Source organism: Saccostrea cucullata, unplaced genomic scaffold (genome assembly GCF_032062105.1).
Source record: "Saccostrea cucullata isolate Sc308-1 unplaced genomic scaffold, CSIRO_AGI_Scuc_v1 ctg304, whole genome shotgun sequence".
In the NCBI taxonomy this organism is placed as follows: Eukaryota; Metazoa; Mollusca; class Bivalvia; order Ostreida; family Ostreidae; genus Saccostrea; species Saccostrea cuccullata.
In genome coordinates, this window is record NW_026935438.1 from 481,021 (window position 1) to 605,026 (window position 124,006).

A 124,006-nucleotide genomic window follows, 5' to 3' on the forward strand; every position below is an offset into this window, starting at 1 on the left:
CCTAAATAGTGACGTCATTTTCACATTGTGACGTCACAAACAAGGAGAGAAACTTTATTCAGCATAAGCTATTTATAGACCTTGTGTATGGCTATGTGTGTACCGAATTTCATTCTAATCTGAATTGTGGTTTTGTAGATATAGAGATAGTTTGCGAACTTTTTGATCACCCCTCGTATAAAACATTATATTTGCAGGATTGTTTCAAATTAAATTATTAGATATGGATTGATTTAGTAAATATCTATCTCAAAACTAAGACACAAGCATAGAAATTGAATAGTAATGAATTAAAACAAACGCTCTATTTCTCATGTTTAACACTGATATACACGAGCCAACGACAGAGGTGAATGTATGAGCCGATGGTAGAGAGTGACGGCGGATGTGACCGGTCGGCAGGAGAATCTCATTCCTCCATGGCACCCGATCCCATCTCTGATGTACTGGAGGTCCGTGTTTGCTCCGCTTCTATGTTGTATTATTTAATGGACTTTTGAGCTCGAATACTGTTCGTTATCTCCACATATTTCACAAAAGTGAAATAAAGGCGTGAAGTAGAATTTTTATAAAATATCCAGGAAGTAGTATATATGTATATTAAATGCAGAGTCTCAAAAAGCCATAGAACCCTTATACAATTTTAAATAATTTTTCCCGATATCTATAGCAGTCCTAATTTCCCACACCTTATACAACCATTCCTTATGACAAATAAGGACTAGACGTCTGACATCATGGATAGGTGTTTGTTGCACAGAAAAGTTCACGACTTAGTCTTTTATAAAATTTATCATTCTGGTGTAAACACAAGTGCTAACTCTCTGGTCGACATTGAGAAGATGTCAGAGTTCATCTATGTTGTCATTAGAGGCCAGGGGTCCGTTTTACAAAAGAACTTTCGACTAAGACCAAAAATTTTAGTTGATTGCAAAATTCTACAAACTTATGTATTCTGTTTAAAATTGCTATTGTAAACATAACTTACATTCCTTTCAAGAAGACTAAAAACATTGTCATTATATTGTTAATTAGTAAGTAAAAATCCAAATCCAAATTTGCTTTAAGTCATAAGTTGTTTTGTAAAACAGGCCCCTGATCTTCAAAAAGTCTATTAGAGATTTCCAAGCATGGCCACAATTAGCCGACCTGGTCGTAGCTTTCTATTGGACATATAGCTTTCTATTGGACATATACACATATGTAGGCGACGTTTTATCAAAAACAATATCCATATTTTCATTGATATGTCAACTCCATATATATATACCAGTAACCGACTCCATCTGTCCCCGTAAACTCGAAATAAAAAACAACACAGAGTCTCCAATGTGTGTTTCATATTTGCACGGTTTACTGACTATAGGCTTTAATGACAAATTAAAAACTTGACTATGTGACAAATTGGATGACCTTAAGTCTATCGTCAAATTTCCTATTGTATATAGGCCTACAGTAAAACTCGTTTAGTACGAACACGAATATAGTAAATTCACGTATATTATATATAGCTATAGCGAAGTTTTTCGGGGTCCATGGCAAAATTCTTAACAATTCTCTGTAAAATTTTACGGTTATAACGAACTCTGTAATAGCGAATTTACGGATATAGCGAACTGATTTTGAGTCCCATAGAGATTAAAATAATGTAATTTACATCTTTTATAATGATTTTTCAAATATCTCAAAATTTGATAGCTGCAGAACTGTAGCCCCCCGAAAAAAAATATAGACAGACCGGAGAGCTACAGTGCCACCCATTAAAAAAAACTGTGTATTTATTGCGCACAAAAAGTTGCGCTTTGTTCTGGATTAATTCTATCAAATTCTTATATCAAACGCAAAAAAAGTCAGATGTCAAACAATTCCTTACTCCTTTATCAAAAGCTCTCGTAGTTGACATCTGCACAAAGCGCGTTGGACCGAATTATCGTGCAAACCAAAATGGCAGTATAAATAGACGAAATTTTCGATGATCTTAATTTCAGGGTCAGAAGGCCTATTGACAACAGTTATAAGAAATGTTTTGGTGTGGAAACAGTGAAAAAATATGTTGGAAACATACCGTTAGTAATATTTTGAGATGGCAGTTTTAAAAACATGGAGAGATAAATCGAGAAACAGCCCACTTTTTAGTGCTCAATAAATATATAGTTTTTTTTAATGCGTGGCACTGTAGCTTTCCGGTCTGTCAATATATTTTTTTCCCGCGGAGCTACAGTTCTGCAGCTAAAAATTTGATATTTTGAACTTCCTTTATTTTCACTAAAGTATTTGTATATAAAATTCAATTCATAATAAAACCTACGTTTTCAAAGTACACTATGTTTTGTAATAATTGCTTCCCTAATATATTCGGTAGACATTCTTGAAGGAAAACATGCATATTGCAAATTCGCTATACATGTACATGTATATAGTTACTGCGGTAAACGAATTCATTATACGGATATACAAATGTAGATTTATTCATTTATATCACCTGTACATGCCTTTCACCTGATTTTGGTAAAAAAGATCCTGTTTTGAGAAGCTGAACGTTCAATTTTTAAACCTTAAGCAGACTACTGAAAAAGAAATTGATAGATAACGGCTTTTGAAATCAAGACTTTGAAGTTAGCATTTCGCAAATTCTATGATAATAATAATGATCTTGTTTTCAATGTCCATTTTTGATGTTTTGATGGCATGTTTCATGCCATTTGTAAGGCTATTGATTTTTTACTACTTCTGACTTTAGGTTAACCAATTTACCTGATAGATACAGAGAACAGAAGCCAGGTCTACAGGGGATGTTTACTTCTCCTGGGCACCTTGTCCCACCTCTGTTGTATCCAGTGATCAGTGTTATTGTCCTATGTATGATTTGTATAGTTTGTTCGAGATTAACCACAGACCGATTAAAAATTTTATTTCTGACAACACACTTTGTATTTATCTCGATAATTTTACAGCGGCAAAATTGATTTTTTTATTTTTTGAAATTGCAAACTTAACCTGCTTTAATAAAAAAAACCTTTCAGGTCATACTTCAGATGAGTATCGATGGAGAAAATTCTCTTCAAAATTTTATATACACATATATTAGAGTAAGTAAAGCGTTGCAGGTTTTTTTTTTTTATTTAAACTGATATATCAAAGTACATGCAAGTAAGAAATTAGGTGTCTTCATAATATTAAATATTCTTTTGATGGCCTTAACTTTGCAATAGACAATGTTACTTATGCAGCAATAAACTTTTATCACCTGTACATTGGGTGTATATTTCACAGTTGATTTGATACGCAAGAACATGCTGTACATTTAAATAAGTTATTGACAAACAATTTGGTGAATCAAGAATATCATCAGTCTCGTTTAAAGTAATCCTTTTGCAAGTTCTATGGTCGGTACAATGACCCTGTTAGCAAATACAATCTATCAATATTTACTCACTGAATTGTCGAAGGATTTTTCCGTTATATCTCGATCATGACAAGGAGCACAAGGCGGGTGTGACCGGTCGGCAGGGAATACTCAGTCCTCCATGGTATCTGATCCCACCTCCGATGATTTAGTGGTCCGTGTTTACACTGATTTGTGTTATTTGAATAGATTTTTGAGCTTGAATACTGTTAGTTATAACATATATGTCATGAAATGAATACAGTCGTTTATTCTCTTTTTTTTTCAATTCTTTATTTTACGTACTCATTACTTTTCGTTCATTTTGTATGTCTTGATTTTTAAAATAATTTGTCAATCACATAAATTTGCACTGGTGTAAAGAGGGTCCTGAAGCAAGAGTAACGTCTTGATTTTGGAGAACATCGGTCAAGGTCACCGAAGCGTTCATCTTCTTTTGTAAGTAAATTATATTGGCATCTGATACACTTTATAAGCTTAGAAAGAGAAAACGATACAGCTGTTCTTTATTGGTATCCACTTCCAACTTCACTGGTCAATATCACTAAAATATAATTGCTTTTTAAATTAAAATTTATTTTTTAATGAAAATGATAGGGAAATCTATTACTACATTCGTGATTACAAAAGTACATGGGATAGAGCTGTTAGCATGCATTTAAAAAGGATCGTGATAACCTTTTTTCCAATTTGTATAATTTGCATAACAGTTGAGAAAAATACTATACAGTAGTCATTGATCATTTCCAAAGCAATTCAGTTACATGTAATCACTGATCATTTGCAAGTACTTTAAGTAATATGTAAATAACAAACAATTCCTGAACTTGTTTATAAGTGTCTAGAAACTTCATTTTTTTCCATTCGATATTATTATATTCAGGTGCTTAATAATTATTTTTGTTAAATTATAAATGTTCAAAGCAACAATTGAAAAAATGGCATAAATTAATCTGCACATTACATGGGCAGATAGAACAGGTTACAAAACTCCGATATTTAAATTAAATTCGGAATTGTACGTTTTACTTTGCTAGAAAATAGCAAGCACGGATTTAGAAGTTATCAAGTATTTACCACAAGTTCAAAAAAGTGTATTGAAATTCAAGCTGTCGGTGTTTTAATTTGCAATTATTTTGATGAAAGATAATTTCGAAATTGGGAACAAGAATATATACGGATAATGCACCGTGATTGACACCTAAAAATGCACACCAATGCATATCCATATAGCAAATCGACGTGCATCATTGCTGCAGGGAGGAAAACCATGGTTACGTAAATCCTTTTCTTGTAAAAGTTTAAATTATCCATTTTGCAGTTTGTTATCTGGTAATGGATACAGCTTTTTATGACGAATAAAATGAGAGAAAGTAAGCAAAAACTAACTGAACAGACTTCTAATTAAGGAAATCCTTATTGAAACACTGTTAATGCTAGATAGTCAACATGAAAAAAAGAACGGATTTATCGTGTGTTTTTAACGGAACGTGTAAACAGCATTGGTTTAGTCTGGTAAGGCAACATGGTAAGGTGCAGTGGCGTATCAAAGACAGCAAATGTAGCCTGCAAAATCAGGGCTCTCGCTATCTTTAGAATTATTTTAATGACTTCCGTAAAGCAATTCTTTTGACGCCCAATGTTCCCGGCTGAGAATCGTCTCCCGATGCTCTGAAATGACACAAAAAGTTCACCTTTGTCGTTTGATGTGGAATGACGGGAAGTCATTTGCATAAATGTCTGAGCGATATGTAATATTGTCGAAGGTGTGCTAGGAATAGATTTCAATTTATTTACATTCGAAAACAATCCTTCATAACAAGTTTTGAATTATGCAGCATGGAATACTTGATTTTGATTGGCTACTCTCTGCCTTTCGATCATTGGTTTAAGCAGATTTCAATTATGATTGGTCAAAGGTAATGCAATAGAACAAACCCACAAACTTGCACTGTGAATTCTGTACTCTCGTATAGATATGTAAAATGTCAAGATGTATTGGTTTAAACTTTCTGATGAACCTTGAATAATTGTACCAAATGATATGTTTCAAGACAGAGGACAATAAATCTTTTAATGTAATAAATAAATATATATGGCACTAAAATAACCCAGAATTAATAGGCGCGTCTGCATACATAATTCTTCTAACCTACAAAGTATTCATGGCTACCTCACTCCGAATTTAGTGTGTCCTCCGGGTACTTGCATTATTTTTAGAATTACAATGTATTTCTATAAGAGTTAAAGATGCAGTGGTTCGCTTATGCCATATGATTTGAAATCGTCGGATCTGTATAACATTATGCAGTAAACTGCAACGGTAGATAGAACTACATTTGTTTTATTGCTACAGTATGCAATGCAAATATTGCGCTGAAAAAAAATCATTGGTCAATCCAGCATCTGAACCTTTGTGAAAAAATGTCTTATGAAATGATCCTTGAGGTAAATGCAATTTGATGGTGTTAAATTTAAGAAAAGTAAAATAATATATATTTTTTCATATACACCCACCTACCCTCACACACACACACACACACACACACACACACAGAGAGAGAGAGAGAGAGAGAGAGAGAGAGAGAGTTTTGTCTATAGATGAAGTTAATTAAACAAATTGTGGTTTAGTTTGGAATATTAATTGCATTTCTTTGTGTATGCCTTCCAGTTTTAATTGATTTATATGCAAAAAGAAAACATGTGGTTTGGGGTAATATCATGTTCCCGTCGCTTTTTCTTGGGAAAATCTTCATTAATAATATTAGCTGCTGATTTTTATTTTTAATAATTGCAGACAGTATATACTAGGTCAAATCAAAATAATGAAGAGCTTTGTATAGTCAAAATTTTATTCAGATAAACTATTTAACATTAAATGCAAATTATACATGCCTCATGAAAGGTTAAAAATTCATCCGAGAATATCAAAGGGCTTGTTGTTATCTGGGAAAAGTGGTTCAAAAAATACCAATACATCAACAAGTGAAAGAAAACAAAATTGATTTATTTTTTTTAGATTAAAGATATAAAATTTTGTCATAAATGAACAACTTACCATTGTTTTGATGCTTATTTTTTAGAAGAATGGAGAATACGATCGGCTTAAATATAGCAACATTAAAATATCTGCATGATATTTCATCCCAGGAAACTGATAAATTATATATTTTTTGTATCATTATACAAATGCACTAAAGATAAATCTGGAAAGGTTAAATCAAAGATTGTAGAGATAATGCAAACTGCAACATTCAAGACAGAAGTGTGAATATTGGTAAAGTTTACTTTAAAGTCTTCGACCAGCAGAACAGATCTTGCACTAATTTCATGTTTTCTTATTTGAAACATTGGTCCCATATCAATTTGATGAAAATTTTTGAATTCGACCATGATGGGTGAGCACCCCTTGCCGACCGGTCACATCCGTGATATGATCGGGAAAAAGAAAAAAAAATCTATCTAGACAATTTAGTGTTTGAATAATGGCCTAACAATAAGGTTGAAAAACTTCAGTCAATATTTGACTTACATGTAATGTTAAATGGTATTTCCCGACAATTTCATTGTGTCGGTCATAGAGCTTGCGAAATGATGACCTCAAACAAAACTTGATATTCTTAATTATTGTTTGTCAATAGTTTGCATATTATTCCTATACGTAAGTATTTTGCAAAAATAGGGATTTTAAAAGATACATGTACTAGTGTCACAGCAATTCTTTCCTTGCTATACTTTTATTTATCGGTGATAAGCACTAATCATTGAATGTTGAATTGCAAGAAGAGTTAAAAGTAATTGTAAATTTATGTTCTTTTTACATTTGTTATGCATTTATTTATCGGTGATAAGCACGAATCATTAAATTGAATGTTGAATTGCAGAGAAAGAGTTATTAAAAGTAATTGTAAATTTATGTTCTTTTAAATTTTATGCTCTTTTTACAACTCTTGTAAATTTTTGTTAATCTGATCTTCTAATTATTTACTTCATAACGCTGTTTGTCATATTTTCCAGTCCCAAGAGTTGGCACCGGGCCAGGAATGTTCACTAATCCAAAGTAAATTGATCATAGAAAAGTGAGACTGAGGTCAAGACTCACTAATCCAAATTCAAAAAAAAAATTGATCATAGAAAAGTCTAGTTACGTGCATACATGGTCCTTCGTGTATAAGATTCTTTCTTGAATTATTATCTAATTAAATTAAATGAACATTTTGTGGCCCAATAAAAATTTCAAAGGAAAAAAAATTAAAATAAATAGATTAAATACTAAGATCAGATCCTCGATCTCCTCCTTTATTTATTTTTTTTATTGTCGCTACACGGGGTGTATATATCCGTTGAGCTGGAAATAAAAGATACAACAGAGTCTGACAAATCTGTTTCATATTTGGATACTTGGGAAAAAACTTTAATGGTAATCTAACCACCAAGCTTTATGATAAACGTGATGACTTTAACTTTGCAATCGTCAATTTTCTTTACTTAAGAAGCAATATACCTTCATCATCTGCATACGAGGTTTATATCTCTCAGTTGATTCCATATATGCTGTACGTATGAACAACTTCTTAAACGAATTAAGTTAAATGATAAAATGCTTTTGCAGATAAAAACGTATTTTTCAGCAACAGCTGCGACATTCATTCCCGCACTAACGACCAAAGAAAGCATTTTATTGTTTATATTTACATTTTTATGAAAAAATAACATTCAGAGTAAACTTAAACACTAGTAAGTTAAATATATTATAGACGTTTATGTCACTGTATGCATAACTGATGGAACAGCCATTGTTCAAGAATTCTCTGCACGTGGCTTGCTTAGTTTTGTTCTTGGACAGACTAACGGCAATGGTCTTCATAAGAAATAAAGGAAGTAAAATTCAATGGAAGTAAATAATTATTAACAAATAAACTGGTGAAACAAGAATTTCAGCAGACTCGTTTAAAGTCATCATTTCGCAAGTTCTATAATCGATACAATGACCTTGTCAGCGAAGATTAGATCATTAAGTCAAATGCTGACTGACGTTTTTCACACTTATTTCTTTTAAAGTCATCATTTCTTAAGTTCTATGGTCAGTACAATCACCTTGTCAGCAAAGGTTAGGTCATTAAGTCAAATTCTTACTGATGTGTTTTAATTTATTCATACTTATTGATAAGTTATTATTTACACACTGAATTGTCTACGGATTTTTCCGTTACTCCGGTATGAATTTCTCAATCATGACAAGGAGTCATGATTCGGCATCACGATCGGCAGGGGATGCTCACTCCTACATGGCACCTTATCCCACATGATATTTTGGAGGTCCTTGATTGCTCTGCTCCTAATTCGTATTATTTAAAGGACTTTCAAGCTTCAATATACTGTTCGCTATCTCCATATATTTCATGTAGAGAATATAGAGGTTTAACATTTATAATTTATGACGCACTATGTAAAAGAGATTAAAATCAAGCTTGCGTCAAGTCGATACTGATCATAGAAGTTTAATTAGTTGTAAAAAAATTTTTTTTTTTTTTTGCTATAATTTATTTTGTAAAATTTTAAATTTAATAAAGAAATATATACTTACCCTGTGGTAAATTTATCCTTATCCCACCACGTAGCTATAGGCTAAATCTTAGTTTAAAATAGTAACGTTCTCTGAAAGAATTGCCGAAACATCTTAGCAATGTATAAATGAAGAATTGAAATCACTTTAGAAATCTTAAAATCATAACTATGCATATAAAAAATAGGGGGGGGGGGGGGGAATAAGAAGTCCTAAGTCAAGAAGAACGACTCATAAGTTTATTGTTATATAATTTAAATAATCTCTAAATGTAATGGAAATATTTTTGGTCAACTTTATTTTATTTTATGCATTTCAATATGATTCAAGGTTCCTTCAAGTCTTAGATACGATCATGCAAAAAATTGACAACTGTACCCAATGAAAGAAAAGTAAATATATTTTTAAAATAAATCAAAATTCTTAAAATCTAGCATTGAATACCGAAGCATGTTGACATGTTATGAAGTAAGAAGTGATATCAAATGTCTAGCAATGATAGCACTAGTTTTCTAAACGTATGTATTATAAAGCAATTGATTTTAATAGAAGAACTAAAATACTGTCCAAGCATAAAAACATTCCAAATTTTCCGAATGTCTAGATACCTTTCTTTTAATTTGTTTATAAATTTTCAGGTTTGATAATTTTCCCTCAGACTATATAATAAAATCATAAACAATAATAATGAACTTTGAAGAAATACCATGGGTAAATTCACGTTACTCTGTGAAATCAGAGACATTTTCAATTATTTTAAGACTGATTTTTAAAATCTGGGATCGGACTACTTAAAGTACACTTCATTTCTAAAATATTAGAATTTCCAGAAAATGCGTGTCCATCTATCGAAGGTTAAATCACAAACAAGAGTTAAATGATAGTTTTTCTTTGTATATTTTATTTCGAAGTGGTCATTCACATTTCAGCTTAATGTTTCTTAACAGGTACTAAAAGTATGAAAGTTAATATTATATAACATACAAAAGGAATGTCATTTGTCAATTGAAGCTTTGTCTTTTCAAAAAAATTAAAATATGGAAATGTAAATTAATCAGAATGAAATTAAAATATTCTGTTTCAGTATACTTATAATCATTGTTCCTTTGAGGGCAACCGCAATGTCAATTGAAGGTTTTTTTCTGTTTTACTACAAATCGTTCACCTTCAATTAAACATTCCCGAGCATCATTGAATCGCCTAATGTCCTCTTCATAAGAAACAGATTCTCTGGGGGTAAACTCAAATGTTAAAGACATTCAATTCAGGCATTCATTTTTGTCCGCGTTGCTTTTCTCCCAATGTGTATTGTTTCTCTGGACTTTTCAGCTTGATTACTATTTCATCTTTACAAGTCACTCTACACTAGCACATTCAAGAGTTGAAATGCAAGTAACCTTTATTAGAATGACAAGTTCTTTATACGTTTAAGTCCCAGAGCGTTGACCAAGAACGGCCAGGCATACAAAGGACCTCCTCGCACAAACACGAAGTTAACCTTTTACTACAAACACTTTGTATCTGATTAAAGAATTCTTAAGACAAATTTATTATAATCCGGAGAAAAAGAAGAATCCCCAATAATGAAATATCTCTTCACTATTAGGTCCTATAGCCTTTTTTGGGCGCGCCATGTTGTAAATCAATTTTGTATTAACTTCCACCTGATGAATTCAAAATTTACATGACAGTATAGTAAAGAAAAGAACATCAACATTTCTGTCCATCTTAATAAATGCAATCCCATTGTACTTTACACGGACAATCTTGTTGAAGATAAAGAAGCAAAATTTATCTTGTGAGGCTTTCCTCTATCTATAATACATATACTGTGCAAAGTAACACTTGCAATTTATCATTCTTTGAATCATAACGTTCAAGAAATTCAGAAAAATGATGAAGCAACATTTAAACAGAAGAAAAAGGTCAGTATGGTAGCATTATGTCCTCAAAATTTATAATATGCACAGAGTTTAATATTCTTATTTTATTTTAGAAATGGAATTACATAATTATGAATCGTTTTACTGATATACCACGGATTAAAACAGAACCAGATTTCTGTTTTGAATATGTGAATATGGCTCCCAAAATTCAAAGGGGAATCTTTTATTAAAAATAGACGTTTTGTACAAGGTGCACATGGGATTTAGCACTGCTTTTACTAATTATTTCTGAAACAGAATAAATTTGAATGATAAACAAAAGATAGCATCCTAAAAAGATCGCATTTGCAAATTAAATGCAGTAAATAATTAAAGTTTAATCAATGGTCATTCTCGTGTCTTGCACGAAAAGTTTTAAACAAGAATAGATATGGGTTACCCCATATCCAAAGATATTCGACTTTTAGATTTAATATGTTTAACAGTGTTTAATGACGTTAATTAAAAGAAAACTGCACTGTCTATAGTTATAGAACATGTGTAAATTTCGTGAGTCCGTAGCATTACGGTCACCCAGTCTCCTAACCATGCTAACAGTACACACACCTATGTCCGCAAGTCCAGTTAGCTTTGGTCTATACACACGTGCGATGGACTTGTCAATCGGACTCCCGCGAACGGAGAAGTTACGATGGCAGACAGAACTTTTTTTCATAATTAGATCACATGAATACAACTTCTGGTTAATAAAAAATTAAACGATTGTCAGTTTAGAAATCCCGGCCAGTTCGGGTTTTGTTACACATTTTACATGCAGGTTCTCCCTATGTGTAGTTTGTCTACACATGTGCAGGAATCTGCTCAGGGATTGAAAATTCCGTCATTCAACACACACGGAATGATTATTTTTTTTTTCTCTAAGAGGAAACTATATATAATTAACATGATTTTACTACAATTGTTGATATAGTATAATCAATTCATCAGTGAAAAAATTATCAACCGAAGAATGACCTAGATATTCTTTGTTATCAAACATGTTTAAAAAAAAAAAAAGCTGAGGAGGGAGCGAGCGTAGGAATATTAACATTTTTTATTCGCATTTAGGGGGGAAAGTGATCTTTGGAGAAAAAATTAACATTAATTTTGGTTTCTTTTATGTATGACATACACAACATTATTCTTATCATGAACAATTATCTTGTATCTACTTATTAATGATGGAACTATTTTCGTCGGAACAATTTGTGTGAGTCGCCGCTGAATACAGTAATATATCTTGCACTAATAGTATGCATTGATCGAATATATTAAAAATGATCAAAGATCAACAGAAGATAATATTCTTTTGTTCAATTATATTAAGAAAAATTAATGATAAAGAACGGTAGTATTCTAACAGGGACCTTGGCAAAATACGACCCTTTGCGGAAGTGTCACGAGAAATTGTGAACAATATACTGGGACGTTTCCTGTAATGAAACAGTTTGTAAACATTGTGTAAAACTGTCACATTCCTTTGTAGCTGGTAATAAAATGGTCGCACGACAGAAACATTGGCCTTTTTCGCCATTAAGTGTAGATAAAATGACCATAGCAACCCACACCCACTCAAAAAAAAACATCACGTCCCGGCCTCGTTCAATGTCAAGATAAACCACAAACACGACAGAGACCGTGTTCCCCACACCGGTACTGGCTCTCTCCTAGGTGACGACCTATTGCACCTAGCGACGCTTCACGTGCCAAAGAGGTACATTCTACAACACAGTCATACTAATATCACTAGAGGTGAAAACATACAGTGGTATTAGAAAGACATGCTTTTATATTGCCTTACCAGCTACAAAATTTTTGTCCATTTTTGAAAGGTCTGGGGTTAGTCCGAAGTTTTGTTTGAAAACAATTTTTATGAATGAAAACATACAGTGGTATTAGAAAGACATGCTTTTATATTGCCTTACTAGTTACAAAATTTTTGTCCATTTTTGAAAGGTCTGGGGTTAGTCCGAAGTTTTGTTTGAAAACTGTTTGTAAATTAACAACTACCTGGACTACAGAAGAACGACTTTGTTTCTGTTGGCTTATGCGCATATATAATGTGTATTTTCTTGTAGCTTGATAATTTCACTCAGACATCTTGCTGCACTTCGTTATAATCTTGTTCCATGCATGATCCTTTGCACTTCGTTATTAGGGACCCCAGTAACGAAGTGCAAGGAATCATGGGACAAGACTATTTCACTCAGCTAAAAAATCACGTACTCCTTTAAATTCGAACATTCGAAACCTCTGACTATATGATGTATACTCCTGTCAAGTGTCAACATTTCTACGAAGTAGCAAAGGATTGCTTTCTTCCACCTTTTAATACTTATTTCTATTTGCTTTGGTTAAAAAAAAAGAACCCAGTGGCATTTTCATTTTCTTTTCTATTCTGCAGAGAACAGTAGGTTTACTTTATGCATAAAATGATCTTGTCCATATAACAATAAACTGGCCAACACCCGATGCCCCATTTAACATCAATATAAAAAATGCAAAATAAAGTTTCCTCTTAAAGTCCAGTCTTTGTTCAATTGCAATTACATGTATCTACAATTTTGCAAAAATGGAGGTATTCGAGTGCCATCAAAAAAGATAAAAAATATAACCAGTTCTTTCATTTGGAAATTGCATAATTTGGATCAGAGGTTGGATTCTTTGCAAAAAAAAATTAATTTGGACCATATTTGTAAACATATCAAGGATTGTAGAGTAATGCCAAATTCAAAAAATCATCAAATGTATAGACAAGCGAGAATTAACGTATGAAGTCATGCACAAGTTCATTAATAAAATTAAAATCTGAACTCACTAAGGGTCACAAAGCATTTTTTAAACTGAGCAGTTTTTGATTTTTCGAAAATCACAGGGCCAAAAAGGCCCAAGGTGAGTCTTGTTCACTAGAACAAGTTAACTCGTCGAAGAATTATTCATGAAAAATAAGTTTAAAAACCTCATTTTTATGCTACCATTCAACTTTATCTTTGATTTTGTAAATATTATAAAAATTAAGAAGCAAAGTTTATTTTCTTTTCTATTTTTTTTTTTTTTTTTACAAATTAAGTGAATGCGATTTTCACTACGAAATGATATTTTTGCTGAAAACTATTTCAGAATAACTTTTTTTTTACATTCTAGACTTAAAATAATAACCGCAAATTTAGATGTCATTTTTCTAATTTGCTTAATTTGTTTAAGATGAAATTGTTTGTTCAATAAATCAGTCAGTTACAATCATTTGTATTTCTTTTTCTTTTGGTAAATCGGTGGTTCCAAGTACAGAGAATTATGAGTACCTGTATACAGTGGCATATAACAATCCATGAGTAATAATATATGTACATGGTGCCTGTTTTGGAGGGTAACAGTTGAAATTGACACCCCTCGGAAAACCATTGTCAACCGACGCGTCAGCGGAGGTTGACAATGGTTTTCCGAGGGGTGTCAATTTCAACTGTTACCTTCCAAAACAGGCACCATTTATTTTATTATACTGAATGTCTTCTTGATATACTATGTCAGCAATACAAATCGTTGATCGCCTTTTCGTTCATGTTTAGAAAGCTTCCAAACTCCCCGCTACTTCGAAAAAGATTTACTGACCTCTTTATTGTTTATTTGATACTCTACGAGTGCTTTATCATCTAAAGGTTCGTTTTTTTTCTCCACTCGCAAGCATGTTTCGTCTGTCGTTTGTTGTTTTCAAGTAAGCTTCATCGGACGCAAGCTTTTATTGACGTCAAGTTTATTCCGGTTCTTTCAAACGCGCAACTGACGTTTTGAGAATTCTACGGTGAACCGTACGCGCATAATTTCCACGCATGTGGCATTACCGTTGTGTTACCCGTTGTCACGTGTGTTGCTAAGGCTGAGGGTAATAGAACAGATTGTTAACTGCGTCTAAACCAATCAGATTTTAGTATTTAACAGGAAAGTATAATAATACAATTTATCTTCTTTTTTTATTTTCAATCTAAACTTAAATATAATACAAAGAAATACTTGTACTTACTATAGTCTAGGGTGCAACTAAACATGAAATATTGAGACAAGGAATATAATTCAACCTCGAAGTCCATTCAAACAAAACAAAAATCAGGAGCAGAGCAAACACGGACCTCTAAAACGTCAGAGGTGGGATCAAGTGCCATGGAGAAGTGAGCATCCCCTTTCGACCATTAACGTCATTTACTTCTAAAACATCGAACCTAATAAGAGAAATGGTGTGTTAGATTCTGTTGAATCTTTTCTTTCAAGCTCACTGGGATTCATCGTCTCGAAATATGAATAAGAACCTATTGTATTCAGCTTGTTATTTCTTTCAATGGTCATTCTAACAGCACTTATTAATACGGGATGTTTAATATTCTTCCATTGAATTTAAATAAAAGCAAAAAGGAGTTTTTATCTTAATTTCAAACAAATACCAGTGATTGCTATTTAGTTGTAAGGGTGTTATTACTTAATTATTTGATCGTCACTGAAAGACAGATATACATGCACATTATATGCGCAAAAGTGCCACCACAGAATAGTACTTTGGTACTCTTGGAAGTTTTACAAATATAAAACAGATTTTCTCAAATTTAGAATTCCAAAATTATACAAAGTTCGTGTATGTATTAGCCTTTTAGGATGCTATAAATCAAATTTGACAAGATTTCCATTGTCAGATCGCTTTAATGGGAGTTCGCATACAGTGCACCAGGTGGCAAGTCATATTTCATTGTATTTATTCGTGCATATATATACTTTAAACCATTCCAAATGGTTATATGTATATTTTTTTTCTAAAAAAAAAAAATAGTTAATTCAAGAGATACATAATTTGTTTTTATTTAGCTGTATGTAAAAATGGCAGCTCAGTACAAAACATGGCAGTTGCACATTCAAACAAATGTGATGATGATTATCAACATCCATATATACATACAAAGAAAAATGGTATCGATTGCATAATGTAGACCGATGCAAAACATCCGGTTTTCCTTCTGGTAACATTCTGCTAAATGATATGAATTAGGATTTTTAATGAAAGTTCATCTCTTTATTTTAACAATATCAAAGAAGCAACATCAGAGCTCTAGCACAGATGGCAATGAAACCGGATCTGATAGAATTAAAATATCCGGGTTACCGACGTTTGCCCCTAGAGTACCGATACATTGTATTTTATAAGCAAAACAGTTGATATAAATAGTAACAGAATTTCCAAATCATTGCTTCTTTGTTGGCTTTAATTAACACGTGAAGCTTGAAAAAGAAAGTCTGTAAAAATGATTATACAACTTATCGAAAAAAAAAAAACGATCAGCGCAAACATTTAGATCGGGAATTCGATTACAAATTAATAACAGATATAATAAAAAAATGTTGCCCCTTTGATCGCTTGTTTAATGTGGCACGTCAGGTAATTTTGATGCTTCACTTTGCCACTGCGAAAAAAATGTTTAAAAAAATAAGTTGGAGTAGCATGTTGAATGTCGTATTTATATGTGATTCTGATGGCATTTTGTCACCTGAAAACCGGAAGTACTGTTTGTCTAAGAGAACAGACGACTAAGACTACGTAGATGTATAGGGATGGGGTGAGGCCAGATGCTGGGCTGTAGTAACTGTCCACTGTCTGACGTATCGGCACCACCACCCCCACACCGTCCAGCTGGTATGGTACCGTAGAGGGAGGAGAGTTGACAGTGGGTTGACTTTTTGCTTTAGATCTTGTTATACATGGTTCTTTTACTGAAATAAGAGAAAGAAATGCTGTGATATATTTATTATACAAACCTATGCATAATTCCTGACCATGCAATTTATCTGAATCTGAAAGAAATAATTTTGTCATAAAATACATTTTTATCATTTTGATTTAAAAAAAAAACTATTTTAAGCTTGGTAAAATCCCTTGAATAAAGATGAATGCTTAAAAATACATGTTTTATTTATATTTTGAATAAATGACCAAGCCTTACCCAAGGGGCAACAACATGAACCCAGATTTCATGAATTTTGATAAAAAACCTGAATTCTCCTTGCAATAATGCAGTTTACCTGCATTATGCCTATCAGTAAAATGTACGAAGATCCTACCCAAATATATAATACATTTCGCAAAAATAAGAAAAGTGAATGGGGCATTAACATAGAACTCTGGAAACACAAGAGGTGGGATTAGTTATCTAGAAGAAGTAAACATCCCTTGTCTTTCAGACACGCCTGAGCTGATTTCTGTATTTATCAGATAGATGGGAGGATGTGTCATGTTGTAAATTTTGAATTTACCGGTTGGCAGTAAATACAAAATTTACAAGATGTCATGTTGTAAATTTTGTATTTACTGCCACCCGGTAAATTCAAAATTTACAACGTGACAGATCCGTAGTGAAAAATTGGCATTGAACTAATGGTTTAACAACTGGGATGAAGTATGGTAGTTAAAACAACTCAAGTCCGAATTTATTTGTAAATTCGGCCATTTAATTTGCAAAATGCTAAATTCAATGCTAAAAGTTTTCAAAATCTTATACGTACAAAGAAAAAACATTTGTTGTGGCTTTCAACTCGACATTTAGATATATCGACGCTGCATATTGTCAATTAACAACAGTTATTTACATTCATATGTCGATTTGATATATCCTGGTTGTTTGAAATAAAAGACACCAAATTAATTTTAAAGAGAGTTAATTCAACAGGGTTAATTTTTTAAAATTAAATTATGTCAAACAATGCACATGTTGGTGTCTGTTTTATACTACTATTTGTGGTATTTTATGGAAAGAGAGAGAGATATACGTTTAATGACACCAAAGAGTCATACACATCTGTTTTATAATTACTATTTGGGTTTTTAAGAAGAGAGAGACGTTAATGCTCATCTAACAATCAAGCTTTATGATAAACGTGATGACTTTAACTTTTCAATTGTCAACTTCTCTTACCTATGCAGCAATACACCTTCATCACTTGCATATAACGTTTATATCTCTCAGTTGATTCGATACGCAAGAGCATGCTCTACGTATGTATAACTTGGGTGAAGTGAGGTAATTATTGAAAAAAAAATTGAAACAAGAATATCAACAGTTTCGTTTAAAGTTATCATTTTGTAAGTTCTATAGTCGATATAACGATTTTGTCAACAAATATGATTCATCATTAAGCCAAATGCTGATTGACGTTTTCCATACTTATTGTTAGTCCATTATTTACACACTGAATTGACGACGGATTTTTCACGTATTTCCCGATCATGACAAGGTGCATACAGTGGGTGTGATCGGTGGGCAGGGGATGCTTACTCATCCATGGCACCTGATCCCATCTATTACGTTTTGGAAGTCCATCTTTGCTCTGCTCCTATTTTGTATTGTGTTATGGACTTTTGACCTTAATTACTGCTCATTATCTCCATATATATCCCTCAATATAATTTTAATTCTTTTTACATATGCAAGTACTGTAAAGTTGAAATTTAAACATAGTTGAAAATGTCTCGTCGAGGATATCTATGTACTTTTTGGAGACCAAGTTTTCTGAAAACCTATTAAATTTCCAAAAGGATCAAATTTTGTCTATTTTATAATGGTTAAGATGATAAAGAACGTTAATCAACTAAAAACAAAGGTAATCAAAGATTACGAAGCTCACCTCGACGAATGTTATCAGTTTTAGTTATGCAAATCTCACATTTCTTTAACAGTTAAAACTAGTATTTATTCTGACAACAATATTCAAGCAAGTTCTGTTCAAATAGGTCTTGGGGAATGACCTGTTCCAAAAACTTTAACCTGGTCACTTGTTTGGAAAATGTAGGTCAGATACAGAAGCAAGATTCGATTGTCCATCCTTAGATGCATCATCCATGCAAGTTTGGTCCGGGTAGGGCTTATAGTTTATTGGGAAAAACCTAGTCGCTAATCTGGGTATGGATGACAGTTACTTGGGAATGGACCTGCTTCAAAAACTTTACCCTGGTTACTCATCTGGAAAATGTAGGTCAGATCCAGCAACCGAAGCAAGTCTGGTAGTATCCATCCCTAGATGCATCATCCATGCAAGTTTGGTCCAGGTTGGGCTGACAGTTACGTGGGAATGGACCTGCTCAAAAAACTTTAACCTGGTCACTCATCTGGAAAATGTAGGTCAGATCCAGCATCCTAAGCAAGTTTGGTAGTGTCCATCCCTAGAAGCATCAACCATGCAGGTTTGGTCCAGGTAAGGCTTATAGTTACTTGGGAACAGACTTGCTCCTAAAACTTAAACTGGGACGTCGACGCTGGGGTTATAGCATAAGCTCATCTCGACTTCGTCGAGGTTAGCTAAAAACGCTGGGGTTATAGCATAAGCTCATCTCGACTTCGTCGAGGTTAGCTAAAAACTGTAATCAAAACAAATATCGGGACACCATAAACTACAGACCTCTGGATATACCAGAGGTGGGATCAGGTGTAAGCACCCCCTGTTGACCAGTCACACTCGCCGTGAGCCTTATGCATTGATCATAAAAACGGAACTTTCCGTAGTCTAAATCATTATGAAAGTCTGGTTATTTTAAGTGCTTATAAAAACTGCTGATTGAAAAAATCCTCCTTTGCCTTTGATTTTGACATATGATAATACTGACGACATTTTATCAACTAACAAACTGTACAAGTTGAAACAAGTCGATTTTGGGAAAACCTTTTAAATTCAAATTTTCCAGAAGTTCCTTGAAATTTTTAAGTATCCACATCTGATTTACACCACTTCTTGAATATATTGTTGCACAGTTCTCTCGAAGTTTCTCCTTCGCTACTGTTAATATCTTAGTGAGGAGTTAAGAAAGAGACTAAGTTGAACATTTTTTTGGAACCCCGCTATGAATCTTTGTAAGGATTCTTATGAAGTTTCGAAATCCAATATAGATGTGGTTATTCAATTTCATTTTGGTTGAATGGGATATCAAAAATATTCAAAACTGACATATGAATTTGAAGAATTTCTTCCTCAGAAAGGTAAATATGAGTATAAGTTGGATTACCACTTGTAGAAATAAACACAAGTTCTTGTAAAATACAATTTATATAATGAACCTTCCATACGAGAACGATATTGTTACCTGCTTGGTCAGCAGGGACCAGTCCGAACTGATCATGTAACTATTCAATTCTTCTTTCACTCCTGGATTATTGAATACAGAAGGATAGATTGTTTTCATATTGCCTCTAATCTTTTAATACGCGATTGTATCATAGATCCGATACATTTAATTCATTCTGACAAAGTGTCAACATCTTCTTTTTCATATCTGGCCCATCGGCTGGTGTAATCTTCTACAGAATCCATAATACCATGTATTTATGAAATTCCGACGCCAGTTGAAGAATCGGAGTTCCCTATATTAAGGAACTTTTAAAAATATTGATATAATGTCCTCATTATTAACTCTATTTACGTCATCTGTAATAACGTGTCCAGCAGGACTGTAGTTATAGGGTGAAAAAAAACATGAACACGATGGAGGATTATGTTTTAGATACTCTATATCCAATCCATGTAAAGTTTTTTTGGTAACTGAAAAGCAAGTTTGGAAACAATAGTCTTTGTAAGAAATACAAGGTGTAGTCTTTAACTTGAAATATGTTGGAATATAAGACGGGACCCTTTTGTGATTAAGAATATCACTTACATTAACCGCGTCAATTCCTTTATCGGCATACTGAAGTTTAAGGAAAAGACGCATTGTTTAAGCTGCATTTTCTTCAGTGGAATGTGGGGGGTTATTTTGCAATATCCAAAATCACATATCCGTGTCTATACTCTAGTTTGGAACAGTATTCAAGCTCATAAGTCCATTAAACAATACAAAATAGGAGCAGAGCAAATATGGACCCCAAAACAAAATAGGTGGGATCAGGTGTCATGGAGAAGTGAGCATCCCCTGCCGACCGGTCACACCCGCAGTGTGTTCCTTGTCATGATAGGGAAATAACAAGAAGATCCTCCGTCATTCAGTGTGTAAATAATGCCCTAACAATTATTATGAAAAACATCTGGCCTAACAATTAGTATGAAAAACGTTAGTCAGCATTTGACTCAATGATAAACTGTATTTGCTGACAAGGTCATTCTATTCCATAGAACTTATGAAATGATGACTTTAAACAAGGCTGCTGATATTCTTGTTTCATCAGCTTATTTGTCAGTGATTTACCTCACTTTAGAAATTGTACATACGTAGAGCCTTCTCTTGCCTATCGAATCAACTGAGATATATAAACTCCGTATGCAGGTAATGAAGGTATATTGCTGCATAAGTAAGGGAAGTTGACTATTGAAACTTAAGGTCATCACGTTTATCATAAAGCATGGTTGTTAGATTATCATAAACGTCAGTAAGTAAAATATCAAATATAAACGGATGTGTCAGACTCTTTGGGTATATTTTATCTCAAGCTCACCGGAATATATCATATCGACATAAGAATGTAAATAACCATTGATATTTCTGTAGATAACCAATTGCATGAAATTTTCCAAATTCTTTTTTATCGCAGAGGTAGCTCTGTAGAAGTCAAAACGCTAGGAACCCCTTTTAGAAAAGAACAGATGTAATTTTGTAAATGACTTTTTCAAATTAATTTCAAAATAATTTCAATTTTTCTTTTTAAAAGAAATTAAAAAAAACATTTTTATGAAGCAATCTATCAAAGAATAATCAATTCTGCAATTGATAAATTTCATTTTTTTTGTCTTTGGCGTAAGTTCTTTTGTGAAATGGATCCCTAATCTTTAATTGATGGTTAGAAATGGTTAGTTTTGAAAAGTTCGCCTTAACGTAATTGATTTAAGAAAAATTATTCTTTATTTTTCATAAAGTTCTTTGGCGATTTTAAGAATTCAAAGATTTACTCGACTACTTCAACATATTATAGCACAAATGCCAACGACTTTTCCAGCCCTTATACATTTTTTTATTGAGTTAAGATACTGCCCTGCCGCCTTATTTACTAGAACCTGCAATTTATCTTTGCCAGAATTTTCAGAATCCAGTATATAGGTATGCTGAATCTGTATTCCATATCTATGTACATCCAAGATGGCAAAACAATCTCAACATTTGCAATTACATAAATTTTAAGAATTAAATGAGTATTAAACCTAAACGAAAAAAAAATGGAACGGCGCAAAATGATAAATTTTTGCACGAAATGAATAAACGAAAAAGCATGAAAAGATTGCCAAAAACGCGCGGAAAATTCATAAACATATAGATCATGTGCCTCTTACTGTTCCTTTTGCGTAAATGAGTCTAATTAATCATTCTCTGTATGGCAATAATATTCTAATTCTACACCGTCGCTTCCGGTTTTGCGGTTCAACATAGATTGCATTTCCATAGAGCAAGGCTAAGTTGTTGTTTACAGCAGAGAGCAACAGGAGGGTTTGTATCATATAATTTATTCTACTCAATAAACCTCTGATTTTAATTGCAATGCAAATGTATAAATTGATAATTCATTCATGTTTTTTGAATGAGTTATGAGACTGGCAATACGTCATCTTTTCTTTTCAACCTTCTATTGAGTAATTCTTAGGTCAAGGACAGAGGAATGCTGAAATTCATAACTTAATTAAGTGAGCAAAGGAATATTAACAGATTTTTAACAGACAGTAAAGCATATATAGTGGAAAGTGGTTTGAAAAGAGCCATAACAAATATTTTTTTGAACATGTTGGGTAAAGTCTCCATTCTTTATTAACGTTTATACAACAGAACCTTTCTAGTTTCATAAATGGAATCTGGACCCTTCTACATGAAAACCCCAACGTTTTACTGAAGAAAAATGCAGCTAAAACAATCCGTCTTTTCCTTAAACTTCAATATGCCACTAAAGGAATTGACACGGTTAATATAAGTAATATTCTTAATCATAAAAGGGTCCAGTCTTATATTCCACCATATTTCAAGTTAAAGACTACACCTTGTATTTCTTACAAATATGCATAGACTATTGCTTCCAAACTTTTCAATTACCAAAAAAAAAAAACATGGCCTGGATATAGAGTATCTGAAACACAAACTCCATCGTGTTCATGTTCTTCACCCTATAACTATAGTCTTGCTGGACACGTTATTACAGGTGATGTAAATATAGTTAATAATGAGGACCTTAGATCACTTATTTTAAAAGGTCCTTAATACTTGAACCCCAATCCTTCAACTGGCGTCGGGATTTCATAAATATTATGGATTCTGTTGGTTGAATATTACGCCAGACGATGGACCAGATATGGAAAAAAAGACGTTGACACTTTGTCAGAATGGATTAAATATATCTGATCCATGTTAAAATCGCGCATTGAAAGATTAAGGGGCAACATGAAAACCATCTATCTTTCTGTATTCAATAATCCAGAAGTGAAAAAAGAATTAGATAGATTACATGATCAGTACATACTGGTCCCTGCTGTCAAAGCAGGTAACATGTCTTCGTTTGTAAGGCTCATTATATGAATTGTATTTTAGAAGAACGTAGATTTAATTCTACAAGTGGTAATCCAACTAAAACTTTTAGTTCCCTTTCTAATATCCCAAGGAACCAAAATGAATTTGAACTACCATATATATATTGGATTCCTAAATTTCATAAGAATCCTTACAAAGATACATAGCGAGCACAAGTAAATGTTCAACCAAGCCTCTTTCTATACTCATATATTATAGATAAACAGGAATGAAGGAGAAACTTCAAGAGTACTGTGCAATATTATAAAGTGGTGTAAATCAGTTGTAGATACTTAAAAATTTCAAGGACCTTTTGGACAATTTGAAATAATAAGATTTTACAAAAATCAACAGCTTAAAAACTGACAAGTTTTCAACTTTATACACAACCATTTCCCACGATAAATCAAAGTCCAGGCTTTTTGATATCATTGACAGCTGCTTTTTCAATAAAATGGAACTCGTAAATTTTCTTATCTTGTCATTGGTCATTTGCAAACTTGGTTTGTTAAAAAACATTCTGATTGTACACACAAGTACTCTGAAGTTGACAACAAAAAGATGCTTGAGTTTCTAATTGACAATATCTATATTGTTTTTGGAGACCAGGTCTTCCAACAATTTATTGGAATTCCAATGGGTACCAATTGCGCCCCCTTATTAGCAGACCTATTTTTGCTTAAGCATTGAATTCATATTTTTGGATGTCGTCGATCCTATAACACACCTGGCCGTGCCGACAAATTGAATACCACGCCTTAAAGCTGAATATTTACATTCAGTGTAATTTTCTTTATGAAATCCATTAGAAATCCAAGGCGTTCAAATCTCTATAACACACACCAAACCTTGTGGTCGCGCTTTCGAATACACAGTAGGAACTATATACATTTTCAATACTCCAGAGCATCAAAATGTACATAGTTTTGACTGAATTTAATTCAGAAACTATAATCTTGTCCTATAACACACCTGGCCGTGCCGACAAATTATCATACCGCGCTAACGCGCGGTATTCAATTTGTCGACACGGCCAGGTGTGTTATAGGACCGACGACATCCAAAAATATGATTTCGATGCTTAAATATTTCACTTGAAAAAGACATTAATGGTAATCTAACATCCAAGCTCTATGATAAACATGATGACTTTAACTTTTCTATCGTCAATTTCCCTTATCTATGCAGCAAACCTTCATCACCTGTATACGGAGATTTTATATCTCAGTTGATTCGATACGCAAGGTCATTCTCAACATATGAATAATATCTAAAACGAGGTAAATTTATGACAAACAAGTTGATGAAACAAGAGTTTTAGCAGTCTCCTTTAAAGTAATGAATTCGTAAATTCTATGGTCGATACATTGAGCTTGTCAGTAAAAACAATCGAAAACCATTGAGTCAAAAGCTGACTGACGTTTTTCATATCTATTATAAGTCCATTATTTATACACTGAATTGACGATGGATTTTTTTCTATTATTTCCCGTTAATGACGGGGAGCGCATGGCGGTTGTGACCGGTCTGCATGGGATGCTCACTCCTCCGTGGCACCTGATCCCACCTTGGATGTTTTAAAGGTCCGTGTGTTTGCTCTGCTCCTATCTTGTATTGCTTTATGGACGTTTGAGCTTGAATACTGTTGTTATCTCCATATGTTTCATGTAATAATTTGATCTTTTAACTAAGTCCGCCAGATTGAAGTTATCAGAAGTTTGATACCCGATGCCTTCCTTTGCAATTCTTTTCTTTGCATTTTTATGAACTAGATCAAATCTTGTAATTAAAAAAATTGAATTACTATGATTGCCTATGAAGCTGAGAGTTAACAGCTTATTGGGATACAAATTAAATCCTGTCCGTTTACATCAATATCTTTACCTTTTAGAAATAATTCTGCATCTGCATGTCTGTCGTGATGTGCAAGGACATTTGTAAACATTCCACACTGAGGGGTGGGCATTTTGTAAATCACTTGCTGAGGAAAATCGTACTTGTATTCAAAAGTACTGTATTTAACCTGGAAAAAAAGTAAAACAAAAGCTAATTATAATTTGTCCAGGTAATTTCAAAACATCTCTGATTATTATTGTGGTCAAGAAAAAATTTGTTAATTAGACACCTACATCTAATATTGATCAGTTATACTACCTGATGTAGTGCACGTACGGAGATACAATTCAAACTGATGTCCTTTCTATAGTACATTTTATTTATTAAACGATTTTTTTATATAAAAGATATATTGTAAAGTATATTTCTGGCAGAAAAAAATATCACATGACTTTTTTCGCTTTGATAGTGTAAACAGACTAATTTCTAGATATCGGTTTAAAAGAATTTCAAAGAAATTCTTAAAACTTAAATATGTGCTAATATATACAGATAATTGCACAATGTATTTTAAAATCTGCAGATCTCGAGGTTTTGTAGCCCTTAACTATAAAAATATTTTTGGTTTCTTTTGAATCTTATTCATTTCTTATTTGAAGCGAACATGATTTATGTGACGGTGTAACGTTGAATTTTGACCCGGGTTGAAAATTGACCCGGGGGTCATTTTTCAACGTTGAAAAGTGAGACCAAATGCGTTGAATTTAGACCCTAGTCCGTTGAAAACTGAGCCGGGTCGTGGAATTTTGATCAAGAAACCGGTTCAAAATTCAACAGCATAAAAACACATATTTATGACTTGGTTTCACAACTCTGATTTAATCCATAGGTGTCGGGAACGGGGTGGGGGTTAAGTCCTATTATTTATACACATAAGAATTGAACAATGTGAAATTTGTTTATTATTTCCACGTTACAGTGTAGTCAAAGAAAGAAGAGTTATGGTGGTAGTGCTTTTAAAAAAAAGTGATCCATTCACCCCCAATAGGATTTTCGGGTTAAGACTACTCGTTTGGACAATGGACAACTTTTCTTTTTCTTGTCAATTCTTTTCAGATTTGATATTTTTTTCAATTAGCCCCCCCCCCCCACTGCTGTACGTTTTAATGCTTATTTAGTTATGCACAACATTAATAACTTAATGTCCAGATTGAAAACCGGATTTTTTCAAAATAAAAGATTTAGTGACCTTGTTCGCATAGTTAATCAAACAGTTCAAAATAAAAGGTTTAGTAATCTTTTTCGCACAGTTAATCAAACAGTTAAAGAACGAACCTCACAATTAATACATATTTATTTTGTTAGTTAGACGATGTAAAAGGGGATGATTTTGGGATTTTTTTATTTGAAGAATTTTTATGTATTTGGGACCGGGCTGTTTTCTTCATTTTGTAGTTTTTTTTAATCAAAAAATGTTTGCCTTAGATACAGAACCCTGACTTTCAGCATTATTTAATTTTTGTAATAAAGTTGCCAAAATATAACATTGAAACGGACCTTCCATCCAATTTGAGAAACATGGTTTGGTTTCAACATTGGCTAGCTTCCCTTTCTACTTTTTGTTTGCTTGTTTGTTTGTTTGTTTCGTTTCTTTATTTTGTTTATGGTTTTTTCTGATTATATTTCAGAGGATTTTGACACATTTGAAAAAACATCCTCTCTCTCTCTCTCTCTCTCTGAAGTGGACTGGCTTTTTAGTTGTTTAGATCAAAAGAAGTCACTGGAAGTTGCAGGGAAAATCGTTTTTTTATTGTTGATATCAAAGATCAAAAGTACTGTATTTAACCATCCCAGAAAGGTTAAAAAGTAAATTTTTACAAAAGTTACAGATAAGTTTGTTACAGGGATTTCACCAACTTTGCATTATACTTACATGTTATGGTCGCTTTTTACAAATATGACCTATTATTGGATTCATTTTGACAGATGTGTTTCATTTTAATTTTTAGGCTTTTAATTTGTTAATTTTTATACTGAATTTGGCTAGATGGGATGTTCTGCCCACCTGATCAATATAATATTATATACTGATGCTCCTTTCTATAGAAACAGATTTCATTTATTATGCCCTATTTTTTTTATATATAGATATATTTAAAGTAAGTCTTGTCAAAAAAAAAAGTCACTTGAAGATAACTTGAAATCGTGTAGTGATTAGAATGTACAATATAACGGGATGATAGGTTTATTTCTAGATATTCGGTTTAAAAGGGAAAAATTGAAATTCGAAATATAAATATAGAGATACTGATATATATAAAAACTTGTTCAAAAAATGTTCAAACTCTGAGGTGGGGTCAATATTCAACAGGGTCTATTTTCAACTTGTTGAGGTCATCATCGAGGATATGAAAAAAAAATATCAAGCTGTTGAAAAAACGGGTATAAAAATATTTTGGTTTCTTTTGAAAAAACATCTTATTCATTTCTTGAAAATTTGAAGCAGGAACATGTTTTATGTGACGGCAAAGAGTTCCTCCGAAAATTTATCATATCCTCCTTAACTCTCCTTACTTATTTGATTTTAAATATTTTTAATTTATTTTAATTACAAATCCAGTATTAAATATAATGTAACAAAAGTTTAATACATGTATTGAAGTCGCGTGCTTCTCCATTTGGATATCTTTTAATAATTAAAATGTTAACATCACAAAAGTTGATTAAACAAGGATTTTCTCCAGATGCATTCAGTTAAGGGGGAGGGGGGTTCAATTTACTGTTTAAAAAATTACTTTGATCTAGAAATAGAAGCAACTATAGCTAAAGTTGAAAATAATTACATAATTTGTCAGCTAATCACTTTCAACTTTAGATTGAATTTGATTAAAGACAATATAAAGCATTCTGGCCGATCCTTGCAGTCATCCGGTCTCGTTAACCTTCAAATACTAATACATGGAATTTTCCAAGAAATCAAATAAAATATAATTCCGTTGTTGTAAATCAAAATTTCATGCAAATTTATAACTAGCTGGATAATAGTAATTTTAAGATTTAAAAAACAAATATGTCATTCTATAAATGAATTAATTTTGAAATAAGTAGATGGCATGCACTTTTCTTCAGCATGGGGTATACAATATTTTACGATTGCAATTAACACTACAAAATCAAATAATTATGAAACACGTCAATACACATCCTTTCAGCTGAAGGGGTACACAAGCATAATTGAATACATGTACAACTGGTCGTCTGCGTGGCATGTCGCGTGGCATAGAAATCCCAGCATCTCGTCGCAGAGTTAGGAGATAAAACTTACGTCGTGGGCTCGAATCCCATTGCGAGACATGCCTGAACACTATAGTCCTTAAACTGTGTAATCCAAGGTGCAGTGTGGCAGTATTTTCTAGTACGAAAAAATACCACTAGCTGCTCACTGGCCCTGAGTCCCAAGTATAGGTCTAAAAATATGCTGCTCTCCATCGGCAAGTGGTAACGTCTCATTATAAGTGAAATATTCTTAAAAGGGACTTTAAACAAACTGAGTTAATAGCCTATTTGTTTTGAGAATTTTAAGTAATTAAAAAGTTTTAATTACTACCTAACGTGCATTCCGTCAGTGAAAAGGACAAAAAAAAAAGTAATATCCCGTCCTTAACAGGTATTTATGTCATTAGAAGAAACACAACTCTAACTTAGTTTGGTGGTTAATCCCTCAACAAAAGCATGTTTTCTCTTAACAAAATACAGAATCCATGTTTTCCTCTTATTTTAGTCAAGACAGGGGGTCTGGCGGCTAAGGTCAGGAGCAAAATCGTGACATGGCCTCAGGAAGCTAAGTTCCCGAAAGCCTCTAGTTCTATATGAAGTGAAAGTCTCCAAATAAATCTCGCATTACAAAAAATGTAAATATAATAGCTTTATTATCTTTTTATACAGCGATATACTTCAATGGAAATTACGACCAAGTCTCAGCTAGGATGGTTGTGCTGTTATTTCTTGTTTGAGACCAAAGTGAATGTATTTTTTCCTTTTTATTCTTACAAAACTAAAGCAGTCGATTTGCAAATAATATCTACCCAACAATTGTATTCCTCCGCTTCGTCTTTTGATTTTGTTATAAGGTACTTTTCAAACAATGAACTTGTGTTGTAAATGTATCGCAAACATTGGTATTCTGCCGAAAGAAAAAAAAGAACATTACACATAAACGATATAAAACAATTCTTTGTACAAAGAACTACTTGCCAGTGCAATATTATTGCTTATATCTACCTATTCCATAGTTTTACTCCCTAAAAACACTTTACTTTAACTGGTCTTAAGATATTTCTGACGTACGAGTACTATGCTAATAATATTAAATAATAAGCATATGATAAATAGTATACCACATACAAATCATATGTCATATTATCCTAGAGGCCTCGTGGAATTTAAAATGCAATATTTCTATAATATATATATTGTGTAAGGTCTAGGAACATTCTTTTTAGAAGTGCATCTGAAATCCCACAATTGTCATCAAGAGAAAAAAAATGGTGAAAGGGTTACGTTGGTCTTTTTCATGCAAATATTCAACTCTATTACAAAGAATAACAATGTTATAAATTTACAATTTAAAGCAAGTTAAAAAGCTCTTAAAGACTTATTGTCTCTCTAGAAATCTGTCCCTTACGTTTAGCCCCAGTGACCCCCTGACAATCTTTGCCGTGGACTGTTAGGGTGGCCACCGTGTTACACGTGTCTGAATCTACATCAGAGATCATCCCTAAACATTGTCGTCCTCCATATGTCCCATTAAACATGAACCGTCCTTCAAACCCACAGTACGAGTCTAACAGTAGGCCATCATCATCTGGAAATCCAAAACATAGTAGAGGTACTGTGAACAATGAGCTCAATAAATGATACCCCTGCCTCCCATTTGATTATAATGACAAAGTCCATGTTTAACTTTGAGAGACTCAAAATACTCAGTAAGTGTCAGATAAAAAAGTAAAATAGGAGGTTCACAATGACATTATGTAATAAAGAATCTGTGAAAGGATCATTATGCAGATAAGAAATGGGTACCCTTCAGTATCATAGAAAGAATGCCGTGTCAATGTTTTCCTATGGGAACCCCTATGTGTCCAATCAAAAATGAAAACAAGAGGTGCACAATGGAACATTGTGATAAACATTACGTGAAAGTTTCATTAAATTTCATTCAGTGGTTTAAGAGAAGTTATGGATAAGAGATGGGTACCCCAAAAGCACAACAGATGGACGGACATCCCAATACCCTCCCACTTTTCAAGCCGGGATTATTATCAGAGATTTTCTACATGTGAATAATGTAGAATGTAAAATGTGATTAGCTATAGATTAGTGAAATTAGATTATTTAAAAGTATAAATTCACGTTGAAATCGTTTTATAATATAATATTTTCGTTCTGTTGACTTGCAGACCTACAGATAAGTGTTTTCCTGGCACTGCTGCGGTAGGTATCCAGAAGGGGGAAGTCGTCATCTCTAAACTGGCAAAGAGACTCATAAGGCTGGTTCTCCCGAACACTAGGACCTAAAACAATAATGTAATTGTTCATCAACTTCTTCATAACGATACAGAAAACTTTACTCTTAACATTTTTTACCATCTATACTTTGGGTTTCAGAGGAAACACATACATGTATCACGAAGATTTAAACACAAATAATATAATTTTGAAGAGAAAAGAATTCCCCACAAAACCTTGTGTATTTTTTCGAAAGACAAAGAGAGTTTATTTTCTTTGATACATTATGTTTACAAAACTCTTACCGATTCTGTATCGAAGAATATTATGGCCGAGTCTTTCTAATTCGATGCATGAGTACCTGCTCGAGCTGTAAGTATAGGACAATCAACCGTTATGTTTGTCCTAAAACCTTTGATATATTTGATGTCCTACATGTCATGAAAATATGATTTATAAAATCAGCAAAATTTAAAAAAAAATTTTTTTTTTAAATAAACATTTTCCAACCACTCATTACCTTGGTCATGATTTAATGACATTGATCAGACGATTGAACAGTAACACAAACAGACTCATATAAGAACACTAGAAACATCTGGGTGCATAGAATGGTATACATTTTTAGGTTTATTTTGGTCGAAAATGATGCATATATAAAATCTCTAAAATATGGTGCAATTTCTTCGGTGTTTAAATTCATTTCATTACATAGGATATTATTGAAAAAAACTTAACGAAAAAGTGAAACAATGAAACAAAACATAATCATTCTCTTATTATGTTGTTAAAGTTGTTAATAATCTTTTTAACTATATCATTATAAAGCACTTTTATATAATTAGAGTACAAACCTAATTACTGAACTTTATATGAATTTTAGAGCATTAAGTCAAATGCTTACTAAAATTGCTTCATACTAATTGTTAGATCATTATTTACACACGAATTACTCTACTTTTTTTCATTTTTCTCCATCATGTCAAGGACCACACGACAGTGTGAGCGCTCGCAGAGGAAGCTCACTCTTTCATGGCACCTGATCCCACCACTGATGTTTAAGAGAGGTCCGTGTACGCTCAGTTCCTGATTTGTATTGTTTGAATGGACGTTAGAGCTTGCAGACTGTTTGTTTCTTCCCCAGATTTAACAGAATACAACATAGATTGTAAAATTTGACCGTAGCTTACATTGTACATTGCGTGTTTACATTGAGTATACACCGATATTGTCAAGGAATAAACGTCTCAAATTGTTTTCAGATGCTGGATTTTAATTACAATTTTGATGATGTAGATCAAACCAAACATCCGAAGCGAGTCAAATACTAGAAGTATGTATCCATAGATGTATTGTATCATTAATGTAAACTTAGCCAAGGTACGCCAAATAATAAAGTTAAGTAATGCAATCATCATTTAGTAGCATAGTTCTCTTTTTACAAAACAAAAATAAAATGAGCTATTCTTCCCAAAATAATAATATATTGGTATATGTCTGAAGTAAAAGGAAATCTGTAGTATGCACAACAACAATCTCTCTCTCATACCATCCGTTATTATAAGCTGTGGTGACTGTGTACTGGTGCTCGTCGGGGGTCCGTTGGTAACACTGGAACGCCCCCATCTCAGAAAAATCGACATGAGAGGAATTTATAACAATTTTCTCCATTCGGTTTCGCTCAATTAGTTTCCATTTTCCAAAAAGTTTGGAACTGAATGAGCATGTCTTCCGTGAAGATGAATTTTCATCTGAAAAGAAAGGATATCACCTTCTGTAATACGAGCTTTACTCAGATAACCAGTTAGTTAATATGAGTTAAAGACATAGAAAATGTAACAAAAATTGAAAACATTTCGTCCAACATTCTATTGTGTAGGCGAAGGAAGTTAACTTATTGTTGAAATTCTTTTAAAAAAGTTAGTTTTCAAAAATCTCTTTATAACGTCACACAAATTTTGCATGAAACGTGGAAAATGTAATGAAAAGACAAAACAAGTGAGGCAAAAATATCTTTCACAATAATACGCTACTAAAAACTTATATAATTAATTTTTAAGATTTTGATGTTGAAAACTAATTTATTTGAATTCAGAGCATTACAAGGCACATCCGGTCAGTCCAGCCTCCTGTGGTGCAGTGTAATTAACATAAATGAGCGAATTAATTATCGCTTTTTGATTGTCATAAAGAAGTAAAAAAAATGTATAAGTTGTATTTACCCAACATCGTGCTACTAAATAAAATAAAATCAGTAAGAAACTAAAATGAAACGAAGTTAAAGAAAATTAAAACGTATAACACAAGTAGAAGAAGATTAAAAAAAAATTAATTTCAATTAATTGGGTAGTAAACACTATGTTGAGAGTATAGTCTTCTTTGTCATCGTGAAACAGGGTGACCTTATTTGAATTTAACTTGGTGGAGTCATTAAGTTTGTTGATACATGTACTTTGCTTTGCTTATGGCCAATAAGACAATAACCACTTTTGCCATGTTCTCTTATTTTTGACTTTCAAGGTCAAAAAGTTCCTCAACTGATTTAAAGACTTTTTTCATCTTAATGGTCGAATGGTGATCATTCATTCTCTTGTGATAATCTGTTTCTCACAAAATACTGTTTGGAGCAAATCTTACAGCTGTTGAGTTCAAAGCAAATTACTGTACTAGTGGACAAATTCCCTAGTATTCTGTCGCTGTAGCCAGTAATAGGCTATTAAAGCTGTCTATGTAAGACATGTACTCACAGAGAAGGCATCTTCTTTCATAGTAGTATTAGCCCCTCTTAGGGAACGGGTTGTCCAATGAAATAAATGGAGATAACAATTAGTATTCAAGTACGAAAATCCTTTGAAAACAATACAAATTTTGGAGCAGGGCAAACATGGATTTCTTAAACATCAGAGGTCGGATAAGATACCATGGAGGACTGAGCATCCCCTGTAGACCTGTCACACCCATTGTGCGCTCCTTGTCATAAACCAAAAAAAAAAATTACGAGAAAAATAGTCGACAATCCAGTGTGTAAGTAATGGTCTAACAATTAGAATGAAAAAATGTAAGCCAACATTTGACTGAATTTGGCTCTTACTGCCATTCCTATCCTTCAAGTTCATCGGGTGCCAATCAGCAGTCACTAGAGGTTCCTGACAGACTTCTGTACTTCTCTTTGGACAAATGTTGGAGAGGCGATTAGCATGTTACTTTTAAGATAACGGCTAAAGTAAGGATGGTACGTAGTTCCCAGAAGGAATCTGCTGTTATTGTCTTCCTCGTCGTAGCGTTATACCCTGTTGCTGTTCTCTCTCTCATGGTAGCATAGATGATTTTGGTCCGCGTCCTGTCATCTCATCAATAGCGGTCTGTAGCCAGTCTTACATAAATGGGACTTCAGAAGACTTCAATGTTCCTGATACAAAGCAGAGATGAACAGATGTGACGAATGATTTCTGGTGGCTAGACCCCCAAAAATACCTTTGAATGCGAGGAGGGAGGCTAGGTGCTAATCGGTGAAGTCGTATGGGGACTGAATTTGATTTTGCCATCAATTAGGGTATATGTAGTATCTAAAATTTATTTTTTTGGATTTTGATACGTTTAAAGTAAATTTGATAGACTGATGCAAGATGTTGTATAATAGAAGAAGTGAAAGCCCATAAGCTTTCGTGGCATTCCATGCACTTCATCTTTTTATCGTGAATGAAACGCTCCAGCTAGGTAGTAAGTGATCTGAGCGGTGCTTGGAGTAATTATCAAGTATGAGCATGAAAACATTTGCATAAGATTGACTTCTTAGTTATAATCTCTCAAATATAAAATAATAACTCTTGAGAATACGTTTACGTAGCATTGCATGGGACTCAGCAGAAAAAGTTTGTGTAGACCTACTGTCCGAAATTTCTCTACACCTTCAATACCGTCACCGTACTAGATGTGATTATACAAAGATGTAACATCCAAAGTCACAACAAGGGTAGTATCTGGAAGACTAATCAAGGATGTCTTGTTAATATTGCCTTTTTTATGTGGAGTGTCCAATAGGGTTTATTTTTCTACAACTTCGCATGCCTCCTTTAAGTTTCAGAAGTGTGCTGAGGGTGTAGCCGCCAGAATTCGTCCCAACTACTAGTATTCATCTTTGCCCTTTGTAAGAAACACAGTTATCTCCTGAAGTCCAAGTTAGATTAGCTACAAACCGCTAATGATGAGATGGCAGGATAAAAGCTAAAAGATTTTAGGCTACAGTGAGAAGGACTCAGCCGACGGGCATAACGCTACAATGAGAAACAACAGGGTTCCTCTGGTAACCACGTACTATACCTTCATTTACGACCCTAACTATATTCCTAAAGAACATGCTCATTTCTCACTTCAATGAAAGACTTAAGGAGGATTCATGAACCTTCATTGGCTGGCTGTAGAAACTTAAAAAGGATGTGATACGAAGAACCGGATTGTATAACCCGTCTTAAGATGGCTGGTAAAAATGCTCTGACAGAAGACGTTTCCTTGTAAAGAAAGATCTGGCACACACAGCTTTAACAGCTCTGTTACAGTGACAGAATACGAGGGAATTTGTCCTGTTGAACACACAATTGCACATTTTTGATCAACAGAAAGGTTTTTTTTCAGACTATCTTGGGAAACAGGAGATCTCTGTTAGAGAAATTATGATCACCGTTTGACTACTTAAACTGAGAAACAAGTGGGAGAATAGTTCAACCTTGAAGGTCCCAAATTGGACGTGTTGGTAGTGGTTATTGACCATGACACAAAATAGATGCTCAGAGAAAAATCATACAAAAATTCTGGATACACAGGCTTAAGTCATTCTGCCTTGATGTCATTTACAAACTAAACTAGAGGGACTATGAGCAATAAGCTCACTATAATGACACTCCCACCTCCCAATGGTTATACTGGAAAAGTCCATGTTCTGCACTGGGAGACCCAAAATAAGTGTCAGATCAAAAAGTAAAATAGGAGGTCACAATGGCACTGTATAACTAGTTTTCAATATCGAAATTTAAAATGTAAAAACTATAAAATTGTAAATAAATTGCGTTTAGTGTTGAAGTTGTAATGCTTTACTTTTTTATTCATGTTTTTTTTTTCATAATGACTTTTCTTTTTCTTTAGAAAGGGACAAGGCTTCCTGAAAATTTACAAATCTTTATAGTTTCAATTTGTGGTCATTTTAGTGCTTGATTTTATGAATACATATGTATATTTGAAATATTTGAATTTTTTTTCATTAAAAATATGCACTTAAACAAATATTTTAAAATCATTTTATAGAAAGAGTTTTACATTTTGTGCCAAGTGGATATTATTGACAGCATTTTTCTTATTGTAATTTCCATACCACATTCTCCACAGGTTTTTAGACAATGTCGATAAAATCCTGTTTTGGGATGGTCACACATTCCAGAATCTTTTAACTTGCTGCATTCTTCTTCGTTGTCATCTTCACATACTGCATTATCTAAATGTTAATTTGTTAATACTTGGTGGTACGTTCCTGTTTAAATCATTTATTGTGAGGTAATCTTCATAAAAATAATTATTCCTGGCAAAACATAGCAAATGAAATTAGCAAAATATTATTATATCTTAGGACAAGTTGAAATAAAATCAAAAGACGATATATACACGTGCATCAAGGAATTAATCTATGTCAACCTGCTTGCAAAGTAGCTTATTATGCTATGCTACCAAGTGGCTTGGTTAAATCGGTATGCATTAAAAATGAGTTACATTATGTCATGCACAAATGACTTTCAATATAAAAGGAATTGAAACACCCTTGTCAACTAAATAAATTGCATGTTGACAGGGATAATGTACACCATGTTGTAACAATTGCATATTATCATTTATGAAGCTAAATTCGATATTATTGTATTTAAATCTCATTTAAGAAAATAAAAAATCAAATGTCTTGACTTACTTATTTTCTTCATTTTAAGCTTAAAATAGTTGATACCAGGCGGTGCCAGCCCGTCCCTGTCTGTTGGACATATAACACTGACATAAACGAAGGCCTCAAAATTCTCAGAAAGTGTATTAGGAAAGCGCTGTAAAGAAGTGAGAGAGAGAAAGAGGTATGAAACATATGGATATAACAAACAGTATTCAATATCAAAAGTCCATAAAACAATACAAAATAGGAGCAGAGAAAACACGGACCTCCAAACCATCAGAGGTGGGATCAGGTATGTGATAAATTAATGTATTGTGAGTCACACACGTTCATAAAGCCATTCTATGAATTGTATAAAATAGAAATTGAAGTAATTTATAAACTTTACATTTTCAGCCAGAAAATACAAACTATGCAAAACTGTGGTTCGTTGTAGTACTCAGATTCTCTCTGAGATGACACGATCATGTAAGTAAAGTTCTCCTGCCTCCAGCCAGCCCAACAATGTAGAGTTGTTACTGAAAACGAATTGATAAACATATTTCTAGATACATGTCATGTATTGTTGAAACTAAAATTTAAAAAAAACTTTGATAAAACGTGTTCTAGTTTCCAATTTATCTTTTTAAAAAGGATTTTTAGAATTTGGGAGCATAATATGCCTATAGCTTTTCTCAATGAATCCTTACATATTTATTGTATTCAAAAATTTATAAAATTTTCAAAGAATCAAGAAGAATTTATCACTTTACAATGGTATTATTTCAGTTAAAATTGACTGTCTTAATTTAGCAGATATGGGCTTCGCTAAGGACAGATGTTACAAATGAAAAATGAATACTTGAATTGAAAAATGTTTTTGGGCTAATTTTGGTAACAAAGGTTGCAAATATTACATGAATTTAATTTCTAATATATAATAACAAAATTGAAAACTTGCTATAATGTTCAAATTCTATCTCTCTGATCACACTTATCAATTACTAAATACAATGTTATATTCCTAGCATGGACAGTGTTGCAAACTGAATTAAAATCAATACGGTTTCACTTTTTTTCTTTTTAATTATATCAACGGGACCTCAATGGTAATTTTCAATGATTTTGAAAAAAAAAAGTATGCTTATTTCAATTCGTCCATTATGTTTTTCTTAGTCTTAAGGTCAAGATCTAGTAAATGAAAGGTGCCTACAGATTTATCAAACTTGAGAAATAAATACCTTTATTGATGCTTTAAAATCAATAACGGTTTCAAGATGAAAAACTGTATTTTAAACTGTCATTTTCAATGAAAAATGAAGAAAAGCAGTCATGAATATGGGAATATCAAAGAAAATGTACATATTGCCTACAGTCTCTCAGAAAACGGTAATTTTCATGGCCTCTTCTTTAAATCAATATCAAATTTAATATAGGTATCCGGTTTACTTTTCATATGAAAATTGAATGACATGAAAATATATCATAATTCTGCTAAAGCCGTAAAGTACGGGAAAAAGAAAGTTGAAATTGATTATGTTTCAAAAAAATGTCTCAAATTAGTCTTGACCTTAAGGGGTAAGAAAATTATGTTAATGATGAAATATTATGAAGATAACGTACAGAATTCAAGCTTAAAAGTCCAATAAACAATACAAAATTGGAGGAGAGCAAACACGGACATCTAAAGCATTAGAGATGGAATCAAGTGCCATGGAGGAGTGAACATTTCGATCGATCACACCCGCCCTGTGCTCTTTGTCATGATTGAGAAATACCGGAAAAATCCATCGAAAATTCAATGTGTAAATAATGACCTTATAGTAAGTATGAAATACGTTAGTCAGCATTTTTACTCAATGATAAATTGTAATTGCTGAGAAGGACATTGTATCGACCATAGAACTTAATAAATGTTCACTTTTATCAGAAAATATATGTGTTTATGTTTTTGTGTAAAAAGATTATATCAAGCATGTAAGAACCCATATATTTATCAGGAACCCATACCAAATTAAGATAAATAATATAATTAAAATCAATCAGATCTTTAAATCATTCATCTCGTTTAAAGTCATCATTTCGTAAGTTTTATGGTCGATATAATGACCTTGTCAGCAAATACAATTTGCCATTGAGTCAAGTGCTGACTGACGTTTTTCATACCAATTGTAAGTCCATTATTTAAACACTGGATTGACGACGGATTTCCCCGTTCTCTCCCAATCATGACAAGGAGTACACGGCGGGTGTGACCGGTCAGCAGGGGATGGTCACTCCTCCATGGCACCTGACCCAACCTCCGATGTTCTGGAGGACTTTTGGTCTTGAATACTGTTCGTTATCTCCGTTTGAAATTGCTGTCATTCTTCGTTCTATTAATTATTTGGATTTTTCATTTTTTTTCTTATATAAACTACTCGTAATTATGTACGTAGACTAAATTTAATAAATAATATTATCAATTATTTTTATGAAATATTGAAAGTTCAAATATGAAATATTGAAAGTTCAAATACTGACAGTTTATTTTGATTTATTACTTATATATACATTTGAGACAGACAATTGAATATTTTCGAATTTAAATTATTGCACTAACCGTCCGTCGTAGATTTTGAAAAATGACGCAAGATGTAAATCGGCTTGCATGGCGGTTACGCTTCAAATTCATTAGGCTAAGGAATCTATTTCGAAGGGAATATTTTGTGAAAGGCTACTTGTGATCAGTAATAGTGAACAGATTGTTGTCTGGGAGTATTTTATTCGTGAAAAATGTTAATCGATGCTGAAAAGACACAAGAAACACGTCCGAAGTTTGATGATAAAAAGTTGGAGGAATTTCGGTCGCTGGAAAGGGATGGATGGATCCGATGGACATGTTGTCCGGGCCAGTTAATTTGCAATTTGATCAAAAACATTCTACGGTTTCAGTAACTAAAATACTTATCGTAAAACACTGATAAACACGGAGACACTGGCGACAGCTTTACATTGAACTACGAAAACGCCGAGGTATTTGGCAGTTGTTCATGGCATGATTGCAAAGATATTTTCCAACAGATTTACACATTTATCGTGAGTAAAATGTAAAGATAAAATAAAAGTTTATCATGAAAATTTAACCAAAGGTCTATCCAAAAAATAAGGATGAACGTTAGAGACTGTGCAGCTGACAAAAGTGAAGAAAAATGTAAACAAACGCTAGGCTCCTAGCTTTCTCTATGTACACAGGTTGAATCGATAGCCCAAAAACTGTATGAAATACTTGTTTACATTTAAAATAAAATAATTATCATTTAACTTGCTTATTTTATTCATTTTTATACATGAAAAGCAAGTAGAGCAGGTCATTTTATAATTATGTACCGGGTAGATATTATTGCGCCGTGTGATTCGGTCATGTATTGACCTTTGACCTCCGACAAACTTCATACAGAATTGAAGATATTTTCTTTCTGTATGTTTATATAGATTAGTGGAGAGATACCACAAATGTATATATTAAATAATATTATCAATTATTTTTATGAAATATTGAAAGTTCAAATATGAAATATTGAAAGTTCAAATACTGACAATTTTGACATCCCTAATTACTTTTGAATACATATATTGAATTAAAATGTCGTCGATATATCTAAATGTTGAATAAAGGTCAAGAAAGTTTTTTTTTTTTTTCTTCTCAAGCAGTTTTTTTTTATATTTAAATTCTTATACATGAAAATACAAAACAAGAATTATGGTGATAACAAACAGTATCCAATCTCAAAATCCATGTAAACAATGCAGATGGGAAGCAGAGAAAACAAACCTCCAAAACATAAGAGGTGTACTCAGGTGTCACGGAGGAGTGAACAACCCAAAACATTTCATTTAATAATGGAGAACAATTTTAAAACAGCTAAGGAATTCCAACAAAATGATGGAAGACCTAATTTTCAAAGACTACAAAGTCATTTTGTAGGAGATACACTATCTTCAATATCAATTCAAAATACCTGTGTGCAACATCAGAATATTACAAAATAATCTTGAAGATTACAAATTACAAGTTATGAAAATTTTAGAATCCCATATTCACTAAAGAATCCCATATTCACCCATATTGACTATAATGTCAAAAACTTCTGTATGGTGTACAAAACAAGTTGTTTAGAAAGCAAATACCAACTGAGTTAACAGGTTATAGGAATACGCACCAGGATTATTCTTTGAAAATGGATTGCATTCACTCTTCAATGGTGAAATAAAGACTATACCACCACCCTTACTACATTCTACTTCAATCGAAGAGTTTCTCCATTCCTTTTCGCATGTATCCTGAATAATTAAAAGTACAATTTCGAATCATGAATAATTAATTTTCGTCACAAGATGTACTTTTAAAGAAAGTATTTTAAGAAAGAGGTGCTGATACAGATGTCATACTATAAACTTGTACTTGGTTAAAATTTATATTACATAATTACTAATGTAATTAACACACCAGAAAATAAACATTAGCCGTGTATAAATGCAATGGTTTATAAATTATCCTTAATAAGACTTGCCTTCATTGTCAGCCCACTTATGACTCTCAATGAAAACCCACCGGATATAGGACAAGTGTATGTCGATGGTTTCCAAGTGGCTACGTGTAAAAAAAAATCTTAGAAAGAACATCATACATAGAGTCCAAAAGGCTTATTTGGTGTCCCCTTTTCATGAAATTATGAAAATGTTTCATTTTGATGAAAATATGAAAAAAAATATCTATAGTATATATTTACTAAATTGATTAAATTTTAACATTAAAAAAATATAGATTTATGGTTTAGTCTCTAAATATAGTTTTATAGTTTAGTCTCTAAATGGTTAATTTTTGTATAGGTGACTGAAATAAGTAGATTTTACTCTCAATTTCCCCAATTTTACACAGATATACGTAGTAAAAACATAAATCACTTATGTCTATGTAAAGTGAAATTTTCTTTATTTTTTCTATTACCGATCCAGGGCCATTCATCATACACCATTTTTTCTTTGTCACACAACCTAGGAACATTTCTCCCATTGATTGGACCTGCAAAAGTAAACAAAGTTACATATTGTTGTTGTCATATAAACCAGAACGATTTCCTGACCGACAAGACCTGTAAAAAAATTTAGGCCAAAAATGCCCCCTTTGAGACTACTGTAGCTAGGTGACGATGGACAGAAAATGGTAAACATTACGAAGACGCCGATCAGATGTCACATCAAGTCACTTATGGCCTTCCGTAGAAACTTTTATTTGTTTAATTATCTCTAAGCTCCTCTGTTTAAGGATTTCCTGATCAATACGTAATTTAATTAAGAAGATTTAACCGCTTTTAGGATGTACAAAAAAGTACAACATTGTGAATTCACTTGAGAATCTTTTTATCATTAAAGAAACTACTAGTTCGTCATGGGTATCGAGGGAATCGTCAAGGCGTAAAAGTAATTGCATGATTGTGGAAATTTCTCAGGATTAAGATTTTTTCAAAATACATGTATGCCATAATATACATATACTGAGGAACAAAGAAAAAGACGAGAACAAATCAGACAACTTTTTTAAAAATTTAATTTAATATCTCTATAATTTTATTATGTTAAGTCATTTACACAATTGGATTTGACCTCAGGCGTTTTGTTCTGAATGTAAAATATTTTGTCATAATAGTTAGGTAAATACGGTAAGTACAGCATTTTAAAAATAAAATGAATCAAAATGAAGTTGCATGTTATCAATAATTTATGCAGTAATGTTTTGCTTCTTTGAGATGTAAAGTAACAAATCTATGTTGTCTGCTCTAGAGTCGCAAAGTAAGGAGTTGATCCTTCGAATCTCACCGAAGGACGTGCGGACTTGATACGACACCAAGGTCCCGTGTCGCTGTAGGAGTTGCTACGAAAAAAATTCCTCACTGCTCAACGTCCGTAAGTGCCGAACAAAGGTAAAAATTTATATAAATTATCAATTACATATCCATGGGTCCTATTCTGGCTGGCTTCGTTCATACCGATTTGTTAGACCTTTGTACTACATTTTACCAGGTAGCCTAACGCTTCGTCTACTTGATCAATACATAGAGCTCATGATGGCTGTGACCGGACAACAGGGGATGCTTACTCCTCCTAGGCACCTGATCCTCGTATTGAACTCCCAGCGTCCCGTGATTATGCCCTTTTTACAGCTTCGTATCGTTTGACATGTTTTTGTGGCTATCCATCACTGCTCGTTATGTTCAACTTTTTTTCATTTTAATGAATGACTAACTACTATAGTAACTAGAGTTCTGGACCCAGCAGAGCCACGGATTATAAATTTCTTATTTAGCATGCAAATTGTATGTTGAAAAGAGTAGCTGACCCTGTAAAAATATATTTAAAAAAAATTATACATACCCAGGGATCATGGCAAGGGTGGAGCTAAATATGTTTACATTGATGATTAAGATATACATAGTATATTTTAATTATTCCTAGACATGCGATTAAGTAACGTCAACTTGAAAGATAATTATGTAGGCATGTTTCTGTTGCATCTCCTTTGAATGATATCGTTTACTGACATTATATCATGTAGTAACCAACATTAAAATTAGATTCCCTTAAAAATTGCTGACTCGTATGTCAACATAATTATTATGCGTGTAAACATACTTGTCTTGCAAGTTGATATAAGTTTACCAAACAATCTTGAATGCAGAATGCCGTAATGTGCCACAATATTTTTATTTATAACATTTGTTTGATAGTGTTGGTTATTATCAATTTTAATATGCATTGATATGTTTTAGTTGCTTTGTCATTTAATTATCACAAACAAATCATTCAAACTCCAACATTGCGTTTTTATCTCTGTCAAACAATACCGCCACTTCAAGTATCCATTCACACAGTTTTAGTGAGCGGTCTGATGCTCAGTCTTACAACACATTAAGTTTTCCTTGAAAGTCAGAGTGAAGAGAACATGATTTTAAAGATTTGACCATCTTAAGCGTTTTACCTTTTCTTTACATTACATGCTTCTAAAAAACAAAGACAACTAGTCATTTTCAGGAAGTTAATAAAATTCAGTTTTAAATGGCCATTAATGCGCAACGCACGACGATGGTTCAAGACCCGAGTTACAGAAAAATGTATCCGATAATTAGATTTTATCCTTTCGACATCGTTTGACACTGTTGCTATTGATCTTTTAATAATAAAAAAAATGATTTAAGCATTTTCCTCTATAAATAAATATAGTTTTATATATGTTAATCTAAAACTGAAAAAGATATTGATATTTTTAAAAAGAGTTTGCTATGTTTCACAATTTTTTCCAGATATTCAGTGTTCTGTGGTATTTTATAGAAATGTATGTAGGGGTGAAAGAGATAAATATATGCATATCATTTTATTGACCAGCATGCTATTTAAAATTAATATAGTTTTTATTTGAGGTAGTCAAAGTTTTACATTGGAATATGTAGGAGATACCTATAAAAATATTCTTCTCAAGAATAGCAAAGCCAGGATCAGTCATATTAATATTGAATCATCGTCAAATAGTGTAGATTGAAATATATACAAGAGGCCCATGGGCCACATCGCTCACCTGAGCACCAAGGGTAGGACTAGTATAAAATGGCTTTTTATTGTAAAGTTTAAATCCAAAAGTAGTCCCATGACCAATCATGGATTTGCTATTTTTTAGAAAATGATTGAGAAGAAGATTTTTAAAGAATTTTCCTATATATTTCTATGTAAAACTTTGGTCGCCCATTTTGGCCCCGCCCTACCCCCGGGGGTCATGATTTGAACAAACTTGAATCTACACTACCTGAACATGCTTCCATATAAATATGATGAATAATGGCTTTGTCATTCTTGAGAAGAAGATTTTTAAAGAATTTTCCTATATATCTCTATGTAAAACCTTGGTCGGCCATTTTGGCCCCGCCCTACCCCCGGGGGTCATGATTTGAACAAACTTGAATCTACACTACCTGAGCATGCTTCCATATAAATATGATGAATTATGGCTTTGTCATTCTTGAGAAGAAGATTTTTAAAGAATTTTCCTATATATTTCTATGTAAAACATTGGTCGGCCATTTTGGCCCCGCCCTACCCCCGGGGTCATGATTTGAACAAACTTGAATCTACACTACCTGAGCATGCTTCCATATAAATATGATGAATTATGGCTTTGTCATTCTTGAGAAGAAGATTTTTAAAGAATTTTCCTATATATTTCTATGTAAAACCTTGGTCGGCCATTTTGGCCCCGCCCTACCCCCGGGGTTCATGATTTGAACAAACTTGATTCTACACTACCTGAGCATGCTTCCATATAAATATGATGAATTATGGCTTTGTCATTCTTGAGAAGAAGATTTTTAAAGAATTTTCCTGTATATTTCTATGTAAAACTTTGGTCGGCTATTTTGGCCCCGCCCTACCCCCGGGGATCATGATTTGAACAAACTTGAATCTACACTACCTGAGCATGCTTCCATATAAATATGATGAATTATGGCTTTGTCATTCTTGAGAAGAAGATTTTTAAAGAATTTTCCTGTATATTTCTATGTAAAACTTTGGTCGGCCATTTTGGCCCGCCCTACCCTCGGGGGTCATGATTTGAACAAACTTGAATCTACACTACCTGAACATGTTTCCATATAAATATGATGAATTATGGCTTTGTCATTCTTGAAAAGAAGATTTTTAAAGAATTTTCCTATATATTTCTATGTAAAACTTTGGTCGGCCATTTTGGCCCCGCCCTACCCCCGGGGGTCATGATTTGAACAAAATTGAATCTACACTACCTGAACATGCTTCCATATAAATATGATGAATAATGGCTTTGTCATTCTTGAGAAGAAGATTTTTAAAGAATTTTCCTATATATTTCTATGTAAAACATTGGTCGGCCATTTTGGCCCCGCCCTACCCCCGGGGGTCATGATTTGAACAAACTTGAATCTACACTACCTGATCATGCTCCCATATAAATATGATGAATTATGGCTTTGTCATTCTTGAGAAGAAGATTTTTAAAGAATTTTGCTATGTATTTCTATGTAAAACTTTGGTCGGCCATTTTGGCCCCACCCTACCCCCGGGGGTCATGATTTGAACAAACTTGAATCTACACTACCTGAGGATGTTTCCCCATAAGTTTCATCTTTCCTGGCACAGTGGTTCTTGAGGAGAAGATTTTTAAAATATACCACTAAATTTTCATTAATTCCCAATTATCTCCCCTTGAATAAGGGCGTGGCCCTTCATTTGAACAAACTTGAATCCCCTTCACCCAAGGATACTTTGTGGCAAGTTTGCTTGAAATTGGCCCAGCGGTTCTTGAGAAGAAGTCGAAAATGTGAAAAGTTTACAGACAGACAGACGGACAGACAGACAGACGGACGCCGGACAAAATGTGATCAGAAAAGCTCACTTGAGCCTTCGGCTCAGGTGAGCTAAAAAAACCATGAATCCTTCCCTGGGTGAAGGCTTAGGCTAAATTAGGGTTCAAAGTTTAACATAGGAATATATATGGGAGAAATGTTCTAAAACATCTTCCCAGGAGCAACACAGCCACGATTAGACGCATATGAAGGTAGTGAAGATTCATAATTGTTCAAATCATGACCCCAGGTAACAGGGTGGAACCACAAAAAAGCAATCAAATTTCATTTAGCAAAACATAGTAAAAAATCTGTAAAAGTCTCAACATATTCATGATTAGCCATATTTATATGGAAACATCCTCGAGCAGAAGAATGAGGTTTGTTCAAATCACGACCCCCCTGAGGTAGGATGAGGCCAAAACAAATTATTCAATTTTTTTATAAAAATATGTGGGGGAAAATCTATTGATGAAGAACAGAAGGGTCATTAGTTACTTATGTGAACGTTGTGGTCCATGCATCTCTTGTTTTTATATACTATTATGGTATAAACTGTTCTTTATCCCCAAATATTTCATCAAAACCTCAAATGTCTCGTTCTTCTCAGTTCTTTCCAGTCAAATGCAAAATATCTGAAAAGATGCTGGAATATTTAACAGGATTTAAAAACTTAAAGCCATAAGAAAAAACAGTAAAATGAAAATTATTATCGTATACAACGCTTATAAATTACACAGAATCAACTAAATAACAAATCATAATTATATGATTATAACAAATTATAGACCTAAATAGTTCTAACGTTTTAGTAAGTAGAATGCACTCTAATGATATTCTTATAGTTCCTAAGATATTTTTAGCAAAACGTGTTTGTGAGAATAATCCCAAAATACATAAACAAGTTAGTTAGATCTCCAGTAAACATGTAGATAAACTAAAAAAGTCTTCCCATACTATATGGATTTCTATACTAATGGTACCAGGGCTTATCTTGGAGACAAGGACTGAACCGAGAAGCTAAATTTGTCTACAGATTTTAATGTTTAGGTAGGGCACAAATATTACTCGCCGACCATGACGAACGAAGAACCAAAAAATGGACAGTTTTATAAAGTAATCGATATCCATATATTTGTTTTAAATGAGTCAAAGAGAACAATCGAGACACAATTTCAGGTTCTTTTCATATTAACGTACATCATGTTCATAGCAAAGTAAGAACAATGACAAAATACATGTACAATATTGATACATGTATATTATGATATTTTCCCGAAGAATTTAAATACGTTCGGCAGCTAAGGAAATGAAATTGCATCTTGTCATGCATCACTTCACTAACACTGAATACAAAATACGCGTACAAAAAAAACGAGTCTGCCGATTTTCAAAATTTTCATCTGGAGATCGGTCTTTTGGATGAAACCGTCTCGTATTGCAGTAGATGCTAATATTATATAGATCCCTGACTTTACAACAACGGTCATAAGTTCTTAGTGCATGTCTAATTTTTCAACTCTGTTGTTGTGCAAAATTATAATCGCTTCTTATTTTCTCACACTATCCAAGTGGGTCATTATTAGACTGATAACTGAAGATGCATCTATGTAAATGAGATTACAATTAATCATTGCTTTGCTGTTCTTGAGAACAAGATTTTCAAAGAGCTGTCCTATACATTCCTATGTAAAACTTTGATTTCTTCTTGTGGCCCCATCCTACTCCCGAAAGACCTAATTTAAACAGACCAGGTCCCAAGAACATAAACTGAGAACAAACTGAAGTCAACATTTTGATTTTGAACAGCTTGTCATTTATATAACATATGTTACCAAAAAAATTGCAGGTTTGTATAACATTCCAATTTAAACATATGGTAAAAAGTTTGTTTTGTTATCAAAATTGTTGGTTTGACCATAACCTGAGAACAGACTAAAGTGTAAACTTCAAGTAATTATAATTTTAAAACAAAACGGAATTTTCTATACGTGTTTGTACTTGAGTTTTAACCTGCAAGTTTTTAAGCATGATTGTTAAATAGAATCTAAGATATTCTATTTTTGTATTCATTAGAAGCAGAATTTTTCAAAAATCCTATACGCGAAAAGAAGAAAACACTCGTTATGGCCTTCAACTCGACATCTAGATATATCGACGACTTATTGTCAATTAACAATGGTTATTTCCATTTCTATGTCGATACGATATATCTGGTGAGCTGGAAATAAAAGATACCACAAAGTCTGACATCTGTTTTATATTTCAATATTTTACTTTAGAAAGAATTGTAAGTTGTAATCTAACAACCAAAATGACAAACGAGATGACTTTAACTTTTTAATCGACAACTTCCCTTACTTATGCAGCAATATACCTTCATCACCTGCAAACGGGGTTTATGTCTCTCAGTTGATTCGACACACAAATGCATGCTCTACGTAAAAGCAATTTTTAAAACGATGTAAGTATATTGACGAACAAGTTGCTGAAACAAGAATATCAGCAGTCTCATTTAGCCAAGTTTCGTAAAATCTATGGTCGATACAATGACCTTGTCAGCAAATACAATTTATCATAAAGTCAGATACAGACTGACTTTTCAAAATAATTGTTAGGCCATTATATGCACACTGAATGGTCGACGGGTTTTTCCGTTATTTCCCGATCATGACAAGGAGCACACGATGCTTTGAAGGTCCGTGTTAGCTCTGCCCCTATTTTGTATTGTGAAATTGACTTGTGAGCTTGAGTACTATTCATTATCCCCATATATTTCATTCATAATAGAAAATTCGACTTATTTTAATTAAGTCCATTCTTATTTTATGATAACGGGCCCATAACCTAACTGAATCTAACTGAGGATTTTATGATAACGGGTCCATAATCTAACTGAATCTAACTGAGGATTTTCTGAATGCTATTCTGAAGGAGGAGATTTTCAATGATATTCCCTTAGGCCTATATGTTTTTAAGTAGAATTGTTAGAAGCTCATCCTAACCTCTGGGGTCATGATATGAACAACTTGAGGATGCTTCCATATTAATTTGATTTTTCATTGTTTTGCTCTTCTTAAGAATAAAATTTTCAAAGATTTTCCTCCTATACATTTCTGTGTGAAATTGATATCACCAATTGTGGCTCTACTCTACCCTACCCCGGGAATCTTGATTTGAACACTTGAATGTATATGTATATGATACCTGAGGATGATTCTTCTATATGATAAATACTAATCATGGCTTTGTGGTTCGTGAGCAGGTTTTTAAGATGTTTTTCTTTATACTAGTATTCCTCTGTAAAATGCTTCTTGTGGCACTACTCTACTCTAATGATTATATGACTTGAAGAAATCTGAATCTACTATTTCTGAATAAGATTCCATATAATCAAGGCCTTGTTGTTCTTGAGATTTTCAAATTATTTCATATATGTCTATGTAAAACTTTTATCGTCCCTTTTGACCCAATCCTATCCCTAGAGGTCATGATTAGAACAAGCTTGAATCTATCCATGTAATAAAGATTTTATATAAGATTCATCTTTTCAACAGAGTGGTTCTTGGAAAGATTTTGAATGATACCATTAATTTTTCTTCTATTTTTAACCATTTCCCATTGAAAACGGACATGTTTCTTTACTTTAAAGCTTGCATTTTCTTCAATGGTTTAGGAAAAGAAAAGGAAATTGTGAAAAGTTTACAACGACGAGCTAAAAAACGGTTCAAATGATATACTTTGAATTTCATAAGTTTCAAATAATTGTTAACTTTAAAAATTATACAAAATGATGCACAGCTTTATCATGAGAAAAGATGAAAATTAACGAACATTTCTAGTACGCTACTTTGAGATTTTCAATAAAAGATACAATGACTCAAAAACGCCTACTCCTCAGTGAGGAAAAGGATATAACACCCCAGACAAAGATACAGCCATCTATAATGTCAAACATCCCCGCAAAACATAAAAGGTATATTACATAAAGACAAAATGAGGAAGTGGTTAACAGTTTTCGTTTCCTTTGTGAGATTAATTCCTTTTAGTAGCAATTATTGTATGTGCACGTGTCAATAATTAATTGATGTTTGTTTTACGTCACCAAGACAAATTCTAATTATGTTCGGTTGCAACCTTTTGCGGGTGGAATGTTGCTAATTGTATTAAAAAACTCGTGGTTATAATGATCTTTTTCGTGGTGGCATCTTTTGAGAAAAAGAACATTATCTTTAAACGGTTTCGACGTCCCATTGTGGATTCGCCCCCGCAACTTTAAAAATGAAACACTCTAACTGTGCGTCCATGGTGCTGGTGGTGAGGTGATCGGAGATAGTTGTCTATTGAACAAGGTTGGCAGGGGATGCTCTCTCCTCTATGGCACCTGATCCCACCTCTGATTTTTTTTTTAGATCTGTGTTTCCTCCACTCCTGTTTTCTATTGTTTTATGGACTTTTGAGCTTGAATACTGTTCTTTATCTCCATATATTTCATGTTAATGCTGGAATAACGACTGTCGAGTTGTTGGGGGGAAATGTATAATCCACATAAGCGTTTTTTACACGGGGTACATGTATATTTCTTTTCTGTGATTATTACAACTGTTAATCAATAGCTGCATTAACCATAAAACTATATTTTTAATATTTATGTCTGTAAAAGAGAATAAAAATACGCAAATTATTGTATTAGTGGTCCAAACATAAGTTTGATTGAAGGGCCTACTTCTTTAAAACTTTCAAATAAATGGCCTGAAAATTATCTTTGACAATGTAGCTATGCCAATAACATAGATCTAGACTTACCCTTCCTTACTGTAACAACGCCATCACTCCGTCGCTGGAATGACATGCAGACATATTTTGTTCTGAAATAAAAATAAGATTTTAGAATATTTCTCCTGTAACAAGAGGCCATATCATGAAAATGAAATCTGGGGTCCTTTGTCTGAACTACTAGGATGATGTTGAATTTTTCTAAGATAATGCAGGCTGGGAAACTTTACCTTCATGGCACCATCTCTGGTGTTTTAGGGTGCCATGTTTGTTCTGCTCGCAATTTGTACTGCTAAATTGACTTTTGAGCTTCATTACTATTCGTTATTACATATTTCGTTCAATATCTTTTCAACAGATAATTACCTGAAATATCTTTGAAAACTACATACAAAAATGAAAATTACTTTATTAACTTATTAAACTCAAAATAAGTCAGTTCATTGAAATGCTCATTATTTCTTACGTTTTGTAAGTCATCATTCACTCACAATTATTGTGCTTTTTTGTAATATGCTGTTTGTATTGTTCATAGTGCATTTTCTGCCATTTAATATCAGATTTATGATAAAGGTATGGGGTTGTTCGTCGGTAATTTTTGGACCCCCTTACCATCGTTAGACATTCGTATCTTTCGTCTACATTATTTGACTCACCGAACTCAATGCATTGATTCTTCAACGGAAAGCATGTACAATAAAGAGAACGTAAACTTTTAAAAATATAGTTATTGTCATACTAGTAAACTACAATGTAACTCAACAAAATTTATGACAAACAGATATTAAAAGTACACGTACATGTACTTAGTTATAAACAATAACTGTTATAAAAGTAGAAAACGTATTTCAGGAGGAGGAGGATTAGGCCCCGTCACAAAGTACAGTCATGTATAATAATATTACAATAATAATATAAATATCATATTCATGATCTATCTTAATATTATTGCATGTACGTATAACCATAAATACGAAGATTATTATATATTATTATATATCATATTTGGAAATTTTACTTGAAAGAGAAATTAATGGTATTCTAACAACCATGCTCTATGATAAAGTGATGACTTTAACTTTTCAATCCTCAACCTCCTTACTTATGAAGCAATAAATCTTTATCGCCTGCATACGGACCGAGTTTATATCTCTCAGTTGATTCGATACGCAAGAGCATGTTCTACGTATGTACACATGGCACGCCAAATTAACATAGTTTCACAGTTGATAAACTAGGTTTATCGACTGTAAACTATAGTTTACAAACCTTGAACTATAGTTAACAATTCGTTAACTATAGTTTTCATCTGTAAAACTACCGGTATATTTAACGGTTGTTAACTATAGTTTACGAATGCTAATCTAAGTTTATCTGTCTGTACTATAATTTACAATCGTGAACTATAGTTAAGAGTTGCTAATCATAGTTTAACAAATCGTGAAACTATATTTATCAGATTGTTAACTATAGTTAAGAGTTGTAAACCATAGTTTACAAATCGTGAAACTGTATTTATCAGATAATCTATGTTTTGCAATCGCAAATGATTGTTTTCAGTGTAAAGTATACTTTACGGTTCTGAAACATAAATTATCGCGTTAACTATGGTTTACAGATGTAAAATAAAGATTTACGTTACATTCCGTAAACTATAGTTTACAACCGATAAACCTAGTTTATTGACTGTGAAACTATGTTTAGCTTATTTTTGTGAATTTGGCGTGCCATATGTACAATTTTCTAAAACGAGGAAAATTATTGACAAACAAGTTGATGAAACTAGAATATCAGCAGTCTCGGTCAAAGTCATCATTTCGTAAGTTCTATGGTCGGTACAATGACCTTGTCAGCAAATACAATTTACCGTTGATTCAAATACTGTATGACGTTTTTCAGACTAATTGTTAGTCCATTAGGCTATTAACAAACTGATATGAAACGTAATTTTGATCATTAAGGACCATTACGGCGGATGTGACGAATTTTTCTGACGTTTTTATTTTCCTATTTTGTATTGTTGAATGGGCTTTTGATCTTGAATACTGTTCGTTATCTCCATATTTTTCTATATATCTTAGAGGCATATCTTTTTTTTATCTGCATAATATTGTTCGACGAAAAATGCCAGTGCTAATTAATGCCCTGTTCACACGGAGAGTTTAATTCGAATTAAACGTAAAGTTACTGCGAATTAGCTTCGCTTAGCGTTCACACGGAGATTTTAATGCGAATTAGTTTAATTCTAATTAGTTTACTGCGCATTAAATTACTTCGCATTAGCTCCGTGTGAACGCTAAGCGAAGCTAATTCGAATTAAATTTTGACGCATGCGTAAGGCCAGAATTAAGTCACAGGACACGTGTTGGTGGTTATATATAGGTATTTGTGCTATATTTGGTTCAAAAGTTGAGGGAAAGTATTTTAATCACTAAAATCAATGAATACATGTAGCCACTACATGAACCTATTTTGTATTGTTGAATGGGCTTTTGATCTTGAATACTGCATTAATTTACTGCGTTATCGTGTCCATATTATATGAACCTTATATACTGTGATATGATGTATCTTTCTTTATGCCCTGTACACACGACGAGTTTAATTCGAAGTAAATTAAATCGAAGTAAACTAATGCGAATCAAACTAATGCGAATTAATGCCCTGTTCACACGGAGAGTTTAATTCGAATTAGACGTAAATTTACTGCGAATTAGCTTCGCTTAGCGTTCACACGGAGAATTTAATGCGAATTAGTTTAATTCGAATTAATTTAATTCGCATTAAGTTACTTCGCATTAGCTCCGTGTGAACGCTAAGCGAAGCTAATTCGAATTAAATTTTGACGCATGCGTAAGGCCAGTGACACGTGTTGGTAGTTATATATAGGTATGCTATATTTGGTTCACAAATTGAGTGAAAGTATGTTAATTTGACTCTAGCCACTACATGAATCTTGCAGATTGATTTACAAATGTATTTTCCCTGACTGTGAAAAAATTTAATATGCATTAGTTTACTTCGCATTAGCTGTCGTGTAAAATACATGTAGATCATTTACTCTCGTGTGAACAGGGCATAAATTGCGTTCACACTACAGCTAATGCGAAGTAAACTAATGCGAATTAAAATTCTACTTCTACGGTCAGGTGTCAGTGAGGCTATTATGACGTTATTTGCAAATCACGTCACCTTACGCAGGAGCAGATGCATTTGACATAATGTTACAGTGTCTGTACACACATTTTAGTGTTTTACACAATTGCTAGTTTTTCCACAAAAATAGCACAAATACTTCATTGTAAAAAAAATCAAAAAACGTAACTGAGCAATATTTTATTTCTACATGATAATATATTTAAAGTAACTGCCATTTATATATATTCTTCTTTGTTTTCCGGATGTCATCTCTGAATAGAGATTGCTGAGTAAAAAAAAATTTGAACAATTTTAGTACATAATAATATATTTAAAGTAACTGCCATTTATTTATCCAATGCCTTCAGACCATTTGACCAGTTTCTGATCTGTGAATGCAAAGGGTTAGCAGGTACGAATACTTGTGTATGTAGTATATATTCTGTGGTAGATAAAGCCCTGCCTGGATTTGTTTAATTGAGTCGGACTCTACTGTCATATTCTGATTTAATTCTTTTATACCCCTGTCAGGATGACTGCAATGAAATTGATTATTTAGCTTCAGTATTTAATTTCCTGTGCTTACAGAATGTGAAAAGGAAGGAGATGGAAGTATCTAATTGCAAAAATATCTTCCCAGTAATTCACAGTAATCAGAGGGTGCTAGCAATTCATTCACTAATTAGAACTTATCGCAGCAACTATAGCTGGGGATTTTGATTGGGTAAATTGTGGACAAAAATCATACTTGAATATTTTTTTTATTAAGAAAATGTTTAAATTGCGTATGATTTCTTTTATGTCCATGACCTCTTTGAATGAAAATATACATTTTAGATATGCAAAATGGTGATTTGTTCTTAACACAAAAAGAGTTATTTAACTTATTTTAAAAACCTCTTTAAAACCAGTGTGTAAAGTTCTTTGGATATAAAAAATGAAGTTTGAAAAAAAAAAATTAAAAAATGCCATGAGAAACTAATGACAGTTTCTTCTTGGTAATTTTACATATACATGCATTTTGTTAATATTAAAGAGGGGAAACTAATTTTTTATGCCCATGAAACATTTCTCTATTGCAAGTTCATTTAAAAATTTCTTATATTCACTAGATATATGTAAATATTTCTATCTGATCATTACTTAAATTCAGTTTTTCTTGCTTTATAATTTTTTTTTCAATTGGGACTTCCAAATTTCCCTAATTTCTCTTTCATATTTCCTTGTTTTTATAGATAAACCAGTATTTTAAAAAGCGTTGCTTTACCCTGTGACGTGCTGTTCCAGGAGTCGGTACGTGTAGAGACCGGTGGCTTTGTCTGCCGAGTCCACGGTAAGACACGTCCGATTGTAGGACAACGTTTTCTCGCCACACCTCTCTGGTGAGGTTATTTTATTGGAGAGCCGCCTGGACTTTGATTCACACGTCCTGTAAAACTCCTGTCGGATCTGCCACATATCGGACCCCGTGACGTAAATTTCACTCAGCTGTTGTATTTGCGGGTTGGTGCTGATTTGGAACCAGTGCGTTTTGGTTTTCCATGGTTTCAAAAGTCCGGTTTCCTTGTCCCTAGCACTTATGAGGAACTTAGGAAACGTACATTCAGACTCACATTCTGAAGGGAAAAAAACATAAAACATCATATAATGATTTATATCAGGACTTTTGAATTTTGGATTTAAAATTTCATCATTTAACATCTATCAAATTCTCTTTAAACTTCTGGAAACAATGACTCAAAATATTTTCAAACTGAATTAATTTTAAAAGCGTCCAGTTTAAATTAATTTATAGTCACTATTTCTAGCCATCTTTTATTCTTTTTCATTATTGCTATTTATATATTTCAATACTTTTAAGTGAACAAAGTGGAAACATTGTCGAAATTGATGAGTATCTAATGGTTGCCAAAAGTTTCACACGTTTGTTAAAGGCACCAGTAGATCCTCAAAGTTTCCACCCACCATTTTTCTAAAATATCGAAATTAACAAACCTTTTACAGTATGTTTGTCAATTAATTACTTTCTTAATGTTTCAGATTGTTTATTTATTACATTTGAACTACCAAACAACTGACTGTAGTAAGATATTAGTAATTCCCTCGACAGCATTAAAGAGTTTTCATTTTATCGGAAAATTTAGACTCAATTATCAATGGTAATTTCTACACGAAATAAAAATGTGAGCTTGAAATAAAAGATATAGAGTGTGACATGTCTTCATTTTTGTTTTTGTTTGTTTGTCTGCTTGTATGTTGTTTAACGTCCCTCTCGATTTTTCACGCATATGAAGACGCCACCAATTGCGGATGGAGAGCTGTCCTACTTAGGACCATTGAGCAGGGAGGGATCTTTTTCATGTCAGCACCTACTGCGACACAGGACCTCGGTTTTTACGGTCTCATTATTTTCCATTCTTTCCCGATCATAATAAGGAGCACAAGGCAGGTGTGACCAGTAGGAAGGGGATGTTTACTCTTCCAAGGCACCTGATCCCACCTCAGATGTTTTAGAGGTCCGCATTTTGCCTGGTTTGTATTGTTTAATGGACTTGTGAGCTCGAATACTGTTCGTCATCTCCAAATATTTCACTCAAGAGCCCTGATGATCAATTTGTGATTTCATGATTTCATGATTTTAAGCTAAGGTAAAGTTTTGTTGGAGTGGTCGCTAGTACTGGAGATTGATAAAAGTCAACAACAAAGGTCATGATTGCAAAATGATCGCGAAAGCCACTGCTACGGGACTGGTATACAACATATTAAGACGGTTTGTTAGTTTTGCCTTATTAAGGCACCCTAGACGCTAATGATCTTAATGATTAACGAATTATGCAAGTCGTGACATCCTATAATTAATTAATAATGTGTTTATGTATATACAACATTGACCTTTTATAATTCAGTAAGAAATAAGCATGATGCAAACAGGGACGGTATGAAACCACGTGGGAACAGTTTCCCCATGATTATATCTAGATCTTGCGTGACCATCTGTCGTTCTTGACCAAGTAACATTCCCGATCGTAAGAAAACAACCGAACAACGTTTGTCTAGTAGGTAATGTGTAATGTGTATTATCATAAGTATCATATATACTGAATAAAGATCATATAACTCAGCTTCAATCCGCTAAATCACGACCGACTGATCCAACATGGCGTCTCTTGGTTATCTATTGACTTAAGAAATTCCAAAGAAAAAATACAGGCTCGTTCGAATTTCATAGAAATGGTCTCACAAGGAAAACTCGATTAAGCTAAATGGCATTCAAGAAATTAGATCTACGACTTTTACAATAGTTGCTTTAATGTGATTGGTCGTGTTCTTCTTGGCGAAAGAACGCCAGTCCATATAATCGAGTTAGAGTCTAACTAACAGTGATTACTCGGGACGGACGGGCGCTAAATGAATGCCCCTCGTAAAGAGCCGGCTTCTGCTTGTCTGACCAAATCAACATCAGGCGTATCACGTTTGTGGAGGGCTAAGTTCCTTCCCGGTAACGACGAATACCACTTCCCTTTGAGGATTCCAGGCTTTGCGCATCAATAATCAAGTCTTTGTCAGAACTATTTTCATGTATCTTTCTTTTATCGTTAGTAATGCAACTAAATGTTAAAAAAATCTGGAGATAACTTTGATTGGTCAACAGTTTCCACCGGAGGAAAAAGGTGGACTTTTCTGTCTTTTAAAATGAGGAGTGTTAAAATTTCTCAAAAGAGAGATAAAAAGCAACATGAGCAAGTTAATTCACGGTATATTGCTCAAAAACATAAATATGTCATTGATTATTAATAAAAGAGTGGATAAACACTAAACGATGTTGTATAAACAGGTTTATTACCCCGTTTCTGATAGAGAGAAGTGTATCATCGCCATACCTTGAAGCAGGAGAAGGAGAACGACACTTAACAATGGTAGACCGACGTCACAAGGCATGGTTCATGTCAAGATTCCGCCTGAAAAGTTAAAGAAAAATACTCACTCTTAGATAACTCTCCCTAGCCCCTCAAGAGGGAATATAAGTGTTTAAAAGAGGATGTTGCAGAAACTCGCGATTATTCCCTATATATCGAGAAGGACATTAATATACCCTCGTTATGTCTAAATATAGATACAACTACGTAGAAGACTATGTTTACGGCGGGTATTTCCTGCTTGATACATCAAAAAATTCGTCATTTTGTACAAAAGAGGTTGGAACAACAAAAAGCACAATGGCTAAAGCAGCATTTTGAAGATATACTGTAGATATCGTGCGAAAATATTTTTCATGAAATAAAACTGCGTCCCAAAATCACACTGTTGGTGCTACATCCAAGACATTTTATTTGTTTGAAATCAAATCTTAACTAAGAGACCAAAATTGCAATAACTACAGCATGTAAAAAAATAAATTATTTAAACAATACAGTAACTTTATTCCAACACAAAACTTAATAAAGCATTAGTTTTAAGTCACAGCATATCAAGGAAAACAATTTAATCCTGCATTTCTAATACATTTTACATGTATATAGATTAGTTATTACTCAATTAACTTCTTGACATTCTCTCCCCCTCAACCCCCCCCCCCCCCTCCCGCCTCTTTCAAAAAATATATAAGTTCATTGCACTACCATTACATATGGAAAAAAATATGCAAAAATGATCCATACCATGATTCGAACCCATTCTCTGGTAAAAGTACTAGTTGGAAACCCACCAGCATATCCACTAGACTATTTCAGACACGATGGTTTTGCAGTGTTACTTAAAGTATACATCTTGCATTTCGTTTGGAGACTAATTTTTATTCAATTTTTGCGTTTTTCAAAAATGTGCCGCTTTGAAACAAAAATCGGAAATGGCAGTTTTGAAGAAAATTCCTGCCTCTTTGTGTATATATCAAAATTATTTTGTTTCAAGGAGGCATTTTTCAGAACAATGGGGATTCCCTACTTAAAAAACGGAAAATCTGATCTATTTTGCCGTAAGACTAATTTTCACATCATTTAATGGCAAACTGGAAGTCAATACACACCTTCCAAATATTGTTTCTCGTTGTGCATTATATATTGTTGATTTTGAAAAAAATTAATATGAGTTTCTGCAACATAAAAATTCTTCTTTAAATCTGCTACACATATAGGGAAAATAACAAAGGAACTGCAACACCCTCTTTATAATTCCAGTTTGTTCTTAATAAATGACCAAAAATGTTACAAACCTATACATGATTTTAATTTTCAACCAAACATCTTGACAATTTCATTTATGATAATTTTTTTTTATTATTATAACTGAATCATCTCCTTTGGCTAAATACTTCAAAGTTAATTTTTCGGACCTAATGGTACTTCATGTAAAGAAAAGAAAGAATTAATTAGTTCTTGAACATTGCAAAATCAAATTATGTCGGACTAAATGGTACTTCGTGTAAAGAAAAGAAAGAATGAATTTATTCTTGATCTTTTTTCATTCGTGACTGTACCTAACCTCTCGGATGTCAGTAAATAAAAGAACTCGTGTAGTGTTGAGTAAAGATTACGTATACAATCAAGCAAAGAAAGTTTTTATAAGGATTTTCGTTAATTGACACCGTAACACGAGGTAACTAAACAGAGACTTGAAGGTGAGCCTCTGCCCTTTTTCCTTGAAGACCTCACCATAGTTATTACATATTTTATCACCAGACTTTGAGTTGGTGAGATTGGATTCCTAAGACATAATTAAACATTAATGAAGGCAACCCGAGGCGTCGGTGTGTCCAGTATTACCTCACGTAAAGGTAAGTAAGCTGGAGGAAAGCATCACTTCTACTGCTGGCTCAAAGCATGCAGCACTTCTACTGCTGGTTCTAAGCATCCAGCACTTCTAATGCTGGCTCAAAGCATGCAGCACTTCTAATGCTGGCTCAAAGCATACAGGACTTCTAATGCTGGCTCAAAGCATACAGGACTTCTAATGCTGGCTCAAAGCATACATCACTTCTAATGCTAGCTCAAAGCATATCTAATGCTGGCTCAAAGCATACATCACTTCTAATGCTGGCTCAAAGCATACATCACTTCTAATGCTGGCTCAAAGCATACATCACTTCTAATGCTGGCTCAAAGCATACATCACTTCTAATGCTCTTTTTTTTGTGCGAAATAAACTCTTTTTTGTGTGATATGTTATAAAATTGTCAGGGTCCCTTTCAACTTTGAAAATAATTAAAATCTTTTTGTGGAATTTCATTTTATTGTGCAGTTTTTGTTTCCGTCGTTTTTTTTTCCTCTTTGAAGATATTGAATTAATAATGGCAGCATTACGGTTGTTTGCAAATTTATACTATCATAACTATCATTTTCAAAGTAATAAACAATACCGATCCAATTAAGTGACTCCGTGTTACTGAATGTGAATTAATTTGTTAAAATTGATTGAAGTTTCAGGTGCAGATTAACGGGTTAGATACGAGATAACATTCTTTGCTGTTCCGGTATAATAAACTATGCCGAGTTTGTATCGTGGACAAATTGTATAAATGTTTGCTATGTCATTTTCGCAATGTCAAAAAAGATGAGCTTTTAATTGACTGATGATTACCCGGTAGACTACAACTGATGTCTTTATTGACAAGCATGGTATTGCATTCTTACTGTATTGGTTTTTCTCTGTATAGAGCGATCCCTTATACAAAAGACTTCATATGTAGGTGTGTTTAAATGGGGTTCATTGTGTATCCTCTCAAATACGATGTCATGAAAAGTTATATTTTTCAAAAAAAATCTGAATCCATGTGTCCATTATGAAATGGTACATGTTCGTGGGGAGTCCCGAGTGTCAGATCCTCTGAATATGAATCGATGTTCGATACATGTCAGTGTAACTGACAGGGAGAGAAATGGCCAGGATTATCAGCGGATAAAAACAGGTGACATGGCGCCAAATGAAAACATTTTTTGTTTCCTCTCTTGTAAATCTGCATCCACCCGGGGTTGTTTGGTACTCAGCCTGAGAAAAAACTCCGACAATTGACTAAATGTTGGCTTCATCTATTATAGATCAACGTTCACATGAAACGGTACTGTTCTTTTAATTTCCAGTCATATTCGTGTTCCTGTACACTGATCAGAGCCTAGCAAGTGAAACATTTATGTGTCTTTGATAGACTTTGGTGAAATAGCACGGGATAGACCAAAGCGAGACCACAGGGGTTTTATGTCATGCGAAAAAGATCACCGAGTCTGATCAATATATCTTAAAAGCTTTAAATTAAATACTTATCATGATTTTATATAATTCACTTATCGCAAAAAAATGTTTTTCGATATCAAAACTCAAGATTTTTATTAAAATTTTTATTGAACAATGCTGAGTTAAAATGATAATAATGTATCACACCAGGATCTATTGTAAATACTTTTCAGTATAAAACTAACAGAATCTTCCAGCTGTTATGTCTTTCTTTCGATTGTATTTGGAGTATTTTGCATACAAAACTCTCTACAGAAGACTTTATTTTCATCCAATTTGGAATTATTTTTGGTGGGCAAAAAATTTAACCACGTTAATTTTTCTCACTTCATTGAGGACATTTCGCTTTTTCTGTATGTTTAAAATACTATACTGTTTCCATAGTATCATAATTCTAAAGGATTCAAGCTTCCCATGCAAGAGAAATATTTCCCTCTTGCTTGATATGAATATTTTTAATGGTGACTTTTAACGAAATTACGATCAAAATTTCTAAGGCCACAATATATTAGGTAAGAAAATTATCAAAAATTTCACATGAAAAAATAATTTTTTTGAATAAAAATTTCCTACCTGCTCGAATTCCTTGAATGCTATGTTTACTTCTCGAAATTTATTTGACATGGTTTTTTCCTTTCATTTTGCAGACTCATTTCTTGTACAATATTTGTAAATTACGATCGACATTCCTTCTATCGTCAAATTTGTTATTGTCATATTTCTTTGAAATTTGTACTATACACACACTGTTGACACAATGGTAACATCCATTTAAATGTGAGGGTTTGGATGGGTTTGTGAAGACACAGTATCGACAATGGCTAAGTCAACAGATCCTAAAGTAATCTATAGGAGAAAAAAGGAGGGGGTTCTTAAACAGCTCGGCAAACACCGACCCCGGGAGGTAAAACGGAAACTACGGACTCCATGCTTTTAACAGGAGTACCAACTTGCACAAATTTTGTATATCCTTGTCAATAATTTCAAAAAGTTTTTGAAATTTAAAACGCTACTTTCGCGTCAGTTTTTAAGGATTGATTATTTACAGAATCAAAGAAATCGTTACAAGAGTGGACAGAAAAAAAGAAAACCACTTACCGATTTTCGGAACTTTTTAGATGCCTAATAAAGACACATTCTTATGTTTGTCAGACGCCTTAGCTGATCCCTGGTGGCCCCTTATCACCACCGAGGTATTCCGAACATACAAGTGGAGCACAACACTCAAAGGGCAATCTGCAAGGGAAGTAATGTTTTAGCTGGAATTGTAAAGTAATTTCTTTCATGAAAATTTGATGAGGTAGGATCTTGGAGCTGACAGGAAATTAGACAGGTTTTTCTTAGATGGCTGTCTGTTAAGACTCCGACACACTGGTTTAAACAAAAATCTGAAGTTAATTGAGAAATGGTATAAATTAAATCACATACTTTTAAAGATGAAAAATCCGTGATTTTTTTTCTACACTGTTTGGCAAGGCATACATAATATTACATCGAAGGAAGGTCAACCAAAAAACGGGTGGGTTTTCAGGAAAAAGGAGAGCCAATCAAAATCGAGGTCCAGAATACGCGTGTTGGTGAGGCCAATTTAATAGTAAATTAAATTTTCTCGTATTGTGAGTCTCACATCACCATCCCAGCCGAGGAGAATTAGCGATGTTTTATGCAAGCGATAGTCGATTTGTTTATAGATCTAATCAATTTTCTCATCGCTTCTCTCATCGGATAGTTTGTCTGCATTAGTTACACATTAGGCAAGAGAACATTGATTTAGTTTGACTAATCGTCAGATAACGGTCATAATGTGCACATTTCGACAATTGTTACAAAATGACTGACATCCGTTCATCTGAGTTAAGCAAAAGAAATCGGAGTAATTGCTACATGTTTGGGCTTTACTGATATGTTTTTGGAGGGTATATTTCTCTGAAAAGAGAAGAGATGGTATCGACTTTTTACGCGGCATCTCTCCGCCGGGGATTCGAGTCTCCGATTTTTTTTTTCATTCGCAGGAAGAAAAAAATCAAAGTAAAAGGTTTAATGACTTTATGTAGGAAAAGAAATACCAGGAGCATTGTAAGGAGGTATAGTGCTCGTCACGATTCTCAGTTTATGTCTTTCAAAACATTTTATTTTCAGTAAATCTTTGATAGTTTAAGCAAAGCACGATATGATTCAGAAAGAGACATTTCATAACTTGTGATGGATTTTTTTTTTTCAACTGTAGCACTTTTTTTAAAAATGAAATGTCTAGAGTATAACGTTTTAACCAAACCTAACACTGAAAAATAACCAATACTTTTGTTTTGTTAGTACCGAGGAAAAAGCAATATACCATTATTCTCAGGAAAATTTAACAAGAAAAGAAGTTAGTAAACGTTACTTGCAAAAGAAAAAAAATCTATGATGAGTCTTTCATCGTGTACCAAAGAATCTAAGACCAAAAATTTCTCAGAAACAAGAAGTTCGTTTGTAAACCTTACATCACTGTCATAACAAGATAAATGGCGTATAAATTACTCTACAACATTAGCTTTTCTCTCCAAAATTGGTTAAAACATATTTTCTGTTACGACTTTTATTTGATCATCATCAATTTTCGGAACGACATAAATAAGTGTTTGTGCAGACCACGAGAGATCCCGAGGAGATAAGAGCCCCAGTATTACACTAGAAATGGCAGCTGTTGCCGTTCGGTGCTCCTCTGTTGTCATGCCTTGTTATGGGTAATTGTATCCAAGATTCTGCATTTCCTTTTCAGGTGTCATCTGATGACCTATATATGGCTTTCTTTTCCATCTCCTGCGCAGTATTCTCGGTTTTTGAAAGCCTTTTTAGAGAAAACATCAAAACAGATAACATTCTGTGGAACTAAATACTGTTTACAAAATAGATTTCGCAAATTAAGTAAGCAGTGTGCATACCGATTTAAAGAATTACGTTTTTCTAACTTGCATGAAAAATAAAATTGTTGAAACATAGAGATTAAAAAAATCATGCTTTTCTATCTTGTATGGAAAATGCAATTTATGAAGCATATAACCAAACTATATCCTTAATTGTAAGAATTTGTCGGATGGTCATCTTTCTTCAGCAGTGTTGAGAGAAACAATTATGTTGAATATACTTATTAATTATATCATCTAGAAGTAAAAATAAAAAGAATATGCGTATTTAAGTAAACATCAATCATTACGATTTCTTGCTTACCCAAATTTTCACAATTTCTGACTTTATTTAACATTTGTGTTTAATTTCACAACAGTTTAAGAAAATGCGTGTTATATACTTGTACGTAAATCATCAAATACAGTGGCGTCTCATTAATCCTGACGCCGCCTTCCTGTCTTCAAAATCGTCCGAATAATGAAATTTATGGAGATAACGAACAATATTCAAGCTCAAAAGTTCATTAAACAATACAAAATACTTGCAAAACAAACATGGACCTCCTAAACATCAGGGGTGGGATCATGTGCCATGGAGGAGTGAGCATCCCCTGTCGACCAGTCACACTTGCCGTGTGCTCCTTGTCATGATCGGAAACTAACGGAGAATCCGTCGTCAATTCAGTATGTAAACAATGGACTAACAATTAGTATGAAAAACGTCAGTCAGCATTTGACACAAAGATAAATTGTATTTGCTGACAAGGTCCTTGTGTTGACCATAGAACTAACGAAATGAAGAGTTTAATGAGACTGCTGATATTCTTGTTTCATCAAATTGTTTGTCAATAATCTACCTTGTTTTAAGAATTGTACATACGTAGAGATAAATAAATTGCAGTGAATCACTTCTTTAAAAAAAAAAAAACTCTCAAAGCACGTACATATTCACCAAGCGGTATCAAATGTAGAGACACAGATTAAAAAAAAACTTGTATAGAATAATCATGATTTATAATATTTTATTTTTATAGCTTTAAAAGAAGTTTATTTATGATAAATATTTACAAAATAATGGGAAAAAATTATAACGTAATATACACGATAGATGACAGTAAGCCCAATTATACATGAATCCACGAGCACAATGAAATCTACAGTCTCTTCAGGGAAGAACAGTCAACTACAGTGAATATTGCCTATGCGTTTCTACAATTTAAAGACATCAAATCAATTTTGACCTGTCCTAAAGCAAAATGTCTTTAAACATAATAGTTTCATCATTTTAAAACAATTTTAGCCATATTCGATACAAACAGCTTGAAACAAGCTCACAAGACAAACGTTTAAAGTTTTCAAAAATTTACTTGTAAATTTCGGCCTTTCTGTCAATAATTCTAAAGATTATCCAACTGTGGCATCCCGAATCTGTATGACATTACGTTATTGACGTCAAGCAACGGGATTAATCAGGTGCAGCACTCTAATTTTTCTTAAAGAGATTTTTTGTTTAAAATCCCAGGTAATTATCTATTTCAAAAATATCTTTATTATCGTGGGACAGACTATATAACAGTGTATCCAATACATTTTCTTATTTTCAAGATATAAAAAGAAAAAGATGTATCATTTACCCCATCTTTGAATAGATATTGAGCTAAAAGCATTAAGAACGACATTTCTTAGACAAAATAGGGAAATCATAAATTAAGCAGCTCATGCTTTGTTACGGCAAAATTTTTCTAAAAGGCTTCTGCATAAATCATTGTTAACAAAATGGCGCTGTAGATTATGGACTTCGACCCCGCCCTCAAAATATTCTAACCAATATAACCTCTATGTAAGACTTGACAAGCACTATATCTGATGAAATATGACTATCAAAAATTGACCGTTATGTGTCCCATGTGTATCTTCTGACAAAACAGTAGAAAGAGTCTGCCATTATTCCGTGATTTGTGGCGGGAAATCCCTCAGAGCCTCGTTTTCAGATTCGAAAGTTTATTATTTTTTCGTTGACTTGGAAACTTGATCGTTGTCTAGCCAACAATTTACATAAACAAAAAGTACACACATTGTCTAAAAATATGTTTCATCGCAAATTGATTACAGCAAGGAAAATTGGTATACTCTCTGTTTATTCTGCTTTCGTTACATGAGATTTATATACATCTCCCTATTGATCTGTGCAGTCTGATTTGATAGAAATCCCTGAATCTTTACAGCATTCATATAAGTTATATCATTAAGGTCTTCCGTCTTCAGCGGAAGACCTTCTAGTGATTCTACTGTTTCTTATTATTATTATTCTTATTTTTTTCCCCAAAATTTTGTGCAGGCGATTTCTCGAAAACTATTCGGTGGTTTTCAATGAAACTTTCAGGTATCATGCGTCATTATATGAACTTTGTTCATCGGAAGGAAAATTTGGAATACTCACCTTCGGTTCCAAGTTATTGACAGTTTTCTGATTTTAAAATGGATTTTTGTCCCCCCTTTTTTACGAAAATGGTCTAAGATATTAACTGGAAACTTGTTAGAGATGATAGATGATGACTTTAAGATATGTGAAATCACCTTTTTGTGTGTCGTCAGTACTTCCGGTCGCTAGCGGAAGCGAATTTAAAAAGTCCGTATTTTCTAACTTTTTTGTTTTTCAGTATTTTTCATTTATTTTTGGAATGTTATTAGAAACCGTTCTTATAATGCTTACTATATAATTTGTTTGAACATTGATAAATTCAAACGCTAGATATAAACATTTGAAAATCTGAAGCGGGTCCAATATGGCGGCTGTCTATGTCAACTCCGGCATTTCGCAATAGGGGTTTTCAGAGGCAGCCGAGCGTTTGCTTGAACGAAAGTAAATAAGGATAAATGAAATGTAAAGGAATACGGGGATTGTCACGAAGTAGTTACGTTGTTATGTGTCAAACTATGTTTAAATCCATGGTCGTCTCAAACGCCTTCTATAATTGCTTTTGGCTGGTTCTCAAAGTAGAAAAAGAAAAGACTAAATGTGCAAATGAAATACATACCTACTATCATTTGTTTTGCGGAAAAACAGATCTTAAATCTTAGTTACAAATAATAGTTTTAAGAAACAATATCGATGTATGTAGTAAGTATTAAACGTATCCTCTGTTTTGCTCATGCACCCTAGAGTCATATTAAACTACATTTGTAATAGGAAAGACAAACATAAGAAAACCATTTTTTTTTTAGAAGAATTGAGTTTATATTAATATTCTTGTGTCAAAGATATGATTTAAGTTATTGAACATAAATGGTATCTGATTCCTTGACCGTCTTAGGGCGACACATGTTTTTCTGCGAAACATTTCAACCTTTTCATGAAAGTTTAACTAATCGGGATAGTTCAGTATTGGGATAAACAGGAAATTTTAAAAAGTAAAAAGTTATTGCAGTTTCACTGATTTAGTGTTACTTATCTATTTACGTCATAGAATTTGTAAATGTGTTAAAAACAATTATTTCTTTACCTTGAAATTTTAGCTATGAGAACGTTCTTTTTTTATTTCCATTGAAGCTCTCACACCTATTTAATGGGACATTCCAAGAAAAGGCACGAAGATTTACTCATGGCGTTTGACGCAAAATTATATATAGTGACCGCCTTTCATTATTCTAAGACAGATGTACTGTTTCAGAAGTATATACAAATAGATTTAGAGATGTGGTCCCAATAGCGTAACAGTAAGAGCTTTGGATTTTCATGCTGGCGACCAGGGTTCAATCCCCTTTGTTTCCATAAAAAGTTTTATCACTTTTCAGCTCGATTTTGCGGGGTTTTTTAGAATCGGACGGAAGACCTCTCGTTGCTCGCAACGAGTTTCTTTTCTAGTTTCATATACTTGTTTTTACTTCTTTTCTATATTTCAAACGCATGGTCTATTAAATTCACTCAAAAGCAGACAAGACCATTTGATCACGACGTAACATTCAATACACAAATACTTTAACAATATACATGTATAATATGAGAACCAAATATTGTACCCCTTTCTTTTTATCGTTATTTTAGTTGTGCACCCAGGGTAAAAATGAGGAGAATAGTAGTTAGAAACAAGAGGCAAGTGGGTCACAACGCTTCAACTGGGTCAAAATGGTCGAAAAATAGATACACTGGCAGAAATCACAAATTTAATCAGCTGCAGATGTTTTGACAATTGCTTGCTTAAAATAAAAATTAACATGTCTAACAAATAAAAGTTTTTATCAAGAGAACAATTAACGACTTCATGCCTACGTTTCAGTTATAAAATGGTTGGGTGACGTGTCTTCCATGAATCACCGAAATCAAGAACTTGTATTGAGGATCAGTGGAAAATTTATATTCAAAGTCTTACATGGTATCAACAAAAATCCGTGAACCTCTTTGAAAAGAGCATGAAACACAACTATGTACAGCTAGTATATAACCACATGTCTCTGACGAGACCGTAACTCTACTGATATATAACCAGGTGTCTCCGACGAGACTGTAACTCTACTGGTATATAGCCAGATATCTCTGACGAGACTGTAACTCTACTGATATATAATCGGATATATCTTACGAGACTGTAACTCTACTGATATATAATCAGATATCTCTGAAGACTGTAACTCTACTGATATATAATCAGATATCTCTGACGAGACTGTAACTCTACTGATATATAACCTGATATCCCTGACGAGACAGTAACTCTACGGGTATATAACCACATGTCTCTGATGAGACTGTAACTCTAATGGTAATAATCGGATGTCTCTGATGAGACTGCTACTTTACTGGTATATAACCAAATACCTCTGATTGTAGATTGTAATCCTACCGGAAAATACCCTATATGTCTATGGCGAGACTGTAAATCTAATGGTATATAACCGGATGACTCTGTTGAGACTGTGACTCTACTGGTATATAACTAGATGGCTCTGCCGATACTGTAACTCTAATGGTATATAACCGGATGTCTCTAACGAGACAGTAACTCTACTGGTATATAACGGATGTCTCTGGCGATACTGTAACTCGACCGGTATATAACGGATGTCTCTGACGAGAATGTAATTCTACTGGTATATAACAGATGTTTCTGGCGAGAACTGTAACTCTGCTGGTATATAACCAAATGTCTCTGGCGAGACAGTAACTCTACTGGTATATAATCATAGGTCTCTGGCGAGACTGTAACTCTACTGGTATATAACGGATGTCTCTGACGAGACTGTAACTCTACTGGTATATAAAGGATGTTTCTGGCGAGACTGTAACTCTACTGGTATATAATCATAGGTCTCTGGCGAGACTGTTACTCTACTGGTATATAACGGATGTTTCTGGCGATACTGTAACTCGACTGGTATATTACGGATGTCTCTGACGAGACTGTAACTCTACTGGTATATAACCGAATGTCTCTGGCGAGACTACCTTTATTGGTATATAACCGGATGTCCCTGGCGAGACTGTAACTCTACTGGTATATAACCATAGCTTAAGGGGAGAGGGGCTTAGTTAGGTAAATGAAATAAACTTTGTTTAAAATTTCAATAAAATTATTTAAGCTACAATTAATTTCACTCTAAATTCGATACGATATATCCCAGTGAGCTTGAAATAAAAGAGATCATATAGTCTAACACATCTGTGTCTTATATTTCAACATTTTAATAGAAAAAGACGTTAATGGTAATCTAACGACCAAACTTTATGATAAGCGTGATGACTTAAACTTTACAATTGTCAACCTCCCCTACTTATGCAGCAATATGCACTTATTACCTGCATACGGGGGTTATATCTCTCAGTTACTAGTAATTTGATACGCATTATCATGTTCTACATATATATATATTTTTTTAAAAAAGAGGTAAGTTATTGACAAACAAGAAGATGAAACATGAATATCTGAAGTCTTGTTTAATCCATCATTTCGTACTGGTTTCAGTATCTGAAGTACACATATTTGTTTAATTATGGTTAGCCTAATTATTGTCATATTTTCGGCCTTATTATTGTCATTATTTTTCCCCATTACAAATTTATAATCAGCTAAAACTTCCATTGTTGCTAACATTCTATTATAGCAGAGTTTACAACTTCCGTTGTAGCATTACACTCATACTAGGGAATTTCTACTACGTGGATCTTCCAGCTCTGTCTTGCTGGTTTAAACAATTTTGTTGTGGCGATGTCTCATACATCGGGAAGATTCTACCATATGGATACTTCAGTTCAGCAAGTTTTCATTCTTCATGGGTGACTGAGCCAGTTTTGTCCAGTATTATGTATTTGAATTGTGTAATATATAAATATGTCTAGTCATCTTATTTGTTGTATGTATTTGCTATAATGTTGTTAGATAAAGAACTCTGAACTATGCATGAGCTGGAATGTTATTAGATAAAGACATTTGAACTACTTCTTTTCTCGTATAAAATATGAATGCAGAATGCAAAAATAGCTCTGCAAATAATAACGGGGTACAATTGGTCCCATGGGAATCCCTACCCAACAAAGATGTTGTCAATTAGAAACGCAAGCCTCTTTTTTACATCAACTGCAGTTGGTTAAGTATCCCATGCTTTTTTTAAATAGAAAAAACAACGTGTAATTTTACATGCTTTTGAGATATGTTTCCCCCAATTTGGCGTCGGAAGACCAATTCATATGGTAAAATTCTGTATGTTTATCTGTCATAAAACTTAATCATTATGTATTTCTTATGGAATTTTCCTAAAAACATACATTATGACTTCCCCCTTGACCTTTATCCTAAAGTTCGACCTTCTTTTCAAAATACTAAATATTGTGTTAGTTTTTTTAATGTATGCATTACTTGTGTCAAGACCTTTCGGACTAAATTATATTTGACCTCATGACCTTGATCTTGAAGATTGATGCAGTATTCAGAAGATTATCTTTGCCATAACTTTTATTGTATCCCGCTTTCGCAAAAGCGAGGGGACATTGAATCGCATTCCTCTGTCAGTCTGTTACAAAAACTCTTAACCTTGGTCACAATTTGTGAATGAAAAGAGATATGGCTTTCATATTTCACATCAACATTTCCTGAAACAAGATCTTAAAGTTTAACATACTTTTTAAAAATACTAGCATAATTAAGAGGGTTGGGTGGTCGTGGACATTTTCAGATTATATTGATCTCCTTTAGAAGAAGAGCTCCATATATAAAGATATACAAAAATTATCAAATTTTAAAACTAAAATATTTCCATTTCTAATTTTTTTCTCTGTGATAACTCTTTGAAAGTTGTCGGAGTTTATTTCTTGATAATTCTGCCGGAATGTAAATTAGGCAGGTCGATAGGTCAGGAGCTAAGGAGGCCTAAAATGCATGCAAATCTCGTGCGCATCTGTCTCTATGTCTGACGCTAAGGAGGCAAAATGTGCATGTAAATCTCGTGCGGCTGCCTAGGTGTTTGACGTCATTGGGCGAGGACTATTGAAATTGGCATGGAAGTCCTCGTGTAAATTAAGTCTACTTTCAAACTTTCAAAGAGTTATCGCAGAGAAAAAAATTAGAAATGGAAATATTAAAGTCTAAATCTACCATTATTTCACAATGAAATGAAAATATATGGAATCACTGTCTAGTTAGGAGAGTATGCCAGGGACATCAACAATAGTGGGAAACATGGGATAATTTTAGTATAACGGGCTTCGCCCGTTATGCAAATTATGCCATGTTTCCCACTATTGTTGATGCCCTGGCATACTCTCCTAACTAGACAGTGATTCCTTAAATGTATGAAATTTTTCTTTGCCAAATGATAATTTACAGCTTAAGATATCATATCTTAAAAATTAAGTAATATCTGATGGTTAATTTATTGACCCCCAGCCTCCTAAATTAGTTTGTTTTCATAAGCATACAGATTTAGGAATTTAGGCAAGGCGAACAGTCTAGCACCTAAATGTCATCAATACAAACTCATGTAAAAACAATAACACAATTATAATTCTTAAATAATGTCTATATAATTATTAAAACAATATGTTTACTATCCTGGGTTTGAACGGTAAGAATTTAATTTCACCATTATCTTTTGTTTTCATAGCTTCATTTTGCTAGACTAGACATTAAAGTGCATTGAACACATATCAAGCACGTGGTAAATTAATAATTACTGCATTTCTTGAGTATTTCATTTACACAATTTTCTGCTAACGTAGGCATATCTAAAGGATTTCATATTTATTATGATCTATTACTTCAGTTGTATATTTCTTGTGACAAGGCCTTTCACTGGCCACGATTAGTTTTGTGTCGTTGACCTTGACCATGGAAATTGACCCAGAAGAGCTTATGCGATAGTAATGTGCCGTCGTCTGTCCGTCTGTCTAGCTGTCTGTCTGTAAACAATTTTTCAAATGCTACTCCTCCAACAGTTTAATGTGGCACGCCAAATTCACAAAAATGAGCTAGACATAGTTTCACGGTCGATAAACTAGGTTTATCAGTTGTAAACTATAGTTTACAGAGTGTAAACTATAGTTTACAACGTTAATCTATAATTTGCATCTGTAAACCATAGTTTACGCGATAATCTATGTTTCAGAACCGTAAACTATACTTAACACTGAAAACAAACATTTGCGATTGCAAAACATAGATTATCTGATAAATACAGTTTCACGATTTGTAAACTATGGTTTACAACTCTTAACTATAGTTAACGATCTGATAAATATAGTTTCACGATTTGTGAAACTATGATTAACAACTCTTAACTATAGTTCACGATTGTAAACAAAATCTATTGTTAACGTTTTATTACAGACAAATAAACTTAGATTAGCATTCGTAAACTATAGTTAACAACCGTTTAGTATAGTTTTACAGATGAAAACTCTAGTTAATGAATTGTTAACTATAGTTCACGGTTTGTAAACTATAGTTTACAGTCGATAAACCTAGTTTATCAATTGTGAAACCATGTTTAGCTCATTTTTGTGAATTTGGCGTGCCATAGTTTTAGTCTGATTTCAAAAGAAATTGGCACACAAGTGCATTACACTATGATGCACGGTTCGGTGTATCGATTTTTAATTTCCATTAACATACTTTCAAAATGCTACTCCTCCTACAGTTTTGATCCGATTTCAGTATAACTTGTCACACAAGTAGACTACACTAAGATACATAATTCTGTGACAGTGTATCGGTTTTTTGATTAACGGTGTAGCGGTGGTTACTTAAAAAAAGAAAATTCTTTGAAATACTTTCAAAATGCTACTCCTCCTACAGTTTTGACCTGATTTCAATATAACTTGGCATACAAGTAGACTACACTAAGATACATGATTCTATATATGGTTTTTGATTTCGATGAACGGTGTTACCATGTTTACTAAAAATAGAAATTTCTGCCATTTACTTTCAAAATGCTAGTCCAGCCTACAGTTCAAGGTTTAAGGAGATTGCAAGGAATGATACATGTAGTTTGTTATGTAATAAAGATCAGATCTGTCATGTCATTTTGTTTAAAAGATTGTTGGGTATAGTTTTACAATTGATTTTCTTTTTGAAATTGTATTTTTATCCTTTCTGCTGTCCATAATCATGGATAAGAATTCAATAACCAGTAAATTTTGAAGTGATATCAGCAGTCTCGTTTAAAGTCATCATTTCGTAAGTTATTTGGTCGATACAATGACCTTGTCAGCAAATAAAATCTATCATTAAGTCAAATGCTTATGGGCATTTTTCATATTAAGTGTAAGGTTATTATTTAAACACTGAATTTTCTGTAACTAGACACCAGGGGATGCTCACTCCTCCATGATACCTGATCCCAATTCTAATGCTTTAGAAGTTCACATTTGCTCTGCTCCTGGTTTGTACTGTTTTAATTGATTTTGAGGTTATCTCAATATTTCATGTATTTTATTATGCTCCAATCCCTGAAATCAAAACAAAACAATAGAAAACTATTTTGAAATAAAAAAATTACTGGTACATGTAGTTGTTATTTCATTTGACTTTTTGTTTTGACTGTATGATGTCAATAAATAAATTGAATTATTTCAATTACAGTAATAATTAGATTAAAAAACCCTAATTTTCTGGGTAATATGATGCAAGTAAAATTTCCGTTAATGCAGATCCTGATAAAATGAAATATGTGGAAATAACAAGCAGTATTTAAGCTCAGAAGTCAATACAAACAAGACAAATTTTGGTGCAGAACAAACACGGACCTTAAAAGATAAGAGGAGGGGTCAGGTGCCATGGAGGAGTGAGCATCCCCTGCCAACTAGTCACATTAGCCATGTTCTCCATGTCATGATCGGGAAATCCATTGATAATTCATTGTGTAAATGATGACTTAACAATATGAAAAACATCAGTCAGCATTTGACGTAATTAATGATAATTTGTTTTTGCTGTACATTTTATTGACCATAGAGCTTACAAAATGATGACTTTAAAGGAGACTGCTGATATTCTTGTTTCATCAGCTTGTCAATAACTTACCTTTTTGAAATTGTTCAGACATAGAGCATGCTCTTACATCGACTCAAATGAGATATATTGTATGCACGTGACAAGGGTATATTGCTGCATAAGGGAAGTTGACAACTGAATAGTTAAAGTCATCATAAAGCTTGGTTGTAAGATTACCATTAACATCTTTTTCTAATAAGATATCCAAATGTGAAACAGATATGTCAGACTCTGTGGTATCTTTTATTTTAAGCTTACTGGGATATATCATATCAACAGAAGCATGGAAATGACCATTGTTATTGACAAAATGGAGTACATTAAGAAGATACCTACATATATAAATGTTATTTTAATATTTTCCAGTCTCTAAATATATATGCTTTAATAAAATGCCCTCACAATTTTTTTTTTGGTAATTTGTTTTATTATTGATATCAATTGCATAATAAGCCAATGTGTACACCAAGAACACTACACACTGATGCACTCATACTTACACCAAGCACTAACAAAGGGTGTGTGTTGTTTTTGTATGTAAAGGAAAAGCCTTCCTCAAAACTCTGATACATTTTAATACACAGGTTCAAGTAAATAAAAAATCTTCATGTCCACTCCACCTAATGCTTTAAATTTTACATACCTTGAGTCCAACATATTACAAATGGTTCAGAGATTTAAAGCTTATTGTCAATCTAGAATTTCAAGGTAATTATTAATTCATGTTTCATTCCAGTTTCTGATTCATACAAAAAATGTTGTGCGTACACTTTTTCAGACAGAGAGATTTTTAAATACACATACACTGTATATCCATTTTCCCCCGATTCCCTTTTAATTCAAAGCTCGTACTTCCCCTACAAGTGTATGTACATTTAAAATATGACCTACCTTTAAAAAAAAATGTTTATTTGGACATTAATATTCTTAAGTCCAAGTACAAATGGAAGAAAAAAAACATTTTCTTTAATTTACTAAAATCATGAATGATAAAATAAGCCTTAAAAAAATTATGGATCAATGATATAATATGATAATGTGTATGTATACATTTATTTACCAACCATAATATTCTTACATCATATATTACAAATTATATATGTATATCTCTGCCAGATGAAATGTACAATTGTGTACAGCACAAGTCAAATTTAAATGCACCATAAATACTGTATTCTTATTTATATACAAGACCAGAGGGAAACAAAGCGTGCTGTGCTGGGGTGACATCATCGTGAATCCAAACTGTGGCATTCTCTCACACACCAGAGCTCCCTCACTGAACACAACAGCATGCCATAGCAGTACCATTAGATTATTTACAATATATGTACCACAACTTATCACAGCTTTGAATGCAATTCTACAGATATCCTTCCAATCTCTCATCAATACATGAATTTACTCTTACACAAAATACAAATCTCAAATGGAAATAATGGAGACATAACATAACGGGTACGGCTAAAACTTGTACATGCATGTACCGGTAATAAATAAGACAGTTTAATTTAGATTGGTTTGATCAAAAAAGAATCTCAACAGTTAAACTGTTTCCTGTTTTTAGAAGGGAATGGACAAAATGTGCTTCTATGTAAAAAGATGAGCCCAAAAGCAGATAAAATGATTAAAATATACACAATTCTATTATATAAATTGCACACACAATTGATTCTCAAAGCGCTGCTCATTTTTACACATAAAAGTACATTGCACAAAAAATAAATGTGTATATGTCTAGATAATCCCCTTCATCCACAGGCAAGAAATTAATTGCTCATTTAGCAAAAATATGATTCAATGTCACAAAATTACAGGTAATCTTACTGTAAATGTCCATAAATTAGTGCAGTCAAAATTTACCACAATCCTCCTCTTAAAATGATAAATGAAATTATAAATTAATGCACAAAAGTCTTATAGATGATTAGTAATGGTTTAAATCATGAATACGCATGTACTTAATTTATGGACATGATGCAATGCTTAGGGCACTAAAAAAGAAGTACATTTACAATATTATCTAAATCTATACAGTTTGAATTAAGGTATAGTGGAATATCATGTAATACGAAAAAAAAAATTGCTACATATAAAATCATTAAAATAAGACTGAAATAGAGTGATTTCAGTCCTCCCTGAACAACACTGACTTAGTAGTAACACAAGATGGAATGAAATAACCTCTGACGTAATCAGTCTCTGCAGTCATAATTCTTTGTCCACACATTCTATAACACAAACTTAGCTGACATCAAACCTTCAGGGGACCCCAAACGGTACAACCAAGTCTTCCTTGTGATGTACCCGCACTTTACCCAGGGCCTGGGACGCTTTCTCTGCTGCCTGTGTTATCTATGAAAGAACAAATTTAATTATCGATTATTGTTATTATTATTAATAATAATCTCTCATGTTTCCATGCACAACTTCATACTAGGTCTCTTTACAACTTTACACTAATTTTATTTACACATAGTAACAGCTTTCTTCAGTTACTGGTCAATCTGTTATTTATGGCTTTTAGCGTATTACTTATTCACCGTGAAGAACATTACAATACGACAATTCATATATTGTTTGGCTTTGTTTACTCTTAAATAAACTTGAATGCATCTCCACAAGTGAATCTCCTGTTATGTGTTTAGAAAATAAAACTAATCTTACCAGTTGAATATCAGCTAATGATACCGGTGCAGAACTAAGTACATTGTGTGGAGCCGTCATGCTGTTAGGTAAAGGAGGCCGACTTGCTCTAATTTTAGAGGAGCCGCCTAAAACCATGTTTACTCTATTGCTGTGAAAAGAATGAACAAAAAATCTAACTAGAAATCATGTTAAATGTCTTTATAGTTCTACTTGGAACTGTTTACAGAACATTTTCAATGTCAAAGAACTGGGATGATCAATATTGCATATAATGGAAAGTAGAATGCCTTGAAAATTGAGTTATTCCCCTTTTCACTCGCCTCCATTAGATGTATTTTTCCTGGAATATTATACTTTGTCAATAAAATTTACAAAAGAGTTAGACAACATTAACTTTTTTGTACTTCAAATAAAATGCATGAAAGAAGCAAGATTAAACTGGTAACATTATTATTGTCAGGTAAAAAGAAGTTGCCTCTTAAGATTAATATAAAATCCATTTATTTTGTCTCTTTAATCTTGGGAATAAAAAAAAAATCAAGAAAATAATGATCTGTGACTGTAAGATTACATGTCATTCTATGAGTAGCTTTGGTTTCATAAAATATCTTCAGCTACGTCCAAATTATATGATTAAGATTCTATACTGAAGATGAAGATTTGTGCTTTAAATAACAAATAAACATAACCCAACAACTTCTTATCAATTATTCTTTTAAACTTTATTTTTTCTAAATATGCTTCTATTTCTGTTGATGATGCAATCTGTGTGTACCTGGTAAGGTCATGTGATGAAAACAATCCCTTCTAACCCAAGGGTTTATGAGGAGAGTAGTGCATCACAGACCCTTGGCTAGCAAAGATGGTATTTTTCTGGGTTTTTTTTGTTCCAACATATATACATGTACTGGTATTATACACACCTGTACTGAAATGCTCTATCATTGTATTCCTGCTGCTCCACAGTATCACCAGGAGAAACATCTATTATTTTCCTGAAGAAAATAAGACAGTAATTCTTCTTTCCATTTTTTTTTTCTTTTGGTATCATATACTCCTTAAGGGGAACAAGTGCACCAAGTTTCATGTGTGTCAACTAAGACATTGAGAAGTTTATAGGACCTTTGACATGTGAACTCATACAGATTAAAGGTTCATCTAAGTACATGTGTACTTCTGCACTAAATTTGATGTATGCCATGCAACTGTTTCTCAAGATATTGAACATTTTTTTCTATATTTAGGATAATTATTCTTGAACTTTGGCCCTCAAAATTATTAGGGGTTATCTTACTCTCAGGGGGTATCAGTGTTCCAAGTATGAAGTCTGTGAAGCAAAGGATTCTTAAGAGATTGAGCACACAAAACATGATTTACCAAAACACCAACAGACATACATGTACCACACACCAACTGATAACAAGTGCAAAGTATAAATATGCCCATTTTTGAAAAGGGGTGGGTTAAAATCCATAAATACATGTATAAATCTTCTAAAACAACTTTTAGGTAGATAGGAATTTCACGACATACTCTAGATGTAAAATAAGAGGGAAAAATTGTTAACGTATTAAGAACCCTCTCTACACTGCACACTAAAGAGTTCTGATTTTATAGTATTTTTCTTCAGTTAGAGAGATCTGCCATTTGATCTTAATTCTAAAAAATATAAATTTACAAAATGTTAAGGCTATAATTCAAATGTTTTTTCCCCACACACATAGATACTTTACCTAACTGTTCTGTGTAATATTTTCTCTAAGGCTGAGGGTTCATCCACTTTCTGGGCATTTCTCTGAGATGGTGTATTATAGCTTTAAAATGGAAAAACAAACAGGATTTAATAATTACTACAATAAACTTACAATCTTTTGCACTCAATAGGACACAAAAAAATTTCAAAATATCTACCAGTAACTTTTTAAAAAAAAATCTGTGAATTCTTTCAAAATGCTTATCCTTTGACAATTTTGGTCTTATTTTAATAAAACTTATCATAAGATTTATATTTCTATTTTTTTGATTTTTTAAAATTCTTAAAACTTTGCCATGGTAAATAGAAAATACTTGTGAAACAGCCTAAAAGTGGAACATACATTTGTGTCTTGCATTGCATTTAGCGTTAACAAGCTACCTCCATGGCTAGATTTTGAGATGTGGAGAACCGACATCATTTTCTCCTACACAAAAACTTACCTTGGTCCTGATTGGCCACCACTGATTGGCTCTGGAAGAAGTCGATCTCTTTCACTTTGTCCACCCTGACATTTTTTAATGAAAGAAAATATTATTATTATAGACATTATTCTAAACCCTACAATTTAGAGTGTGTAAATTTTTTTTTACAAAAGGCGCTTTTAAATAAGAAAATTTGAATTATCAATATAACTGAAATGTGTACTGGGATAATGTTAATTGTTTAATTGTTGTAATTTCATGCGATTTGTGTGTTAATATGTTCACAGTGTTATCAATAAATAAACTGAATTGAATTAGATTGCTATTATCACAGCTTTGGTGGAAATCCCTTTGCATTCTTTAAAATCTATTGTGGCAGTAAAGCACCTGACCGGAGATTCAGAGGGCCCAGGTTTGAATTCTGGTCTGGTCTGCTGCATTTTCTCCTCTCCACTAGATCTATATGGGGCATATTCTAAACTGTCCTAAGACACAGATAGAACTTAAGTTCTTTTATCATAGACCAGTCTTGACTTAAATGATAGTCATGGATTTTTGTTTTCCCTTATAATGCATATATGTTATTTGGGATTGACATTTCAAGTGTTTATGGACACCTAAACAGGTCCAGCACAATCTCTTGATTAAGCTTTATAGCTTGAAATATCTATATAGCTTTATTTAGCTATTCAAAATAGCTTGATAAAGCTATTAAAATATATGCAGTTTTTCATAAAAACGTTTTTTGACAGAAATAAACAAAAAGTCGCAAGTATTTGACTATTCATATATGTACTATACTATGGACTATCAAAAATACAACCTAAATCATAGAAAGTTCTTACATTGCTGCTGTTGAATACTTGAAGCAAAATATGAATTTCCATTGTTTGAATAGCTGTGTGTGCGGTGAGGCGTGGGTAAGTATGATTGCTTCTCATTGTGCTGAACTGTTACTAATCAATTATCCTGTTGGCCATAACTGGCCTCCTTTATAATTTCATTCAAGAAATAACTGTGTAGTCACTCATCAATAGCCCCAAAACTGTTAAAACTTTGAGTACAAAGTCTCTCAAGGAGACGCAATTTGGTGAGTATTTTTTACATGCATTGTATCTATAAGAGAGCAAAGTTTAATATTTCCACTGCACCTAGGTGCGACTTTTTGCACATGTTGAAAAAATAATGCATTTGAGAAAAAAGTCTGAGAAAATAGCTTAATCAAGCTATTCTGAATAGCTTAATAAAGCTATATAGCTAAATCAGGCTATATAGCTTAATCAAGAGATTGTGCTGGACCTGCTAAATTCAAAGTGAGATGCTGCTGAAATGTTTTAATGATCAAAACAGAGACATTTAATTTTAAAAAGATGGCGTTTTGTAACCAGAAAGCACAAATAATTATTTTCAGTGTTTATTTACCGCCCATTGACTTTAAGAATGTCAGTAGTACACATTAGAGACATTTTCAGGATTTTTTTTTCTTCTGCCGCATAGAGAAAATTCGAACTTAACATACCAATACGTAGCTCTCGAGTAGAAGCCTCCGTATTATAACAATTTATGAAAAAGCTCCATTACTTCACAGAAATTTAGTGTGTTTAAATTACCGAATATGAATCATCTCCATCTTTATCGCTGCTGTCGCTGAAACAACAACCCATCGTACACTTAACGACCTTCACCTTGCATCACATGACATTAAAGTTACGCAGTTAAAGGAATATAAAAAAACATTTTAAGAAAAATATAACATTATCTTATCATTTGTTTAGGAATGAAAATAAAATTTCATCCCGGAATATCATTACCAAGTTTCATATATTTAATTCTTATATGTTTCTCAATATTATTAGCTGCGGCATGTAAATATGTCTGCGCCCATGTTGACAAACATGAAATTACTCTGTTCAAACTGTCAAAGGTTTTTGCAGCGATTCAGCGCTAGGCGATTGTCAAGTGGATGTACAAATGACAGTGTTTTAAAGGTCATTATGATACTGCTGCTGATTTCTTAAAGAGATATATTAATTAACTATGTTTTCAGCGTTTTTGTGCATTGTATACAGGTCTAGTACTGTCAGATATCTCAGCAAGTTACATTGAGAATGTAACTACGTGTATAGCACTGACAAGTGACAAGCTTATTTTTTAAAAAGGTAGACGAGCTAGCAGCACTGTATCCATCGTAAAACAAAGAAGTACATAGCTGAACCACTTTTTCAGTGGAATGCACCGTGGTGCAAGCCGGGGGTTTCAGAATGGTGTATCTAAAGTACTGTGGCATTACTCATTAACTGTGCTTTATTACTGTTGTTTTAATTTTGCGATAACAAATAAGAGGTCAGTAGGGAATTAGCAACTTCTTTAAAATAACAAATCCATGGTATGTCATACAGTAATTTGAACCAAAAGCCCTTACAAAATATCACAAAGCTTATTAGCAGTTAGTCCGAAAAATCTGACGTTTTCCTGGCTTTTTCACGATTTTGATATTTTACATGCCAGGAAAACGTCAGAACTGGCACCATTACGAAAACTGGGAATTTCACCGTCTCCACCCGAAGTTGATTTTCTATACTTGGGAACCAAATTAGATGCAGAAATCACAATTTATCAATGGCACAATGCTCCTAGAACTCATCAATATCGATGAAAAGAATTACCACTCCATATTCCGATCCGAAGTTGCAAGATTTTAAAATGCACAAAATGAAAACAAATCTCGACAGTCAGATAAAATGTTTTCATCGGATTATATTATTTCATAAATGAACCATGAGTACTGTTGATGAGTACTAAAGGTATTGTACTATTGATAAAATGCAAATTCAGCATTTAATTCAGTTTGCAAGTATCGAAAATCAACCTGAGAATGCCGCCTCCGGTTGGAGGTGGCGAATTCCCAGTTTTCGTAATGGCGCCGGTTCTGACGTTTTCCTGGCATGTAAAATATCAAAATCGTGAAAAAGCCAGGAAAACATCAGATTTTTCGGACTAATTAGCAGTGAAAATAGTTTCATTTTTGCTAGCACTTTCCGGTGTGAGCAAATATGTGAGCCTTTTAAACAGGAATACTCATGCTTGACATTACAGTAGGATCTTCTGGGAATACTACTGCATAGAAATTGTACTATTTCAATTTTGTTTTATCATCTGAAAGCATAGCTGCAGAATTGTGGCTTTATGGTTTTATATATTAGTCTATGATCATAATGCTACAAATCCTGTAATGCAAAAAAGGTGCATTTTATGGTGCAAGATTTTCTGTGGAAGATTTTCTGTGCACTGTAAGGGAGAATTTCTCAACTTTCCAGCATTGGTCAATCATCTACCTTTCATTCCCTATAATTCTAGACACATAGTTACTTTAACGAAGATGTATATTCAATTACTTCACAACCTTTCTAGTCACTTCTACAGACAGATTTACTGGCTTTTAAAAAATTTTTTGTCAGATGACACAAAATTTAAAACAAGCGAGTTTATCAGTCTTTAGAGAAAATTATAAAGGGTTGGGAGGTGGATAAATTATACAGGTTGAATATAAGATGGGTCTTGAACTAGGTAGTGAAAAGTAGTTGATTGACCAATGCTGGAAAGAGAAGAAATTCACCCCAACAGTGCACAAAATATCTTCTTTTTTCAATTTTGAATGGAAACCATAATTTTTTATTTTTAATAGGGTTGGGTTCGCCATATCAGAAAACAGAAACATGTAACTTTCATTCATGTCAATGAAGGGACACAGTTATCCACAACACAGATTGTTGCAGATCCTAGGTTATGCCCAAGGTACGAGTTTCTTGTTAAAAAAATGAAAATTAAATTATATCTCAGTTAGGTTATTATGATATAATTGGTGAAATATTTACAGTGAATTAACTGCGGGCAGTTGTATAACTGTGACTGGAAAATTTCAAGAAAGTATTACCAAGAAGCAGAATATTGAGTTCCATGCAGAAGATATCAAAGTTCATGGCTTCTGTGAACTACAGGTAATACACAGATTCATCATAAAGTAATGGTAGATGTACATTTCTTCTCTCCTATGATGTACATTTTATAAGCTTATTACCTTATCTTCATTACAGCAAATAAATTACTGGCTATTGTCTTTATACATTGAATACAATATATAACTATGTATAATTCCTTTCCTGTATGATGGATACTTGTATACACATGCACTGGTATATACCTGTGGTGATAAAAGTTAATTTAAGTTCAATAGTTCTCAGTGTTTAAAATGAAATATGTAAATTTTTATGAAATTGACTTTAACATTTTCAGAAATATCCTTTTCACTCGAGAACGATTCACTCTAATGATTACACAAGACAATACCCTCACCTGCGACCGAAAACAAGTCTGTTCTCCTCCGTAATGAGGATCAGAAACACCGTTACAATGGCTGTACACAGGTACTTCCAGGTACGTCCACTTGTTTTGTCATGATTTTACCTGGCTACAAGAAACTGTGATTTAAAGTACAACACATTTAATACAAATGTTATTCAGTATAGTTGCAAAGTAAAGTTGTAAACAGTTGTTAACGTAAGTATAAATATAAAAAAATATTATTTTTTTAGGAGAATGGATACATATTTATTCACACACCTATTTTATCATCAAATGACTGTGAAGGTGCAGGACAACTTTTCACTGTTCAGGTAAATCTATATGCATTTACTGCCTTATTATTTTTGTACTTTTGTAATGTGCATGTGTTCATTGTTATGTATGATTTTCTCAGACTTAATTGTACATAGAATGTTTTTATCAACAATTATGAAAATTGATATAAAACTTGCAGATTTCAGACAAACAAACTGAGAGCAATGAAAAGAAAACTGTCCAAGAGTTCTTCAACAGTCAGGCATTCCTAACTGTGTCAGGACAGCTCCACCTGGAGGCCATGGCAAGGTATTAACTCTTCAGCATTACATAACTGAGCTGCTTCTCTTAATCATTGACCAGTACATTTATAATCAAATGTGTCATGCTTGTGTTAAGTATCATATTGAGGTATGTGACCCCTGATACAATGGTATGTATTTGTTTTTATGTGATGTCAATTATATTTTCTGCATTTAAAGTAAGAAAACTTTTGAATTAATAGTCAAAGTTTTAAGGTCAAAATATTATTATTAACTATTAAAATAGTTTGGGACAATTAGGTTTTTTGTAAGTTTTGTTGCTGAGCCCTATACGGAGATGTAATATCGTTTCCTGTAATTTGAATGACAGTGGGATCAGTAAAGTATACACGTTTAGCCCCGCCTTCCGAGCAGAGAGAAGTGCCACATCTAACCATCTGGCAGAGTTCTACATGATTGAAGCGGAACTCTCCTTTACTGATTGCTTAGAAGATATCATGCAGGTACATTGTATTTGCAAAGTCATTAATTGAATCATTCAAGCTACAGATGCTTCAGATCAATCCTATGTATAAAATTTTTGAGAGATGGATAATTTTCTTAGTGAGTAATTTTTCTTCTCATACAATTATGCCTTAGGTCATAATTTTTGTTTCCATGTTTTAAACTGGACTAAGAATACTTTTATTTGTTTGTATTAATTTATGGAAATTCCTAGGTATATATAATTTTGACTTCAAATTTCTTATTTTTGTGCCAGAAAGCTTTTCTCAACTGGAATGTTTTTATTCTTTGATATTGGTTTATTTTAAATCATTATAAACAGTGAGTCATTACCTGCACAAAAAAACTGAAGAAATCATAATTGTCAGTGTAGAAAACATCTGTTCTTAAAAGACTTCTCATTTATTCTATTGCCATGATTTTTGACATATGATGTCTAAAGATAGTATATTTACTTCATATAAGTATGGCCTGTACCATTGATTTTGGAAGTCAAATTTTTGGCTTCTTTTGCATAACATTTATTTGGACTGGAACTTTATATTTTAATGTACAGGTAGATTTACCATGATATCACCACAGGAAAATATGTTTTGTTCCATTTTGATCTGAAATTATCCTTGACCTTTGAATTAATTGAGCGGTGAGAAGGAATTGCTGTTAACTGGGCTTGGGAGGGATGGGTACCTTAACTACTGGGGTACACATAATGTTTATTGTGTATTAGTTTCGGCCATTGTAGCTGGTAGAGTACCTGGCAAGGCGTCCTGGGTTTGATTCCCAGTCCAACCATACATTTTCTCCTTACCTATTACTTAATTTGTGCTTTTGTCCACCCCTGGTGAAAGTCCTTCCAGAGACAAATAAGAACTTTGGTTGTGTCTTCAAAGGGAAAGACCAGTTAAGGAGGGAGGAATGTATTGGACCGTGGATATTGGCCTCAGTGGAGTGACTTACCAGTGATGTCAGGGTCACTGGTTCAATTCCCAGGTCCAGCCATACATTTTCACTTCTCTTGTTACAGTAACAAGCTTGATCTTAAAAATACTTCTTACTGATTCAGCTGATGGAAGGTCTTATAAAGTTCATCACTAAAGAAACCTTAAATACTTCTTCAAAGGATATTGAATTTGTCCACGAGAGGAACTCTGTATCAGAGGATCGCATTGTAAGTATTTACAACTATTAATGTATTACTAGTAGTTTGTCAAAAATTCGTTATAAGTCAACCATATACATGATGGAGTGTAAAGAGAGAAACTTTGTGTATAGGTTCACATGGCTTGTATTTATAGCCTAAAGACTGACATTTTAATGATTGTTTATAGAAAGCCATTGAAGCAATGACAGAGAAAGATTTTATTAGGTAGGTATTTATACTTCGAGGTACATACATGTATTATTATTTTTTCAATATTATCTTAAAATGTTGGTAAATTCTGCATAAATCTTTATCATTACAGAATGCCATACGAAGAAGCACTAGAAATTAATAACAACAACTCTGACACTTCAAAACTTAAGGTTAGCAACACTTAATTTCTGGCAGCTTCTGTGGTATCAAAAGGAAAGACAGATTTTTTTATGGATTGCATAATTTTGACTAAGGAAATGCAGATTAAGTGCAAGGTTCATCAGCATCGTCTAATAGCTTGGTTAACTCAACTAGTTTGTTCAACCACAAAGCCACATTTCAAGCAAACCAAATGTCAAAAAGTTTGTGGACTGATGCAATGAAAATAATGACGGTCCTATAATATCAATTCTTACAAGATTTATGAGGAATATAAAACAAAAAAAGTTGTAATTAAAGGGGCATGGACACAGTTTTAGCTACAATTTCAAAATTTATTTTTCCATTTTTTTAACAAATTTTTAACTATAGGGTCTTTCTAATGATCATCAAATATTTGAACGCCTGTTGTCCGGATAAAAGACAGATTTAGAGCTCCAATTAAGCTTTTGGTATGTAAACAAGGCTAGTGTCATGTTTTTAGTTACACAGGTTAATTTAAACAATGAAATGCTTTCTTTGTTTGTTATTACTGGAATTAACGGAAGCAGCTGTTGCAGAAAAAATACATATCCCGAGTTATGCAATTTTTTTCTCCAATAGCTGCGACAGTTAATTCCAGTAATAACAAACAAAGAAAGATATTTTATTGTTTATATTTATATCTGTTTAAATAATCATTTAAAGTAGGATTAAAAAGATTAATTATTGTATTAATGATGCGAACGTCTTTATACGTTTCATTGATGGAACAGCGTCTGATCAAGAAATCTGTACAGGCGACATGCCTAATGTAGTTCACGCAGTGATTAACGCAATGGGTTTTCTTAAGAAATAAAGGAGAAAATATTCAGTGGATGTAGATATATACTAATATATGTTCTTTCAAAGTAGATAATTTCAAATAAAAGTTAATCTCAAGTACGATTCGACAGTTACTATTGATTTGCTGAACTTCATTTCGTTATATGATATTTTCTATATGTAAACAAAAACAAGGTACGAGCCTTGTTTACATTATGAAGAACTTTCAGTTTTGAATCTTGTTTGTTAATCAACAAATTATGTTCAAATTTTTGCTAATCAATAGATGATACCTTAGGTAGGAATTGTAAACATTGAAACTGGTTTTAAAAAATCAGTTACAACTGTGTCCAGGCCACTTTAAGAAGACTTGAAAGTTTCAGCTTAATGCATTAAAATTTGCCAAATCATCATAGAAGATAAATGACTTTATAATGTTATGAGGTTTTGACACAAGGGTTTGTCATGTTCATTTTCACATGTAAATGTATATTCCTTTTTGGGTTACTGAGATTTTTAATCTAAATCTTGACCTTAAAATTTGGTTCACATGGGAGAAACTTCAACTTTACACTTTGCCAATAGCTGTCAAATGTGGGCATCAGTGTTTCACCAACACATCTTTGATTTGTTACCTTGGTGTGTGTGTGTTTGTGTAGAGGGGGGGTGTATTTATCATATCACAAAATCAATCTCTTTTAGTATTTCTACAGGGTTACTGCACTGATTAATATAACTGATAACTGGTAGCTGTAAAAACAAATGAAATTGAAAATCTAATTTATTTCAACATATAAAAATATTGACTTTTATCAGTCTATTCAATTATGATTTGTTGAAATATGAGCCATCAATGAATTAAGAAGCACAAAATTATTTACGAGAAAAATAACCTTGGGTCTTAATTCTTATTTTAAAAAAAAAAACTATCATTATTAGACGTAATTAAAAGGATAGCAAATAATGTATATATAAAATTGTCACAGTACATAATATCATATAGAGAAGACATACTGTACTGTAGAAGTACTTTTTTCTGCATGGTATTAATTTACGCTATGTATGCAGTCACAAATTTTCCATAGCAATTTGTTCCATAGTACTTAATGAATATACAAGTAAAGTATATACTGAGAGTCTAAGAAATCTGTATCATTTTCTATGCACAGATGAAAGAGAAATAAAAATTTCACTCAATTATGACCCTGTAAGAAAAAGTTCAGCTACAGTACCTAATGTTTGTTTTAAGGTATTTCCATCCTCCTATGACTTAGGTTTTTAAAAAAATTGTTATTTATTTAAATTCATGCCAGGTAGAACAATATTTTTTATAAGAATGCTTTTAAATAGGTGTAATGATAAATATTGTTAAGTAAAAAAGTTTTAAAAATGTTTTTTTTTTTTTAACTTAATTAAATGTTTACAAGGGTAATACCTCCTTCTCAGGTATCTTCATTCAGGCATTTTCTATATTGTACTTCTTATGTGAAATAGTTTCCCTGGTATTCACAATTCAAAATTATTTTAGAAGTAGCAAGTATATCAGAACTCTCAGCATCAGAATTATGCATTCGAACCAGTTTTTACATAACTTTTATCATAATATTTTACAAAAAATGTACAATTATTTTATGTTGACATACACTTCTAGTTATTTATGTCTCCTATCCTAAATAATATGGCGACCTATACTTTTTGTAATAATTAGTAAATAACTATATTAAATGAAAATAAATGGAGTTTTTGTACTTTGAACCATTAAAATTGTGAGGGTGGAAAAACCTTAAAGCACAGTTAGATGCTGAAAGGTGAATAAGAAAATTACATCACCACAAAACGAAACCACAGCCTATATGTTCAGTATGTCAGAACTAATTTTCTAATCGTTTTCATATTGTACACTGTAAACTAGCATCCTTGGACTTGACAATAGTCCAACCCAGAGACAATTGTATTTCTGATTGAAATTCAAACTGAATGGCTTTTCCACTGCATCTATTTCCGCTTTCAGCAGGAAAAACAAAAAATCTCCGTCCTCACTAATAACTTGAACAGAGTTGGTGACCAGATCACTGACTAGAATATGAGCTTGGCTGTCTGTACTTATACCATTTGGTTCAAATTCCTCTTCTAGAGGATGTCCTGAGTAATTGAATCGAAAGTCCCCTTTGTGGTTCGTCACCACTAGAGCTGCCTTGTAAAAGTCGGTGACAATCACGTCCTGGTTACGATTTTCTGTGATGTACTGGGGGTACTCATAAATCAGTTGCTTTTTATCTTTAAACCACCTCTCTTCACCAGATGTTGTATAACGCTTCAACATGGCCTTCTTTTCAAGAGATTCTCTTTTCCACATGCCAATTAATAGATCTGTGTTGGAGTGGCAAGAATAAATACAACATGGATTCCATGACTTTGGAATCAATATGTCTAAGTCCTCAACTTCATTTTCTTTTGAAACTTTCTTTATTTTCTTGTTTTGGTCGATATAAATGAGTTCCCCTTCCTTTGAAACTGTATGAACTCCTAGGCCACCTGAGAGGGTTTTTCGACTTTTAAGCATATTGCCAATGTCATCTGTCAAGTAAAGGTTACCATCAAAATCACTAACCCAGGCTTTTTTAGATGAAACTGAGGACACATGACTTGCCTTGCTAGGCAAATTGAATGATGTTGCTACTATAACTTGTGGTAATTCTGGCTTCTCTGGCTCTTTTGGCTCTTCTTCATCAGATTCAGTGTTTAGGTCAATACCAGATTCCCCTCGCCTTAATTTGGGAATTGTCAATTTTCCAAAAAGGTTTTCTACATCCAAACTGTTTATTTCTTCTTCTATTAAATCAGGAAGGTCCATCTCAATAGTTTCGAACTGATAGCTACTCATAACAATCATTGTCTCCTCTGGCAATTGCTGATTTTCTTTCTCATTTAATTTTTTCATCAAGTCAGAAATATATGCATCAACACATTTTAAATCATCTCTCGCGATATCAGTCATTAATCTCTTGTAACTCTCTATCTCTGCAAGCTTACTTTGTAGGACTGAGTCAACCAGATGATGAAGATGCTGAGATTTCAAAATCAAGGTGGAGCAAATGTCATTTACATCTGATAACATTTTTTCCAGATTGGTTGATATGTTGTTCTTTTTTATAAGGCCCTGGGTCAGTTTTTCATTGATTTGTTTAAGTTTTTCATGGAATGCCTCATGGATGTTTGTGAGACAGTGGTCTTTGTGTTCAGGACTTTTTATACAGTCTACACAGACAGGTACCTGACATTGTTGGCAGAAGAGAATGGGATGCTGGTTCTCATGATTTTTGCATGTCTGTTTTTCTGGAGTTTGGTTTGGGGAGGGTGCAACATCCTTAAATGGGTCTTCTCCTGAATTATAAATGTATATCTTACATATATTGTCTAAATTAAAGATCCAATGTAAAAATAACATCAGTACTGCTATTATTTTTTTAAAATACATAATATTAGATCTTCATTAGCTCACCTGAGCCGAAGCTAAATGATACCCCTGCCACCCATACGAGTACGAGGGGCATTTCAAAAGTTCTGAGAACTGGCATATAAAATTTTAACTACGTTACGGATTAAAATGTCTCTGACACCACTGTAAAGCCTAGGCAAATATGCATAACTAGTGACGTCATTTTACATTCAAAATGACGTATAGGTCTGCTAAAATGACGTCATAATTAGGTATACTCTGTATACTGGGCGTAAAAATGACTGATAAGGAGAACAAGTTTTTTGATGAGCAAAGAGCGTATTGCAAAATTCGCTCATTGCTCGGCTTTACGGCAACAGAAATAAAAGCCGATTTAGATATAGTATATAAAGAGCATGCTCTTTCATATCCAGCAATAGCAAGATGGGTAGTTCGTTTTAAAGAGGGTAGAAAATCAATTGAAGATGACCCCCGTTCGGGGCGTCCACTGTGTGCATATTGCGAAAAAGAAATCGTCGCTGTTCAAAATACAATAGCCGATGATGCTAGATATACAGTTGAGGAAATAGCAGACTTAACTAACATTAATTCGTCAGCAGTTTTTCGTATTTTAAAGGAAAACTTAAAGCTTAGGAAAGTCTGCGCTAGATGGGTGCCGCATCTTCTCTCGGAAGAGCAAAAGCGCACCCGGGTAGAAATGGCTTCACAGTGACTAACAATTTTAGAAAGATTGTGACCAAAGGCGAATAAATGAGATTGTAACTGGTGATGAAACATGGATATATTTTTTTGAACCGGAAACTAAGCTCAATAATAAAGTTTGGATCGGTGAAAATGACACAAGGCCTCAAATTGCACGCAGAAACCGGTCTGTCTGGAGAGTAATGTACGCCTTATTTTTTGATTCTAAAGGCCCTGTTACTCAAGTTCCGGTTCCAGAACACAGCAGTGTTACTGGTCAATTTTATGCAGAAAATGTCTTGTCTCAGGTTGTAAAACACTATAAAACGACCCGACCAGCAACCGGTACCACACGAGGAATAAAGCTCCTCCATGACAACGCACCTGCCCATAGATCAGAGGTAGTAACAAAATATTTAAAGGAGAATGGTATTGCCGTTTTACCACATCCACCCTACAGTCCTGACCTAGCTCCATGCGATTTTTGGTTGAATGCCGTTATTAAAGAAGCCCTCCGAGGACGGCGATTTGAAAGTCGTCATGCAGTTGGAAGTGCCGTATTCCAGTGTATGAAACGCATACCGAAAGAGGACTATAGGGCGGCATTTTCCACGTGGATTTCAAGACTGAAAAAGTGTGTCCAGGTCAATGGAGACTATTTTGAGGGATTGATATAATTTAATTCATGATAATGACGTTCATTTATTTACCGCACACCAGTTCTCAGAACTTTTGAAATACCCCTCGTATAATGGCAGTGTCCATGTTTTGCTATGGGAAACCCGAAGCATGTGTCAGATCAAAAAGTAAAATAGGAGGTGCACAATTGCACTATGTAACAAAGATTCTTTGAAAGTCTCATTAAATTTCATTCAGTGGTATGAGAGGAGTTGCACATAAGAGATGGGTACTCCAAAACGTAACAGACAGACGGACGGACAGACATCCTGATCACTATACACCCTCCCTTTTCAAGTGGGGGGTATGATAAATTATTTGCAAAAATAAATGTAATTTATTTACCATTTTCTTGTGTCAATTTCTTATCATTCAGGTACACAACCAAATCCTCAGGTTCAAGGTCAAAATTGGCAAGATATGAAGGAAACAAAAGTACCTCCAGTATCTGTTTACCAATCTCTCCTCTTTCCAAGTCCTGTCTGTAAAGGTCATAGCCTCTCTCTGAAGTAAAGGTCAACTTAAGAAGTAAGCTTCCTTTAGAGCTTTCTAAGGAAGCAGAGTAATTTTTCTTTAGCTTTAAGTTAAATCGGAGAAATCTGGCCAATATTTTCATTTTATTTTGTTGTAGATTGGCATAAGTTTCTATCTTTTGTGTTAAATCACTAAAGAATTGTTCTAAAGCCAGTCTTGAGCTTTCTTCATTGTCCTCTCTTATGAAGTCTTCTATTGATTCGTAAATTTGCTCTAAATCTGATTCAGATGTGTCTTCATGAATGCTGTCTACCATAATATTCAGAATATTGACACTATTTTCTGTTAATGTTTCTGCCAATTTCCTTTTCCCTGGATTTCTGGTTTCAATCCTGACTGTTTGTGAATTTTATCCATTTGATCTTGTCGTATGTTGTTGAACAAACTTTTCTTTCGTTGCACTGCATTTAATATCTGACCAGGCAAGACTTCATTTTTTAGCACGTCTTGTAACACCAATGTCAGTTCCTCAATGATGACCAGACCAAGTCTAACAAACCTTGTTCTGTCTTCAGGAGATGTTGTTTTGCTCAAGGCCATCCTAAAATTAAAACTAAAATCAGAAGTATATACCACAAAAAACAAAGTTGTTTATATCTATGAATATGTGACCAATATCTATCCCCAGTCTAATTAAATAATAGACCAAACAGAATGTGGGTACCCTAGCTGGTGTCATCTTTTCTGTTTTTTCATCATTTGTCTTGGAACTCTGTTATGTGTTGTTATAATATTAAGTAGGTTTGAAAGAAAGAAAACCTTGTTAAACCTTTATATGTGATGCAATAATCAGGGTATCTCATATTAATCAAAAGACTGTAAATTACCCAGTAGTGTACCTTACGGATGAAGAAGGACATCTACATGTACAGGCACAAGGTCAGTTGGTCAAAGCTGAAGGCTCTCAACACTAGATGTGGATAAGATGTGTGTTAACTCTTTTGAGCAATTTTTTTAAACAAAAGTACACCTTCTATAGGAATGAAAGGTATATGTAATAGCCAAAATCCAATCAAAGTATAACAGCTAGTATTTTACTACACATTACTTTGAGTTTTATTGATTATTCAAAGTGAATGAGTGCATGTGGGTTAATTAATTAACATATAGGGTCAAAATTTTCATGGGAAAAAAGAGGGAGAAGTAACTTTTTGAAAACTGCATGTCTTTAAAGATGATCAGGGCTAACATGAATCAACAGACATTCACATCAGCCCGTGGACCTCTTGTTTGTGACAGAATGTAGATAATATGGATCTAAACTTTTTATGCATGCATGCTTTACTTTGATAGATGTAAGTGTAGACAGAAATTATCTTTTTCAAATTTAAGTTCCTTAGAATCAACAGAGTTGTGTAATAAGTCAATACTTTTTTATTGCCAAAAAATGTAAAGCCTGTACTAAAAAAATACGCACACAACATTAATTTTTCAGTTAAAATTCAGTTACAACAAAGTAGCTAGGCTACTTTCATTTTCAGCCATTTGTTTATGTTAAGTTTGCTGGTCAGGTATATAGATATGTATTTAAACTATACACAACCCTTTCAACAATCATAGGATACCCACATTCATGACAAGTTTAGCGACAAGTTTATTAAAATGAAATAATATGATATCAAAAGCTAATCTACGGTGATATAATATATTCTGTATCCAGCAATTTTTTTTGAATTATAGCTGGTAATTATCTCAAAATTGTTCTGCTTAATGGAAAAATTATATATGTTGTTGGAACATTTGATGTTTGCATGCATGGTTGATTGAATTGGACAAATTTGTTTTTGTAGTTTTTTAGCTCACCTGAGCCGAAGGCTCAAGTGAGCTATTCTGATCAAAATTTGTCCGTCGTCTGTCGTCGTCGTTGTCGTTGTTGTCGTCGTTGTCGTTGTCGTAAACTTTTCACATTTTCATCTTCTTCTCAAGAACCACTGGGCCGATTTCAACCAAACTTGGTACAAAGTATCCTTGGGTGAAGGGAATTCAAGTTTGTTCAAATGAAGGGCCAGGCTCTTTTCCAAGGGGAGATAATTATGAATTAGAGAAAAATTAATGGCATTTTTAAAAAATCTTCTTCTCAAGAACCACTGGGCCAGGAAAGATGAAACTCATATGGAATCATCCTCAGGTAGTGTAGATTCAAGTTTGTTCAAATCATGACCCCCGGGGGTAGGGTGGGGCCAAAATGGCCGATCAAAGTTTTACATAGGAATATATAGAAAAAATCTTAAAAAATCTTCTTCTCAAGAACCACTGGGCCAGGAAAGATGAAACTCATGTGGGATCATCCTCAGGTAGTATAGATTCAAGTTTGTTCAAATCATGACCCCCGGGGGTAGGGTGGGGCCAAAATGGCCGATCAAAGTTTTACATAGGAATATATAGGAAAAATCTTAAAAAATCTTCTTCTCAATAACCACTGGGCCAGGAAAGATGAAACTCATTTGGGATCATCTTCAGGTAGTGTAGATTCAAATTTGTTCAAATCATGACCCCCGGGGGTAGGGTGGGGCCAAAATGGCCGATCAAAGTTTTACATAGGAATATATAGAAAAAATCTTAAAAAATCTTCTTCTCAAGAACCACAGGGCCAGGAAAGATGAAACTCATTTGGGATCATCTTCAGGTAGTGTAGATTCAAGTTTGTTCAAATCATGACCCCCGGGGGTAGGGTGGGGCCAAAATGGCCGATCAAAGTTTTACATAGGAATATATAGAAAAAATCTTTAAAAATCTTCTTCTCAAGAACCACTGGGCCAGGAAAGATGAAACTCATGTGGGATTATCTTCAGGTAGTGTAGATTCAAGTTTGTTCAAATCATGACCCCTGGGGGTAGGGTGGGGCCAAAATGGCCGATCAAAGTTTTACATAGGAATATATAGGAAAAATCTTTAAAAATCTTCTTCTCAAGAACCACTGGGCCAGGAAAGATGAAACTCATTTGGGATTATCTTCAGGTAGTGTAGATTCAAGTTTGTTCAAATCAGGACCCCTGGGGGTAGGGTGGGGCCAAAATGGCCGATCAAAGTTTTACTTAGGAATATATTAGAAAAATCTTTTAAAATCTTCTTCTCAAGAACCACTGGGCCAGGAAAGATGAAACTCATTTGGGATCATCCTCAGGTAGTGTAGATTCAAGTTTGTTCAAATCATGACCCCCGGGGGTAGGGTGGGGCCAAAATGGCCGATCAAAGTTTTACATAGGAATATATAGGAAAAATCTTTAAAAATCTTCTTCTCAAGAACCACTGGGCCAGGAAAGATGAAACTCATTTGGGATTATCTTCAGGTAGTGTAGATTCAAGTTTGTACAAATCATGACCCCCGGGGGTAGGGTGGAGCCAAAATGGCGGATCAAAGTTTTACATAGGAACATATAGGGAAACATTTTAAAATCTTCTTTTCAAGTACTTCAAAGACAGGCTTCGTTATATTTATAGGGAATTATCCTCAGGTAGTGTAGATTCAAGTTTGTTCAAATCATGACCCCCTGGGGTGGTGTAAAATTCAAGTGGCCCCTGGGCCTCTTGTTTTGTTACCTTTTAGTGAGCCTATAGAGCTGCTACAAGATATCTGATAATCTAGGTGGCCTCCATGTTGTCAGATAAATAGAGCATGCGCATTCCTGATATTAGACACGTCAAAAAAGTCACTGTGGTGGATCATAATATATATAGAGAATAAATACAGGACAAAGGGGGAAAAATTAAAGCTAAAGAATAGAAGTTTCAAGTTTCATCAAGTCAAAAATGTCAGTGAAACTAACTGCATGCAGTGTCAGCAGTACAGATACATGTAATCTATACAAATCTTAAGTTATGACTGAAAACCCAAGGTGATATAAAGTTTATCCTGTATTAATTGAAACATTTATGTCAATTTCAATCCAAATTCGGATTAATTTTTCTGAAATATGAATAACTGGGAAATCTTTCAAATTAAACAACATCATTCAACTGCTGTTCAAACAAAGACGCACAGCGAATCTCTTCCCTTATAAGTCATACATGTACATCCAAGTAATTTTCAATAATGAACTGAAAATTATAGACCACAAAATGACAGGCTTCTGATTTTATGTCTTATCATCTGTCAAATGTTAAAGATGTTATCTATGTTCCTGAGGTATTTTTTGGACCAGCTAGAGATTCATTATCATAATGTTATTTAAATGATTTATGGGGGTATACAGCACAAAGTAATGTACATGTATTTCATTGGGGTATACACCATGTAAAATGCTGATGTGGGGGGTTAAATATCTGTCTCTGCAATTTGTGTTAAACATTTCCTTGATATTTAGGGGGAAAATTATATCAATAATTGAAATTAAACTTCAAGAAATAATATGTAAGTATAAAGTGTAGATTTACCAGGATAATCACATCATGGGCTACCAGTCTAGAGTGGGTCTGAAGGCAACTTGATAGTTTCAAATTTGTTATGTCACCCTCATTTAATGACATACATTTAAGGATATATCGCCGGGGCATTTAGTGTTTGTCATGTCTGTCTTCTGTCCTGTCCTTCCATTCTTCCGTCTGTCCTTCCTTCACACTTTGTGTTTAGCTCAGTTGAAAGCTCAGTTTCAAAGAAACTCTCCAAGATATTTTCATCAAACTTTATATGCTGATAGACATTGATGAGAGCTATGCAATTGCATCAGCATTTTTCTTACCTTGACTTCACTTTTCTTACATTAGTGTGTATAAGCTCAGTTTTATGCATACCATTCAAGATGATGTTATTAAACTTCACATGTTTATACATACTGATGAGAGCTAATCAGTTGCATCAACATTTTTTACCTTGACCATTCCTTTGACCTTAACTTCACTTATGATCATTTGATTTTATATAAAACAAGCTAATTCAGAGAATTCGTGTCCCCCGCTTAGGGAAAAAGTCGGCTCCCCCTGACTGAATTTGTAGAATTATTAAATGTATACATGTATACTGAAGCAAATAAAATACATGTATGTCAATATGCATTAAAGATTTGATTGCTTATTCTTTATTATGTGTATAGAAGATTTTTTATATGGAATATTTATCACACTGTAATGATGATTTTATAACCTCATTAATTTTTCATTTCACATGCTGAATACTATCATTTAGTAAAAAAAAAAAAGTATTTATAAAAAAAAAAAAAAGGATCGATCGAGCTTCGATCCCGGGACCTCTCACATTTGAAGCGAGAGACATAACCACTAGACCACGGAATCGCTATACGCGGTTTGAAGTATATGCAGAAGTGAAGTCACATACATGTATATATTCATGTTTTCATGTTCGGTATTCTCAAAATTTTACACAATCCATGGTGTTTGATTTATTTAGCCTTTATTAAACAGTTCTAATAGATGTAATAAGAACATAAAGTCCGCCGAGAACCTGTTTTATACGCAATAACTCATGCCCCTGCTCTAAAAATAGCGACATGTAATACTATAAATACTAATAAAAAAAACGGGGCGGGGCACTTTGAGAGGGGCGAGAGACGTCCTAGGGAGTTTTGGTATAAAATTACATTGCATAAGCTCAAAATCTTCTTGAAATATCGCCCGGAAATGATAGTGTTACACACAGACAGAATGTATAAATTTACGACCTTGAACTTTGACCTTTTGACCTCAAAATCAATAGGGGTCTTCATTAGGCCACAGGGAGTTGTTATGTAAAATTTCATTGCAATAGCTCAAATGGTTCTAGAGATATCGTGTGGAAACGAAAGTGTTTTAACAGACAGAATTTGCTTATTTATGACCTTGACCTTTGACCTTTTGACCTCAAAATCAATAGGGGTCTTCTTTAGTCCATAGGGAGTTGCTATGCTAAATTTCATTGCAAAAGCTCAAAGGGTTCTCGAGATATCGTGTGGAAACGAAAGCGTTACAGACAGACAGAAAGACGGACGGACGGACGGACGGACGGACGGACAAACCCAAATTAATATCCCCCACTTTTCAAGCGGGGGACAAAAATATACCAGGTATTGGGATTTAACTGTCTTTGAATTTATATTATTTTCATAGATCTATTTTCAACATAGCGCAAATAACCGATCAAAATTTATCGTCTTCATTTATATTATTTAAACGTATGTAAAATATACAAGCAAATTCAAAGAATTGTGGTCCCCCGCTTTCGGTGTCTTTGTTGGTGAGATGTTATTTTTTTATGACATATTGTGTCTAATATGAACATCCTATCATATGTCATTTCTTAGAAATTATCATTGAAGTTGATTTTTTTGAAGGATGAAAACCCTTATCCTGAGCGTTAAAAAGTTATGGCCAAAGCTAACGTTTTTTAAAAGTAGGTCAAGATCAAAGAGTCAAAGTTATGATGAAAGGTTTTCTCACAAGGATTGCATATGTGAAGTATGAAAGCCCTAGCCCTTACCGTTCAAAAGTTGTGGTCAAAGTTAAAGTTTTTACATTAGCATGTAAATCTCCAAGGTCAAGGTCAAAAGGTCAAAGTTGTTGGTATCCAATGAAATGTCTTGCAACAAGGAATACATATGTGAAATATAAAAGTCCTAGTATCTACCGTTCAAAAGTTGTGACCAAAGTTAAAATAGTTAAAACTCCAATGTCAAGGTCAAAGGGTAAAAGTTGTTGGTATCCAATGAAAGGTCTTCTCAAAAAGATTACATATGTGAAGTACGAAAGCCCTAGCCCTTACCGTTCAAAAGTTATGGTCAAGGTTAAAGTTTTTACATAAGTTTGTAAATCTCCAAGGTCAAGGTCAAAAGGTCAAAGTTGTTGGTATCCAATGGAATGTCTTGCAAAAAGGAATACATATGTGAAATATAAAAGTCCTAGTATCTACTGTTTAAAAGTTGTGACCAAGGTTAAAGTTTTTAAAAAGTAGTTAAAACTCCAAGGTCAAGGTCAAAGGGTAAAAGTTCTTGGTATCCAATAAAAGGTCTTCTAACAAGGATAACATATGTGAAGTACGAAAGCTTTAGTCCTCATCGTTCAAAACTTATGGTCAAGGTTAACGTTTTTTCATAAGTACGTAAATCTCCAAAGTCAAGGTCAAAATATCAAGATTGTTGGTATCCAATGAAAGGTCTTGCCACAAACAATACATTTGTGAAATATAAAAGTCCTAGTACCTTCCATTCAAAAGTTATGGCCAAAGTAAAAGTTTGAAATTTCTGTGTAAAAATGGGTCAAACTCCAAGGTCAAGGTCAAAAGGTCAAATTTGGTGGTACCCAAAGAAAGGTCTTGTCACAAGGTATACACTTGTGAAATATGAAAGTCATAGCTCTACTAAATCAAAAGTTATGGGCAAGGTTAAAGTTTTTGTGACGGACAGACTGACAGACGGACAGACGGAAAGACGGACAGACGAATGAGATTTAATGTCCCCTCGCTTTCGCGAAAGCGGGGGACAATATGAAATAACCATTTAGCTCAGTTTTAAAGATACCATTCAAGATAGTGTTATCAAACTTCATATGTTATACATTGAAGAGAGCTACTTGGTATTCAACTGTATTACCATTTTTGACCTTGACCTTTCCTTTGACCATACTTTCCTTAAATTAGTGTTTAGCTCAGTTTAAAAAAAAGCATCCAAGTTATTTTTATCAAACTTCATATGCTGATACATAATGATGAGAGCAATTCAACTGAATCAATTTTTTTTCCTAGACCTTTACTTTGACCTTGACTTCACTTTTTTAAAATTAGTGTTAAGCTTAGTTTTAAAGAAATCATGTAAGATATTTTTATCACAAACTTCATATGTTGATACATACTGATGAGAGCTATTCAATATTTTTGACCTTGGCCTTTCCTTTGACCTTTTTGACCGCCCTTTTCCTAAATTAGTATCAAACTTCATATGTTGATACATACTGATGTAAGCAATTCAACTGCATCAACATTTTTGACTTTTGATCTTTCATTTGACCTTGATCTCATTGTTATCAAATTGTTTTTTAGGTCAGTTTTTCAGTTTTTAAAGAAACCATTCATAAATATTTTTTCAACTTCATAATGCTGATACATACTGATGAGAGCTTTTCAACTGCATCAACATTTTTTGACCTTGACCTTTCCTTTGACCTTGTCAGACCTCACTTTTCTGAAATTAGTGTCAAACTTCATATGCTGATACATACTGATGTAAGCAATTCAACTGCATCAATTTTCAAGACATACTGATTAAATTTCATACACTAATACAAATTTTCATGTTTCATTACTTACACACCCTAGACAGGGCATTCATGTCCTATGGACATATTTCTAGTTAAGGATTTTTTACACTCTCTCTCATTTAACATTCCAATGAAGGTTTCTTTTTTTCAGTGGGGAGATGATCTACAGAGAGCTCATGAGAAAGCTTTAGTTAAGCATTGTAGGAATGTTCCTGTATTTGTAACGGATTACCCAGAGGAGCTCAAACCTTTCTATGCCCGACAAAATCCAGACAACAGGACAGTAAGCATGAGCAATCTTTATGTCCATTTAAATTAAAAAAGAGTCAATCTTGGTTAAACAGTTAAACAAAGTCTTAGGGCTGGTACACATGGTAATGCTTGCCTTAGAAGTCATAGAACTTAAGTTGTAGCCTTACTGTGTGTACACCCATACTACACGTTTTTTCGAGCCTTACAAGTCTGACTTCGGAATAGAACACTGCTCTATTTTTTAATACAAGACTTAATTGACATTTATTTCTTGACAAATGAAAACATTAACCCAATTTCCAATCTATTTTTATAAAACCATACATGTTGGTATATTGAAGAAAGCACAATACTTCAGGTAACCTCCTCTACTTAGTTAAAAAGTGTGGATGCACTGGTTGGTAAAACTAATTAAAGTCCTAGCTAGTAATCTATTATTCCATTTAATAATGCACACTGTTTATGGCACAAAAACACATGGAGTTAATGTAAATGTTGCTTATAATATTGTAAGTCTTGCCTTAGCGTGTGGACATGAGAGCCGTACATCCTACAAAACGTAAGGTTTTAGACTTATAAAGCAAGCCTTACTGTGTGTACCGGCATTTAGTGAGATAACCTTGAACTTTTAGGTGGCTGGCCTTGACCTTTTGATCCCTGGTGTTGGGGAGCTTTGTGGAGGGACACTGAGGGAGGAGAGATATGATTTACTCCATCAAAAGTTACAGTCTAAAAATCTCCTCGATGCACTTTCTTGGTAAGTCAAGTGGTCTTGCTTCTATCAGCTCCAGAAATGAAGATTAAAGCTGATCACATTCAGCTACAACCTTCACCCTGTAATTAAAGCAGGGATATTTTAAAAGGGGTTAGATTCATTGATTATTTTTTTCTTTATTTTGAATGAAATTTTATTTCCTTTAATAACTTTTATCTTAATCAGTTTTAAAATGGTGAATTATAGTCAACAAGTCCATCATCAGTAGTGCATCAGTTTTATGTTTGTTTGTTTTTTTTTTTGATTTACATTTTCAGCTTCTTCTCTTGAACCCTGAACCAGTTTCAACCAATTACCAATTGGCATATTACATCAGTGGGTGAAAGGTTACAATAGTTGTGAATTTCATAGTTCCTGTCCCTTGGGGCCAGGGTAGGGGGGACTAAAACTATCAAAATGAGTGCTATCTTAAGAAACAATCATCTTCTTTATTCCTGCACACCAAGCTGACAATGTGTTAGTTTGATAATAATGAGCATTGAACCCTCCATCATATTTATGAAATTGAAGGCCCCATGCAGTGCCAGGGGTTCTGGAGTTAATTTTGGGCTCTAATATCATAGTAAAGATACATAGTTTTTTGGAAAATTTTCCGATTTCTTCTTATTTTAAGCAGATAAATTAGGTGCTTTAACTTATGAATACCAGGGTGATCTCATGCATATTTGTTAAATCTTTTGGCATTTGGTGAGGGGGAGCTATATTGAATAAAGATACATGTACATTATTTCTTTAAAAATCTTCTGTGTCCTTGTATATTATCCAAAAGATGAGCAAGGGTGCCTCTTCCAAAATTATGAATTTCATGGCCCCTGGGTAAGGGGTTCTGGTGTTAAGGTAGGGTTCTTTTGATTATATAGTGAAAATGCATTATTTCTTTGCAAATTTTCTAGGTACTTAGAGCTACGAGAATTTGGCTCCTGTCCTCATGGTGGTTTTGGAATGGGATTTGATCGCTATCTACAGTTTCTGCTGGGTATGCCAAACATTAAAGATGTCACAGCATTTCCTCGATGGACTGGGCATTGTCCACTCTGATGATGACCTGTCATTAAACACATTAAAATAAATATTTAATGCACACAATGGTGTCTTTTTTGATTATGTTGTATGTTTACAGTTCAAGAGAACTTCTTTCCTTGTTAAATATCCCCTACTCTCAAAGTTTTTTCCCCTAAGCTCTCATCAAGTTTGAGATAGGGGTTAATTTGACTGCATGCATTTGAAGTATTATATAAATTATATGAAATCCAAGTATATTTATACAGTAATAAACATTTCTCCATTTTGACAAACTTTATTTAAAAAAAGAAGCGAATATTGATACATAAATTCATTTGGTTCATACAATTTCCCTTTTTATCAAGTCCATTTAATTGCAGGGATTATGTATGAATTGATGCACACAGGCATCCATTAGTCCTCAAGCTTCCATTTTCCTTAAAAGTTCAGTACTAAATTTATTACATGCAAATGGTGCTATTACTTCAAAAAGTACAGTTAATAGTGGCAAATATATAGAAATTAACATTAAGTCTGGTGGAGGGAACAAATTAAGACCTCTCTTAACCATATTAACCTCAGATTTCACATTTTCGGACTCTGTGATGATCACTAGATATCAGATGATTCTGAATCGTAAAATCACATGCAGTTACAGCTGGTCAGTTACTGGTGGTCGCGGGTGGCTGGTCATGCAGTGAGGACAGTGCCAGGTCAGCCCACTTTTGTTCCTGCTCTTTCAGGGTCTCATTGGTTGGTCCGTTATCTGGTTCTATTTCTGGCAGTTCCATCTGAGGCACAGCTACTTCCTCCATCGGGAGTTTGTCTTCTCGCCATTTCTCATCCACCAACTCCATCAGACGGCCATCACGTGCAACTTGACTGTCCATCACTGAAAGGAAAGTTATTGTACACAAATAATTAGAATTCAATATATGACTATGAATCTGATGAAATACTTAATGTTTAAAGTGCATTTTCATGATTATGGAATACAGATAGGCTTGCTTAATTATTTTTTTTAACAGATAATGCAAAATGGAAAAAAAATTAAAAAATGATATAAAACACAAGTTAACCATTTTGAAATATGAAGTATTTTCATTGTCACAAATGCTTAGCTTTAAGTTTAATGGAAACTGAAAGTGAAAGTACGTATTCTATGAACTGGAAAGATCTTTCTTTTAGTCAATTATATTTTCTATTCTTATACCTTCCTACAGCGATTTCATAATTTTTTAAAAATATTACCAACGTACAGAAAGATAGTTATTATCGAAACGTGACTCGGAGGCCTCCTTCCGGAGTACTCGTGTCCTCTGTACCTGATATAATACAGCAATTGCGCATGTGCGAACTTAGCAACTTGTAAACAAAAAGTCCTTCCAGATCAAGGATTTGGAAAGATTTGTGTGAGGTTATTCACATAGAATGGCAACATGCCGGAGTAAAGTAATTGGTAGTTTGAACGTTCGTGGACTATATTGTTCCGTCGACAAATGCTTCGCGTTGTCAGCAGCAAGGAAGCTGCATGCAAGTTGCAAAAAATCGCGTGCCGAACCGCCTTTCCTTTCAAATAATTGCGACTTGGGTAGAGTCTTGCATGGTCAGTTTGCAAGGAATATGTCGGGATTTGCTGGAAGAGACAAGGACTATGTCTTCAGACAAGTATGACCACACAAATACAACATGCATCATGATTTGGGGGCTAAAGGTTTTAAAGTAAACTTTCTAAAATTGGATTATATACCAAAAATAATTTGATAAGTATTATTAGACTAGCTATATGTAAATGTTATTTAGATAAAGGGGTATACATGATGTGTATTTTGATTTACTTATATTTATTTAAAATGCTTTTTCCTTTAGAGTTAAGCTGGTGATTAGTACGATTTTATGTGGTAAAGCAGTATCTTTTTGATTCATTACAGTTCCTGGAGTATAAATCCTTTACCTACACCTACCTCCTGGCTGATCCTGACACAAAGGAAGCAATCCTGATTGATCCTGTTATTGACACTGTAGCCAGAGACACCAAGTTAGTCAAGGATCTAGGACTTACTCTTAAATACGCAGGTGTTTATTTTTGTTTTTACAATGTTGACATTAAAATATGGCAGTTACTTTAAAATCATAAGATTTCGTTGTGGTTCAATATTCGTAGAATTCCTGGGCATTGATCTTTGATCCACAAATTAATGACCTCAGCAAATAGATAAATAAAATTTCAAAGTCATACCCCTGGTATTTCTTTTTGTAGGTATAAGAGAATAAATTGGACCCCTTAAATTTTAATGATTCCTATGTAGTAAATACCCTCATAAATATTTTGAAATTTATGCTTTCATTTTCACCCCTTACATACACATACCTCAGTTTTAAAAGTGGAAAAACTGTACAGCAAAACTTGTATTGTGTTAACACGGATATTGCAAATTCACGGATGTAGTGAATTCTTGGATCCCCAGCTATAGCAAATTATGGATATGGTGAAGTAATTCCATAGGTCCCCGTGACTTTGTTATAACTGAGTTTTACTGTATTTATCTGTCAGTGATCGAATTTATAATAGATGAATGACAATTAAGGAAAATACTTTTTTGGAAAAAAAACCCTTTTGTTTCCAAACTTACTCTTATTTTCTTGATAAGGTTGAAGTTTTTGTTGGAAGTTTATTCTCTAAAAATTAAAAGCCATACCCTTGTTTGTAAATTGTATGGAAGTTCATCAAGGCATGTACATGTATACTTCAGATTGTGTATATCTGAATTATAATTTTGGTAGGGTTGACCAGGTAAAAATCTCTTTTCAGCAGGTCTGGTCCTTAAATTTGTACTTACTGACCTTTCTGAAATCAAATTTCAATAAGTTTATGTAAGTTTGTATTTAATGAATTGTCTTTAAATAATTCCTTAATGTATTTAATTAAAAATTCTGTAAGACCATCTTTTAAAAGATGCTTGTCCTTGCCCAACTCAGAATTAAAAAAAAAAAATGGGGGGAGACGTTCCACAATATAATATAATTTTAAATAAGAAATATAAACGATAGCATAATTTAAGCAAAAAGGTTTAGTCTGTCATCAGTATAAATACTGTAATTTGAAGTTTCCTTTAGTGTGATCCAGAACTGGACTAGTTTTTAACCTGAATCTATTTATAAAGACTATTTTATCTATTGTTCTACTTAAATCGAATTGATCTACTTAAAACTGTAAAGTTTATTTACAGTCTGCCTTATCAATGGAAATGGGCTTTTCCAACTGTTTTGAATTATCAAATAATATTAGTGATACAGATTGTAGACTAAATTTATCTCATCAGATGTAGACAAGATTGCATAAAACTAGGGCATAACCTGATGGTATACATATTGAGTTTGTACCTAACACTAACAGGCACATAGAAATGTTATAATTTGTTTCAGTCAACACCCATGTGCATGCGGATCACATCACCGGTACTGGGTTCATCAAGAAGCAGATTCCCGAATGTAAGAGTGTTATCTCAGCTGCCAGTAAGGCCGAGGCAGATGTCAAGGTCAAAGAGGGGGACAAGTTGACCTTTGGTAAATACGAGATAGAGGTCAAAAGTACACCAGGTCATACAAATGGTAAGCTAACAACTCATTGTTAAACTACATAACTGCATGGTAATTTGTATGACATAAACTGTAGATTTTAGAAGTTGGCATTACACACAAAAGCCTTCAAATTAATTTATCAATGCATGTGTAACCAGAGAGGACAAAAATGCTGCAGACCAGACCGGAATTGGAATCCAGGCCCCCTGATTCTCTGGTCAGGTGCTCTTTAGAATAAACTATCTGGCCACGAGCGATCTAACCCGCCTGACCGCTACATACCTTGATCCTCCTTAAAAGTCTTTGGTCCCTTAATGACCCCAGACTCATCCCTGGCAGACCTCTCACCTGTCAGTTCCAGGGCATGGCACAGCACCAAATGTAAGTTAACAAAAGTGGACAAAAATGCAGAGGTCAGCCGGGTTCAATCACCGGTGGCCAGAAATGTTCAGTCTACAGGTCTTTGGATCGCTTAAAAAATTGTGTGTGTCAAAAACCTCATTTTTTTTTTCTAAGCGATCGAAAGGCCTGTGGTTCAGTTGGTAAAGCACCTGACTAGAGATCCTGGGCCCTTTATATACCCATCACTTAAGATAATAATAATTAATTGAGGTAGAGGGTCAAGAAAACTTCTCAGAGCAAAGTTTGTAAACTCGAGAGTAACCAAGAAAATCTCAGTATAATTGAACTCACCAGGGAGAGAGAATATCTTTTTTCCATACTTAAAATACAATTATCCAACTTCTCAAATAGAAAGATTTGTGTTACATAATAAAGAACATTTTCTGTATTGCAATTTTTTTCTTTCCTACAGGATGTGTCACCTATGTATGGCATGAGAAGGCTATGGCTTTTACTGGAGATGCCGTTCTTGTCAGAGGTTGCGGCAGAACAGATTTCCAGGAAGGTAAAATATACACCAAATTATTATGGTCATAAAATTGTTACAAAAACAGTTAAAGATAGATTTTTTTACAACAGACAATGTGTTTTTCTTACTTATACAGGAAATTCTGAGACTTTGTACAACTCTGTTCATGAGAAGATTTTCTCCCTCCCTCCCAACTACACACTGTTTCCTGCCCATGATTACACAGGTAAATGAAAATAATAAAAAACAGGAAATCTGTGAGCCAATGCTCACTAGGAATACCCCTGCTCTGATGTGAATAAACACTATCTTATATACACAAGTTCCATTACAGACATCAGATTCATATCAAAATTAATCCCACCATATGGCATGCCTCAACAAAGAGTGCACTAAAATTTCAAGCATCTGCTATGATTAGTTGATGAGAAAACTGCGACGAAAAATTTGTTATGTATGAAATGGACAGACGCACAAACAAACAGGAAGCTGACATCAGATTTGACCAAAAATGTATCCCACCGTATGGCATGCCTCAGAGAAGATTCTATAAAAATTTCAAGCATCTGCAATGAGTAGTTGCTGAGAAAAATGCGACGAAAAATTTGTTATACATGTATATGAAACGGACAGACACACAGACAAACAGGAAGTTGACATCGGATTTGACCAAAATGTATCCCACCGTATGGCATGCCTCAGAGAAGACTGTGTTAAAATTTCAAGCATCTGCGATGAGTAGTTGCTGAGAAAACTGCAACAAAAATTTGTTACGGACAGACACACAGACGGACAGACAGACAAACAAGGGTAAAACAGTATACCCCCTTCTCCTTCAGAATGGGGGTATAATAACAAGAGGCCCAGGGGCCACATCGCTCACCTGAGCAAATCGGCTAAGAAAAAACCCAAATCAGATCAGAACTGAAAAGTTTACTGAAGGGGGGTGGGGGGGGGGGGGGGGGGCTTAAATTTAATACTACTTCAGAATGCCTTCATATTAATACCGCATATGACTTTAATGTTCTTGATAAAAAGATTTTTTAAAAACATTTTATTCCTATACTATCACTAATCATTGCTTTGAAGTACATGTACTTGAGAAGACGATTTTCCTATAAATTCCTATGTAAAACTTTGATCAGTCATTGTGGCCCCATCCTACCTCTTAGGGGTCATGATTTGTACAAACTTGAATGCTCCTATGTAAAACTTTGATCGACCACTGGCCCTGCCCTACCCCTGGGGATCATGATTTGAACAAATTTGAATCTACACTACCTGAGGATGCTTCCACATGAGTTTCATCTTTCCTGGCCCAGTGGTTCTTGAGAAGAAGATTTTTAAAGATTTTCCCTATATACTCCTATGTAAAACGTTGATCGGCCATTGTGGCCCCACCCTACCCCTGGGGGTCATGATTTGTATAAATTTGAATCTACATTACCTGAGGATGCTTCCACATGAGTTTCATCTGTCCTGGCCCAGTGGTTCTTGAGAAGATTTTTAAAGATTTTCCCTATATACTCTATGTAAAACTTTGATCGGCCATTGTGGCCCCGCCCTACCCCTGGGGGTCATGATTTGAAGGAACTTGAATCTACACTACCTGAGGATGCTTCCACATGAGTTTCATCTTTCCTGGCCCAGTGGTTCTTGAGAAGAAGATTTTTAAAGATTTTCCCTATATACTCCTATGTAAAACGTTGATCGGCCATTGTGGCCCCGCCCTACCCCCGGGGGTCATGATTTGTACAAACTTGAATCTACATTACCTGAGGATGCTTCCACACGAGTTTCATCTGTCCTGGCCCAGTGGTTTTTGAGAAGATTTTTAAAGATTTTCCCTATATACTCTATGTAAAACTTTGATCGGCCATTGTGGCCCCGCCCTACCCCTGGGGGTCATGATTTGAAGGAACTTGAATCTACACTACCTGAGGATGCTTCCACATGAGTTTCATCTTTCCTGGCCCAGTGGTTCTTGAGAAGAAGATTTTTAAAGATTTTCCCAATATACTCTATGTAAAACTTTGATCGGCCATTGTGGCCCCGCCTTACTCCCAGAGGTCATGATTTGAACAAACTTGAATCTACACTGCCTGAGGATGCTTCCACATGAGTTTCATCTTTCTTGGCCCAGTGGTTCTTGAGAAGAAGATTTTATAAAAATACCATTAATTTTTAGGTCACCTGAGTAAACTCAGGTGACCTATTGCTATCCGTTTTTGTCCGTCGTCGTCCGTCGTGCGTCGTGCGTCGTGCGTTAACATTTAAACATTTTTAGCTTCTTCTCTGAAACCACTGAACCAATTTCAACCAAATTTGGCATATAGCATCTATGGGTGAAGGGGAACAAAAATTGTGAATTTGGTGGTCCCCGCTCCCCTGGGGCCTGGGGGAGGGGGCAAAAACCACTAAAAATAGTGCAATCTTTAAAAATCTTCTTCTTTACTCCCGGACATCAAGCAGTCAAACTGTTGGTATGATTGTAATCAGCATTGAGTCCTCTACCAAAATTGTGAAATTCATGGCCCCAGGGTCAGGGGTTGTGGTGTTAGGGCGGGGCTCTATTGATTATATAGTGAAAATGCAGTAAATCTTTAAAAATCTTCTTCTCTGCTCCTGGGTATTAAATAAACAAATTAAGTTCATAGTTATGATGAGCAAGAGTGGCTCTACCAAATTTATGAATTTTATGGCCCCAGGGTCAGGGGTTCTGGTGTTAGGGCGGGGCTCTATTGATTATATAGTGAAAATGCATTATTTCTTTGAAAATCTTCTTCTCTGTTCCTGAGTATTAAATAAACTAATTAAGCACATAGTTATGATGAGCAAAAGTGTATCTTCATAAATTGTGAATTTTATGGCCCCAGGGTCAGGGGTTCTGGTGTTAGGGTGGGGCTCTATATTGATTATTTATTGAAAATGCATTAAATCTTTGAAAATCTTCTTCTCTGCTCCTACGTATTAAATACACTAATTCAGTAAATAATTATGATGAGCAAGAGTGCCTCTACCAAAATTCTGAAATTCATGGCCCCAGGGTCTGGGGTTCTGGTGTTAGGGCGGGGCTCTATTGATTATAGTGAAAATGCATTAAATCTTTGAAAATCTTCTCTGCTCCTAGGTTTTAAATAAACTAACTAAGTACATAGTTATAATGAGCAAGAGTGCCTCTACCAAAATTGTGAATTTTATGGCCCCAGGGTCAGAGGTTCTGGTGTTAGGGCGGGGCTCTATTGATTATATAGTGAAAATGCATTAAATCTTTGAAAATCTTCTTCTCTGCTCATAGGTTTTAAATAAACTAACTAAGTACATAGTTATGTTGAGCAAGAGTGCCTCTTCCAAAATTGTGAATGCCTAAGCATCTAGCTTAAAACATGAAACAAATTCAATCATCTGAAAGTTGTTGCATGATGCTCAGGTGACCTATAAGGCCTGTGGGCCTCTTGTTCACTAATTCATAATTATCTCCCCTTGGAAAAGGGTGTGGCCCTTCATTTGAAAAAAGTTGAATCCCCTTCACCTAAGGATACTTTGTGGCAAGTTTGATTGAAATTGGCCCAGTGGTTCTGGAGAAGAAGATGAAAATGTGAAAAGTTTACGACGACAACGACGATGACAACGACAGACAACGGACAAATTTTGATCAGAAAAGCTCACTTGAGCCTTCGGCTCAGGTGAGCTAAAAAACTACCAGATATTTTTGAAGTTTTAAAGATTTTGTGTCATGTTTTGCATTTATTAAATTTCATGGGTTACTCATTTATAAGGTACCGGTATATTAAATAAATAGATATTAAATAAATGACAAGGTGAGAGCTGGCATATATAGGCATGGGGCTTTAGATATGAAATTGAGTGAAGAGAAATATTGGACAATTAAATTTTCTTCCTTTTATGAACCAAATGCTCCCAAAATGTCTTCATAATGATCACACATCACTGGGTGGACAGATGGATGGGTTCATGATTTTATTTACCCCAAGTGTTGTTTGTGCTAGGTATAAATATTGAAGTAAATTGTTCAAATTAGAAACAACAATGGAAGAAAGAAAATAAATCATCACAGCAATTCTCCCACAAATCTATATTTATGCCCCGCCATGAATATGGCCGGGGCATATAGTGTTTGTCATGTCCGTCTTTCGTCCTTCCGTCCTTCCGTCACACTTTGCATTTAGCTCTGTTCAAAGCTAAGTTTCAAAGAAACTATCCAAGATATTTTCATCAAACTTCATTTGCTGATAGATATTGATGAGAGCTATGCAACTGCATCAACAGTTTTTGACCTTGACCTTTCCTTTGACCTTGACCTCTTTTTTCTTAATTGAGTGTTTAGCTCAGTTTAAAACATACCATTCAAGATGGTGTTATCAACCTTTACATGTTGATACAAACTTGCACAGATGATGCATCTAGTGATGAACACTACCAGACTTGCTTCGGATGCTGGATCTGACCTACACTTTCCAGATGAGTGACCAGTTAAGGTTTTTGGAGCAGGTCCATTCCTAAGGAACTATAAGCCCTACTTGGACCAAACTTGCATGGATGATGCATCTAAGGATGGACACTACCAGACTTGTTTCGGATGCTGGACCTTACCTACATTTTCCAGATGAGTGACCAGGTTAAAGTTTTTGGAGCAGGTCCATTCCCAAGTAACTATAAGCCCTACCTGAACCAAACTTGCATGGAGGATGCAGCTAGGGATGGACACTACCAGACTTGCTTTGGATGCTGGTTCTGACCTATATTTTCATTCCCAAGTAACTATAAGCCCTGCCTGAACCAAACTTGCATGGATGATGCATCTAGGGATGGACACTACCAGACTTGCTTCGGATGCTGGATCTGACCTATATTTTCATTCCCAAGTAACTATAAGCCCTGCCTGAACCAAACTTGCATGGATGATGCATTTAGGGATGGACACTACCAGACTTGCTTTGGATGCTGGATCTGACCTACATTTTTATTCCCTGGTTACTATAAGCCCTACCTGAACCAAACTGATCAAATTTTATACACATACAAATTTTCATGTTGCTTTACTAATATATCCTCGGCGGGGCATTCATGTCCTATGGACATAATTCTAGTTTTCTAATATCATGACTATTATTCTTTTTTCTTTAAAGGTCAAACAAGCACAACAGTGGCTGAGGAAAAAACCATGAATCCTCGTTTGACCAAGACTAAAGAAGAGTTTGTGAAGATAATGAAGGAACTAAACCTTCCATATCCAAAACAAATAGGTAGGAAAGACTACATTTATAGTGAAGGAACTAAACCTTCCATATCCAAAACAAATAGGTAGGAAAGATTACATTTATAACGAAGGAACTAAACCTTCATATCCAACTAGGAAAGATTACATTTATAATGAAGGAACTAAACCTTCCATATCCAAAACAAATAGGTAGGAAAGATTACATTTATAATGAAGGAACTAAACCTTCCATATACTAAACAAATAGGTAGGAAAAGCTTACATTTAGATAATCACTGCAAGCTATCTACAGTGAAGAAAACATAGAGCACTAAGCCTATTACTGTTTGTTGGAATGATCTGCAAGATAGGAAGGAGAGGCTGGCCTATCTGTGACATTGATCAACCTGATGATTTGAAACTGAATCTACAATACACTTCATATTAGGGATGTCAAAATTGTCAAAAATTGATATTCGAATATTCGATAGTAGTATTCGAATATATTCGATAAAATAAATACATCTTGCATTATAATATGTATCTTCACTCTTTTGTCAAGCAATATATACGTTTTATGTCATTATTTTGGAATAAAATTTCATGTAGAGTTTTGTAAATGCACTTTAATTACATTCTTAAAATATTTTACAGAATATATGAACATATATCCAAAATGTAATAACAAAAATTTCCCCTGAAAATTCAAAAGATTCTTTTAATAAGTTCCAGATTAATCATCTTACCAAAGTGTACACTGATAACCCTACAGATTTATACCACGCAGAACAATTATCTAATGGAGAAACATTGAAAGCAATTACTTTTAGCTAATTAATTCCCTGATAATGATTTTAAATGATGTATACATAAACAAAAATGTGTCCTTTCAACAATACAAACTAATTATAAGTACTGGACATTGTTATATCTCTAATTAAATGATCAAATGAATAATTTATATCATTTTAATAGACACATTCTTCACACCCTTAAGGTAATCCAAGAGGAGTGTCTGTTAATTTTGTTTAAATAAAATCTTATTATTGGTCAATGATGAGAATTTGATTCAATTTCTGATAAAACTTCAGTTTTTGCCAGATTTTTTTTCTTTTTGATGCTTGTATACTTAAAATCCGAATATTTGAATCATGAATTTATATTCGAATATCAACTCATCAAATGAATATTCGAATATTTGTTGATATCCCTACTTCATATTAAATGAAAACTACACAATTTTTTATTTACTGACAATAAGTCTTTCTAGTTTTTACTGACAGTAATTCTATCTTGTATTTACTGACATTAAGTCTATCTTGTATTTACTGACAATAAGTCTATCTTGTATTTACTGACAATAAGTCTCTTTGTATTTACTGACAAGAAGTCTATCTTGTATTTACTGACAATAAGTCTATCTTGTATTTACTGACAATAAGTCTCTCTTGTATTTACTGACAATAAGTCTCTCTTGTATTTACTGACAAAAAGTCTATCTTGTATTTACTGACAATGTCTCTCTTGTATTTACTGACAAAAAGTCTATCTTGTATTTACTGACATTAAGTCTATCTTGTATTTACTGACAAGAAGTCTATCTTGTATTTACTGATAATAAGTCTCTTTGTATTTACTGACAAGAAGTCTATCTTGTATTTACTGACAATAAGTCTCTCTTGTATTTACTGACAAAAAGTCTATCTTGTATTTACTGACAATAAGTCTCTCTTGTATTTACTGACAATAAGTCTCTCTTGTATTTACTGACAATAAGTCTATCTTGTATTTACTGACAAGAAGTCTCTCTTGTATTTACTGACAATAAGTCTATCTTGTATTTACTGACAATGTCTCTCTTGTATTTACTGACAAAAAGTCTATCTTGTATTTACTGACAAAAAGTCTATCTTGTATTTACTGACATTAAGTCTATCTTGTATTTACTGACAAAAAGTCTCTCTTGTATTTACTGACAATGTCTCTCTTGTATTTACTGACAAAAAGTCTATCTTGTATTTACTGACAATAAGTCTCTCTTGTATTTACTGACAATAAGTCTCTCTTGTATTTACTGACAATAAGTCTATCTTGTATTTACTGTATTTACTGACAAGAAGTCTATCTTGTATTTACTGACAATGTCTCTCTTGTATTTACTGACAAAAAGTCTATCTTGTATTTACTGACAATAAGTCTCTCTTGTATTTACTGACAATAAGTCTCTCTTGTATTTACTGACAATAAGTCTATCTTGTACTTACGGATAATAATTCTATCTTGTATTTACTGAAAATTATTCTGTCTTGTATTTACTGAAAATTATTCTATCTTGTTTTCAGACAAAGCTTTACCTGCCAATCTCGTCTGTGGCCTGTACAATCTTCCGGAGGAGTTCTCTAAGGTTTAGTTGGTGAGCTGATCTGTTGGAGAGTCTGACACATCAACGCATCTCGGAGGGCAACATCAAAACTCACTCTGATTATCATGATCACAATTATGTCTGCATTTAATGGCATATTTTTTACCTAATCTTTCAGCCTTAAAGGTTTAATAATTTGTGGTATACTACGAAAACTCTGCAGTTTTAAAATATTTTCTTCTGCTATGTAAATCGGCTTTCTCCTGCAGTGTTCCTTTTCAATTTCAACATACAAACTCGAGAAAAACCAATTTTTTTTTTAGAACTCCTTGTTCTCACTGCATGAAACTTGTTAATTCAGTCCTATACTACTACTACAATAACCTTTCACTTTTATCTTGTCTTATAACAACCTTTTATTACTATTGTCTTGTATCTACAACAAAAAAATTCAGATAGGAGAGCGAGAGCTGATTTACACAGAGTGAGAAGTGATTAATCTATGAACAAAAGCATAAGAGTGGTGCATACATGTATATGTCTGTATTTTATTTAATATATAGCATTCATTTTGTTTTCTTGTATATTTCAAGTGCAGGGAAGTGTAAAACCAGATATAAAGCTTAGCTTTAATGAATCACATGTATATATTTTTATGCATTGAAAATGTTACAAGTACTAGTTGTGTCAGTGTATAGCACTTTAAATTTTTTTTAAGATTTATACAACTGCTTGGAGCAGAAAAAATATTTACTTTTTGATGAAAATGGTGGAATATAGCAGGCAATGGGAGGAAATACAGTAAACCTGGTTATAACTGACCTCCAGACACCTCCAATGTTAATTTCTTTGTCCATTTATTTAACTTTGACAAAAGACAGCTTGATTTTGAGCATCAAGTTGTAATGAACGTGTGTCCTACTGACTCTGTGCCAAGGGATAAGATCATCTATACCCATCTTCTGTAAAAAGAGGAGCCTATTGACCCCCTTAGTTAATGAAGGCACATTGACATTTAATCTGGTAAACTTGATTTGTGTATAGATTTATTTTACTGTTTGATTAATGATAAAGGGGGCAAACTGTTTAAAAACTTCTCTGATTGAACAATCAATACTGTTTTTGTTTTTGAATTTTATTTGAATTTTTAATCTGTTTTGATATTTAAACAGGACTTTCATTTTAGAAAAAATATATAAAAACCTAAAGAATAATTAAATGTGTTAATGAAATGTGGTGAATTGGTTTTGCATACAGAACTTTTTATGGCTGCCATGAGAATGACGATATAAAAATTAAATGAACAAAAAAAAGGTGTTGTTTTCATTTGACTACTGTAAATCACATTTTATTTGCAAGAACTTTATTTTTGTGTAATTACGTGAGTCTGTCTGGTCATGAAAATTACATTGTTGCATATATTTGCATTACCGGTAGTAAGAATTATTATATATACCACAAAATATTTTTAAAATTAGCAAGACTGCCTAGTCAAAATTAAATTTTATTAACAAATACATAAATCTTGCAGAGGAATACCGTAATGAACAACAAAAATGATTTCTGCAAAAATTTCGCTTATTAGAATGAAATAACCACATAAAACAAGAAGTCTGTGAGCCAATGCTCACTAGTAATACCCCCGCTATAATGTGAATACACACTATCTTGTTACCGTAATATACGCAACTTCAGTTATGGACAGATGCATGGATAAAAAGGAAGTTGACATCTGATTTAGACAAAAATAAATTGGCATGCCTCAGCAAAGAATGTGCTAAAATTTCAAGGATCTGCTATGAGTAGTTGCTAAGAAAACTGCAACAAAAATTTGTTATGTATGGTATGGACAGATGCATGGATAAACAGGAAGTTGACATCAGATTTGGTAAAAAAATGAAGCCCACCATATGACATGCCTCAGCAAAGAATGTGATATAATTTCAAGCCTCTGCAATGAGTAGTTATGGACAGACAGACGGACAAAGGGAAAGACACACAAGGGTAAAACAGTATACCCCCCTCTCCTTGGAGCGTAAAAGAATTCACAAGAAATGAATTTTATGAAAGAAAGAGGGTGTAAAATGCATGGACAATCCCCCGCTCTGAGACAAAATGTTTCTCAATTTTCAAAATTCACCGAAAAGTTATATTTTTCTAAAATCATGTTCTCAGTAATGTCATCTTCAAAACATTTTATCATTTTATTTTACTGAAGGACTTATTATTTGATAAACTTCATTTCAAAGTTGACACTTAAGCATATTTAGTGGAAAATGGGTTTACTAAATCTATAAAAGATGAATTTTGAACATGAATGGGTCAAATCTCCATTCTTAGTTAACATTTAAATGATGGAAACGTAAATGTGAAATCTATTTCATTTGTCAAAAAAATGGAATCTGAACCCATTCTATCTGAAAATCGAAAATTTCTGAAAAAATGTACGCTTCAACAAACCCTTTCATTTAAATCACTCTGACAGACATCGACGATGCATATACTTCATAGCGTAGTGGTTAAAGTGGTCGGTCTTGGACCAAACACTGCGCTATGGAGAGAGTTTGATTCAAACTTTAGGCAAAACTTTTGTAGAAAAGCGGTAGATTTACGAATAAAATCGGTAGGCGGGAGATAGATTAAAAAAGCGGTAGACTCCCGCCTAAATCGGTAGAGTTAACATGTATGGTTTGAATCATATGTGAAGCTTTTTCATTTTTGTTTTCACATATCTTAAAAACATGAGTGAAAAATAAATTATTAATAAAATATTAAAACAATGAAATACAGAATTAAATGTGTAAAAGATGATATAAACAAGAGATGTTTGCAAAACACTTGTGCCCCCTCCCCCACAAATTGGAATTTTTCTAAGTCCAAGGGGCATAACTCTGTCAAAAATGGTGCGATCGTACCCAAAAGAGAACTTGAACTAGATATTCATCTGAATAATCTGTATACTAAATTTCATTTCAAAATGTGCAACCTCTCCGAAGAAAATGAACGGAAAGTGCAAATAATTGGAATTTTTCTAAGTCCAAGGGGCATAACTCTGTCAAAAATGGTGTGATCGTACCCAAAACAGTACTTGACTTAGATATTCATCTGATATACCTGTATACCAAATTTCATTTCAGTATGTTCAACCTCTCGTAAGAAAATGAACGGAAACTGCAAATAATTGGAATTTTTCTTTTTCTAAGTCCAAGGGCCATAACTGTCAGAAATGGTGCAATTGTACCAAAAACAGAACTTGGTCTAGATATTCATCTGATACACCTGTATACCAAATTTCATCCCAGTATGTGCAACGGTTGTGAAGAAAATGAACGGAAACTAAATGGACCGACAGACAGCAGCAAAGCAATATGCCCTTCCTTCTTCAAAGGGGGGCATAACAATATAATTTTGAAAAATATAACTTTTAGAATTGAAAAATGTCTTTTCTCAGAGCGGGGGATTGACCTCGCCTTGTACGCCTCCATTCTTTTTATTTAGAAATAAGGGTCTGTCCTTGCCATTTTTTAGGTATACAATGATTTATATGTTGATTTCCTATGGAGTACAATATTCCATAAGCTGTGCTGTTCTTTAGAAACATTTTTCTTCAAAATACCATGTAAATCTTAAAGAAAGAAAATAAAAGAAAAAAATCTCAAAAACCAGTAAAGCCTTTTAACCTTTTCAAGAACAACAAAACTTGTTGAAATGGATGTCCATACATGAGCAATGAAAAAAATGAAATGCTATAAAACATCTCTCTCTCTCTCTCTCTCTCTCTCTTTATACATGTTATATTTACTTGAGCTTTCAACACAAATTTAAATTTTTTTTCAACTTGTAGATTTGCTAATGTGTTTCCTAAAATAACAATATTAATGAAATTAAAATTCATTTTTTGATTGACATGAAATTGTTCATGTGATCAGGCCTAAATTAAAATATTGTTTATTTGCCCTTAGCCAACCGACCCACAAAAATTAGCCCGACTCAAAATATTTTATTCCACTTTTCAATTACACATTTTTTTTATTTTCAACAGAAATTTCCAATTAGTACATTTTGTTCCATGAAGCCTAAGTTCCAATAACAAAGAATATGCACATGAACATATTGATTTTTTAAAAATTTTAATAGTAATTTGATTTGAAGTCAAGAGGAAAAAAATAAAATATTTTTCCTACCTACCTACCTACCCATTCCTAAAAATCTGGGTCGGTAAATGGCAAACAAACATATTTTCAATTTTGGCCTTAGCTCATACTTTCTTGCATATGAAAACTAAACTGCACTTCGGGCATTATAGGATCTGATCATCTGACCAATTTCATGTCACATCCCAATGAAACTTAATCTTATATAATAACATACAACTGTACAGTGTACATATTACATGTATTCATGTAAAAGCCTAGGGAGCCAGTCAAAGCGCCCCCTAATAAAAACGTCCCGGTCAAAGCGTCCCCTGATTTTAGTCAAAGTGTCCCCTGATTTTAGTCAAAGCGCCCCCTGATTTTGGTCAAAGTGCCCCCTAACATATTTTTTATAGAAAAAATACTGCCCCCAAATATTGGTCAAAGCGTCCCCTGATTTTAGTCAAAGCGTCCCCTGGTTTTGGTCAAAGCGCCCCCTAACATATTTTCTATAGAAAAAATACCGCCCCTAAATATTAGTCAAACCGTCCCCTGATTTTAGTCAAAGCGCCCCCTGATTTTGGTCAAAGCACCCCTAACACATGTATAGATAATTAACGTAAAAAGGGGGGGTGCATATATATTACCATTTGTAATATATATTTTTATAGAAAAAATACCGCCCCCAAATATTGGTCAAAGCGTCCCCTGATTTTAGTCAAAGCGCCCCTAACACATGTATAGATAATTAACGTAAAAAGGGGGGGGGTGCATATATATTACCATTTGTAATATATATTTTTATAGAAAAAATACCACCCCCAAATATTGGTCAAAGCGTCCCTTGATTTTAGTCAAAGCGTCCCCTGGTTTTGGTCAAAGCGCCCCCTATTTATTTTTACAGGAAAAAAAACAAGAGGCCCATGGGCCACATCGCTCACCTGAGAAGCTTTGACCATTCTGTTCTTTACCAGATTTCCCCCTTGTTATACATAACGCATCCCCACCCTACCCCACTGATCATAATTTAGACATTTTGAAATCTACACTACCCCATGATCCTTCCATGGGCACATATGTTTCAGCTTTTTTGGCCCATTGATTCCCTGAGAAGAAGATTTTCAAAGGTTTTTCCTATATATTTCTATGTAAAACTTTGATTCCCTATAATGGCCCCACCCTTTCCCCGGGGGTCATGATTCCTACACTTTAGAATTTACACTACCCCAGAATGCTTCCACATAAGCTTCACTTTTTCTGGCCCAGTGGTTCTTGAGAAGAAGATTTTCAAAGATTTTTCCTATATATTTCTATATAAAACTTTGATTCCCCATTGTGGCCCCGCCCTTCCCCCGGGGGTCATGATTTGAACAATTTAGAATCTACACTATACCAGGATGCTTCCACATAAGTTTCAGCTTTTCTGGCCCAGTGGTTCTTGAGAAGAAGATTTTCAAAGATTTTTCCTATATATTTCTATATAAAACTTTGATTCCCCATTGTGGCCCCGCCCTTCCCCCGGGGGTCATGATGTGAACAATTTAGAATCTACATTATACCAGGATGCTTCCACATAAGTTTCAGCTTTTCTGGCCCAGTGGTTCTTGAGAAGAAGATTTTCAAAGATTTTTCCTATATATTTCTATGTAAAACTTTGATTCCCCATTGTGGCCCCGCCCTTCCCCCGGGGGTCATGATGTGAACAATTTAGAATCTACACTATACCAAGATGCTTCCACATAAGTTTCAGCTTTTCTGGCCCAGTGGTTCTTGGGAAGAAGATTTTCAAAGATTTTTCCTATATATTTCTATATAAAACTTTGATTCCCCATTGTGGCCCCGCCCTTCCCCCGGGGGTCATGATGTGAACAATTTAGAATCTACACTATACCAGAATGCTTCCACATAAGTTTCAGCTTTTCTGGCCCAGTGGTTCTTGAGAAGAAGATTTTCAAAGATTTTTCCTATATATTTCTATATAAAACTTTGATTCCCCATTGTGGCCCCGCCCTTCCCCCGGGGGTCATGATTTGAACAATTTAGAATCTACACTACCCCAGGATGCTTCCACATAAGTTTCAGCTTTACTGGCCCAGTGGTTCTTGAGAAGAAGATTTTTTAATGACCCAACCCTATTTTTGTCTTTTCTTGATTATCTCCCCTTGCGAGGGGATATGTCCCTTCATTTTAATAATTTAAATTCCCCTTCACCCAAGGATGCTTTGTACCAAGTTTGGTCAAAATTGACCCAGTGGTTCTTGAGAAGAAGTCGAAAATGTGAAAAGTTTACAGACGGACAGACAGACGGACGGACGGACGGACGGATGGACAGACGGACGGACGACGGACAAAATGTGATCAGAAAAGCTCACTTGAGCCTTCGGCTCAGGTGAGCTAAAAACATTTTGAGTCGATCCCCAAGCAATGGTCTAAACGTCCCCTGATTTTGGTCAAAGCACCTCCTTATAGAAATTTTTCAATATTATAGATACAAAACAGTTTTATTCCGTAACATGTTTGAAAAAATATACTAGGGGGGGCCTTGACCAAAATCAAGGGACGCTTTGACCAAAATCGAGGACATTTTGACCATTGCTTGGAGATGGTTCCCAGACGATTTTTTCTAAGAAAAAAATATAAGGGGACGCTTAGACCAAAATCATGGGCAGGTTGACTAAAATCAAGGGACGCTTTGACCAATATTTGGGGGCGGTTTTGTAACATCACTGTAAAATTCTATCATGGGCGCTTTGACCAAAATCAGGGGACATTTTGACCAAAATCAGGGGACGCTTTGACCAATATTTGGGGGCGGTTTTGTAACATTATTTTACTGTAAAATTCATAAGGGGTGCTTTGACCAAAATCAGGGGACATTTTGACCAAAATCAGGGGACGCTTTGACCAAAATCAGATGACGCTTTGACCGGGACGGTTTTATTAGGGGGCGCTTTGACTGGATTTCAAAGCCTATACATGTACCTATATGGTACAACTAAAATATAATGTATACTGGACCATGAGCACCAAGTTCAAAATAAAATATACCAGTATTTCTCTAAATATAACACGTAATTACTGTTAGAAGGTTCCAGAAGACAATATATTTTGGCCATCCTTTTACACAAAGAATGCCACAATGATAAGGACTGTAACTTCTTGGTTGGAATGTGGTTGTTCCTATTATTGATCACCAAATGATACACAAGTACTTCCATTAGAGTTTATATGGTTCTGAATTATCCTGAAATAAAAACAAAATTTATGTTCCACTTGAGACCAAAAAAAAAAAACAAGAGGCCCATGGGCCACATCGCTCACCTGAGCACTGTGGCTAGGAAAAAGTAGAAATTGGTTTATTATTGAATAGTTTAAATTCAAAAGTAGTCCCAAGACCAATCATGGCTTTGCTATTCTTGATAAGATGATTTTTAAAGAATTTTCCTATATATGTCTATGTAAAACTTTGATTGGCCATTGTGGCCCCGCCCTACTCCCGGGGGGGGGGGGGGGGGGGGGGGTCATGATTTGAACAAACTTGAATCTGCACTACCTGAGGATGCTTCCGAATAAATATGATCAATTATGTCTTTGTTATTCTTGAGAAGAACATTTTTAAAGAATTTTCCTATATACGTCTATGTAAAACTTTGGTCAGTCATTGTGGCCCCGCCCTACCCCCGGGGGTCATAATTTGAACAAACTTGAATCTATATTAACTGAGGATGCTTCCATATAAATATGATCAATTATGGCTTTGTTATTCTTGAGAAGAAGATTTTTAAAGAATTTTCCTATATATTTCTATGTAAAAATTTGGTCTGCCATTGTGGCCCCGCCCTCCCCCAGGGGTCATAATTTGAACAAACTTGAATCTATACTAACTGAGGATGCTTCCATATAAATATGATCAGTTATGGCTTTGTTATTCTTGAGAAGAAGATTTTTAAAGAATTTTCCTATATATTTCTATGTAAAACTTTGGTCAGCCATTGTGGCCTCGCCCTACCCCCGGGGGTCATGATTTGTAAAACCTTGCATCTACACTACCTGAGGAAGCTTCCAAATAAATATGATCAATTATGGCTTTGTTATTCTTGAGAAGAAGATTTTTAAAGAATTTTCCTATATATTTCTATGTAAAAATTTGGTCAGTCATTGTGGCCCCACCCTACCCCCGGGGGTCATAATTTGAACAAACTTGAATCTATATTAACTGAGGATGCTTCCATATAAATATGATCAATTATGGCTTTGTTATTCTTGAGAAGAAGATTTTTAAAGAATTTTCCTATATATTTCTATGTAAAAATTTGGTCTGCCATTGTGGCCCCGCCCTCCCCCAGGGGTCATAATTTGAACAAACTTGAATCTATACTAACTGAGGATGCTTCCATATAAATATGATCAGTTATGGCTTTGTTATTCTTGAGAAGAAGATTTTTAAAGAATTTTCCTATATATTTCTATGTAAAACTTTGGTCAGCCATTGTGGCCTCGCCCTACCCCCGGGGGTCATGATTTGTAAAACCTTGCATCTACACTACCTGAGGAAGCTTCCAAATAAATATGATCAATTATGGCTTTGTTATTCTTGAGAAGAAGATTTTTAAAGAATTTTCCTATATATTTCTATGTAAAAATTTGGTCGACCATTGTGGCCCCGCCCTACCCCCGGGGGTCATGATTTGAACAAATTTGAATCTACACTACCTGAGGATGTTTCCCCATAAGTTTCATCTTTCCTGGCACAGTGGTTCTTGAGAAGAAGATTTTTAAAACATACCACCAAATTTTCATTAATTCCCAATTATCTCCCCTTGAATGAGGGCGTGGCCCTTCATTTGAACAAACTTAAATCCCCTTCACCCAAGGATGCTTTGTGGCAAGTTTGGTTGAAATCAGCCCATCAGTTCTTGAGAAGAAGTCGGAAATGTGAAAACTTAACAACGACGATGATGACGACAGACAACGGACAAATTGTGATCAGAAAAGCTCACTTGAGCCTTTGGCTCAGGCAAGCTAAAAATGGAAAAGACAAGAACTAGCATTTGAAGAAAGCATTGAAAAGTGCATGGAAGTACTTGTAAATGTAAGTTGACTTACAATGTATTCATGGTATTCCTGTAGGAATGAGAAATGATATTTTGTCTGCATATATCCCCCATGCCACCCTATTGGTCTGGA

At 33.8% G+C, this 124,006-nt stretch overlaps 5 protein-coding genes across 7 annotated transcripts; 2 read left to right on the forward strand and 3 right to left on the reverse strand.

The window, feature by feature from the left end:
- Positions 1 to 15,741: 15,741 nt before the first annotated feature.
- On the reverse strand, positions 15,742 to 62,639 carry LOC134242840 (uncharacterized). 2 transcript variants are annotated; one of them, XM_062724985.1, is made up of 17 exons: positions 62,286 to 62,637; positions 57,845 to 57,922; positions 55,231 to 55,579; positions 50,856 to 50,917; positions 41,630 to 41,704; positions 41,193 to 41,272; positions 40,842 to 40,962; positions 37,072 to 37,178; positions 36,688 to 36,814; positions 36,103 to 36,222; positions 32,287 to 32,488; positions 31,043 to 31,107; positions 30,695 to 30,802; positions 29,914 to 30,093; positions 29,315 to 29,412; positions 25,278 to 25,416; positions 15,742 to 16,645 (listed from the first exon to the last, which is right to left on the reverse strand). In XM_062724985.1, the coding sequence occupies exons 2-17, from the start codon at positions 57,900 to 57,902 to the stop codon at positions 16,419 to 16,421; spliced, it is 2,118 nt and encodes a 705-aa protein (XP_062580969.1). In that variant the 5' UTR covers positions 57,903 to 57,922; positions 62,286 to 62,637; the 3' UTR covers positions 15,742 to 16,418. The 2 variants fall into 2 exon arrangements, with proteins under 2 accessions (XP_062580969.1, XP_062580970.1); XM_062724986.1 differs by lacking the exon at positions 25,278 to 25,416 and having other exon boundaries at positions 16,582 to 16,645; positions 62,286 to 62,639.
- A 12,954-nt stretch (positions 62,640 to 75,593) lies between these two features.
- Positions 75,594 to 81,105, reverse strand: LOC134242832 (ragulator complex protein LAMTOR1-like). Its single transcript, XM_062724964.1, has 6 exons — positions 80,997 to 81,105; positions 79,405 to 79,469; positions 78,942 to 79,022; positions 78,132 to 78,203; positions 77,227 to 77,356; positions 75,594 to 76,914 (listed from the first exon to the last, which is right to left on the reverse strand). The coding sequence occupies exons 1-6, from the start codon at positions 81,048 to 81,050 to the stop codon at positions 76,822 to 76,824; spliced, it is 495 nt and encodes a 164-aa protein (XP_062580948.1). The 5' UTR covers positions 81,051 to 81,105; the 3' UTR covers positions 75,594 to 76,821.
- A 144-nt stretch (positions 81,106 to 81,249) lies between these two features.
- On the forward strand, positions 81,250 to 102,718 carry LOC134242833 (probable asparagine--tRNA ligase, mitochondrial). Its single transcript, XM_062724965.1, has 13 exons — positions 81,250 to 81,374; positions 83,072 to 83,181; positions 83,264 to 83,384; positions 83,680 to 83,820; positions 83,979 to 84,059; positions 84,203 to 84,312; positions 84,637 to 84,769; positions 85,834 to 85,938; positions 86,099 to 86,136; positions 86,234 to 86,294; positions 100,773 to 100,904; positions 101,506 to 101,630; positions 102,542 to 102,718. Exons 1-13 carry the CDS (start codon positions 81,258 to 81,260, stop codon positions 102,684 to 102,686), a joined length of 1,419 nt encoding a protein of 472 aa, XP_062580949.1. The 5' UTR covers positions 81,250 to 81,257; the 3' UTR covers positions 102,687 to 102,718.
- A 207-nt stretch (positions 102,719 to 102,925) lies between these two features.
- Positions 102,926 to 103,985, reverse strand: LOC134242835 (anaphase-promoting complex subunit 13-like). 2 transcript variants are annotated; one of them, XM_062724967.1, is made up of 2 exons: positions 103,864 to 103,985; positions 102,926 to 103,542 (listed from the first exon to the last, which is right to left on the reverse strand). In XM_062724967.1, exon 2 carries the CDS (start codon positions 103,538 to 103,540, stop codon positions 103,313 to 103,315), a length of 228 nt encoding a protein of 75 aa, XP_062580951.1. In that variant the 5' UTR covers positions 103,541 to 103,542; positions 103,864 to 103,985; the 3' UTR covers positions 102,926 to 103,312. The 2 variants fall into 2 exon arrangements, with proteins under 2 accessions (XP_062580951.1, XP_062580953.1); XM_062724969.1 differs by having other exon boundaries at positions 103,910 to 103,969.
- LOC134242834 (persulfide dioxygenase ETHE1, mitochondrial-like) lies at positions 103,980 to 115,986 on the forward strand. The gene is made up of 7 exons (XM_062724966.1): positions 103,980 to 104,318; positions 104,582 to 104,726; positions 106,077 to 106,262; positions 107,047 to 107,139; positions 107,240 to 107,329; positions 112,254 to 112,370; positions 114,667 to 115,986. The coding sequence occupies exons 1-7, from the start codon at positions 104,082 to 104,084 to the stop codon at positions 114,732 to 114,734; spliced, it is 936 nt and encodes a 311-aa protein (XP_062580950.1). The 5' UTR covers positions 103,980 to 104,081; the 3' UTR covers positions 114,735 to 115,986.
- Positions 115,987 to 124,006: the final 8,020 nt, after the last annotated feature.

Coding starts and splice junctions, on each gene's coding strand:
- LOC134242840 (XM_062724985.1), bottom strand. CDS start 57,902: ATGCCTTGTGACGTCGGTCTACCATTGTTAAGTGTCGTTCTCCTTCTC. Junction 50,918..55,230: donor CTGGAACAGCACGTCACAGG/GTAAAGCAACGC, acceptor TTTTTATTTCAG/AACAAAATATGTCTGCATGT. Junction 36,815..37,071: donor ACGAACCACAGTTTTGCATA/GTTTGTATTTTC, acceptor ACTTCTTTACAG/CGCTTTCCTAATACACTTTC.
- LOC134242832 (XM_062724964.1), bottom strand. CDS start 81,050: ATGGGTTGTTGTTTCAGCGACAGCAGCGATAAAGATGGAGATGATTCA. Junction 79,470..80,996: donor ATGGAGATGATTCATATTCG/GTAATTTAAACA, acceptor AAAAAATGTCAG/GGTGGACAAAGTGAAAGAGA. Junction 78,204..78,941: donor ATATTACACAGAACAGTTAG/GTAAAGTATCTA, acceptor TATTTTCTTCAG/GAAAATAATAGATGTTTCTC.
- LOC134242835 (XM_062724967.1), bottom strand. CDS start 103,540: ATGGACAGTCAAGTTGCACGTGATGGCCGTCTGATGGAGTTGGTGGAT.
- LOC134242833 (XM_062724965.1), top strand. CDS start 81,258: ATGTCTGCGCCCATGTTGACAAACATGAAATTACTCTGTTCAAACTGT. Junction 83,385..83,679: donor ATGGCTTCTGTGAACTACAG/GTAATACACAGA, acceptor TAACATTTTCAG/AAATATCCTTTTCACTCGAG. Junction 86,137..86,233: donor ACAGAGAAAGATTTTATTAG/GTAGGTATTTAT, acceptor TTATCATTACAG/AATGCCATACGAAGAAGCAC.
- LOC134242834 (XM_062724966.1), top strand. CDS start 104,082: ATGGCAACATGCCGGAGTAAAGTAATTGGTAGTTTGAACGTTCGTGGA. Junction 104,319..104,581: donor AGGACTATGTCTTCAGACAA/GTATGACCACAC, acceptor GATTCATTACAG/TTCCTGGAGTATAAATCCTT. Junction 112,371..114,666: donor TCCATATCCAAAACAAATAG/GTAGGAAAGACT, acceptor TCTTGTTTTCAG/ACAAAGCTTTACCTGCCAAT.